The sequence below is a fragment of the Melopsittacus undulatus genome, chromosome Z, assembly GCF_012275295.1.
Source record: "Melopsittacus undulatus isolate bMelUnd1 chromosome Z, bMelUnd1.mat.Z, whole genome shotgun sequence".
Taxonomy (NCBI): Eukaryota; Metazoa; Chordata; class Aves; order Psittaciformes; family Psittaculidae; genus Melopsittacus; species Melopsittacus undulatus.
Window position 1 is genome coordinate 99,744,990 of NC_047557.1, and position 144,179 is coordinate 99,889,168.

The following is a 144,179-nucleotide window of genomic DNA, read 5'->3' on the forward strand; positions in this document are numbered from 1 at the left end:
CTTGAAGGAAATGCATCTCCTTTGTTAGTGATTGCTAGCTAGAAACACCAGAGGCTCAGATGATGTAATAGCCAGACGTCTGCAGACTTTAAGAACAATTGTCATTTATTTCCAGGAATAAGAGGAAATTTCTTTCTGCTGCTCTTCCCACATCATTCATCCTAGCAGGGAAAGATCCTTTCCAAGGCATTTCAGCAGTCAGTAATGCTATAGATCTGTATGGGTCACTCCGCTTGACAGATAGATTGGGATCTAATATCAATCCTAGGAAAAACAGAAAAGAAGTCATAATATGAGAATGGAGCCAGACTGGTGAGAACACGCTGCTGGTAATACCAAATTATTCAGGAGCTGAAAATGAAGGCTGGCTGTGATGAGATGCCAAAAATCCATCTGCAAGTATATGGTTGAGTGATAAAACATCAGGTAAAATTCAGGGTAGATAAATGTCAAGGGATGTACATGTGGGAGGAGGATCCTGGAAATCCTCTAAACTAAACTTTAACTCTGTTATAGTCTAAACTAACTCTAATCCTTCAGGAGTTTTAAAGCTATAACAGGGAAATGCACAGATTTTTTTGTACTGTGAAATAGATTCAAATTGTAGCTCTCATAAAACAAAGTAAATGTTAGAAATTACAACGAAAAAATTAAGTGTATTAAAGAAAAAAAAAAGTTGTGTTATTTGATAAATCTTTGGTGCTTCTCCACCTGAAATACCTGAAATCTTCCAGCTCCTGAAGGAACTAGTCAAACTGGAAGAGTCTTAGAGGATGGCGCCAAGGATAGTTAAAGACTAAGGCTTCAGTGTGAGAACGATTAAATAGACTAGGTTTCTTCAGCCAGAAAAGATGATGTCTGGGAGGATATGATGGAGTTCTCAGGAATTATGAATGACAAGGATAGAATAGCAAGCAGCTGTTCACTGTTTTTTCCTTCTAATACAAAACTCAGAAGCATGAAATGAAGCTGGTAGCTGGCAGTTTAAACCAAAAAGGAGCAATCCTTCTTGACACCATGCTTAGTCATCTTGTGGAACTCCTTGCCACAGGATACAGGGAGTGCTAAAAGTTTACTGGATACATTCATGAAAGAAAAACTCATTGGAGGTTTTTAAAATCCATCTGGGTTTTGTATTAAACAGAAAGGCTCCATGTCTGGTTCAGAAAGTGCCTGAGCCAGAAACCACTGTAGGTTGGACAAGCATTTTAGGGAAGCATCACTGTAGAGCTGACCTACATTTTTACTCTTTCCTGGGCTCTCGCTACTGTTGCAGATAGGAGGTTATTTGGCATCGACTTCCCGTCAGACCTGCTAAAGTTGTTCATATCTTCTTGTGAGCCTCAGCTTCAAAGTGATAAGTAATTCCAGACAAATGCATTCCTTATGTTCTCTCTTAAATCTAACAATAATGTTAACTATTAAGTCAGGTGATGACAAGCTGGTGTGTAGTAGCTTCAAGTCTTGGACTTCTCCTTTTCCAGTTCTTATTTTCCTTTGTACTGGGCTAAGATGACCCCAAGCAACCCACAGGTGCTTTAGGGGCATAGGGCATATCCACATGGGTGGACATCAACTCCTTCTGTGTCTTGACATCAGGTACCTGTAGCAGAGCAACCAAGAGACAAGCTGACTTAGATAATGCACAACAGGAGACAAACAAGGTTAGTGTGGTATCTAGGCTCACTTTGGCTTTACATCTGTGTATCACAGGAGCAATGGTGCATCTGTCCTGTCAAGGAGATATGTCCAAATTTTCTTCAACCACTAAACTTTGATGTGCTAACACAGCAGCTGGAGCTCAGAATGTTTTAGCAGAGAGGAAAGCTAGCTTAAAAGCATTACTTTTGGCTCTAAACTAGCAGAAGACCTCCATAAGAGGTATTGACACTTGTGACCAGCTACTCCAACTTCCAATTGCCTGGCCAGGAATTTTAAAATAGTTATGTTGGGTTCTGGGCAAATAAAACTATATTTTAGTGAAGCATTTGATAGTCTCGTAAAATCTTAATTGAAAGATTGACTCAATCTTGCCTGGATGTAAGTACTTGCCTGTGGTCTCTGCATTGGCTGAAATACTAGAAACTAAGATAAATTTCAACATGTCAGGTTTGAGGACACAAATGATGTTATGGCTGGAGAGGAAAATAGCTTAATTAATTTCTTCATTTATAAACAGGAAGACACAGCAAACAAAATATTTGTTGCATTTGCAGATAGATAAGGAACACTTGTGAATGACACTGGAGCTGGATTAAATCCTCAGTAACTCAGGCTAAGTCATGTCCACCAGAAAGAGCCTACATGCATGTAGGGGTACCTGTATGTGACCACCAAGTGGGCAGCACATTTGATCTCTGCTGGCTGAATGAAATGGCAATGAAAAACTTGTCAGCTATGGGAAGAGACAGATGAAGCTTAATCAGCCTGAGAGATAACATTATTCCAAACTGTGGAAATAGTGATTGTCTAGTTTCTTGAATGCTATTCGATTCAGGAAATGTCAACAAGATACCAACAATACAGAGAGAGCTCAGAGAAGGGGAAATGGAGAAAGAAAACAAAAAAAAATAATAAAAATGATGGAGAGCCAAAGGGGACTGGCTTATGAGAAAAGATTAGAAGGTCTAAATATGTGTAAGTTGGCCAAATTATGACTAAGAGAAGTTATGATAACTGTCTGCATGTATATGAGGGCTGTAAACCACTAGGAAAAGAAAGACATTTTCTGATTGGCATAACAAGAAATTTAAGAGACATCAGATTAAATTAAACAATGGAAAATGTTGAATAAAACCCAGGAATTGTTCCTAATGGTAAACTTGATCAGAATTTGTAAAACTTTCTGTACAAATTGGTCTGAACAAAACATTGAGGAGATGTAAGAAAGCTGCTTGGATCCTGGTTGTTAAAGACATTGGCTTCTAATGCTTCCTGTGGCAAAGTGAAGGAAGAACAATTGACAGCAAAATCAGTGGAAAGGTTTTGGCTTTTTTTGTTTTCTAGTGCAGGAGACCAACAATTTTAGAAGGCTCTGCCAATGGCCATGTTATTAAAAACGCAGAGAGTGTATCCAAAAAGCTCTGAGCCACAAAAGAACGTGGGTTTCTGAGAGCTTAAGGCTGCACCCTCCCTCCTTCAAGGATTTCAGAATGCTTCTCAGGAATCCCTGCCAGAACACAGCACTGATGTGCTGTACTTAGGGAGAGCACAAGTGCAATAAAATACGGAAGAAGCATCATTTGCATTCCCAGAACAAACATTAGGTGATATAGGCCAAGCTGGTCAAGCTCCAGTTCTCTTGAAGTGGTTGCTGACCAGAATTCCCAGCAAGGTGCTCAAATGTAGGCATCAATTCCCATGTTGTCTTTGTGGTACACCCAAACCACAGGTGGAATCTATATGTACTAGGGTATGTCCACATGACCACATGGCCTTACTCTCTTATTGGAAGCTGTTTCAAGCTGGCAGAAGGCAATGTAACACAGACTTTCTACCTGGCATTTGTGCCCATGTTTCTGCCACAAAACCACTTCCATTGCAGGAATCAGAGAGCAAGCACTTCTACACTAGAGCACAGGCCATAGTGTGCTATGTTTCTTGCAGGGCATAAGACCATCTAATTGAGATGTCCTGGGAGTTTCTATTCCAACAGAAGCTGTGCAGCAGGTTGAAGAGGAGGCCATCAGCAGACTGTTGTGCTCTTTGATTTTGGCTGTAAACAACTGATAGAAGGTTCTCAGCACTGAAATGCTGGGTAAAAAAAGCAGATGGGCAAATGAGGCTTTGGAGCTCATCCAGGCACCAGGACTTTTCCTTGCTAATGTCAGCAAGATCAAGATCTTACTTCAAGATCCTTCAGTTTCTAAGTCACTGTTTGCTTCTGAAAATCATCTCCTTGCTTTTAAATAGCCTAATTTTCCAAAGAACCTGAAGACTGAGCATTTCCACTGAAGCTTGAGCATGGAAGGAGGAAACACTCAGCACCCTTTTGAATCACTGCACAGTTTGTGTCATTTCATTATCACCTTACAGTGCTCTTAAGACAGGCCTTTATCACATCCCTAGATTGCTGCAAGCTAATCAAATACATATAGGTAGTTGGCATCAGTTCAATAATATGGGTTGTATCAAGACTCAGGATTTTCATATTTCAAAGAATGTTATGATTTTTAAAATCACAAACAGGAACGTATTTATGCATCGACCCATGCTGTGTGCTGCATTATCCACTTAGACTCATGTTACAAAAATAAGCTGTAAACACTTTTGATGAAAGGATTGGACACTTTGTTTACACCCTGAGAATGGACTTTTGTTTTAGTGCCCAGTTTCACTTTGGTGTTTAACCTTTCCCCTCTGTTTTACATATATTCTGCATTTCATTCCAGCTTGATATTTATTTATCTTTGTGCAGTGAAAGAAAAAGGAAATAATATTTAAAAAAAAAAAAGGATAAGTAAATACATTTGCAAAAAATGTGTTCACTTGGCTTTTAGCTAAATATAAGCAGAAAAGCAGAATGTTTACATTGAGAGTGTTTTGGTTGGGGTCTTAGGTGATTTCCATTGGCGATGAATGAGCATTAGTTAAAAGCAAAATGAAAACCTTTTACCTGTCAAGACAGTAATTAAAGTTTAATTAGCTCCTGTTTGCATAGTGCTTTGAAGATGAGAAAGCGTTTTGGAAATCCTGTGCCTTTTAAGGCCTGCACTGGCTACTTCTGGAGTAGTTTTTGGCATTAGAAATATTCAGTATGGAATCGGGGTTTACTGCATCACATTGAGGGCTTCCTGTCTAATGTCTATCCAGGGTTGTGATGGCAATGCAGAAGAAACACACAAACTGGCACCTCCATAAAAGCAGGTTTTTCATATATGTTTTTAGAGGCTGGAATCCACCCTTGGCTTGGGCTTTCCCACAAATTAAACCTTGCCTCAAAGCCACGCTGTGCCAGAAGAAGTGAGTGCAAGCACCATGTCCCTCACTGAATGGCCCAAGGCAACCCAGTCAGGATTGGGTCTTCATCACAAGGTCCACCTTCTGCAGCAGACCCAATCCTAAAGACACTTAAAAGACAGTGAAAGATTAATTTTTAGTGTACTTAATGCTCTTGCTGTCTGAGCAACCTCACTGAAGGCCTCTCTTCTAAGATAGCCTGCACAGACTAAGAGGCAAGTCAGTATTAGTCAGAAATATTGGCAAAATTATTTCCTCCCTCCAGGAAGCCAAATTTTTCATGGATTTTATTGTTCTTTCTAGGCACTGTGGCAGAAAAAAATATGTTAAAGGAGAGCTTTGAAGCAAGGAAATAAGTTAGCTGGATGGGTATTTATGGTAGGATGTCCTCCCAGCTATGAAGAGCAGGGTGTGGGAAAGAAAATGTAAGAAGTGGGCTGATGGATGGTGCTGTTAAGAGTGAGTGGCTGTAGGGGCATGGTCATGGAAGACCGAAACACAACAGTGCCAGCCTATGAAGTGCATGGAAAGGGAGAATCAGCACCTTGGACTGAACAGGCTAGAGAAGGGGAATCCAATAGAGTCTGATTTCTAGAGAGAGTTTCCATGGATTTCTGATAATCGTCTGAACCCTTCTGACATTTTTCTGAACCACCAAATTCTTCTCTTTTTCTTTTTTTTTTTTTTTTTTTTTTTTATGTTTAGCCATCACTATTTGTAAATGAGCACTTTGGCTTCTTTTTCTCCCAGACCTTCAAACTGCCCAGGCACGATTAAACAGTAAAAAATGTCACAGAATTCGCAGAGAGAGAGAATAATAGTGAAATCTGTTCCTCATTTTTTTTATATTTCATATGGGATGCGAACCGTTTACTCCATAGTAATTGCAGATGTTAGACTGAGACTGTAATAATGTAGCTGGCAATGGCTATTGCTTTACCACAAAAAGCTTCCCAGTAGCATTAAAAAGACAACAGAAACAATAGTTTCAACACATTCATATGTACTAGTATTCTGGAAGCACTCAAGCTACTGATTTATCATGTAAACTTTTGCTAGTGAACATATGAACTCCAAATATTTTCTCATGCTGTGTTTAAGAGATGACAAATCCGTATTCTTTTCAATCATGCAATCTCTTAAATTTGCAGACAAGTTTTGCCTTCCCATGGATTAAAAAACTCTTTAATTTGTATCTAATAGATACCAGGAAAAGAAAATTACATTCTTTGTTTTTTTCATTTTCTGTTAACATTTGTGCTTTCCAGTTTCTTTGCCCATTGCAATTTGGTGCACTGGATCGCAATTTTAAATTAGGTGGTACGTAAAGCAAATACACCCTAAAATCAACCATTCCAAGCTATGTGGATGCCCTTATCACACATTTTCATGTGCAAGACGAGATCAGCCGCATATCATTGTGCCTTCAAAGTACCACATTTTTGTCGCAGATGTTTTGCATAAATAAATGGTGTCATACAGGCTGATTAAATCAATACATCTGTATCAACTCTCAGTTCCTGACAGCATGTTCCAGAGGATATCTTCTGCTCCCACTGTACCCTTTGAAATTTTAGATATAAACAAACAATAAAAATAAAACTACCTTGTTTTTCCCAGGTTAACTTTTCATCTTTATCTAACAACAACAGTAGCTGCTCTGATTATGGTGGAGGAAAATAACAAGCAGATAATGCAGATGAAGCTGTTTCAGTGCGAGGTTATCCAGTCTAGTGGCACTGTAAACCGCAGAAGCAAAGCTCAGCTCCAGTGTCATCAACTCCCCAAGCTGGAATGTTCTTCTACTATAATTTAGGTTTTCCAGCCATTCCTTTCTAATCCAATGGTCATACAGAGAAGCTTCATTTTCTTTCCATCCATTGTTGCATATTTGTGTGTTTGGTACAGTAGTGTGAGATTAGGAAATTTCAGTTTGAAACAGGGCCTTGAGACTGTGGTTTCTGTCTGTGTTTGCACTGTAAGGAGGTCACTTCTCCATTGATACTTGATGAAAGTAGTGAGATTTGTAACAATAATGTCACGTTGTGTATATGCTTTTTGTGTCTGGATATTTCCAAAGCCTTTATCTATCACGTGTGTGTTTACTAATGGTATTAACAGTGTGAGATCAGAACTGGGAACTGGGATTTTAGGGACTTTATGGTTATCAGGGGAAGAAAAAAATGTCCCATGGATAGCATTAAAAGTTTTCTATTTAAATTAATAGCAAGTGAACAGATGAGTAACATATGATAAAAAAGTTGTGTTTTGCCCTGAGGACAGACTCCCTTTAGGATTTAAAGATCACATTCTCCTCTGGCTGCCTGCTTCTGCCTCACTTCCTGGGCTTACATCACTTACAGAGCACTCAGTGTACTGGTGACAGTATGTCAACACGTATCCGTGACATCCTCAGGTCTAGAAGGCAAACTGGTCTGCCCAAGTTCAACAGAAGCCACTAGCAGGCTGAATTTTGTGCCCTTATGCCAATTGTACAGATTAGATTTATCTTTATATGTGATTGTGCTTGGTTTGCTTTTGAGAATAGCTCTAAGCCCTTACACTCTACCTACAATCATGTGGATGATCATTAGAGGTAAGCATGAATGAACCCAGGACATAGCATAGCAGGGCATATGCATTCTTGACAAAAAACACATTTTTGGTGTCAAGGATTGCCAGGACCCCATTTTACAAAATAATAAAAAAAAAATCTTGGAATCAGAGTAGATAGGTTAAAAGCATTAATAGTCAGGATTTCTTTACATTATTCTCCCAATACTCTTTTTAGATGGTTTACAGGTTCACCATCAGAGACAACATCTGAGCACCTTCAATATAAAACTAATAGCAAGATAATTACTATACACAAGCAATCAATTTAGGAAAGAATGAGAGAGAAAACGTGTCTTTCCTCTCACCAAAGATGTGAGGTTTTATGAGTAGTTGGAATATTTCTGTCTTCATTATCTGTGCCTTGGCTTGGCTTATCTTCAACCCCCAAGTTTTACAGAAATGTATCTCTGTATCGCTATGACCTTCCAAAGACATCAGTCTGGCTAGGAAATCCAGAGAATTTCTGGCATTGAGGGTACTGACTCACTCATTGTTCGTGTTCATTGTCAGTTCAGGAATTTCCTCTGGTTTGGTTGGAAGGGAAAAATCCAGCCAATGGCATTTGTTGGTATTTTGCTGTTGTTTGCCAGCAGTCTAACCCCCAAAATATTTTCTCTTCTCAACAGCATCATGTTTCTGATTAATCAGGGTCAACTCTTCTTTTTCTCTCCTGACCTCTAGTAGTGACCCCAATGTTCCTTTTAATTTCCTTGATCTATTTGCTACATTCCCAGCCAGGTCTCTGGAGTGCTGATGATTGAAAGTAATTTCCAAGCACCTTCAGCTGCATTCTGGTTCCAGTTAAAGTGGTCCGAATCAAGACTCACTCTGCAGTAATCAGTGGGCAAAATTGATGTGGTAGCCAAACCACAGTTTATAACATTAGGGATTATGTCTTTCAAGGGGAAAAAGAAAGCTCTCAGATAATCTCTATAGCATTTGCCTTGCCTTACTAATATCTCTTCCTGTCTTTCTCATCAACAGAACATCTTCTTTATGAAGGTGCTTTCCCAGCTCCCTTGGATAGAAGATACCAAGACAGGAGAATAGCTGTGTTTGATGGAGCACAGTCACGGCATGCTGGATCTGCTCTAAGTGACTCTGTCTAGCCTGTTACCCATGAATTGCAGATTGACAATAGGGTTATTTTTGAGACATGCTTCTAGGGAAAAGGATAGAGCTGGTCTTATTCTCACCAAAAAAAAAAAAAGAAAGACAGCAAGGAAATAAATAATATCTTCACTTATTAAATAACATATTTCAGGCTGGATTTCACCCTGTCTCCAAGTAACCATGCCTTCTGCTAAAGAACAGTTCTGATAAATGTCTGCTGTTTCCATAAGTTTGCATCTGGGAGGTATAAACTGTGTCAGAGATGAGCTCAAGCTGTGAAGTTCGAAGAGTCTGGCTGGGTCTGAGCTTTTGGGGCTGTGCTCAGGACCTCAGGAGGCAGATACTGCTCAGCAGAGTGTGGGGAAGCTAGATTTGACACAGAACGTTTCTGCACAAGGAGGCCCAGATGATGGATTTGGACTTGAAAAAGTAACCATAATATATTTACACCATAATGTATATAATGGGGTGTGTGTGTGTTTGTGAAGGAATGCTGGAAGGGCGTGCGTGCAGTAAGGCATGATTTATGTTGTCTGAGTAGAGGATGTAGCCTTCTTTTATCCCATCTGAGGACCCGTCTGGGAATTTCATCATGGTAGAAAAACAGTGAGGTGAAAAGGCATCCTTGCTTTAGGTGATCTAACCCAGGTCCAGCTCAGTAGCATCTGAGAGCAGGTTACCACAAGCACAGTCGTAGTGCCAGGACTTAAACAGTTTCCATTTCCCCACAAAGACCAGCTCACATTATCCAGCGGAGATGAACAAAAATTCCATTTGCCATGGTGGGCTCATTAGTTACAGGTGAAATTTTGCTCTCCTCAATGTCTAAACCCCTTAAGGGTACTTTGGGTCTATTCCTAGTCCCATTAAAGTCAATGGGAGCAGGATTGGGCTCCAGAAGGTATTATTCTTAATTTAAACATTAATGGCTGAAGTCTCTGTTGTTAATAATAATAACCCCTTGGAAAATTCAGACTGAAATCTGTTTCCTTGCTGAATTTCTTTTCTCCCATCAGGCATGCAAACTGGTTTGTTATTGTTGGGTTGCTCTTGAGTGCTTTGGGTTGCACACACTGGTTTGTTATTGTTGGGTTGTCCTTCGGCGCTGGGCCATGCACACTAACTAATTTGTTATTGGAGTGTTGCTCTAAGCTACACACTCCAGTTTATTACTGATGGGTTGTTCACTGTGTAGGGCTGCTGTCCTTGTTTTACGATTATTATTACTGAGGTCTTTTGTGAAACTCTTACCCACAGAAATAGTAGGGCAGAAACTGTGGCAAATTTAATGCAATGTTTTGGGATTAATCTATTTTGCTTAGCTTTTAAAAGGGGACTAATTAAGGCTTTCAGAATTAGGAAACTTGCTTCTTACTTTAATATGGTTTAAAATACCATTTCCTTCCCTACTTCCCCTTCTTCCCACATCCTTCTTTTGAAACATAACTTTTATAGGTATTCTATCTTCCATCTTAATGCTCCTGTTAGCTTCCTACTGCCCTTTCAGGAAAGACTTCTTTATGGAAGATTTCCTTTCAGGTTCAGTCCAAGAACAAATACTCACGACCCTTGAACTTCATACTTATTTTCTCCTGTAATGTCTTCATTTCATTTTAGCTCATACATTGATGATCATCAGGAAAACGGAAAGAAAAACAATTGGAAAGTATTAGTTGGACGAGAATCTGGTATGTTTATATGGTATAAAGCATGATTCTTCATTACTATCATTACTGAACAGTGCAATGCTGAGTAAGTTTTTTATTTTCTCTGTTCCACAAGCAGTACCACTGGTGATCTGGTAAGGCTAATTTGGTGAAACTGAGACACTCTTCCAGGCATGAAGCAGCTGTAAGAAAAGACATAATAGAAACTGATTAAGACACTTGAAATTACCAGTTACTACCTCTTATTTTCCTTCATCAAACTTTTTTTGTACTCTAAAATTTCTATTTGTTTAAAAAAAAAAAAGTCAGTTGACTGGAGTAGGTATATACACTGGCAAAGGTGAAATAAAAGAGCTACCTAGTGAATAGGACTGTTCTCCACAGCAGTAATTATTTCACTGTTATATTCATGTATTTATATAAGGAAGGAGAGAAATATTACCTCATAATCATGCAATATTACCTGCAAGATACATCACACTCTCTCTCTTCCATGTACATAGCTAGGTTTATGTGTGTGTGCTTTCAATCCAACTAAATGAGTGTAAAAACCCAAATGCTGGTAGAGGACGCAAGGCTGAAGAGACCTTCTGACTGCTAAGTCTAACCGCCTGCTATCAAAGCTTCCCACGTCAGTCTTTTTGAGCTCCATCTAGAAACCAGTTAGGGTTTGAGTCCACATTCCCTGCTCCTCTGGGCACATCTGGTCAGCAGTCATGAACCGAACATTCACCACAGACATGAATGTGGAAATGCCCATGCATTTTTTTGCATATTGTCCACCAAACCCCAGAGAACGGATGTTTGCAGTTCAGAAAGAGAAGGGATTATGAGGTTTGTTTTAAGGAGAGGTCAGCTAAGGCAGAGCAATGCACCCCTCGAAGTCATGGGCAGACTGGGAGGAGAGCAACCAGGACTAAGAGGTATGTCCCTGTCTTGGACTGGCTTTTCAGCTCCTGGCAAAAGCCATCCAAAGGCTGAAGAAGGACTTTCACCATCCTGTAAAAGAAAGATTGTGCTATTGGTGTGAAAGCATTCCCTGGTCGGAACAGTTTCATCACATCACGGCTTCATTCTGGGAAGGGAAACACATTTTAAACACAGATTTCCAAACAGCAACATCCCATGCTCCCTGCGGATGCTGCCTGATCCTCAAAAATAGCAGTATCTTTAGATTTTCCTAACCCAAACACCACTTGCTTCAAGTCTTTATTTTCTTTTAAATAGAATTCATTTTCTGAGGGACGCTCAGTCATGGATGGAGCCAGTTGCCTTCAGAAGTGTGCTCCGTGCCTGAATAAATGGAGCGAGGGGGCTCGCTGCCAAACCCTGCCCTCAGATAAACACTCCCGATGCTCCTTGACTTCACAAGCTGCCAGCACATATCTGAGGGCAGCTCTTGGCCTATACATTTGTTGTTTTGGTTATTTTGCAATTCCAGTTCAGAAATGGATTTTTTCCTCTCTGAATAAAAGGAGTTCAGTGCCACATCCCAGCCTGCTGGAAAACGAAGCCCAGTGGGTTTATCAGCAATGACTTTTAACTACTGGGCTGTTTTGGGATTCTCATGTTTTACAGCCAGGTTATAGGATCTCTGATATGAACACCCAAGGATTTATTGGTCCCACAAGGATGCAGAGGTTTGCTGGCAATGCAGTTCAGAGAGTCAGGAGAAGTCAAAGGTTATCTTTTGTAGGGTAGTATGGGATTTACCAGCTGACCCTTCCCCCCCCCCACTCTGGTTCATCTGCTAAAATCATTAACGAGCTTTCCTTTACCCTCAAGATCTGTTAGTGTCTTTTTAGCACTAAGATCAAGTTACTGACCTCTGCATTGCCAATATACCTTGAGGATTTCAAGAGCTTGGGGGTATTTTCAGTGTTAAAAGGAACAGCACGAAGAAAGATGAATAGGTGGGTGCCTTGCCCAAATTAAGCTTAATGTTTTTGTCGCTTGTTAAAGGGAGGCCTCACTTGTTTATATATCACTATCTTGAGAGGTTTTTTGTTTGAGAAAAGGCTTTGCTCTTGCAATGGGATGAAAGTGGGATGTAAAAATGAATGAAAGGTACCCCAAATGCGGAAGTCAGGATGATACACCCCCCCCCCCCACCCCGCCATAGAAGCAGGAAGATGCTGCTTTTCCTGCTCAAGAATGTGATGTGGAAATGATGTGGAAATCATTCAGGGGTTCAACCACACTGCCTGGTCTTTTAACTTTTAACATCTCTCCCAAGCTGGGTCTGCCAACATCCTTCCCTCACCCTGCCATGCCTAGAGGTGGACAGCACCATTTTGGGGAAACATCAAACAACAAGAGCTGCTGCTCCACAATCCTGATGGGCTGTTCATCCCTCCAGCCCTCCCATCAGGTCTCCTTGCACAGGATTCAGCAAGTTTGTTTCCAGTTAAATTCATCTTGGAACAAGCCCACCACTAAATTAACAGTAAAATAATAACAATCCTGCACCATCTAGCGAGGCTTTTCTCACTATATCAAAAAGATGCTAGCAGAGGTCATTTAAGGCCTTCCAGTGATGTCCCATCACCCATTCTCTCATTCACTGCCCCATACATCAGTGATCTAATCACTTGTGAAACCCAAAGCAGGGGGCTCCAATGTTATCCTGTTACAGAATTAAGATTTATCTGAACATGAGAAGCCTAGCAGGGTTTTTATGATATGCATGGCGCCATTCTTTTCTGTTAACCTATTTGTTACTTGGGAACTTTTTATCATTCTTGACACCCCTCCATCTGTTCTTCCCCATGCAGTAGCTGGGAGTCTTGTTTCACGGGACAGCAAGGATGAAATCACTTCATCTCAGTAATGGGTTACAGTAATTAAGTTACTGTTTGAACACTTGGATTTTGATCTGCTTTTGGGATAAAATCCCTGAGCTTCCTTTTCTTCCCATTCTTCACAGAATTTGACACCCATGTAGCTACTACTCCACCAATTATTGACTTTAAAATCTAATATATTTTCTTTTTTTATTCTAATGAAACAAAATCTGAATATCACACTTCCTTCTTGTAAAAGTAAGGCAGCGAACAAATGTTCTCAGGCACTAATTATACCCAGATTATCTGATATCAGGATCCAGAAAGGAGATTTTTAATATGCAGTACAAAGAGTGAAAAGAAGATGCACAGAAAAAAAAAGTCTCTTTGTTTTCACTTCAACATCAAGCCATTTGGAACCTGTTAGCTGAGCAAAACATCTCCAAGATGCTATTGATTAATAGCAATTACAGTGATGCAGCAACCAGCTCAGTGATATGACCGACACCTTCTTGCCAACACTTTTAATGATCTAGTTAAAAATTTAAACTCCCTTTGCAGTACATGGAACCCATCAGGAAATTGGAAAATATTGTACATGCTTAGAGCTCTGCTGATTCCAGAGCCAGATCCTCTGTGCATGCTGCTTCACTGCAAGCCTGTATTGGCAAAATGCAAGGAAGGAGTTCCTTTATGTCATTCCTCAGATGACAATATCCAGATACATAAAGAAAAGCTTGTGGATAGAGTGACACGAGGCCTATGCTTCATTAAATCTGAGTTGCTGCACTAGCCTGCTGCCCAGCAGACCCTGACCTTTTTGTGGGTACCACCATCACAGTGCACATCTCAGCTGCACAACCATTGTCCTACAGATATCACCCACCACTTGTCAAAATCTGGCTGGAGCTGATGCTCTTTGCAGACCAAGTTTTCCTCTCATTGAAGGTCTCAGAGGAATGGCAGAGCCTGGGTGTCTTCACCCCACCAACTAAGCTCCATCCAGAGCTGCTAGAGCACATCATTAACCAACAGAAGTGTTTCTATTAACTAGCATCAGGTATGTTCATGTCAGATATGGAGCCATAAGAAGGATTCTAAGCAGTGTCTATGTAATATGTGAGTGTAAATAGAGCAAAGTATCTCTAATGGTCCTCAGCTTTGCTCACGTAGGGTAAGCCAGGTCCCCAAAATAGGTTGTTCTGTCTTCAAAGGGAATATGAGTAACAAAAAGACAAGCTCCACCTGTGCCAATGTACTGCAAATACTGGTGCTGAGAGAAAACATGAGATGACAAAAAAGAAGGCTAGTATTTTGGTACAATGTAGTTGAAAAAATCATCTCTTTTGCTTGGTCTTAATAACGTGGCTCTTGGCTGGTTTTAAAGTTTGGTTTAAAAAACAATCATCTTCTGCCTTATTTAGACTCGGTGCCTCAGCCTCTCTGAGCAAGAGGGCTGGGAGGCACAACCATTTAGAGAAGTTCAAATAGCTAAACTGGCCGTGACCTGAACTAAAACTAATAGTTTGTGTTTGTGATGGCTACAAGAACGGCATCTGGCTTACATTTAAATAGAAGGCTATTCAATAAAGCCACTGCTTCTCGAAACTGCACAGAAGCAAAGATTAATTATTGCAACTAATGACGTTTCAGCCATTCATGCACCCAAGGGAGAAAGGCAAACCCCTGCCCCAAGAACCAATAACAACAGAATCTTGCAGCAAGCCCAACAAGGCAGAAACACCGAGAAGATATTGTTGCTTCTGATATCCTGCCCAGGCATCCTAAACATGGAATTAAATGTAATCTTTACCAGCAAACTCTTTTTGCTTGTTATCCTCCCAAAGGAGAACACAGCGTTTCAAATGGGCTTTTAATAGCAACACTCTGAGAATCCAGCCTCTATGTCTTCCAGCGTCTTAGGGAGATCATGTTTCACATTTCACTCATTCCTCAGTGTGTTGGCACAGCCTAACACTGGCTTCAGACATTTGGTATTTGAAACAGAAAATCTTGGTGTTTCATTCCTTGCCTCACTTCTCCCTGTGTTTCTCCAACATCATATAATATTGACAGCCCCAGCCTGTAAAGAAAGGCCAGGTTCTCTCGTTTATTCAGCTGCAGGCTTTAAAAATGTAGAATAGGGGTTTTGTTCATAGGGGAGAGCAACTGCCAGTGAACTTTTTCCTTCTTTACATAAAAGTAGGATAGCACAATAAACAATGGTAAGAGAAGTGGGACCCAAGGTATGTATGCACATATGTAATATTTAGCTGGCTAAGGTTTTAGTGCCTTGGTTTTGAGGTACAAATCTGCTCTAATTTGTGTGTGATTTATATGCTTGAATAATCTCGAAACTTGGAGATTAAACCTTCGTACATCAAAATCTATAATGAAAGACCTGTCCATAAGTATGCCTCGTGTATTGGTGAATCATATACTGAAGCACAACAGTAATCACAGTGGTGTCTTCAGGGCTTTCAGGGAAAGAGAATGCTTGCATTTGGGGAAATGAGATGAGAAAGAGAAGATACAGAAAAAAGTTGTCTTCATTAACAAGTGGAAAAATTTCAGTGATGATACCTGCCTGGAGATATCTGGCCATTGTTATCTGTGGGAAGCTATTCACTCGACCAGGAACTACTGAGATTTTACAGGTTTTCGCCCATGTAGACCAATCCTGTAACAAGTATACGTACAGGACTGTCTCCTCCTTCACCCAGACCAAGGCACTTTCCCTGGGGCAACATTTACAAAGGGAAGTAATATTAAGCTAATGTCTGCATATCTATACTTTTTAATCCAGCTTTTTTTGAAGCAGTGCTTCAGCATTAAGAGGATGGCTCTTATTGCATCATGGTGATGGGGAAATAAATAAATAAATCAAGATGTTCCTTTGTGGGTATAAAACTGATATCAGTGAACATGTATTGTTTTCCTTCATACAGGTATCAGTCTCCGCCAACTGTTCTGTTTAATCTCTGCACCCCAGCTGTTGCTCTTACCCCCAGACCCTGGATGAGCCGCAATTGGATGACTGAATCACCCAAAGAGGCCACTTGCTTTAGACAGAAGCTGTTAACCTCTGCTGTTTAATAGGCATGACTTCGATGGGCCTGTAAGCAGGTTCAGCGAGTACATTCCTGTAGCTGCCATTCCCATAGTCAGACATGAAAACACACATCCAAAGGAGGGTCCAAAGGAAGGAAGAGATGTCCAAGGAAAAGGAGAAATGACATAATATTGTTCTGGAACATCATGAGATGCCAGCACTGAGATAGCAAGAATAGCTCATGGTTGCTCTGTCATGAGCATTGCTACTACAAGCACAGAAGAGATTGATTTGTATCCCCATCCTCATCAAATGGTGGGGAGCAGCAAGAAGACAGCATGATGACATCATCTCCCAGTCATTGTTACACATGGTTAATGCTTTCCTTCTACTTTCGATCTTCCTTTAGGGAATTTTCATACTCCTTTTTGGCCATAAGTACCAAAAGGATGTGAAAGGGTAAGCAGATTTTGGATCATTACTGTGCTTGTTGTGGCGAACATATAGTGGAGCTTAGCTCTAATGTGAAGTGTTTTCTTGTTAGAGTGTAATAGCTCTGGAGCTGTCATCGGGTGTAATATTGTGTAAATATATATTCAGACACTTCTTATAAAAGTGGATATGTGACCCAATAAGATTTATTTAGCTCTTTTTGGTGACTGTGAGAACACATTACTTTTGGCATAGGCACGAGTCATCAGAATAAGTTCAGTCTCCTAGAAGTAAAAACCTATGAGGGATAAAGAGATAAGTGCCTCATCTGGAGGCTGGGGTTTTGCCCAAAGGGGGGGTGAAATCCTGAGCTATTGCAGAAATTAGGGACTCTTTCTTCAAAGCAGGTCAGGATTTTAATTCAGTTCTCAATGTAGCAAAATAATGGTATGGTGCATCCGTCACAACTCTCTCTACATTGTGGGTTAGGATGCAGATACTTGAATTCCCTTTACACAGGGTGGTGTTCAGAAAATGAAAGATCTCATGGAGGTCCACGTTGTTACTTAACAGCTCCTTCATATCCACAGCAGGGTCCAGGTGAGACACTGAGATGCTCCTCTGAGGTTCTGGGGAGACCGAAGTGACCAAAGCCCAAGGCACCAGCAGCCAGGAGGGATGCTAGAGCTCATCCGTTATGCCTGCGGGGAGGAACAAGGAAAACTTGCTTTGAAACTACACCTTAATCTGCAAGCGAAAAAATGAATTTTCAAATCACCAGCTAAGCACCTAATTTATAACATATTGTGGGAACGTGGTGGATTTTGTTTCAAGTGGTTTAGTTCAATTAAAAAATTACTTTCACCAAAAATTTCCGTTGTTCACTTTCCACTGCATTTGTGAATTTTTTTGTCATAAAGTCTTATACTAAAAACATGATACTTTGGGGCTGCAAAAAAGAGTCCAGGTTTGAAGATATTAGATAAAAAGTTAAATTTTTAAAAACCAGAATGTTTTGACAGAGACAGAAGATCTGTTTTCAATGAATTAAAAATTACTTTGCTTTGAACAATGTTATTTAGAAAGACAGTTGAAAGATTAACTTGATATTAGAATAATTATATCTGTCAATAAATTTATCCATTTTGTGCATTTTTATTTATTCTAAACTTGTTTAATATTATTTAAAGAACACATCATTTGTTTTAAAAGTCAGGTTTCTATTTTTGCTGTCTTTTACTGAACACATGGGTTAACTTTATAATTCTCTTTTTCTGATTTGAAAAAAAATATTTAACAGGTTCCAACTAATTACCTACTATCAGGAAAAACAATCTGAAAGCTGTTACTGAGCTTTGTCCAAAAAAATGTGACTCCTGTGCACTTCCTTTCTTCAGTTTAATAATTCAAAATTAGAATGAAATAAAAGTGATGATAAGCATATCCAAAAGCACATCCAAAAGAGCTGGTTTTGATAGCCTGTTTTCTGGAGGCTGTCTCAGATACGGATCAGATTTCCTCCTGTTTACATGTAAGAAGGTTGTGAAGATCTGCAATTTCAAGATACATCTGGTTCTCGCATCAAATTAAACAGCAACTAAAGCCTGAGCACTGGGGCAGATTTTAAAATGTAGGAATGAATGTGTTTATATAGTATTTGCATTAATGCTTCCTACGGTTTATTTTGAAAGTGAAGAAAGAACATTGCATGGTAGGCAACTTAACCCAAACAATATCGGTTTAAAGTTAGGGGCATGCTCCTTGGAATATTTTCCTAGTGTTTTGAAGTGTCCACTTGAAGAGGGAGCAGGACGAGAGGGGGAAGAAAAGGATTGTTCTGTCTTCTGCTCTGTGTTTGGCCTGGCTCAGTAGGGCTATTGCTGTTGCTCATCTGGTATGGATTAGTCCTTCTCTCTCACACTCTGTCAACTTGGGTGTTCCGCATGCAGGCTGTTTCTGCAGGGGTCTTGGTTTTGCTTTTTTTAACGGCAGGAAGTGCCCCACTCAGACCACATGTGAAATTGTGTGGGAACAGTGGGGGGGATGAAAGAGCCCCATCAAACATACCAAAAAGTGTGGGTGGAGAGACAGGGAGCGTAAGCGGAGAGATACCAGCTGAGTAATTTAACCTCCTGTGCTGACCAGACTGGGGACACAGTGGAGGTTTACTGCCTTGAAAGTGTCTGTTGCTTGTGACATCCATTCCTGATATTTTATAATACTGGGGGCCGTTGGAAGTGTGAGGGATTACAGCTGCCGCTTAATTTGTTCTAAATTTCCTGCTAGCCTCACCAGACATGTACAGGAAATAGGCAGTAAATGTTTAATAGGTAATACCTAACTGGACAATTAACAGGTGCTGTCACACCGAAAATCCAAGCAGGCATGTGCGGGCATACCTTAGGGATATGGAGCACCACCAGCAGCAATCCCTGGATAGCATCCGCACAGAGCAGCATCGAGTGAGCAGCATCCCAGCGCTGTGGTACCCAGCGTGAGGTCCCTTGTATTCCAAAATTCACCCTTGTTCCCAAATCCATGCTTGGACCCAAGGAGGTTTTTTTTTTCCTTTTAATCACTCACTGATGATTAGGTGTTTGCATGAGTAAATGCCATCACAGAAACAGGTCCAGCCTGCAGTACAGGATGCTGGGAAGCCTCCTTGCACTTATTTACTGTACAAACTCCGCATTTGTTATTCACAGCCTGGAAGAAGCAAATCTAATGCTCATCCATTGGTAGAAAATTATTACTTGTCTTTCTGGGTCAGAATAAATGTGTTTGTCAGGGACCCAGTTCTACCAGGGACCAGCAGATACTTTCAGAAAAAAATGGCAATGGGCAGAATATATTAAATGATCTTTCTCTTCTGGACTTTCTCAACTTCTGGCAGCCAGCAGGTATGGGGTTTCCTGCTCTGGAATCTGTATCTGGACTTTAATAGTCATTGATGCACATTTTTTTCTTAGTTTTAAATTAATTTTTACTTCTGGTGTCCATAAAATCCTGTGGCAATGAATTCTACAAGCTGATAGCATGTTCTACGAAAAGTACTCCAGCTTGCTTTAAATCTCAATGTGAAACATGACCTTAATTCTATTTTGCTTTTTTCTCAGTAAAAATTAATTTTTAAATACTTTTTCCACAGGATTTCCAGCACTACAAAAATCAGATAGTGTCAGGCAGTCAGAGTTCTTGGGATTGGCTCCTCTGCCTTAAGATGCAAATTAAATTAAGTATATATTTTATTATTACATGAATTCTATTTCTGTACTATTATTTCTATTAAATTCTGTCATATTATAAATGCTATTACTTTTTTACTATTTTTTATTATTATAAATACTATTACACTTCTTTCATTGTAATAGCAGCAATCTTTTTGCAATTTTTCATTTCTCAGATAAATTATTAGAAAGTAACACTTTTTCAACCGTCCACATTCTTTAATAGCTATAATCTTGCAATTAAGTTTTGATCAGAATAATTTTATTTCCAGGGAAGATAGAATTAGGTTAATTGAATTGCTATTATTACCTTCAGACCAATGTTGGTTTACTATATTTGGCCAACATAAAACAAACTCTCTTTGGAATTTGCTTTTATTAAGTTCAAGTCCAAGTGAGTTCAAAAGATCCTTCTGTAAAACTTAGCTGTCCCCTAATAGTGCATGACTAATGTCTTACACTTGGCTTTCCTATAAATTGCTCTCTTTACTGAGCAATTTCTGTGTCAATACTCAGACATCCTTATCAGCACTTGATGTTCATGTAAACCAACTCTTGTTAATGACTACATGGATGGGGAGGGGGAAAAGAGTAACACTGCGCAGACCTCAAGGCTCCTGCTCCATCTGAACTTTGAAGTCCAGCTGTTAATAGCAGCGTTGACTACTCACATAAAAATGTGTAGTAAACTGAACTGACATTGTCTGATTCCAAGTGATTGGTTTAAACCATCCCAAATGGATCAAGCTTCCACCCTTTTTTCATCTCTCTGTCTCGGTGCCGTCACTCAGGATGATTAACGTTGTTTTGCAATACGAAAGCTATTGTCCCATCCTGAAAAAAGTAAACATTTTTACAGTTGGGAGCAAGAAAAATTTCAAACAAGTTCCCTTTTGCATGAAAAAGGGATTCCCGGCTGCTGTTTATTATCTCTCTGTTTATATCACACATGTGCATGTGGAGGACAAAGTAGTTCAATAAATTACTCCTCTACTATCGGGTTGGCCATTATGGGCTGCCAGGAACAAAAGCATTTAATGGTTTGTTGAATGCCTCTGAATGTTCCTACAGTCATTTTTAACTCTCACCAAGTAGCTGATCTGATTCCATCTTCTTTACTACTTCATTTAGGACCCAGATTTTTCACATCACATGCAGTAAAATGAAAGTGAGATAAATTATGTCATACATATCAGCACAGGCTCACATATCTTACTGGTCTATCTGACATTAGGTATGTGCATTCTCACGTTGGACTTGCCTACACCTTCCATGAGATTTGCTAAAGTTTAAAAGCTCACTTTTACACTCAGTAGTTTACCTAATATCTCCACTTATGGATTTCATGTATTGGAGGAGTTTTACTCCATTACAAGAAAATTGTAAAAAATCAAAAGTAAAAAAAAAAACAAGATACTGTATTTTTTCCCCATAACAATAACTAACAGCCTGCTTGGCTGTGCAGACACAGCCACATATGCATGACTATCTCACCAGCCTTGAAAGTGGGTTTAGCTCTTCAAGTCCATGACCTCACTTAGAGTATTGTATGCAGTTCTGGTGTCCTCAACATAAAAAGGACATGGAACTGTTAGGACAAGTCCAGAGGAGGCCACGACGATGATCAGGGGACTGGAGCACCTCCCACATGAGGACAGGCTGAGAAAGTTGGGGTTGTTCAGCCTGGAGAAGAGAAGGCTGCATGGAGACCTCATAGCAGCCTTCCAGTATCTGAAGGGGGCCTACAGGGATGCTGGGGAGGGACTATTCATTAGGGACTGTAGTGATAGGACAAGGGATAACAGGTTGAAACTTAAACAGCAGAGGTTTAGATTGGATATAAGGAAGAAATTCTTTACTGTGAGGGTAGTGAGGTACTGGAATGGGTTGCTCAGGGAGGTAGTGAATGCTCCATCCCTGACAGTGTTCAAGGCCAGGTTGGATGAAGCCTTGGGTGATATGGTTTAGTGTGAGGTGTCCCTGCCCATGTCAGGGGGGTTGGAACTAGATGATCTTGAGGTCCTTTCCAATCCTAACTATTCTATGATTCTATGATTCAGATGTGATTTTGGCTGCTTTTCCACATACAACCTGTTGTCATATGTTGGATTTCCCCAGTGGTAAGGACAAGTCTTTTTGCTTGCCCTTCCCAAGCCCTTGCCAAGTCATCCCTCCCTCTGCTCCCATCCCTTGCCTTCCTGCCAAGTCAACTCTTCAAAGATCCCTTTCGAGAACAAACCTATACAGCCATATGCCTTTTCAGCTGCGAGCCACATCCTTGGCTGTCACAACTTGAAACTGGGGCTTTGCACCAGGAGCTTCTGAGCTTCGTATCCCTTTTGATTTTGTACAATGAGGTGGGTAGGACCCCACGATCTGTCTTCCTTTTGTGTCCAAGTAGCCTCTCTGACCCACAGCAGCTTGGTGGAAAATGAGTGTTTTGCATAGGGCTCCTCAGCTCCAGGCAGGATCCTGAGCCCCTGCAGCACTTAGCAATGATACTTCCCCCTTTCTCCATCTCTCTCAGACCTCTTGTGGGAGAGTTCCTCTATCAGTTTATTACCAGACATTAACACATTTCTCAAGTGGTTGCAATCATTCTCGTTTGCACCTGAGGCATGCATTAAAAGCTAGTTAATCATCGCATCATGTCTAATTGCTCATGGATAAGGGAAAACCAGGAAAGAGTGGTTCAACTGAGCACACCGCAAATGGAAGCAATGCCCTCCCCAGCTACTTGCTTCTTGAAGGTTTTGCCCATCAAATATTGGAGTTCTTTTAATAGTCTAAGCTGTCATAGAATCACAGAATCCTGGAATGGTTTGGGTTGGAAAGGACCTTAAAGTTCATCCTGTCCCATCCCCTGCCATGAGCAAGGACACCTTCCACTGGAGCAGGTTGTTCCAAGCCCTGTCCAACCTGGCCTTGAACACTGCAGGGATGGGGCAGCCACAGCTTCTCTGGGTACCCTGTGCCAGCGCCTCAGCACCCTCATAGGGAAGAATTTCTTCTTAATTTCTTCATATTTTTCATAGTAAAACATTTCTTCCTGTCATCAAATAGTTGCTGTAACCAAGCTTGCACTGAAATCTCATCTGAATGTGCAAGCTGGGCTGAGCATACATTCCATGCCAAGTGCAAGGTCCTACACCCGGGTCAGAGCAATCCCAGGCACAGCTACAGGTTGGGCAAAAAGGAAATTCAGGGTAGTCCTGCGGAGAAGGACTTGGGGTTGTTAGTCAATGAGAAAATGAACATTAGCTGGCTTCAGTGTGCACTCGCAGCCCAGAAAGCAACCGTATCCTGGGCTGCATCAAAAGGAGCGTGACCAGCAGGTCGAAAGAGGTGATCCTGCCCCTCTACTCTGCTCTCGTGAGACCTCACTTGGAGCATTGTGTGCAGTTCTGGTGTCCTCAACATAAAAAGGACATGGAACTGTTAGGACAAGTCCAGAGGAGGCCACGACGATGATCAGGGGACTGGAGCACCTCCCACATGAGGACAGGCTGAGAAAGTTGGGGTTGTTCAGCCTGGAGAAGAGAAGGCTGCATGGAGACCTCATAGCAGCCTTCCAGTATCTGAAGGGGGCCTACAGGGATGCTGGGGAGGGACTATTCATTAGGGACTGTAGTGATAGGACAAGGGGTAACAGGTTGAAACTTAAACAGCAGAGGTTTAGATTGGATATAAGGAAGAAATTCTTTACTGTGAGGGTAGTGAGGTACTGGAATGGGTTGCCCAGGGAGGTTGTGAATGCTCCATCCCTGGCAGTGTTCAAGACCAGGTTGGATGAAGCCTTGGGTGATATGGTTTAGTGTGAGGTGTCCCTGCCTATGGCAGGGGGGTTGGAACTAGATGATCTTGAGGTCCTTTCCAATCCTTACTATTCTATGATTCTATGATTCTATGAAAATTCAGACACTTGTTTTTTATTTTATTCTGGGAACTTTGCACTGGACAAAAACTTTAGGCTTTTAAGTTTAACTTCCAAAAAAATCAAAAGGCAAAGTACTGCTAGGAGGTTAGGCAATGCAGCAATATTTGGCTGACGTGTAAGCTTCCTTACTCCTAGCCACTTTTGTAGACCTGTGGGAGTAGCATGTATTAGATTTGCTGGGCATACTGGACCCAGTTCAAGCTCTGGGATCAGGTGTCATAAATCTGCATCCAAACCTTACATCTTGCAACATAGTAAGTCAATCCAGACCATCAGTGTGGTATTAGCATTAACAATCCACCTCTCCTCCACTTGCTGTCATCCCAGTAACAAGCTGGAAAGCTGTCTTAATGGTCTTTCAGAAATAGGGTTCTGTTTCTGAATTCCTAGGTCTAGGATATGTTTGTAAATACACTTTAAAACAACACCAAAAAATGCCTTTTAGGAACTGAATGCTTGCAATAGCATTGCAGAAAATGTCTCAGATTAGCTTGAACCTATACTATTTGCAAACACTCATTTACTGCTGCTGCGTTAAGTGAATATGCATACATGTATGTCCTCACAGGCAGCATCTTCAGAAGACTTTGTGACATAATAGGAGAAAAGACCCAATTTGGAGCCTTCCTCAATGGCATTATTTTAAAGCAATGATGTCACAAATGGATTTCCAGCCCCTGCCATTCTGATACATGCAGAAGATGAAGAGTTGGAGGAAGGAAAACTTAGCAAAGCTACCTATAGGTTTATTTAGGTTTTCAAAAGAGAAGCAACACTTAATCCTTCTGTCATTCTAAAATGCTTGGACACCTTTCTTGGGCATGCTTTAAGACTCAAGTAGATGTCACACCACAGTGAAGAAGGCAGTTATCTTGGTAGCAGCAGGAATGGAAGCAGGAATTTCCCACTGACAGTTTATTCTGGTCCTGTTTTCCAGCCCAGGTTTCTTAACTTAAGAAATACGAGTTTTTATAAGCCTCAGGAACCAGATGAACTCCGGGAGGATCCTCTGAAACCCAACATTTTTTAGACTTGCTGGTGACCACATTGCATTGAAGTTGCATCAAGTTTGAAGTTATACAGTAGTTGTACTCAGGCAAATAAAGACACTGACTTTCTTGATTCGTTCTTGGCTAAGAGCAATCTCTCGTACATTCCTACCTTTCACCCCTTCTTCATTAAGTGGAAAATCCAAAGTTTCCTTTAATCAGGTTTGAGCTTGGACTGATGTGATGTTTACTGACTGAGACAGTGGTTTTCAAACGACGTCAGGAACATCTGGCCTCGTGGCTTGGCAGAGAGCCCAGCAAATTGCCAATCCAAAGGCCCAAGTTCACAAGCAGCTTTGAGGCTTTCATCCTGTAACAAGAAAACCCTCAGGGCAGTGGAGGTGGTACCTCTCCTCCCTGTTAAATCAGGCTGCTTTACTACCTATGTGTTCCAGGGCTGATCTCTATATGCCATCAGAGTCCACAGATTAAGGTCCTGCAGATGCACATCTAAGCTATGTTGTGCTGGCTTTCTCTACATTCCCATTGTGTCCCATCACTCCCACATCTGGTGGCAGCCATGGGGCAGATGTGACAAAGGAAGGCTGTGTTCCCTCTGATCAAGGACAACACATCCCTGTGTATTCCTCAGCATGTCACACCCTACCATAATTTCCGTCTTCCACTCCTGTCTTTACTGACTGCTGATCCCTAAAGCACCCGAGAAATCTGTGCCATGCAAAGGGTTGAACTCAGGTCTCCAGCTTCCCGGTAGAGCAGCATGACCAGAAGACCAAGCTGACATTTTGTCAGCAGAGACCGCCTGGAAAGCCCAGCAGTAGCAGATGTGCTGCATACGGAAAGCATTTGCATCTAGCGCAGTTTATAGCTCCACACATGTTTTAAAGGCTAATTCTGTAATACTTTACTTGTGTGAATCACTTCTACTCCAACAAGTAGATCCATTCACTCCAGTAAATGGATAAGTAAGACTTCAGATGCAAACTAAGGTTGGATCTCACTGTGAGAGACCTTAAGTATTATGACCTGGGCCCATCTGTTTCAGATTGCATCCTCTGTAATGGGCTGTTGGCTGGAGCACTAAAGTTTAACCTGCACTACGCTGCTGAAGTGTGCACTGCTGTTAAACAATGAGCAGGAGGTCCCTGTGTTCTATATATAGGTCACTGCAACACACCTTGTCTAAGGAAAGGATGGTGCTTGTTTACGCAGAAGTGAAACCCTGACGGTAGAAAGTTACGTGATTTCACTGCACTGTAAATAGATACAGAGAGGGTCATGGCCAAATTAAAAGTTTATTTGCTAGAAAACAAAACAAAACACAGCCCTTTAGGGATTAGCACCAGTTGTCTTGAGATGGTTAGTGAGGTGAGAGAGACAAGCAGCCAAGGGAAAGAAACATCTCCAAAAATCAGTGACCAATCGCCAAGAGAACAGCATGTCTCTGTCCTGACCTCCCGTGAGCTCTGATCTCTGCTGGCACTGTCCAGCCTCCTTCCCTGAGAAACACGGAGCCTATGGAGAAAGTAATCTTTGTTTCATGAAATATTTACATTGGAGAAGCGAAGGTCTTTTGTATATTGTCACTGACCTTCGGAGGGAGGCAGGGAGGGGGAATTGTAATCAGATTTCAAGATCACAATTTTCACAGCTGCATATAATAATTCGATTCAGGTATTTGATTCATGCACTGAAGCTGAAAACTTATCTAGAACTAACAATCATTCTGCTTTCCCACACACTGCTCTGCAGAGAGATACCCTCTGTCTGCCTACCAGTGGCTATCAGTCTGGGCATGGACCATGTGTGGAAACATTTTGTGCTGAACATGGAAAAGGAGTAGAGAAGTTAAATGAAAATGCCTGTCGCTGGCATTCTTTTGTGTCTAATGATTCCTTTTTTTCCTTCCAAACGGCTGCAAGTGAAAAGGAAGAGCTAATAGGAGTTTGGCTCCATCTCCTCTTCCTGAGACAGAGTGGGGTCTACAGAATTTCCTGCTCCTGTGCAGCTATCTTAGAAAGGCTTAAAAACACAGCCGGGTCCAAGAAAAATCAAAGGGCCATCTCTGAAAAGGGATACAGAATTTCCAGATCCTAGGGTGGGAGCTGCATTGATGTGGCAAATTACATGGTGGTGGAAAAAGGAAGCAGGTTCAGTATAAGATTTCATGTGTATGGCCTTTAGTGCCTCTCCAGCGTAATGGGGAGATGGGGTGGGGGTGCCTGGATGTGGGAGAGGAAAGATTCAGACTCCTTATTTCCTCTGTAACAAAACACAGTCACTTACTAGTCCTAACACTGCCTTACATGGCAATAACATACAATCACATAAAAGGCCATGCCTGGAAAATTTGTACTTCCACCGCTGAGGCTTTAGACATTAATACATTAACCAGCTCTGCCTATAGAATCTCTCACCAATGCCACACTTCCAAGGTACTCTGTGTCAAAATAAAGCAGAGGAAAACATCTATTCCCAAAAAAGCTACAGGTGACTGCCCTAGCTGGAAAGCTATTTATTCATTTATTTATTTGTGCATGTGTATCTACTTTACTTCACACCTGAATTAGGTATGTTCAACTGTGCAGCTGCAATTGCTCAAGATTGGTTTTCAGAATGAGACCAAACTGGAAGTAGAAATTTATCCCTTCTGCAACCAACTCTCATGCCTCACTAACACTGTATCAGGTGATCTGATTCACATCAATCAGAAAAAAAGGGTTGGGCAGAAGTGAATGAAGTAGAAACAAGATCTATGATCACAGAAACTTCCTGAGGACTTCAATGTACTTGGATACAGGTTGTCACAACAGGACAGAGGCACCAAATCCGCAAGCAGTGCTGAATCCTGCCACACATTTAGCCCTCCTGACATAATAACATAAAGATTTTTTTTTTAATTAGAGATGGGGCTGAAGCAGCATCTCCTTATTTTTAAAGAAACCCTGGGAAACGCTGCAGAATCAGGAGTGGATGGGAGGGAGTTAGACGACCACCAGAGATGAGCAGAAAAGTCCATGACCTCTGAGCACAGAGTTTGCCATTTGTGTCACTGTCTTTCCACATTTTAAGCATCAGGGATAATCTGGAATGCACTCCTCCTGCTTCAGAGACAGATGGCAGCTAGGAAACAGGTTAGAAGAAAGGAATAATAAATATCAGAAAGAGAGTTAATGTCTTGGCTTTAGGCAGCTGTGCCTGTGGTTTTTCTCAGGGTGCACAAATGTCCCTGCATTTACTGTGCTGAGTGGGTCTAGTAACTTTTTATTACATGTTTCCTGTACTGTCTGGCCAAGGGTCAGAGATGTTAAGACCTGAGGGAAATCTGGACTTGAGAGCACTGCATGATCAGGCTGTGATAAGGCAGATTGACGGTCTGATTTGTGGCAGGGAAGGCAAGGTTAGCTTGGCAGAGCAGAAAAGGTTGTAGAAAGTTTCTTTGTTAGCAAGAAGTGATGTTTATTTAAAGTTTTGGAATACTCAGAAGACATCTTACCTCTTTGCCATGTTGCAGTGTGTTGCTGTGTACAGTAACAAGCACCAGCTGGAAATAAAACACAGCCTATTTGTGATTCACCATTGGATAGGGAAGAGATTTTATCTTGTGTAAGTTATCTGGTGGCAGAAGGCTGGTTGGAGGTCCCTTGTTTGGAGGCAGCTATATGCTCTAATGTACTTTTGGGAGGGCTCTGAATGATGATTTTTGCTAACAGTATTGCAGAGCCATCCATCAACTGAAAATAGTTGGAACAGGGCAGCTAACTTCCTGTCCCATCCATCCTCTGTCACAAGGCAGTAGTGGAGAAGTCATGTTTCCACTGTCTGAAGAGCATTATATATGGTGAGAATCTGGGGAGACTTAGTTGTTCTTTGTTTCTTTGTAGGGCAAAGTTTACATCACAAACTGGACAGCCATCATAGGAAGAAGAAGGGTAATTCCACAAAGCAGTGCTGTGCAACTGTTTTGGAGAGAAAAATGGAGAAAAAATGTTGGAGCCAAAGTACACTCCATGTAGTTGACATAGAAGGCTGAAATAAGATAGGCAGCTTGTAATTACTTACATTGGAATTTGGCCAGGACATTGAGGTTAACATCACAACTTCACAAGGACTTCAGAAGCAACTGAGGATCTCTGTGAGCTGAGGAGGCATGCGGTGAACTTCCCTGAAACCTCCTAGCTTGGGCCATCATATACAATGCATGCAAGCTCTCACTCCCAAGGCCAGGGAGGAAAACAATGGGTAGGAGCAAGATCTGATACGTCTTCATTGACATGCCAGAATCAAATAAACAAAGAGCGAGGCCATTGCTTCTCAGCCCAGGGCTGTTGGTCTTCTGCCACAGAGTTGTCATTCTTCTTGACAGTGTGCATCTGCTTGGGATAGTCCATCTTCTGGGATAAGAAAGTGTCAGAGGGCCACAAAAGGCGCAAACAGCTGCAGCTCGCAAGCATCCCACACCACAGCAAACAGGAGGGAGAGTTTAAAGAAACTCTACACAGCCAAACAATAACCAAGATCAGGGGATCATAGAATAGTTAGGGTTGGAAAGGACCTTAAGATCACTTAATTCCAATCCCCCTGCCATGAGCAGGGATACCTCACACTAGACTATGTCACCCAAACTTTGTCTAATCAAGAAAAAGATTCTTCTTCTTTAGGAAAGGCTGATTTTGATAAGCATAAGGGACATCTCTGGTCTTGCCCCACCTGCAAGACATGCTGGAATTATAAACTATTCCAACCAACACTAACGTATTTTATGGCAGCTCTAAATTTCACCCTAACCAGACTCAGAGGCAATAATTTTAAAAGGTTTCTCTACAGAAAGACCACACTTCAAGTTTTTCTTGGAACTCAGCTACATTAAGACCAGTCCTGTTCCTTAGGGACTCGGCTTCTTTTTTTCTGCTAAGAATTCAGGTGTTTGAACCACAAACTGAAATGCCAATGGTTCACTGTCTTGCTTTAATTTAGTCGGGATGCAGTTTTACAAGAGAAACACACAAAGCACTGAAAAAAGCAAAGATGGCACGTGGATCATGACGTGGGAGCAAGGACATTCCTTCTAACCTTTAAACCTCCTGAAGAGAGAAAATAAGGTTTTGGCAAAAGACATTTTTGCACACATTAATAGAGGTATAGATAAGCTTTGTAACGGTTGAAACTAGAAATACCACCCATTAAAGCTGGATGTTGGAATGACTGGAAAGCTTTGTGAAAATGTGCCATAGAGTGTTAAGTAGAATGGAATCATTCCTAAAAGTAGCCTCTGGAGATTTCTGGGAAAATTGTCTTACCCACTAATTTTTGCTCAAGACACTATGTGATTGGTCTTAACCATGGCAAGGATTCCAATCAACTCAATTTGGCTGCAAAGCAATGCCATATTGCAAAGATCTGAGATGCTGTTTAGATAATTTAGCTGTACGTTTATTTTCCCCAGTTGCAAGCTGAGACAGCCCTTTTTGTTCACTTAAATAGCTGCTTCTTCAAAGGGACTGTGAAAAAGCCTTATTTTTTCCCCAAGTGACAGATTTTTAAGCAATCTCAAAGATATCTTGTCCAACAGAATTACCCTCCACAAATCTGACCCTGACAAAGCTGAGGTAAAGTGTGATTTTTAACCTCAAGCACTAAAACATGTCAGGAAAGTTGTAGTTGTGGCAGAAAGACCTTGAGGTGGCTAAAATTTATGGAGAAGAGAAGCTAAACGTTTTAAATTCCAGATGTCTGAAGCTCCAGCCATTTGGTAAATGATCATGGAATTTTGGACTATTTCTCAAGCACTGATTTTAGCCTTAGAAATCTATTCAGGATATGATCCTGCTATTTAATTGTCTGGGTTTTTTCAATTTATGCAAAGAGTTTATTCATATCCTAAAACATTTGCTGTTCCTTAGAATCATGGAAGGAGGCATATCAAATGTAACATTTTCAAACTATCAATCATCCATGTATTTTTGCCAAAAAATCCCCTGTAAAATGTCACTCTACTTTTTTAATTGATGATGACATGTTGCAGAGCTATTAGAAAATGCATGTTGCCATTATTCACTTTGACCTTCTTGCTTGTTTTAGGCTAAGTATGAGGGATAAAGACTGCCACTGAGACTGTATGATTTCTGCTTCAATTCTTCCCTCAAATACACACTTAAATTCAAGCTCCCGTGAGTGTTTGTGGGATGAGGATCTGTTACAGCAAAAGTATGTGTTGGAAAGTCAAATTATTTACCTCCCATTCCAAACTGAGGGAAAAGGGAATCAGGGAATCTAATAAGATGGGTGCAGTGTGTATCTAGATGGGTATATTAATAGACTAAAAAGAGTAAAAGAGAATTAGGTAGAATTATTGTTTTATCTTTTGATGTTGGTAGCACGAATATCATTCTTCTGAGACTTGGGCCCTTTCCCAGACAAGTGACCTGAAGCTGTACATAATGGAAGCAAACTCTGGGGCAGCAAAGGCAGACAGACTTTCTCTTATTGACTATCTCTGGCTATCTCTGTTACAACAAAGTAGTTTGCTTCTAGATGATGTTTTCTTACAGCTGGTTGATCAGGGCAACATGAGCCAACACAGCTAGATCCAGCTTAGTTTGACACACAAGAACGAGTGAGGTGGGATTTCTCAGAGGAAGCAGTGATGGCAGAAATGCTTTGGGGTGAAAATAGACAAGAAAACCCAAAAAGTAAGCAAGTCCCCACTTTCCAGCATTCTCAGCCGGCTTGGGAATGACAAATTAGAGGCATGAAAATGAGCAGGGACATGACAGCAAGGGAGGAGGAGCAGTGTGCAATGGATGACTTAATAGCAGGTTGCACTGATGGACAAATTGCACCACTGGACGGTTTTCCTCCTCGTGTCTGCAGAAGGCTGCTTGGAACCTTGTCAGGGAAAACTGAAAGATGTTTCCCAGTTGGACCATGGAAATAATGAGTTGGCCCCAGCCTCCATCACCAGGCCATGGATCTGGCAAAGCCCTAACCCCCCTGCTCCCAAGGGCCCTGTCAGTGGAAAACCAAAAGGATACAAAGGAAAGGGTCAGGCAAGCTTCAAAGAGGACATGGACTTGGTTTTAAATTTAACCCCTTTGTAGTTTAAATTTCATCCAGATCTTCATCACAGGCCAACTGTCTGTTTGCCTGTGATCAGCCAGTGGTACTATCTGGCAGCAGCAGCAAATACCTGAATATCCTATATAGCAGATCCTGGATTTCTCTTCTGATGGTCCTCAATAATATCTTACATGACCCAAAAGCTGCCCCCAAGGAATGTTGCTCTGTAAACACATGAAACACAGTGACACTGTGTCTGTGGCAGTCTGCCCATCATGCTATGGGTTTTCTGTAAATGCAGGTCTTACTCCAGCAGTTCACCTATATTCATCATATGATAAACTGTCATTATTAAACACCCTGTCACTTTCATAAATAAGGCTTCCTAAAGTAACCCGTAAGATCTGTACAACACAAACTATCATTTCTCTCTGCTGGAAGTGATATCTGGCACTGACCATGATCTATTGCAATTCCTCCTGATGGCTCTTGCAAAATGTTGTTTGGTCCTATTTCTTTAGTGCAACAGGGCTGCTCTGTCCCCACTTTACCCTTCGCCAGCTGTCCCAGAACCTTTTGTCCCCTTTGCCTTCCCAGCCTTCCCAGTGAACAATATTACAGCCTTCCCACCAGGTTTGGAGAGAAATAAATTAATAGAGGGAAATGAAATGCTAAAGGCAGATGGGTGTTCCTGAGGCCACTGGTGTTCCCTTCCTTGGGAGACGTTCACACCGTGAGCCTCCAGAGCGAGAAAGTTGGCTTTTAGCCCTCATGCAACACAAATACCAACCAATGATCATAAATTTAAAGAATGGGCCTGTGAATGACCCCAAATGGCCTGTGGGCTGGGGATGAAATGCACCCTATAAACTTCAGGGGAAATGAAAACATCTCCTTTTCACCGAGGCCTTTTGCTGGAATTAGAGGCACATTCTTTAGCTTACAGCTTGACATCTGGGGCTAGCACAGATGCCATCTTCCAGTGACAGTGTTTTCCGTTGCAGATGCAGACCAAAGAAAAAGAAAAAAAGAAAATTATTTCTTGAAATTTCCCCAGAGGAATTTCCTCCCAGATCAGCTCTTGTTAAAAAACTGTTTTCCAAAATAAAATTATTTAACAAAATATTTTCCATCCTTTTTAAATATAGGAATCCCATTTGGGTGGGGTTTTTTTGGGGAGGTGTTCAGTATCACTTGTTCCCATGCAGCCTATAGGTGAGTGTGCTTTACCAACAACAGTAAAACCTCATGCCCCAAACAAGTTATTATGCAGCTACTCCCCTTGGTTAATTCTTGACTTTGCTACCTACTCCAGTAATACCATGTATTCAAGATGTATAATAGTGGCTTAGTTAAACAAAAAACTGTAAATAAGTCTTCTATTGCCCTAAAAATATAGTCTCATGATCCTTTCTGCCTTCACCATTAATACATGATTTAATTAAAATTATTTTTAATAATATTATCCACTGCTCATTGTATTCATCGTGGTAGAAATTTGAAAGCCATCCCACACACACACCCAAAAAAACTGGATTTAGGATTTAGGGGTGTAATTAACGGCACCAACATAGACACATGAGTGGCTGGAAGGTAGAGGACAGGAGTGACTGGAACATTATCCCTTATGAAGGTGAATGCCATCTAAAAAGCTGTCCTCCTGCAAAAAGAAAACAGATTAAATGTGCTATGGTCATGTCATTAGGCTGAGAAGTCGAGCATTTGAAAATCATGGGGTGGAAAAAAAATGTGGCTGCCCAGCCCATTACTGTAGTGTTAATTAAGACCCTTGGGCTGGGTGCCTTCAAGACACGTGGGAGGGTATTCTTCTAATTTGGGATGACTGGTAATGACAAACGGCAGTAACAAACCTCCAGCGTGCTGGCAGCGGTTTATAGTGTATCTACAGAGACTTGGGGACGGGAAGCCAACCAAAACTTTAATCTCTGATTAAGAAAGAAAATAAAAACAAAGAAGGAAAATAAGTGGGTTTTCTTAAATGTGTTTACACACACGCAATTGCTTCTTTTTAACTGCTAATGAAAACAGGATACATAGGCAGAGCTGGTACTTTTAGCAATAAATCCATGTACAGTAGCCCTATAATCCATGATTTCACGCTCAGGGTGAAGGTAGTCCAGCACAACTATAAGTCACGCACAGTTTAAAATAATAGGAGAGACTACATGAGGAAGAAACTTGATTTAAGAAAATACATGAGAGGTCTGAGAAACAGCAAACCAAAAGATTTATTAAATTCTGATTTTGGTTTTGTGCTTCAAGTTGGCAAATTTTTCACCCTTTATTAATCAGGCACATTTTGTGGCTGTAGAAAACAGGGTTGCCCTGACACTGAGAGAACTATTCAGGCAGGATTTTTCCCTTTCCTCATCCTCATGAACATGATACCAAACTAGTTTGGTGCGGAAGTGGAGGGAAATTATCTTTAAAGAAAATGGCATTTTGGCAAAGCTAGTTTTGAGTTTGTAATCTGATCTGAACCCCCAGTAAATTAAAATCTTTTACTTCCTTTTAATGGAGAATATGACCCCAACTGTAAAATCCAGAGTTCAGCATAAGGCTCCATATTTGAATATTTGCCTAATGCACAGCACAGTGAAACACCCAATTTCTTCCGCTGAGATCAGCCTAAACTGTCAGACCCGTCCACAATTTAAATCCCTTCCAGCCTCACCCATTTTGGATGAGTTTCCTTTGATCAACACAAGTAAGTAATCCCTGGTGTTTCAGTGCTACAATTAACCCACTGTGTCCAATTCACAGATGACGCAAATCTATCACAGTGCTGCTTCAGGAGCTTAAATTCAAGCTATTTCAACTGTCTACTTAAAGCCTTGATGTAATTGTGCAACCAAGGAAAAAAAGCAAAGAAATTTAGTTATTCCCTACTGTAGCATATGCCATGTTTTATACTCACTAAATAAGCAAATGTATCCAGTAGTTTTTATTTACCATTACTTTATTGCTGAGGAGCACTGGCCAAAACCAGTGCAGAACCCAACTAAACACTGGGGAGCAAGATTTATTTGATATCCAAGAGATGATGGATATTTCCTCCCAGGGTGGGTTATTTATTTGTCTGGAGCAGTTGGCATGCATGAGTTTCTGACTCTTACAGGTAATTTTGAAAAACATGGTTTGCAAGAATATGAAAGAAAGCAGCTTGGTGAACATGCACTGCAGCTTTTAAAATGCTCGTTGTGTCTTTGGTGGAGGAGCTTGAATGAAATCATTTATATTAGCCGCGATATCTGGCTGACTCCACTGATCTCCACAATCAAACGCAAGAGATTTGAAGGGGAGAAGGGGAAAGGGGGGGATGGAGGAAAGCGTGTATAATTAAAACCTTGTTCTAATCCTGCTTTGATGCTTTTGCCAGGACAGGTTGGACTAGTCAAAAGCCCCAAACATTCTAGGTAGGATTTTGTTTTGGTTTGATTTTTGTTTGGTTGTGGGTTTTTTTTTCCTTCTGTCAGTGGCTGTAAAGCAGCGAAGTGGTTATTAGCCTTATAAGGTATAAAGGTAAATATTTTAGATCCCCTGTGAATTTCAGTCTCTCCTGACTTGGTTTATTTGTTCTTGTCAGTGGACAGTGAAGTTTTGTTTGTCGAAACCAGTTGGGGCAGAGCATGACAGCACCAAGGCGTTGTGATTTATATTCTGCTAGCCCTCCACTTCCCCCGCACTTCATCCCCAGCCTTCCCCGCAGCCCCCACAGCCTATCTGGGACCAGGGACCCCGCCAGCATCTCGGGTACACAGCTGTGGGGTGACCCTACACAAACCCCGGCGGCGCCAGGGCTTTTCCTTCTCTCTTTCTTTATAGCTGTCATGGGGCCCTGCTGTTGACTGGTGTGAAGGAGTGACACCACTTCCAGGGTGACACAGTCTGTGTTGTGTCAGTGTTTTCTGCTGTTCTTCCTTACAGGACTGTGGATGGTGGATGCTGGTGACCCCTAAGTTGGAGATGCACAGGGTGCGTACCTCCAGTGGCACATCCAATGGTGCAGCTGGGGAAGCAGTGGCCATCACATGCTTCAGGGCTGATGAAAATTCAAAGGGTGCACACAGCACCTACACTTAGTCCCATCTCACAAATCCCAAAAGGGTGTGCGAAACTACATGACTTCATTGCCCAAAAATCCATTGCCAGATGGCATCTCTTCAGCTTGAAGGCAGAAAGGATGGAGAGCAGCTGAGGCAATCCAGCCTCAAAATGTCTTTTTGGGCATTTGGGTTAGTATTTTGGAGAGGATATATTGAGAGTCTTGAATAAGTGTTGAAAGTAGAGCAGGCTGCTTCGCAAAAAACAGCTTTCCTATTAAAAAGTGTTTGTTTAAAATGTAGGAGGGGTCTGATAGGGATATACTTAAGGAAATTGGTCTGTTTAGTTTATTAAAAAGATCAAACAGCGTCTTGATTACAGCACATAAGTATTTTCACCAAGGAAAAATAACATATATTAAAGGCCTCTTTAATCTGGCTGAGAGAGGACAGCTGAATTCCAATGGCTGGAATAAAATGCCAAATAAATTGAAACTGGAAATGAAGCATTTCATTTAATTCTGTTCCCTTTGTGGGGAAGAACAAGGTTGGATAACAATGACAACAAACAGTTGCCACAACCAAGGGTGTGTAATGGAAGTGATCAGGAATGAAAGCCTTTGTGGGTGACATGGTTCTTTAGGGCCAGGGATTGTGGGGAAAGTACAGAGAGTGGATGTGAAGCAATAACTGCAACAGGAAGGCAAAAAAAGTGAGGTAGCACTGATACCAGTTTAGGCTCTTTCTGTGGAAGATACAGCACTTCAGCAGACACCAACAAGCCATAGGATGGGTGTTTGCTCTATTTTGAATTCAGGTAATAATACAGATTGCACTGTAACAGGGAAAGACCTCAGATAGGTGTGTGTGCCTCAGCTGTGCTGAGTGCCGCAGGACAAGTAGAGGCATGCATATTCCTGCAACTGGAAGAAATTGGAATAAAGGCTGGTGCAAGCAAAGTGGTCGAGAAAGGAAAGGAGGTACCAAATATCCATTCACAGGAGGTACTGAAAAAGGATGAAAAGAGTTACTGTGCAGCTCTGAGCATACATGTGAATGTGTGTTATCAATATTTTCCCCCACAACTGCTGAGTAACAGCTCACACTAATTCAGAACTACCTGGTGATTTAAACAACATTTCAAAGTGTTTAGTTCTGTTCAAAGAGAAGGTGTTAACATCTCTTAGGATACAAACCTACTAATTGAATAATACTGCTATTCTGTAGCATTGATAGGAGTTTATTAAACTGACTACCTCTCCCAGACCAGTTCAGCAAGATGTTTAAATCTCATGGACTGAAATAAAAAGATTTGTGCTGGAAGTTGAGGGTATCCTCGAGCACTTTGTTGTGCTGTGGATTTACCTGGGACTTATTTCATGTCCTTAGTGCTGTGGGCAGGACTTGGCCCTTTTTTCTTCATCATTTCCTTCTCCTTCCTTCATATTTGCTGATCTCTAGAGAATGTGCGGCCACTTCATTTTCTCCTCTGATTTGCCTGTTATTCATCTATTTATTTATTTCATTACTTCCTTGACATAAAGAACAAAAACAGGTAATACGGAAAGAAGTTTAAGGTCCAAAATTTTTTCAGCTGAAAAAAACACAAATGAATTATTCTTTACAGCACATTCTAAAGGTCGAAAACTATAATTTAGCCTGACATTTTAAGTGTACATCACTTGAACTTCTGCCAGCTTTCCAGAGTGATTAGGTGACTTGAAAAAGGCAAATATTTTTTCATATGCTTCCACTGAATTGGAGGCTTTGCTGCTGAAAAGACTTCAATAATCCTGGCTGTATTTATTTCTTAAAGCCTCACTCATCATTGTCAAAATGTTATCAGCCATTCCCAGCTTTCTCTCCAGCCCAGAATCTAATTCCAATTATTAAAAAAAATCCCTTTCTGGAAATGAATCTTCTGTAGTACTCTCTATTTTTCACATAAGACTTAATCAATTATTAAATGGAATGTTTTTGCCACATAACTGCTGCACTTAAGTTAAACTACTCTTGTGGGTTGGAGGAAGCCATGGCACAGTGCTTCAGCACGCTTGCGAGGGAGCTGGAAGCACATGGTTCATGGAAAGCAGCAGCAACACTCTGGGCACAGGATGCAATTTCACCATTGAGGATTGCACTGGAAAGAGTATTGGATGGGAAATAGCTCATTCTTGACCTCTTACCTTAATTGCAACTAGAAATGAAGAATTTGGTTCCAAGAACATATCACCTGCCTCTGAAAAGCACGAGAGAGATGGGCCAATCTCACTTGCTTTACGCCATCAGCAGCAGGGGAACTGACTGCCTGCAGAAGTTGCAATAGGTTCATCATCTGTTATGTCCTTTTTTATTCCTGTTATATCAACAGGCTGGGAATCAGGCTTGCCGACAGGGTTTAAACCACGACAGCTCCCTAAAGAAAAACATCTAGAAAGAGTATTTTATGCTTTAGGAGGAGGCAATGGAAGAGGAGACAGCAAGGGAATCTCATCTTCAAGGCTGACAGTTCAAGGGAGTGCTTTAGGCAGAGCCAAAACCCTCTTATTTTGGAAGGAATGTCTACACTGTGATTTATACAAGATAATTGTACAGACATAAATCCAAACTTTTCCCTGTTTTACTGGGGCTTGCTTGGAAGTAAAAGTTCTGTCCTTAAGTCCAACAGGACTGGCACTTCCTCTTAAAATACCCAAAGGAAAAGAAAAAGCTCAAGACATCACTGAATATATTTAATTTGTTTCTAGGTCATATTTTCTGATGGATGCTTTCAGATGTCACATTAACTGTTGTAGAACACATTTAGGTGCAAAGCCCTCATGTCTTAAGGACTGAGTGAGGGTTTGTAACTGCTAGTTTGATTGTCACCTGAAAGCGTGAGGCTGGTGCTTTTGTGTGTCTTGAATCCTGAAGGTCTAACAGAATTCAGATATCTCTGAGACACACTGTGAAATCCCAGGTTTGCTGATAGCTGGGTGGCATCAAGGTCAGGTTTCCATATCTCGATGATGAACTTCCAGTGACTTTCTGGATCATGTGCACCTACAGGGTGAACCTTCCCTTCCTGCAATGGGAAAATGGTAGCTAAGGAGTAAGAGGCACTGAGGCATTGAGTTAGCACATTTATACCTTAGGGGGGTTTAAGGAGTTCCTGCCTGTTTCCATGGGGAGTTTTTCAGCTTACTTTGAACTACCTTAAAACAATAAAGTTCCCTTTTCAGCAGCTTGGTTTAATAGAAAGATTTACTGTATTTTCATTCTCCTGCTGAAAAGTGATAATGAAGCCAAGTTCAGAATTCAGTGTCAAAGGGAAGGTCTATTTAGGAGTATTAAAGGGTCTAATAACATTCATGCCACCTGGATTGCTTTATGGGTGGGAGAGTCCTTCATGGACTACAGTTTGGTATAAGTAGGGCACATTTTTATTAAAACTCTGCCAATGAGAAAACTAACTTGCTGAAATTAAAATTTCATAACATACCAAAGGAGTCTAAATAAACCTTTGTAGGTTTAACACTTCAGCATTGCTATATTAAAGGCTCTTCTGCCTGTGAAGTGCAAGAGTCCTGATGATATTGCTTGCATGCTTGGTCCCAGGGAGGATCATGATGTTTCTCCACTGACACCAGAGACGCAACAGAGCTTCAATTAGTCCCGTTAAACAATGAAAATTAATGAACAGTTATGCATGTGCTTATTTTTAAGCATGTCACCTATTTTCTGGCTTGAGCACAAGGGTTTTAATGCTCAACATAAAGTACATGTGTAAGGGTTTTATGGAGAGGAGATGCAGTGCAAAGAATAACCTCACAATAGTGCACCTGGATTCTCTCATTGAGGAATCCATTAAGTTGCTGTTTGCTTTTTGTAGTTTCCCTCCCAACAGTCTGTTCTAGAAATGACCCATTTTATGAACTGCTGTTTTCAGGTCTGAACCCTTTAATACCGCACATAACGCTGGATAAAGTATTTTAGCTTGCAGAAATATCTGAAACAGCAGCAAAGAGAATGTATCCTTTCAAAATCTCCCTTGACTGCTCGGTGCTGAAGGAAATAAGCAAAATAAGCCTGAAATTGGGTTTGTTAATTTTTTGACAAGTTTTAACCAAGCACAGTGACAAGGAGCTTTGCAAGAGAAATTTTAGAAGCCCAGGAACCAAGGCATAATAAGCTGTCAGAGAAGAGATCAAGTAGCATTCCCTAATTCATCTAACCAACATCAATGTTCCAGCTAACAGTAGACAGTGTTAGCCAGATTCTTGCCCTTTTTATCTATGAAAAGCTACATTTATCAAAATAAGCAAAAAATGTGAGGTATGGAATGCAGTTCATTGGAAGGCAGGGCTTTATTGGTTGATTGGTAAATTGAAACACATGGAAAAGTGCTACATGTAGGAACACACTGCTGACTGTATTACTCATTTTTTATTGGTTAATCTCTAATAAGAACCAGCTGGTAATAAAGGACGGAGTTCATGGGAACCCACCCTTTGTTGAAAGCGAAGTTGGTGTCAATACTAGAAACACATGAGCACAAAGAAAACAGATGTAATTGGCTTCTGGAGGTCAGGTTATGTAAAGACCCCAGTGAACAGAGGTGAGGTTTTGGCTGCAGAGACTGACAGGCTAAAATAGCCACTATTTCTGTGTCTGCAAGTGTGTGTGTCTCAGGACAGGGGTCAGTTGCACAGACCTCCCTGTCCTGAGTAGGAATTGGGTCTTTATGTCCCCAGAAAACAGGGTGCTTCACCTGAAACATGCATGTACCAAATCAGGGGGAAAAAATGCTTTTTGTGGAAGGAAATCTGCAGGATAAAACCTGCTCTTAAGAAAAATAGGATTACTTTCTGGTAGGAAAAATGGTGATTTCACCCACATTTCCCCATATGATGTCTACAGCCCTGGAGAGAACAGAGTGGAGCTTTAGAAAAGGCTTCAAGTTAAACAGATGCTTCAGTAGTTTCTTGCACATTAACAATTACTTCTTCACTTAAAATTGTTCCATTAAAATTTTAAACTAATTTATTAAAAGGACAGAGAGGAGTTTGTTTTCTTTTTTTTCTCTGAGAGCAGCAGTTTACGTTACATAAAAAATGTTAACATAGCATGTTAGAAATTTAAAGAATCAAAAGTCTGGATTTTCTCAACACAGACTTTAATGGGGCGTTTAAACCAAGCTCTAGCTCTCTTGCACAGAAGGGATCCCTTAAGAAGAACCTCAAAGGTAAGGATCTGCTCCTGAATTTGGATTTCACTGCTCTTTCTGTAACAAGATGCCAAGCAAGCAATCCACATGAGTAATGTGGGCAACGAGTGAATTTTCAGGTAAAAGCCTTTGTTCAAAATTATTAGCCAAAAATACATCAGCCTGAGGATAGCCTGGGAGGAGTTTGTCAACGGTGATTTGAAATCCAAACTTTGTAGGTGACATTTGAGCAGTCCTGGTGGTGGCTCTGCCCTGAGGTTGGCTCAGTGTAATCCTCCGAATCAGGATCCTATTGTAAATATTTGTGGTTTGGAGTTCAAACTTCACTCTCTTCAAACATTCTCACATACGCTCTTTTCTGCCTGCAGGCTTCTTTGCTGGAATACAATTTACAATCAAATTCAAGAGAGATCCAAATGCAACTCAGGGGAAACTCAGATTGATCAGCAATATGCTTCTACATTTACACCAGAAAGACTGCAAGAAGACCCTTATTCTGGGTTTAATTCTCATATGCACTGCAGCAATGCCTAAAAAAAGCCAGGTTCCTCAAAAGCAGGTTTTCATGGTGCAAAGAGCCATGTCAGAAGGGAAAAGATCCTCTCAGCCCTCCTGAGATCTTTTCACCCTGCAAAACGAAGAACAGTTGCATTGCTTCATGCATTGCAAGGTGAGGTCTAGTCAAGATGTATTAGATAGGGACAAGGTATGAATGTTCCTGGGCAAAACTTTTTCAAGAAAGCCAGTGCAGAAGCATGTCCAAAATATGAAAGGAATCTTTGGGTGATTTGCTCTGGTTCCATATGCTGGTGTATTATTGAAAAACCTGAAATGAGGGACAGATACACTACAAATTGTATTTGAAAGGTTTTAATTCCTGCAGGAAGGATACAAATGAAGGTTTTTTTTGGAAAAGTGTGTGCTGCTGTTATTTTAAAGTCAGCTTTAATGCCTTAATGCTTTTCAAGAAGCAGCGGTTACCAAAAAAACCCCAAAAACTGAAGGCTGGGAAAGAGTTATTAACACAAAATTCAATAACATCCCCCTGCTTTCTCCGAGGTATTGCCTGAGTGACTGCAGCATTTACAAAAGGGATTCTAATCTGAAATGAATTTGCAGCTAATTCAACCTGTAGGCTAGTGACTCTGGGATTTCCTAGATAATACAATCCAGACAGTAATGTTGATGGATGTTAAAGACTTGCCTGTGTAACTGTTGTAAAGCTCTGTCATAAGAACAAATGAGGCATTATTGCTTTAACAAAAGTAATCCCACTGCACCAGTAAATTCTGCACTCTTTCAATATCACACGATTATTAGTTACAGCGACTTAGTGATGTATCTGCCTTCAAAGAGGTAACAAACACTTCACTCCAGGATTTTCCATGCAAGAAGCTTCACAAAAAACACTTTTTTCCCCTTCCCTTTATTTCTTTTTAACAAAGAACAAATTTAATGGCACAGATTTTCTTACTTAGATGGACAAGCTGGAAGAAATGTGCCCAGTGAAAACCAACTGGTACCAGGGCAACAGGGGCTTCAAAAGGAGATGGCAATTTTCATTATTCTCTGTTTTGCTCCTGATTCAGCCTTGTAAGGGAGGTCAGGAGGCGTGAGAGTATAAAACTAGCCTTAAAAAGCTAAAAGAGTACTTTATGTCTAGAAGACACTGAATAAAAATGGATTAGTGGCTGCATATTTTCCTAAAAGCTTCTATTGAAGCCACAGATATTTGGCTAACCTGGACTAGACTCCTTCTTATGTTCACCCTAGAACTAATGTGTTTTATGGATTTTGATTCCTGGATCAAGCCTCACTTACAGCATCCAGATTTCCATCCTTCTCTCTGCTCTTGAGTAAAGAGAGCCTGTGTTTTTCTTCCCTAGGCATCCACATTCTCCAGCATTACCAGATATGACACTCAATGACCATAATCTATTTTTTCATCCAGTGCTTTAGTCCTCCTCTTACCTATTTTATCAGCTACTCATCTTTCTTAGGGAGATAAATTAAAAATAATTTAAGTAAAGCCAAAATAACCCTTGACTTTGGTGGGAAGGAAATACAGACCTGTGCTGGGGGAAAAAAAATGTTAAATTTACACACATTTTACTTATCAGCTCCTGCTGTGATATTACTGTTAAAACTCTCCTTGTAAACTTTATGGATTTCTTCTGCTGATAACTTCGGTATTAAAAATACCATTTTTCATGTCTGGTGGTCTTTCGGTCCCTAATGATTTCCAGGCTTCCTCTTTCTAGTAAATAGCTGGTGGACTTGAGCTCTCTGATCACCTACTCATTAAATCTCAGGGGCTTTTTGTTCAGTTCTGCTTTTCCTAATGCAACCACTCCAGATATAAACCTATTCAACGAGCGTTGAAAAGGGATAATGTAACACGATTTTTCTGGCAGAGAATTCTCCTGGCATGAGACATTTACCAAGCACTTGCAATTGCTTGCAGGGACTCTCCAGCTGAAATTGCCTGTAGGACTTTCCAGCTCTAAACAAGTACTGAGACAGGTTTGGTTCATGATTTGAACAGCCACCCTGATGCTCTGCTAGTACTCAGCATGGTCCAGCTGGGACCAGAGCTGAACCTTAAGCAGTTTTGCATGTGTTGAGCTACAGCAAGAGCCAGAAGAGTCGGTGGTGTAACCAATTCCTCAGTTCCCCTCCCCGTATCAGAGATAACTTGGCTGAGCAAGGGGGACATGGCCCTCACTGTGTGTAACACTGTGGTTTGGATAATAGTAATCATAATATTGGACTATCTAGGAAAAATCACACTTATTAGAAGTCTGTCTCAAACCTGCCTTTATGCCAAAGGTTAATGAGGAGGGCAGGGAGGGCTACAGGCACCCGATTCCCCATGATTAATTTGACAAATGTCTTTCTGGCTTCCATCCAGTTCCTTGTGGAGATACGGTTCTTGGATGTGTTCAAAATGACCTACTTTTCACTGCTGGCCCAGGATTTAGCTGCTTTGTTGTTATTGTTGGACTTTTCTGCTGCTTTTGATAGTGTTGAGCCTGAGATTTTTTGTCCTGTGGCAGATGACTGGCCTTGTTGTGCTTGAGCACAGGACTCCTGTGAGCACTCACGTGCTGACAGTGATAATAAAGCATTGCATCTTGAGGGATCTGTTCTCTGAAGCTCTTAAAGGGGTTTAAAACCTCTTATTTTCTTTTTCTAATTCTCCCAGTGCTGTGCCCAGTAAGTCCTAAGCAGAGTTCCTAGTGTTCTCCTACACCTATTTGCTCCCAGGGCAGATGGGCAGATGTTTGATGGTCTTCATTATCACCATGAACGTAAGGCAGGAAGTGAAAGATGATTGTAACCCGCAAAAGACACCAAGGAACCCGGTCCAGACACGTGGCTTAATGAATGGCTGACATACTGCCCAGGAATGTGTCCTCTTCCTCCCTCTTGATCCCCAAACCATGGTCAAGGCTACCCTGATTCAGCTCTGATTTCCCATGCCACGGGAAGCTCAGAGGGGGCATCTCAGTGGTCAGACCCTCACAGGTTAGCTTCAGACACCATGCCAACCTATCTCCCATAGTTTTGAAAACACAGTTTTGGAAAGCGTAAGATTCCTGGTTCACTCCTGCTGCTGCTCTCTAGGATGGGCTATCTGAACCCCAGGTATCTCCTGCACCCATAAATATGATACATGCAAAGGATGCTGCTGTTCCTGTGGAAAGCTTCAGCTTAGACGTTGTGTAACAGGGACACAGCACTGATGTGAGGCTTGGACAGCCATTATTTTCTGTCCTGCTTTCAGCAGGCAGGGTTTTGATGTGTGCAGAAAATAGGTTCAGGACTTGACTATACACTTTTCCATCTTTCTAAACATGACCACAAACACTTATATGTAGTGAGATAACTTACAGAGTTAGCAAGCAGCAGAGAGTATAGGTTCATTTAAGATGTTACAGAAAAGTCTACAGATTTGTTAAGCCAGAAGAACCTCATGCAACAGGTACATTAGAGAATCATGGAGAAATTAAAAATTCAAGCCAGAACTGACAGACAAATAGATAGTCAAGTGAAAAATATTTCATGTTAACTTTATTATTGGACATGTCATTTCTGATTTACTAGGGAAATAGATCATCATTTATCACCTGTTAAATGCAAACATAAAGGAAAGGCAAAGGTCTGTAGATGTCTCTTCATTAGCCCAGCACTGTTGATGGCTATTTAGTCATGTTTGAAACTAGAATAATATTTTCTTCAAATGCTGCCTTTGCCAGATGCAAAGTGAGCTGACATCTGCTTGGATAGAGCTGGGGTCGTAAATGAAGCAGTGCCGAAACTGAACAAATATTTCCAATATATATATATATTTTAAAAAAAGGAAAAGAGAAGAAAATCATTAACCTTTTGTCATTAGCATTAGCTGTTCTTTGAGCTGCTCAGCAGTTTGAATTAGTGCACCTGCCAAAATAAGCACCAAGTGTTGTTACCCTCTTAGGGACAGCCCTGTTCCATAAATCACGGCATTTCAATGACAGCTAAATGTGTTTTATATCATGTAGAGAGCCTGTGTTTATGAATGTGAGATAAAAGGGGTTTAACCAGTGCAAACACTAAGACTACTGTATGCAGTCTGGCTCTCTTTCACAATTATTCCCCCTTTTTCTTACATGTGATTTCTATCGTCCATGTGCTTGCCTATCTCATTTTCTGCCAGTTTTGTCTGTAGTTGATTTTCCTTCCAATTCTTTCTGTCCTGAAGTGCAGCACTGACTACACAATCCTTGTTAGTGTCCAGCTGGAAGGAAAGAAGATTTTGAGAAATTAATTCTTTGTACTTACTGAAGACATAGAGATACAGCCTTACTCTTTTGTAAACATGTGTATTTTGTGGAGTTAATTCCTGTACTACTCACAACATGCAAAAATTCAGCAACAGGATAGATCCCCTCCCTGTTTTCAGTGCTTGAGGGCTTAACTCTTCATAGTTTGTCCATAGACAACATTTCTGCAGTACTTCAGGACGAGAAGGGAAATGGCAAAAAATGAGATGCACTTCAGCATGCAGGCAGTTAAATCACTTTTATTACAGAAAACAAATTTCATACAGCCTGTTACCAATTTTCCCAGTTGCACAAAACACCCCATCATCTCCCCAGGCTGATGAAGTGTAGATTACTGATATTCTGAAAGTGTCCAAAGACCCTGGGATGCTTCAGGTGTCTGGTTTTACTCCAACTATTCCAAAACATCTTATAACTAGAACATGCTATAATAAACATATAACATGAGCCCTTTGCTGTTTTCTCCTGTGATAGCAAATTCACTTGTATAGACCAGACATCATCTACCATACAAAGAAGGACCAACTATTGCAAAACAAAATGATTAATAAAAGATTTCAAGCTGCCCCCTTTTTGTAACCAGCACAGTTTCTGTTTATCACTGGGGTCTTCACTCTATAAAATCATGGTTTAACCCATCCCTAGCCCCTGTTAGCTAAAGTAGTGTCAGCAAATCCAAAAAACCTCAAAGGGTATGCAGGTAGCCTAGGCAATTCATGATAAAGCAACCACTGACTCATTGTTTACACAGTCTCCATGTAAATAGATGAGAACATTGTAATTTCCACTTGTATTACAGTGCTATATTCAAAGGTCTGCAATTTATTCTAACTGAATTTATATTGCTTGGAAAATTATCATGAGTGTGCACATAGAAACCACTTGATGTCTATGGAAGGAAACAATCGTCATAGATGTCTCCCTGAATTTTTTCCAGAAAATATATTGAGCTGAAATGATTGACTGATTCATTTTCATCCTAGAAAAGGTGTATGAATAAAGAAGATTAGACAGGAGGCAGAGATTAAGTTAACATTGAAGGCTGGTAGAAGAATGAAACTAAAATGTAGAAGAATGGGACTAAAATGTAGAAGAGATGTTTTTCCCTGTTAGAGGTTTTCTGTGTGAATTTGGTTGAATCGCAATGCAGGAAATCTTATCCTCATGGAGCTTTGCCATTTGAGTCAGTGAAATGCATCTGCATCTCTCATTAGCACGGCCCCTACTTTGGAGATGATTTGGTGGTAAGGATCCACCTTATGGATGGCTCCACACCTAGACTGAAAAGATACCAGTCTTTCAGAAGGGGTCCTCCAGAAGGGGTGAGCATATGAATCTAACAGTGACAGCCAGTAGATTTTAAACAGCCATGCATTAATTTGTTCATTTCATATGGAATAAAGAATTCTGTGAGCTGGTATAAAAATTCATAGGAATGTCATATGGATGGCTGGTTTTGTCTTCCAAGAACGCTGCTGGGAATCACAGGCTCTGCTATATGTCATTCTTCTCTTGAGTAATACTGTTGCGTTGGGAGCATGGCTGCTTCAGGAAAGTGGGTAAAATAGCCAATTCCTACTAGAAATTTGCCACCCAGCTAAGGTCTCTCATAACAGTAATGGTTTTCCTATATCCTATATTTGTCAATAATTTCTGTTCATCAGTTCAATCATTTCTTTGTGGGTAGGGAAAGTTGTTACCCTTCATCAAAAGCAGCTCTCAGCCCTGTCAAATGAGGTCTGCTTTTCATTGGCAAGGCTTGCAGAAAGCAAGGAAGTGCCTGAGCAATACCCAGTCCTCCTAGGCAAATTCTTTGCCACCTCAGATGTTAATTCCTAGAAACTCTATTGTCAAGAGTGATAATCCTGAGAGCTCTGCTGAGCTGCGGATCTTGGAGAGGGTTAGAGACATTTTCTGCTGCAGTCATTTGGAACAGCTCTGTGTTACTGCAATCTCCATTACAACACAATAACAGGAAACGTTTCAGTGGCCTCTACAGTACTTGGCATATTATTTCACTTTAATGCTTGTATTGTTTGAGCATTAATAAAACTGGAAACTGTGATATAATTAAATCCATTCTTCCTACAGAGAAGATGACTGTCTACGATAGTGGCAAGAGCAGCAGACTCACATGTCGCCTGGAGAAGAGAGCGTGTTTCCCTTGCCAAGGCACAGCAAACACGTGCTGGGTTTTATATCCTTCTGCATAAAAGAGAGCTCCAGTTGAGAGCTGGAGACCTCTTATACCTCTGGATCCAGCTCTGCAAGATTTTATTGCTTGAGCTGTAAGATTATCCTGTTAGACCAAAGGATAAACCGTTCTCACTATGTGCAACCTGAGCCTCTCATGGGGTAAGAGACCAAATAACTGATAGTGCCACGGCTCATTTGAACCAGCTGAACTAAATATCTGAAGCGTATATTTATATTGAGAGGCAGGACTGGGGAGACATGCCTCTCTGCATCTCTGTGCACCTTTCAGGAACTGCAACACTGAATGAGGCACTGCTATGGCTCACCCCCACCTGCACCAAGTATGCTCACACAGCAGTTGTGCACACATGCTAACAGCTGACCACAGTGTGATACCCATCCCTGTACCCCTAATCAGGGTCACAGGTCCAATATAGCTGCCAGTTAAACTCATGTATATAGGGGAAGTAACCATGCAAATGATGTAATATTTCTTGTCACAGTCTGTGTCCATGTCACAAAGTCCTTTGTGCATCCACTCCTCTTTGCTGTACTGTCATTAATTTTTCTAGGTTTTGTGTTTCCTGTAATGTAATATAAATTTTCTTATGGTCATTCCTGGCATTCACCCCTTTGGAGTGGTCCAGCTGTAATTAAATCTCTGCTAAACTTTTCATATGCCCACGTCACACTTTGTTGGATCAATACTAAGAAGAAGTTGCACACCTTTTCCAGTGTTGCACTCTACAAATTAGTTCAGAAAATTCCTGATTCAAGGAATACCACGGGGTGTTAATCATTATTAATCATTACCGATATTTTGAAAACATTGATGAAATTAAAACCATAAAGGATATACTCATGGAAAGTTCCTAGAAACACTTTTCCCTGTTCAAGAAGGTATTGGTGAACTGGTAAAATCACAAAGAATCACATCAGGAATTGCAAAATATTGCTATGTAATAACATTAGAATACAAGTTTCAGATTTAATCCCATACTGTAAGTGTATTTGTATGACCTTATGATACAGCTTTAAACACTAAACCAATCTTTCTGCAGCGAGCAACTTATACAAAGCTTTCCAGAGAGTAGTTTTCCTCCTGCTATGCTATCACTTCAAAAAATGGGTCTGTACAGTGCAGTTTCCAATCTAATTGCTCTTAGGGAATATCAAAAAAAGAGAGAGATTATAACAGCTATTAAAATTCTTCTACTAATGAAATTTTAAAAACAATAAAAAAGGTGAAAATTTGATTTGTGTATGTTATACATATTTAGTTCCAGTCTCAGATTTTGTAGTGCGGATCCAAATTTTCCTATTTCCCTGGAAAATTTGAGAGCTTGGGGGAGGAGAGCAGGGAAAAGGGTGATCGGCTGACAAGCTGCTCAAGGTAATTTTAAAGCCAAGTATCTGTTAGATATGTTTTCAGTTCACAGGCCTTGTTTTCCTATTTCTTAGTCAACTCTATACTAGCAGAGACATTAGATGGATAGGAGCAACTCTCAACCTGGGGACAAGTTGCTTATGTCAATCACCTTCCCAGCATCAGCCAACTGGAAGGAGTTTCCTCCTTTTCTGCACCTACCACAGGGAGCTAAGGTGGCTAGGGGAAAAGAGAAACTCTTGATCCAGTATTGGGTTCAAATCAGATTACATCAAGAGGTGCAACACTTATCACAACCTCCTCCATCGATTTTCCGCTGACTTGGGACTTCATGATGAAGTTCTGGTCAAAAAAACTCCCCTCTTAATTCAAGTTTCCTGTCGACTTCTGCTCCCTTCCCTGGCTTTCAGGATTGCAGCCATTTCACAATATCCCATCCCGAACTTTTGCTTAAATGTCAGCAGCTGCCTTTGTTGGCTACTGAGTTAGCCAGAAGTTAAATTATCTTCTGAGCATGGCTTTAGGAATGGCAGATATTTTAGATGGCTGTCATCGTCATGTCTGAGGACTTGGAAGAAGCTTTTTCTTTGGTAGAAGCCAGTAAGAAACTTGTAATGCAGCACGATGTGGATTTTCAAAAAGCACATTTGTCCTGTTCTTGATAGGGAAACCAAGAGGAATCCAGGCGTTTCTCTCGACTTCAATGTGAACTACACGCAGTGAAAGGTTACAAAATTGGAAATGGGGGGAAAGATCAGAGGTTAAGGAGCTCATATTTCTACATAACATGACCTTATCTCAGTGGCAACTCAATTCTCATGATCTGCTGCTGTGTTCTCACAAAGATAAGTCTTCTAAAGACACAGAAGAGTGTTTTAGCAAGGAAAACAGGAGACTGCACTCACAGCAGTTTCTTTGAAAGGTTCCCCTGCCTGTGAGTTACAAGATACTGTACTTAAAATGTCAAATCAAGCAATCTGTTCTGAAAGGAAAATTACCAAAGCAATCACAGACCTTGATTTCCTCTAGACTCATGGAGTACAGACAAAATTATGAAAATCGCTTGGCCACCCAGAGCCTTAATGTTGAAGTCCCAGGTCAAGGAAAGCTCAAGCAATTAGCCCTGTGTGCTAATGACATGCCTGTTTGATATAGTAGCTGAATAGCACGCTGATTGCCTATAATATGATTATGCACGTTTTGGGTTGTTTTAAAAAAAACTGATGCCTTGGAAAAATAGAATCTCATTTCTCTGGCATGTCTGAAAGACCTCTGTTTCCTGAAAAGCCAAGGGCATATTTCAGCTCCTTATGTTTCCACAAATATGTTCTTAGGTTCACTCACTGACCTACCTTTAATGAGTAGAAGATGGCATTTTTGAGAAGAATATTAAAATACAGTAGCATGAACATGCTGTCCCATCACAAAGCTGTCATAATTGAAAAGACCAGTTTTAATTCATGTCCCATGAAGAAAAAAAGAAAATAAAATAAAACAAAGAAAACCACAATGAGGTGAAAGAATATTGCTCCAGGTTGGATATCCCTAACAATCAAGTTACTGAATACACAAGATAAATTCTGGTAATCAAAAAAAAACCCACTCCCTTTCATCCCCCTTTAAAAAGAAGTCATATTTTGAACAATCTGTAATTTCTGAAAAGTTCAAATACATTTTAATTTTGTTTTTTTTCTTTCAATGTCACATAATCCTTCCTTCTGGTTGGCCGTAAAATGGGTGGCAGGAGCAGGATTAGACTAAAATTTCTGGATATTCAGCACCCTAATGAAAATCTCTGCAGGATCTCCCATAGTTGTGCCACTCTGATATGTGAAAGACTGTGATTTACAGCCATGTGAAAAAAAAAGCAAAGAGAAGACATCTATTCTCATTAAGACATACAGTCAAAATATACTAAGTAAGTACAAAGCAAAAGAAAATGTTACTGTGAAGGATTGTCCAAAAGACAACTAAGCACTCATCAATCTATAGTCTTATTTGTTGGTGATACGTTGAATTAATGCTGCAGGTAAAACAGACCAGAAATCTGAGCACAAACAACAGCTTGAGATACTCAGTATTTTTGCAGGACATGGGGACAAAGAAGCCAGTAACACAGTCGAGACTTGAGCAGCACAAATGTGAGATGAAAAAGGGGATGGAAAAAAAAATCCCAGACCTAACTCAATATTTGGTTTGGGAGGTGATCTGGCTTCTTTTAATCTAGAGCTGTTTGCATATTCCGACCAGTGGGACCATCACTCTCTTCAGCTGTGCCATAAAGCAGGGCTTGTAGCTTCTGGGGCAAAACCACAGTGGTTACCTGCACCTACAGAGCGCTGACTCTGGAAACAGGTCAGGGTCCTCCAGTTTGGGACATTTCAGCTTTTTTCCTGGCATTATGTCCCTGACAGTCTAATCTCAGGCAGGACTATTTATTGACATTAAAAAAAAAAAAAAGAAAATCCCCTCTTTAGAAAGAGGAAAGGGAAATCTAGAGGTGATTAATACCGAGGGTCTTGCGTACAATGACTGCCTGTGTCTCACAAACGCACCAACGAGATTTAAAGCTGATACCTTCTGGTTTCCCAAGGAGAGGAGTGGGAGCTTGGGAAGGCTCCTGACCATCTTCATGCATATTCAGGGTTTCTCTTTGTTTTCTGATGAAGGGATAGGCTCTGTCCTTAGACTTTTAAATGGTCCCTTGACACCAGCCCTGGAGACTTCTCTTTTAATTAGGCCAGGCTGAAAAGATTTGAATTTGGATCCAGTAGTGACAGTGGAGCTCCTTGGTTTAAAAGGGGTTTTAACCTAAAAGGAAGTGGAAATCTTATATAAATTCACTTCTGCGATTTGAAAGTTTTTTCATGCAAAATTTCATTTCTTCCTTCATTTCTGCTGCTCCTGGAGATTATCAACAGAGCTTGTCAGAAAGGAGGGGGGGGGGGAGAAAACCACCAGCAAAAAAACACACATGAAAAGTTTTAAAGCATTTTGCATTAAACATTCAGCTGATATTAAGGGATGTTTATGTTAGCATTTATACCCTGTGCTCTACTTTCCACATGTGACACTAGCAACTGATATACTTCTAGCTTCCCTAGGGCACTGTGTCAGCTCCAAAGCAGCGGGGTGAAGGTCTGTGTGTTACATCCACCCTGGGAAAGGTCCCACCACTCCATCAATAAGGGCTCCCAAGAAAAGACTTCCCAAACCACCCGAATTTTGCGGGAGGACCAAAAGAGCAGAGTCAAAAGGAGATTCAGTCAAATGTCAAAATGAACTTTAAGAAGAAGAATGAGCCGGAAAAGCTAACCAAAAACATATGAAATTCCCAGCGTTGCTGATTTTCTGTGTAGCTAGGTGCAGAAATGACCAAAACTTCTTTTCTATATTTTTATCAGTACTAAAACATGGTCACTCTTCATAAAAAGAAAAGACTGCTGCTGCTCCCTAATTTTACATCCAACATATTTCAGATGTAATTTTCTCATTTTTAATGTTGGAAAGGGAGAAGAAAACAAAGCTAAAGATGTGAAGATGTGCTTAATATACACTTGCATCAGTCCGCTATTGGAAAGAACAGTGCACCAGTAAATATTTACTGAACTTTAATGTATTGCATTTATCTAACATGTCAAATGAACTCTATATATGTAACTTGGAGAGATTTTGTACTTTCTGGTTTCTCCCCTTTAATTTGGAGTCCATCATTAATGTGTTACATAACGGTTATTTGAAATTCAGACGAGTAGAAACTGACCTAAAAAGATTCAGCTGTAATTTGTCTAGCGCACCATGTCTCATAACTATTTTGTCCTTCCCTGCTAATGACTTTCTGACTCTCTTTATCCACTTGGTACCCCAGGGATGTACAATATTATCTGTGCACATCAATATTTTTCATGGGACATATGTTTTCACTTTGTAGCAGATTTTCTTCATTGCTTAAAAGTAGCAAATAAAGCTCTAATAAAAATTGATGCTTGTATCCCTTCAAAACCAGGTATAAGTTTTCAAGCCAGCAAGTAAGACTTCATGTTGGAACCCTTACTGCTGGTTCTCCTGGTTCTCCACACAGCCAGGAAAATAAAATCAGGCTGTTGAGGCTTTGGAAGAGAAAACCAAATCAACCAACAAATATTTGGAAAGGAGTAATTTGGGCAATATTAGATAAACTTTCTCTCCTTACTTTAGTGCAGGAAAATTATCTCTACTTCTAGTCATCTTATATCCTTAATGTTTTGCATCTTCTTGGTCTCTGTTTTTTGCTAACTCATCTGTCATTTGAGACTTTTCCTATACTTCTAGCTCATGCATCCTTTATTCTACTTGAATCCATTTTAGAGATCTAAGCTCACCCTGTGGGTTTCATTTAGGTTTTTAAAAAACACTTAAGCTCACATGAAACCTCTTAGTCAATATTTAATTTAGTCTCTCATACTCAAAGTCCTTCAAGTCATTCTGATTTCAGAAGTGAGAGGGAAATGTTGACACAAAGAAGTTTGATGCTGCAAAAAGCCAAATGCCTCTGGTTTGCAAAAAAAGTGCACCCATGTGTAAGTGAGAGGCCAGCACATATCTGGAGCTGCCACCATCAGCTATAGCTTTTGTCATCACTTTGTTATCAGTCCCAGCATCTGCAAAGTCTCTCTGCCAGTGTTCCCCTTACTGCATAGATAAAACTGGAACATCACAGACATCCCTCTGGACTCCTCTACAGGCTGCAGGCTGTGGTTTGTCCTGATACCTTATTGTTTCTGAAGCCATAAATCCCCAAATACTGCCACATTCAGAGCCATTCATATATTAGAACAAAAATTCAAATCAATCCATACTGGGACTGATTTGACAAAATGAATGGAATTAAATAGCAGTAGTTACTTCATTTCTATAAAGTATCCACACGAGATAAAAGAAGCTGAATTAGGAGGTTGAAGTTCTGCATGATGTTCAAGGTGTACCTTCTCTTCCTCATCAAAAGACTCCCATCACTTGCATTACCAGGAGTCTCTGTGATCTCTAAAGGCTTTTATACCACTCACAGCCACAAAGGAAGGAGTCATCACACTGAAATGCTAATAGAAGTGGCAGGCAGCTCTGATGCACACTTGGAGTCTTTCTCCTCCTTTTCTTTGACAGGTTTCTGGGATGCTTTGCAGCTGCTGATAACTGTATTTCTGACCACATGTCCCACAAATTTTGGCTTTCCTGAAACTGTTCAATCTGAGGTTATTTAGGGTCATCTCTCTTCTTCCCCATGCATATGTTGAAGGGAAATGAAATCCTGTTGAATGGGAAGGGTGCAGACCTCCTAAATTCTGATCAGCGCCCAGCAGATACTCCTCAGGGAGCTTTGATCCTATGCCACAGCATGCTCTGTCACTCACCTTTTAGTGCTGTTTGTCTCCATAAAACCATCAACCCAACCTGCTGCTCCAGCCAAGGGCCCTTTCCAGCCTGTGAACAGAACTGAATGTTGTAATGGAGACACAGATCAACACCTTGCATTCACTCTTGATCTACCCTTGATCTACTCCGGCATTTCTGGCAGGGGCACAGGGAGGCCGAAGGTCCACAAGGGACATTACATTGCATCAATACCTGCCTGCCCTCCAGGAATGGCAGTCAGACTCCTCACCCTGCAGTAGTCTGGAGTTTACCCTCAAGGACTGTAGTAAACTCATTACCGCTGTGGCTCTCCTTCATCGCAACTTAACAGCTTTTTATAGATTTTTGTTGGACCTGAGTTAAAGTGCTTGAAAAGCAGTCATGTCCTGCCAGTGATTTAACTAGAGCCTCAGACAAAAATGTTCCCTTTGCTCTCTCCTCAAGCCTGTGTACCAGGGATGTGTTTCTTTTCAACAGAAACCCTTTTTTTCCCCCAAATCCCTAGAGAAAAAAACAGAAAAATATTTTACCTTTAATGCACCATGTTTTGTTAGAAGCTCAGGACAGTGAGCAAGACAGAATCAGGGCAGTATTCTGTTTGAGTAGACCCTGGCACTAAGATGATTTTGCAGCCCTTTAAAATGGAACCAAGAAATTCACACCAAAGGCTGCACTTACTGGAAACCAGTCCCTGAGGGGCAAAATGCTGGTGTTCCTGCTGTATTTTTATAAGCCAGGTGTGCTGGCAAGAAAACTTCAATGGTCTTGGAGGGCAGGTAGCTTGACAGCTTCTCACCAACACATCTTTGCAGGTTTATGGAGTCTCTCCAGACTCAAAGTACTTTGCTCCATGCACCCTGGTCCTCGCTGGTGTCTGTGAGCTTTGAAATTGTACAGGGTATAGGACATGGTATCTTGTCTGTTCTTCATACCCTTCTCCTCTGAATATGGGACAGCCCAAAGAGGATCAGTGCCTTGGGTGGTAGGAAGTCGGGAGGGGGATTTGGGTGGTCAGTCAGTCAGGAGACAGGTTTCCAGAACAAGAGACATGACTTATTGGGAAATATAGATGCCAAAAGTACAAAGAGGCAAAGGCCAAAGCAAAAGCATAACCAGAAAGACATGAAGTCCCCTGTGGGGCTGAGATAAGGAGCTAGAGGCAGCAAGAAGCAGGACTGCCCCACACAGCCCACTGTCCACCAGCACAGCCCCCAGCCCAGCGTGTCTTGCTGTGAGAGGTGTTGAGCCCTCACTGCCCCAGGCGGTACCCAACACACCAGGTCACCAGCAGTTAACACAGCCTTGCACTCAGCACCATAAAACATGTTTTTTTCCTATTGCCTAAGCATAAAAATCCTCTTAAAAAATAAAAAGAAAAATCATTTGGGGTTTATGCTCTTTCCACTCACTCCTAACAAAGAACTGTTTCTTTCCTTTTTTTTTTTTTTTCTGGGAGAAGTCAGGAAACTCTTGGAGTTTGCAGGTCCAAGCAAGGGCGAGCATCTCCGCTTTTCCTGCCGGTGACAAGGGCAGCAGTGATATAATGAAATGTACATGTTCTAAGTGGGGCTTCTTCATTTTTAAACAGTTGCCAAAGCTACATAAATGGGACTCCTTCTTTCCTGACCCTTTGCCCTACTTCAAATGAGCTTTTAAACCCTTTGGAAAACATGCGGTTTTACTTTCAACTGCATTAGCGCTCATAATGTGTTATTTTGGCTCTCCTTGTATATTCAGGTTGAAGGCATAGATTTCATAGATTTTGCCTGGTAATGTTGACAAGCAAGCCTTACGCAGGGACTATCAAGCACCCAAGTCAGCATCTTTTAAAGCTCTGTTAGCTCAGCTGTATTTTTCTTTGTACACCCAAATACTTCTGGACATTACAGGAGTCTCCGCACTCAACATGCTCCAAACAGTTCATATATAATGCAGTGAGTGTCCGCCAAGGGTACGGATGGTGTCAAAACTCACCTGGGGTTTACAACGCACTAAAGAAAATACTGGTGGCATCTTGCCCCACTGGCAGCCCTCCAAAATCCCTGAGCTTGGTTCTCATGCCAGCACACGGAGGGACAAAGACAGTGTGTACCAAAGCACACAGACCTGTCCACCTTCGCTTCAGTATTTATTCAGCTTTGTGCACGGAGGATTTGCATTTTAAAGGAACGATCCTGCAGCTGGATCGAGCACAGGCTGTGAATGTGAGGGGAAAAGGGGAGAGGGCAGGAAATCTCTGCACTTTTCAGTTGAGATGTCTTTCTCCTGCAAATCCCCTGTGAAGGAGACTCTGCAAGTAGCCTGTTTGCAGATATCCTGTGCCATATGGATTTTTTCAGTTGTTGGTGTATAGTGGTTTCCACACTCTGTGCCTTGTTGATGGTTTTTAAAACTATAGACTGGCGGCTAAATTGTTTCACTGTAAACCAGCAGAAAGTCATAACGTAGTAAATAGGTTTTGAGATTATATATCTAAATAATGTCTTAGAGAGGGATTACTCAGACATAAAAAACACATCTCCAGTGGTCAAATTAGAGCCTTGTCTCTCCCAGCTCCTGCTATAAAGAGCAGAGAAGTTTGGCTCCTCCAAAAAGTGGCTCTGAATGGCCCAGCTCTCACCCATGGTTTTTGGATGTTTGGTTTGTTTTGTTGAACCATTATACCAGCTCTAGTGAGGGATCTCTCATTACTCTTTCCCCCCCTTCACTTACACCAAGGGGTGAATCCCATTTCACAGCTCTCATTCCCTCCAGGAATCCCAGTGATAAACAATAAGCATTGATGCCTGTAGGCATCAACAATAACAAGAAATGCAGACAAAGAGCAAGGTGACATCGAGAGTCTTTACATAAGGACCTAAATTTAAGGCTGCAGGTGATGTCCAGGCACATAAGGTAGCCATTTCCTTCAAAAATCACAGTTTTATCCATAAAGAAATGGAAAAGGTGGGGGGGGAAGAAATCCTTTGTGAGAGCACATTTATGGAGAACCATCCCAGCACACAAATGGTTTTGAGTGCGTGACCAACTGTTTAAAAAATTATGGTGGATTTTACTTCAGGAAAGCTTTTCATTAAAGTCATATTTATTTCTTTGGGCTTAAGTAATAACTTAGAGCACTCCTACTTCTTCTAACACACTATTAACAGCATAATTAATTCTCAGCAACAGGAAACAGAAACCTTTCTATTTCACTTCATCATCTCAGAGTCAGACCTTCAGTCTTCTTCCAGCATCCCTATCAAACAGATGGCTTTTATACTCATAAACATGTTGAGCTCAATTTTCCTCCTGCTGAGCGAGAGATTCAAACAAACCAAACTTCCATACTACTGCTAGGAAATTCCAAACATCTAGAAATACTTTTACAGACGTTTCTTGGCAAGTGACTCTTAGAAATGTGTGTGGTTCGAAAAACCCAACCCCAAAGCAATGAATTTTACTTATGAAAATCGTTGATTTTAAAAAAAAAAAAAAAAGGAAAAAGAAATGTGAGTTAAATAGAGGAAGAATAGAAAATAAGAGAAGAGACAGACTTCTATCTGGATAACCAAGTTTAGAGGCCTGGAACAAAGCATTTTTTAGTTCATGCTTATTTGGAAGATGGAACCTTTCAAACTAAACTGGATTGACTTTTTAATGAACAGTGTCCAATTTTGAGACAGCCTTGGCAAATTTATCAGTTCAGGGATGGAAGTTGGTGGTTAAACCACATTTGGAGCCTAAGCAGGCAAATTTTTGATGGTTAAGACTAATTTTAGAGGGTGAAGTTTAAGGGATGCAAATTCATGCAAGATAAAATCCTCACAGATACAAACAGTCACAGTTGGTTTTTAGCAGAGCTCTTTTTGACTTGAGGGTCCATTTGTTTTCAAAAGACTGTTCTCACTCCTGTTTATGAAATGTTTATCCTGCCAACTAATCTTTGGGTACAACTAATACTGATATATAAGTGAATACTTCTACTGAACACTGGGACAAAAAAACAGATATTTCACCTAGTAAACACATGAGACATTTTGATGTCTGCCAAAGGTTGCATTAGCAGACAGAAAACCCATTTTCTTACCAGTGCATGTGGTGAAATTTCCAGGGGAATGTAGCCATCAGCAATGTAGGCAACGGGTGAGAAGTGGGGAAAATTGACCAAAGTCAGGCTGATATGGTAACCACATAGTCCAGCACTGTCTAGAAGCTCAATGAGAAGTCAAGATGCATTTTTAGAGGCAACATTATCTCAAGGTGAAATTGCATCCACTCTGGGGTGTGACTCTGGGGTGATGAAATATCACAGTGCTAACCCATGTCTAAGATTCAGGATATCGGCTTGATGAGTCTGATACATTTAATGAGGTTTGGAAACCTGTGATGCCACCACTTCTCCATTCTTGTTTTCCAAGCATTAACCCTCCCTACATTTTTTTCTTACAATAGTTCTCTGGTGTGGTGAGTTTTTCAATATTCTACATATTCCTCTTTCTGAGTTTGTGTTTGTTACATATGAAACTATCTCCAGACCCCTGGGAAAAGCCTCGTAAAAATTCAGGAATTATATCATCTCCATGCTGTTTTTAAGGAAAAAACAATCTGTTTTTTGGAAAGACTCTACTGAGCATTAGGAATGCTTTCTCATCCATGCTTTATGTGTGTGTCTGGTTACCTTGCCCTGAGCCAAACAGCTTCATTAAATCTCATTTAAGTGCTGGCTGCGGTCAGCTGTTGTGGCTCCAGCCCAAGTTTGAGCAGAAAATCAACCACCTCTAAACACAAAGCACATCTCATTGGGCCAATATTATTTTCATCTTCCTGAACATCATTGTCTGATCTGTACAACCAATTAGACTTGATGTTAGTCTTGGCCCTGTGTCAATAAAGTATGTGTGGATCAGACAAATACGAGACTTCAAATAGGCAGGCATATTTTTTGGCTAATACTGTCAGATAAGGCAGCATTATCTGCACCTTTTCTCTGAGCTGGCTCAAACCCTATTGAAATTGTTCTATTTTACAAGCCATATGTCAACAGTACCTGTTTATGGAAGGTGACACTGTCTCCCCCCTGCTGCTGGTGTTATCGATGAGGAAGCACTAAGTGGGTGTGTGAGTATTTTTGAAATACACTGCAAAAATAAAATAACAAGGGAGTTCTTGATTTATCCATCTGTTAACAAAATAATGAGCTTGCCATCTACCAACATACTGTTCTGTGCAATGTTCCCAGGTCTTCTGTACTCGTTTTTAGACAAAACCCTTCTTTCTTCTCACATAACATAATATTGATTTGATCTTATTTTTTATATTTATCTATTTGTGTTCCTGATGTTTGGTGGTCAACTTTCAGCCACAAGATTTTCATCTTATTTTTCCTTTTTATTCTTCTGCCTGTTATGACAAGTAGTGCTGGTAATACATGTAGGGTGGGAGATTGGAATTGCCATCTTCATCTAATTCTGCTTTCCTGAAGCCTGTCACTCAATGTCTTAATGAAAGTCAGGAACAGTGAGAAACCAAAAACTTCTCAAAATCCTACCTGCAGTGCTTGCAGAAGAACCAAAGACATTTTGGTTATTTTCCATATTAAAAACCTTAATTGAGTACCTTATACTACTATTTGTTTCATGCATAAATATATATGACTATGTATGCACAATAATTAATCCATTCCATTTTTTAAAGAGTTGTGTTATTGGAATAACACAACTATAGGATAATCAACAAAACACAGTGTCTTTCAAAGTGACTTTTAGTGTTGCGTAGACTATTTCTCTCTCTGCCTAAAGCAAACAAACAGACAAAAATTTCAGAGGTGAATGGGTCCATCAGATGCTCACAGGGGCAATGGCACATTCTGCTATCAATGTTACCATGCCTTGTTTTGTGTCACCAAGACTGTTATGGAGAAATAGCTTTCTCTTATATGTATCCATAACTGTGACAAAATCTGTAAACAATTCTCAAAAGGGTGGAGCTGCACTTGGAAAATTCAGTTTCAGTTTTCCTGTTATATGTATATGTGGGTGGTTTTATATGCATATGGGTGTGTGTTTGTGTCTGGGGGTACTGTTAGGGCATTGCATAAGCTGGCAGCAAGCAACATGATAAAACAGTTACAGAAGACGTCAGTTTTACATTTTGGGTGTCAAATTTCAGGAAAAAAGCTGTAGATATTATTTAAGCAATGGAATGATAAATAAGTATCCATATGTATTTGTAAGATGCTGTTGTGTCTTCAGCCCAGCTGGTGACTCAGCACCACACAGCAGCTCACTCACTTCCCTCTTTATCGTCTCTTCAGGTGGGATGAGCAGGGGAATAGAGAGAATATAAACCTCATGGGCTGAGATAAGAACAGTCCAATAACTAAACTATAATATAAAACCAATAATAGTAATAGTAATAATGATAATAATAATAATAAAAAAAATAATATTAATAATAATAATGGAAATAACAAGGGGAGATAATATAAAACTAAAAAGGGAAGGGACAAAAAAAAACCAAGAAACACAAGTTATGCATAATACAATTGCTCACCACCTGCCAACTGATACCCAGTCTGACCCAAGCAGCAATATCGCCCTTCTGGGTGACTCACCCCAGTTTCTATACTGGGCATGACATGCTATGGTATGGAATACCCCTTCAGCTAGTTTGGGTCAGGTGTCCTGTCTCTGCTTCCTCCTGGCTTTTTGTGCCCCTCCTCCCTGGCACAGCATGAGACTGAAAAGTCCTTGATCGGAATAAGCATTACATAGCAACAACTAAAACGTTGGTGTTATCAGTGTTGTTCTCAGGCTAAAGCCAAAACACAGCCAAAACACTGCACCAGCTACTTAGGAGAAAAATAACTGTTACAGCTGAACCCAGGAACCCAGGACAGATGCATATACTTACATCTATGAAAACTTGAAATATATAAGCATATGGTGGTCAAATAGGTTAGAATGCATTAATTATTCACATCAGTGCTTCCGCACCTGCCTACACTTTTTTCTGGACACCTTAGGAAAATGTATGGGGAGACTTTACACTACTAGCCTCTTAGTTTATGCAAGCAAAGAGGAAAACAGCTTTCAGCATATTACTTCATATTCCAGTTTCACTTACTGCAGACATATTTCTCCTACGCACACGTAGGTAATCTTCTAAGCCTCCATATAAGACAGATTAATTACTATTGGGAAAATCAGGATCTTGGAGGTGGGGACAAAACTACTGCTAGAAGCAGCTCTAAGTTTACCCAAATCTAGGATCAACAAAACAGAAGTTTCTTGACATGTAAGGGATGGGTTAATATTCATCCCAAGGAAGAAGAAAATCAATCTGGCTATAGGTTTACCAAAACAAAAAATGAACTGATTTACATTTCTTTGCTTCATGCTAAATGCTCTTTGCCTTTGGCATATTTGACATTTGAACACACCAAATTTCCAATGTTCTTAGATTTCTGTTCAGATCAAGAAAGTAGATAACAATATACACATTCATATTTTGTAATCAAAATCAATTATTTTTATTGCATCTTTAGAACATTTTCACCCTCAAGGTGTGGTGAAGCCCTAAAGAACATTCACAGCATCCCAGCTTTCCTTGTGACAGCTGAGGACAAGGCATATACAGGCAGAAAACCTTTTTACCGGGGAGTTCTGATCATTTTACTAACAGAGTGTCCAAATGTGTTTTTATAGAGAAAACAATGTGTACACAGGGTTTGCTATGGTCAGACAGCAGTAGCCTCCTGTTATGTGTTTAATGAGCTAATAAAGACAAGCAATGAAGAAACCTGGTACCAGACATAGTCCAGCTGTCCCAAGGTTATTCCTCTTCAATTTCCCTTTTACCACAAGGCTGGGTTACAACCAGGCTAATGCACACCCTAACCCAGATGAGGTTTTCCATGGACCGCAATGAGATTTGGGTCAGGCTCACAGTAGCTGAAACCAAGCAATTGCATTAGAGGGAGGAAAGGAAGGAAAAACAATTCAACAGCCTGTGCTGGGCCAAATTCAAGAGATGCACTAGGGAAAAATTGTCCCATCATTGCTTTTCTAAGGAAATGAGCATCCAGTGCAGAGACACTGAATTCATTTCAGAATGATTTAAAAGCAGCTTTCTGAGGGGGTGTGTGCACGTGGAAAAGCCGGTTTGAGACTTAAATATATTCCTTTTGTTGATAGTGGAAGAAGAACTGTTTCCTTTGGTCATAGCAAAGAGCAAACAGTTACTTTGATAGTCTTGGCAAATGAAAACTTATTTTTATCGAACAGCGAAGGAAGCACTGTGTAACCCTTGCCAATACACTATACGCTATGTGACATGCCCCATTTAGCTCCACAACCCTCATACAAAATTCTCAGAGCACATCTGTTTCACCAGGGAGTCTCTCATTGCTCTCCTTCCCCTCTGGGTGACTATGTCCAAGACAGTCTTCTTTGGCTCAAGGCAGGAATAAAGAGCTCTTACGAAAAGGACAGCATCAATGCAAAGGACACTTATTTGAGATCTTTTCTGCAGGTTGCAGTTAACATGATGAAGGTGAGGATGGTTGGTCAACATATCATCCTCCTGCAGGAGCCTGCCCTTCACTGCTGCCCAGAGGAAAGGGATGGCCATTTTTTTGGACCAGAGCAAGGACTCTAGAAAACAAAAAGCATTGAAAGGCAGCATTGGCAATACGGAGATGCTCCTATTTTTCAGCATTTCAGCACTACAGATGGCACTTCCCTTTAGCTGAGGACATGCAAGCACACCCTCCAAAGAGGTATAAGTCACTGTGTGTGCAGAAATTATCTGATATCAGCTAAATAATCCCAGATGGGCTTAAGATAGGGTTGGAAGGGCTGAAGAGAGTTGGCACTCTCGGCTTGCTTCAGTGAGGGTTTGGGATGGAGCAATCTCCATCTCACATATGTTGGTGTGTTTTTCCTGCTCCCTCTATTGTGTGGAGGGCACTGGTGCAACCAGCAATGGTCTCTGGAGCTCTCTCAGTCACAAACATGAGCATGGACTCGCTGCTGCACAGTTACCAATCTCCACTGCTCTCTGGTTTTCCAGGACAATTCTTCTAATTCAATATTGATACAAGGATCAGTGCTTTAGAACACCCGAATTCACGGTTTTGTAATGAAACCTAAGGAAAACTGAAGAGATAGCAGCAGCAGCTTGCCTTTGTGGGATTTCTGAAGGCCTGGTCCCTATTTCTTTCTTTCTTTCTTTCTTTCTTTCTTTCTTTCTTTCTTTCTTTCTTTCTTTCTTTCTTTCTTTCTTTATTTCTTTCTTTCTTTCTTTCTTTCTTCCTTCCTTCCTTCCTTCCTTCCTTCCTTCCTTCCTTCCTTCCTTCCTTCCTTCCTTCCTTCCTTCCTTCCTTCCTTCCTTCCTTCCTTCCTTCCTTTCTTTCTTTCTTTCTTTCTTTCTTTCTTTCTTTCTTTCTTTCTTTCTCTTTCTCTCTTTCTCTCTTTCTTTCACCCCACAACAGCTGGCTCTTACCAAGAAGAGTGGTGCTTAAACCAGTCTGATATGATGTGAGAAAGCAAAATAATCACCTGCCAAGGATTTCATCTTCATAAAAGGCAAGGTGTAAGATCAAGTTTCAAAACGTGTAGGAGTTCAGCACACACTGTGACACCGGCATGAACTCTGAGGAACCAACTTCTGTTAACTTTAAAAACACAACATTCATCTCTTTTCCCCGTCAGACCCTGATTTTGGCAACACCGAGCTCTTCTGCGTGGATAATTCAATAAAGAATGGAAAAAAGAAGTCAGAAAGGGGGGAAAGGGAGGATGAAGACTTCAGAAACTGGTACAACCCCCAAGCAGCTCCTCTCCCATAACAATATATTGAGAGTACTTCTTGTGTGCAACTCAGTCCAAAGTGCTAGCTTCACACTTGGTTACCCAGGGAGAATTTGACCATGTACATGGATGATGGAGAATGGAAAATAAGGACTTTCTTCTCAGTAGGTGCATGAAGGGAGTGGATTCCTCCTGTGAGGAAAATTGTTTGGATGCAGTTTAAGCCTTAATAAAAAGTTGGCAGGGTAGCTGTCATGATAAAACTCCTCTCTTAAGCAAGATGCACTTGTGTTACCATTCCAGCTTTGGAGAGTTTAAGAGGCTGGTTTATTTTTTATCTTTAATTAGGTTTTCCCCTCATTCAGCTTGGAAAAATAAAAATATTTAAGGATTTCGTATGCTAAGACAGTTATTTTTTCTGGCTAAATAAATATTTACATTGTTACATAGTATTCTTATAGTTTTACTGATGGATGGATGGATGAATGAAAATTACATTTATGGTTTTAGTGAAAAACTGTGAGTGTCTTCCTTCATTGATTCTCATCTTATTTCCACTTCTACAAAGAAAAAGCTGAAACAGGTAACAAAGGATGTCACTCACATTTAGTGGCCAGCAAGTTGGGGTTTTTCACCACTGTATCCCAAAACTTTTCCCAAAAGAGAAATACATACACACATCCCTTTGCAGTTGGGGAAACAGATGCCTGCTGCTGTAAAAGGACTTGGGAGGGATCACCCCAGAGATTCACATAGAGCCGCTCTCCATGCTCTCCACTGCCAGTACTTGTGGGGTCTGTCCAGGTTGCAGCTTGGTTTGAGCCATGTGCACCACCAGCCCATGCAGATAAATTTTCCATCACTCAACTGCACATTTCCTGAGGATCTTCAGCATCTGCACACTTGGCAAGATGAAAGACAGTGCTTTCTCCATCAGCTACAGATGATGTATTGTCAGCAGGAGCAGCACTGAAAGCCAGTTGCATTCACGGTTGCAAGGAAGAAGTCTTGGCTCATCAGTTTCATTAGCTCTGGTCATGCTCTGTGCTGGGTGCTGCAAGAGGCAGCAACGATGTTAGCAAACTGAGTCCCCCCTTCCTCCAATACTGCATGCAGATGGCCTGCCTAAAGTAAATTAAATCCCTGCTCTGTAAATTAAATAAAGTATGGTGTACTTCATCAAGTACGTCAGTCCAGGATTTTCCCTGCTCTGCTCCAACTTGTCTCGATCATAACTTCCGAAAGGTTTCTCAGCTACATTTGTTCATGTATTTCTGAAGAACTCTTTTTAATAAACGTTTTGGATGACATGGTTTAGTGGGAGATGTCCCTGCTCATGGCAGGGGGGTGGAACTGGACGATCTTAGGGTCTTTTCCAACCCTAATTATTCTATGATTCTAACATGCAGTCCTGACAGCTCACTGAGGTGTTATTTCAGTAGAGCTCATACAAATATGGTCCTGATGGCATTATGTTGTAGCTGTGATGGTCTTGCTTATGAGACAAGAAATTTGCCACTTCTGTTTCAGATTTGTGTGCCTGGGAGCTTGTCTGATTTTCCAGCTTAAACTAATAACAGCTATCAAGAAATTACCTCCTGCTATAAACTTTACTTGGCCCTTTACACAACAGATGATACATATATATTGCAGTGCTGCCCAGGTTCAAAAGTGATCATACTAATTAGTGGACAATTACATGTGTATGTGTATAAAGTGAATAGAAAAATCTAATTGAGGGAAAACTTTAACATGAACTTTGTCAGGTGTTAGAGTGGTAAGAGATCCACGGGGAGGCAGTGATCAGCTAATTTGACTTCTCCCCCCTCCCCTTGATTTTTCTTCTTGTCTTCTGTTATGTGTTTCCAAATGGGTAGATAGTAATTACTTCATTAGGAAACTATTAGAAGGGAACAAGAGAAGATGAGTCACTCGCTTTGTGTCCATGCTTTTATCTGATTGTGAGAACTGAAGGAATTTAAAACATCTTTTCTAGGTCACCGATCCTTCGTTCGTGCCCATCTTCCCTCCTCCCTTCCCCTGACTCCAAGCGATTCTGCAGACCTTGGTGTGGACGCAGGAATCTACCCACAAGGAGTAATTTCCAGGGCCTGCTTTTCAACAAGAAAAGCATTTATTTCCTTTTCATATTTTTCTCTCTCTAGATAAGGAAAAACAGCTCATCAATACCCTTTTTTTTCACTCTTGTAATAATAATTTCTTATGAATTACATTTTATGGTTCCCAGGATTTGGCTTAGTTCAGAGGTTCTCTGAGATTGAAAGTGCTGGATGGAAATATTTGAAGACAGGGAGAAACTTGTCAAATCAAATAAAAACCTTCTAAAACCTGTGTGCAGCAAAACACTACTCAACCCACACCTATTTCCTAACTGACAATATATTTTAAAAATTACTTAATGTATTTTGGTTACTTTGTTTTTTCTTTAAAATCTAGGTGTCTTCATTCTTTCATTTTAACCTCCATATCAAGAATATGACTAAGAGGAGCCCCTAGATCCATATTTAAGCTGTAAAATAAGTGATCAGGCTTTCAGAAAAGCTGAGTGTTCTGCATTCATGGCCAGGGAGGAAATTTCCAAACCTGTTTAAAATGGAAGCCTTAATAATTTTGCATCAGAAATATATTTATGATCTTCTGGAAAGGAGGTCTGGCACATTCTGGAGAAAGTTCCCTCAAAGAATGGGAACTGAGTCCCTTCCTGGTTATTTAATTACAGTATCATTTTGCATTGGTGTTTTCCAAGTCACTTTACCATGGACTTGCCAAAACATGTGAGGTCTGCTTGCCCTAACTGCTGCTTGGATTAAAAGTGATTGACAAGGGATACAATTAAGGTCTAATTCAGAATTCAACAGGCTTAAATTCCTTTGGTAAGAAAATACTTTGATACCAGAAAAAAAAAAGAAGCTATAAATACTCCTTGGGATAATCATCATAAGTTAATATTTGAATATTTAAGTGGTATTGCAGCAAAAGTTAAGAAGAAAATGAAAAGTAATGTTCAGCAGTGGCTGGTTGCAGTTTCTTGAAACAACAACAAAAACATGAGGCATTTAGATCAAAATCTCTTTGTGTGATTTACATATTGATATATACCAGATGTTTCAGAAACAAATGCTGTTACATCCGCTGATGGATTGGCTTCAGCTGCTTGCAAATGGCCACTGGAAAGAGTTCAGTGGGGGTATAATGTCACATTAGTCATTCTCATTTACTTTATAAGTCCTGTGTTGACCCAACAGTACCTGAATAATTTTTTTCACCATAGTAAATTACAGATGGAAGCCTACAGGGGCAGATGTGGGAAAGGGAATATTTCTCCCAGGTGACAGGGGAGGTTGGCTGAGGCTGGAGGGATGAATTCTTCTGTTTATTTTTTACATTGCATTGCTCAACTTTCTTCCCTGTGTTCAGTAAAAGGCAGAAAATCAAAAGAAGCCATCAAAATATTTCCCTCTCATTCTGTAGCTGTCTTATTTTCGTGTCAGGTTATCCTGATGTCACCACTAGCAGCGTTGCTGGAGGAAATATGTGAACATGTCCTTAGGATCTTTGTTGGATCTTTGACGTATGCTAAATAGCAAGGCAGATCCTTACAAGCATGTCTTGTTCCAGAGTAAAAACTGAGTAGTTAAGTACTAGAGATGATGGCTTAAATGGCAAATTTCTCATGGTCTTCATGGGGACACAATTTGAGAAGCAAAGGCCAAGGGCATAGATACAGACTGGCTGAACTTTCTTCTAAATAGCAACGACAAACAAACTGAAGTCTCCCAGACAAAGAAGTGAGGGCAAGTGGATGTGTTTGCTTTTGCAGCTTCTCTAATCTATTGCAGCATAATTAAAAGAAAAAATACTGTTGTCTGTGCACAAAAAAAAAAAAAGGGCTGCAAATTCAAAGGCATAAAACCTTCCAGCTCCTTAGAATTTGCTCAGAGGTGAAGCAAAATAAATGTTCTGTACAAACAATATGCAGAATCCAGCATTAGAGAAAACCAAATAATGGGTGCCTAAGGAAATAGCCAGGATTTAGAGAGCTTAAACCCAGGCCCTGCTGTGATACAATAGCCTTATTAAGCATGATATTTTATATATGATTCTGAGAGTTTGAAGGTTTTGCGCAGTGTTTGGGTAAGGATCAGTGGGATTTCGGAAGCTGTGACCTCATCCTGCATTTGATGGTATCAGAGTTCAGCTGCCGCTATATGGCAAAGAACTGAGAGGTTTGGCCAACTCAAAGACAGAGCTGAGAGCAGTACTGCAAGCCTCAGTGTTTACCAGCCTGGAGTCTATAATTGTTTCTTTTCATGGGGAAAGTTCAAGCCCACCCAAAGAGCTTTTCATAGTGCTCACCAAACCAATAAATGTTATAGTTATGAAAGGCCACATACCGTAGCTGCTGGCCAAGGCTAAACTGCGTGGCTCTCCCTTTGACTTTAAAGAAAATTGTGCGGCTAAAACCTTATGCACCTCTTGGAAAGCTTTGGGCTCGACCTACCCATTGAAGCCAAAGCATCTGGAAGAGAGGAAAAGATCTCCTGCAACCAGGCACAGCAAAATTCCCCAAAAGGATGAGGTCTTTGCAAGCTGAGGATAGTTTTTGCACTACCACAAATCTTTGGGCAACTGTTGTTTTCCTCTACAGAAAGGGATGGTTGGAGCTGCAAGAAGCATGAAGGACATTGGGTGGCCCTATTGCAATTCTGACTTGTGCATTTGTCTCTAAATGCTACTATTTTGCATCCAAACTACAAGTGTCTGCACATGGTAGGAAGTGGGAAAGCAATATGGAAGCACTTACAATAGTGAATCACTAAAGGGGATTTTTATAAAAGCTCTAATTTTGTGCTAAAGCAAAAGGAAAAAGACCCAAAGCCTGGGGAGTACCACAAAATGGGTAGCCTTCAAATGTCTGTCTTTGGGTCCAATTAAATCAGATGGAAAAGGATGTTTTCCATGTAAGTTTGGGATTTACAACTGATGAGAGATTATGCATGGAAAATTGTATCTGGATTTATTCTGCCTCTTAAGTTCTGCATTTGGATATGAAACTATTTGGTTTTAGGCTTGCTTACAAAGTTATCTTTCACCATCCATGTAAACATGTTCTCTAGATTAAATCAGACCTGCCTAGAGGCTTAATCCAAAGTTCCTGACATTGGGACAGGACTCTGGAGTCATGAAAAGATTCCTTGATGATTTCTTTCTTTTTTTTGTTTTCTCTTTTTCTTTTTTTAAGAGCTTCATAGCACAGTAAATTCTTCAGAATGCTTGTGGAGCACCAGTCACACAGGATAGGACAGCTGGCCCTGTGACTGAGACCATGGGATGGGAACACAATACTATGGGTTCATTTCTTAGTACTGACACCATTTTCTTCTGTGGGCATCAGCCCATGAACTAACTACACTGAACACAAGCTTATCTTGACATAACAGAGATTTTCTTGAAATGCTACTACTTATCAAAGGCCAATGTTTACTGTGTACAAAATCAACTTTATTTTTGTGTAGTTAATGGTTATCACCTTTCATTGTGGATATTCCTGTTACAAGATTGATTAACTTAGACTTTTTAACATAGGAAAAAAAAATGGGTTTTTCAAAATGTGGTATACATCTATTCCCTGGGCAGAACATTGGGTGCATTATGTTTGAAACCTGTCTTAATCTAGACATAGTCAAGAAACTGTGTTTCACAGGTGTGAAACCAGAATGCCTATTTGAATTAAGATTTTACCAAAAGATTTACCTACTTGGAAGATCAAACTGCTAAAATAACGGTCCTAAAACTGCATTAAAGAATTTAAATACTTTCCCTGAGGCTTGCTGAGGACAATCAATGACTGTCACTTCACTGTCTTTGATGTCCATTGGGTCAGGCTGCAGCAACACAGATAAGTCAGAGGCTGTTAATAAAATGTTCTTTCTGCCTGAAAATTAGATTAGCGAAGTCTGATACATTTTATATCCCTTGATGACCCAGCATGGCCAGAGCAAAGCAGGAATACAAAAGCCATCTGACGCATTTTGTCTTCTGACGTTTTGGGAAGCTTCTCAGCTGACATGGGAAGCAAATGTTCTACAGTTTCATGGGGTGTTTCTTGCGCCTGACTGGTTTATAGCAGGCAAACAACATCCTCAGCTGGTTTCAGTAGCTATTTGTTACCAACTTAAAGATCAGGTTTTTCAAGGTAAACTGAAAATGACAATTGGAAAATAAACATGAGCCACTTGGTGTGTGTCCTCTATTGGACTGAAATGTGACCCATGTGCTGAGAGGTTAAGGGGTTAAATTGTGCTTCGGTCATTACAGCCCATGAAAAAATCCTGGGTAAAGTCAGAGCTCATTGCTATAATAATGGGGTGAGGTAGCCCTGAAACCTATCATGCTGCTTTATGTGTCTCTCCAATGATATCTGATACCCAGTTTCTTTAGTGTCATGGTTATCAACAGCTTAGGCTTATAAGAACTGACGTCAAAAAGCATTGAACCGCCGCTCTCTCTTGCTCTGGTTGTCACTCTGAGCTCATAAGAAAAGCATCAGGAGTGTTTACACATGGTGAAGTTATTAAGGGCCCTCACAGAAGGGTTTTAAAGGATGGAGTCTCACCTGGAAGATGGCTGGCTTGATCTTAGCCCTTTTCTTCTGGCTGGAATACCTACCTCGTAAAAACCGAAATGGGCCCCAGAGAACATTTATATTCCCCAGCCTCATCCCTCCCTCTGATTTAAACCAGCTCCTAGTAAGAGATTTAAGACCACCCTGAATATAACTGCTTGTCATGCTGCTCATTTAGGGTCAGAAAGCAGCAAAGCATTTCAGCATGTGCCCACAGTTTGGGCACCTGCTCAGTCCTGTTGACTATTGACTAAGATGCTCCTGTCTTACAAACATAAAGCATTTCCTTAAGACTGGCATTTAAACACGTATTATTGCTAAAAAAAAAAAAAGTACAAATATGGATTCACAACAAAAGTTGAACTTCAAGTGTTCATTTATAAGGTTCTTAGCCACAGGCTTTTGGAAGAAAAAGTCTCATCTCACTGCACGTGCAATTTTAGTTCTTCAGCAGGAAAACGCTTGAAAATTAGTTAAGAGGAATAATTTATTGAAGAATAATGTACACTGGTGCTCATGGGACACAAGTCATCCCAGTTAACAGATTTACAGAAACAAAGTATTGATTACTGTTCCCAAAAGGGGCACTTTGAACAAGTTTTTGAAATGTATGCGTAATATCTGCTTTTTGTGACATACTTTCTTCTGAAATACTGGATGTCTCTTTCTTCCAGCTGTGTTTCAGAGACCCAACCTTTTCTGACAACTTCCCCAAAATGTAAGAATTTAAAAGGTTAAAATTGCCAATTCTGGTGTTTGCAAAATGTTCTGTTTGACTAGAAACTATATTTCCAGTTGTTTTGATCTCTCTCACTGCACTTTTTAGGGACCAATTTATGTGGCAACAAAATATTGCCTCATTCTGGTCATTAATGGTGGTTAAATTCTGGGATGTATATATAGTTAATGTTTTACACATGAGCCTACTTGACTACTTTTCAAGAAGAAGCCACTGGATCTTGGAAAACATCATCAAGCTGTCAGCATTAAGTGTAGGACAAGGCAATAAAGGCTTGAATAAATCACATCGAGCTTCTTGATTCTTCATGATGATTGCTGAAATATATATTTTCAGAGGTAATGAAATAAGCATTCACAGTGCAATTCCACTATTTTAATGTAGCATTGACTCTTTGTCAAATTGTCAGACCCTTTGCCTACTCATTTTTCATTTAAGTTGTGTGGTGGTTGTGTCTGTAGCTGTTCAGAGCAGATGTGGATTAGGTCCAGGGTGGATAGCGAGCAGTCACAGCTAGTCTTGGTATTTATGTTTGTGCAGTCTGTTATTCCTTTGCTTCCTTATCTCAGCAAGGTGAAGGAACACATGAGAGCCTGTCAGAAGATCAACACACTGGTGACCACCTTTCTGTATTTTCCCTGTCTGTTCTGTGTGCTAGTGCATTTAGACTGTGTGCAACAACAAAAAGTTGGCCATCATGAAATAGAATCATAGAATAGTTAGGGTTGGAAAGGACCTTAAGATCATCTAGTTCCAACCCCCCTGCCATGGGCAGGGACATCTCACACTAAACCATGTCACCCAAGGCTTCATCCAACCTGGTCTTGAACACTGCCAGGGATGGAGCATTCACTACGTCCCTGGGCAACCCATTTCAGTGCCTCAGCACCCTAACAGTAAAGAATTTCTTCCTTATATCCAATCTAAACCTCTGCTGTTTAAGTTTCAACCTGTTACCCCTTGTCCTATCACTACAGACCCTAATGAATAGTCCCTCACCAGCATCCCTGTAGGCCCCCTTCAGATACTGAAAGGCTGCTCTTGATTTCTCCATGCAGCCTTCTCTTCTCCAGGCTGAACAGCCCCAACTTTCTCAGCCTGTCTTCATATGGGAGGTGCTCCAGTTCCCTGATCATCCTCGTGGCCCTCCTCTGGACTTGTTCTAACAGTTCCATGTCCTTTTTATGTTGAGGACACCAGAACTGCACACAATGCTCCAAGTGAGGTCTCACGAGAGCAGAGCAGAGGGGCAGGATCACCTCTTTCGACCTGCTGGTCACGCTCCTTTTGATGCAGCCCAGGATACAGTTGCTTTCTGGGCTGTGAGTGCACACTGAACCTGGCTAATGTTCATTTTCTCATTGACTAACAACCCCAAGTCCTTCTCTGCAGGGTTGCTCTGAATCTCTTCTCTGCCCAACCTGTAGCTGTGCCTGGGACCCAGGTGTAGGACCTTTCACTTGGCATGGTTAAACTTCATGAGGTTGGCATCAGCCCACCTCACAAGTGTGTCAAGGTCCCTCTGGATGGCATTCCTTGCCTCCAGCCTATCAACCGAACCACACAGCTTGGTGTCATTGGCAAACTTGCTGAGGGTGCACTCAATCCCATTGTCCATGTCACTGACAAAGATGTTAAACAAGACCAGTCCCAACACCGATCCCTGAGGGACTCCACTTGTAGCACAGTTTCAGAGGTAAGAACCTCAGTTTATCCTTATCTTTCTCAGCACATAAAAGAGCAGTGGAATTAGCCCATTCAGAATCAGGTTATTTAGCTTCAAGCTGTGACTTTGTCACTAATTTACAGAGTAACTGCTGAGTTTATTTTTCCCTCATTTTGTTTGTCTGTAAAATGGGGTTTATTTTCTTGGTTATTGGTCTATTAAAGGAACACACACTGAAAGACCTCTTCCTCAAAGGGAATTTTGTTATTTTAAGTGCAAGCGTTGTTTCCAAAACTGTTCCAAACAGTAAGACCAGCCAATTGCTTGTCACAGCCTAAGCCGCTTTATCAGCAGCATGATCAATAGTCTCACTTGCATTACAAGCTAAAGGCAAGAGGCAAGAAGGCTTCTCCTACAAGACAACAGTGTTTTACTCTGCTATTGCTCTGTGCAGATAAGCTATTAAAGGGAAGGTAACAGTCCTACATCCTACATCAGCACATTGCCACAGCAAATTACTCACATTTAACAAAAACTCTTCGGAGTTCTGATCCCAGTATTTCTAGAAAGCAAAAGGAGAGGTTAAAGAATGGCAGCACATCCTGGAAATCATTCAACGTGCTCTTTATTTCAAACTTCTTTACATAAAGAGCTATATAAATAAGAAAGGCCAATGTTTAAGTGGAGGAGTAGATTTCTCTCTAACAATATAAAAATGAAGTGTGATAGCACGACCTTTTCAAAATGGATCTAAACTTCCTCTAGCCCCTGTGGACTATCCCATATCTGTGCAGTTTACATTACCGAGAGCTCTGCTCCCAGAAACATTTAGCTTTCAAACAGGCAGGTGTTGCTAACTTTCCTCTCTTCAGGGTTACTGCTTTTAGACATCCAATCAAGTTCCTTTTCAGTTCTTCCACTGTCCTTCCTTGCACAATTGTTTAAAATATACTGTTTTCCTTTTTTAGGTCGAAGGGGATTGTATATTTAAATTTCTCACGCTTGTTAAAGCTTTAGGAGGTATCATTTACAAAGTCAATACCCAGGAATGGAAAACATCTTATAAAGTTTCAAACAAATTCTGGCCATATTTAGGAGGCAGTGTGTGACTTTGTTCCCCATCTATAAACTACACACTAATAGAAGGAGTTCACTGCATCTCGATCCTGCCTTGGCTGTGATCATAGATAAGTCTTGGCTGAGCAAGGAGCCGGTGATTGGCTTATGTTGCACGTTATACCCTCTAACCTCTGACATGGCAAACATACGATAACAAGCATGAGTGAGCTCCCAGAGGGACGATGCTAAGGGCCACAGTGGATTAAATGTTCTCAAGCATGACTTCTTCCAAAGGAAAAAGCAGGGGAAGAGCTCAAAGCAAGAGGCAGACACTGATGCTTAAGGGCCTTGAAGGATTTTCCAATCCCATCTTGTCGAGCTACTTGCTGCATAACCACCCAAAATCTGCTTTGACAGAAGATCAAGTTTGCTATTTAAAGATCAAAACAGTGGAGAAAGGCTGAAAGACGTTTGTTTCACTTTGTCCTTTCTCTCAAGCTGGATTTTTTTGCTAATGTTTTAGGAATGTTTCCTTATCAGAATTATAAAAAATAAATACAGCTAGCACTTTGGCAGTCAAAAAGAACAATATAGATTAGAAAATGATTTAGTGCCCTTATTTTGTTAACTAACCTAGATTGCATGATCTTATGAGCAATTATCCAAGTAAGTAATTCTCCTGTGTGAAGATCTTTGTTGAAATAAATGGGAAAGTTCACATAAGCAGTTACTCATACATCTTCAGATTCAGAAGGACTTAATTTAAATGTAAGAACAGATTGTTTCCTTTAAAACTTATTTTTTAGTGATAAATATCCCCTTTAGAGGATAAAGTTAAATGGAAATATTGCATTTTGATGAAAATTCTCTGTATCCCTTAACTACATATTGATAGAGTTTGTCACATCTACCTCCCCTACCAGACTTAACTGGGATTATAAGCAATTTTCAGTGAACTTATGATTAGTTTATGTGATTCTTCTTCACAATTTTTATAAACTTTGAGATCCACTGAAACCAAAGGATCATCACCAATTCCCACCAGATATTTATAGGGTGATACCACCAAAGGCTGAGAGTAGAAAAACAATAAAAACTTGTAAAACTGTTGGAATACATACAGAGCTATAAATGAACAGATGAAAGCTGCATAATTAATAAATCAATGAAACAAATTACCCAAATCACAATATTTACCAGTGAGATACAGGAGACTTCTGCTAAATCTATTGGAGACATTGCTATCGCTATTAATATAATGTAGATTATGCTTAGATATTAAAGTGATAGGTGGGTATGCAACCCCTGGTTTATAGGTTCAAACACTGCAAAGGTGTGAATTCTGTTGATTTGGGTTTCTCACCACTTCATTTGTGAATAATGTTAAGGTAGCTACTCTTAAATATGCCCTATGACATTGTAAAGATGAATAATATGCTTTATATTGTGAACCAGAGTGTCATGTCATGAGCTTCCTGTTTCATAAAGGGTTCCAGAAACTTGGAAGTTTCTGCTCTATGACAACTTATTAACACTTCTATGTATGAATGCTTAAAGCAGAACAGAAATGGGAAACATGACCCTGCTCACTAACAATATCCACACTTGGATACCAAGCTGATGATTTCAGTGCAGCCCTTCTATTCAGGATTCTGTGATACCTCAGCTTAAAGAAAGAAAAACAAATTGAAAAGTCATTTAACAATAAAAGGAGGTTAGACAGGATTATTATAAGGTCCCACCTGACTTGGAAATGTATAAATGTATGTATATGTTTGTATAATATTAGAATTTTTTGTAAAGTCTAAAGGCACATTCTAAGATAAATGCTATGAGCACTTGGCAAGCCTCTTGGCATGCTGTAGGATTTCTGGACATAACATGGACTTGTAAACCACAGAACTATATTCTATCTCTTGTTTTGTCTCAACATTAACGTAAAATGTTTAGCTACATTTGAAATGTTTAGACGACATTTCAGTCACTTTTTGGAGGATAGATCTGGGAGTAGCACATGCACCTCGCTGGAGGACAACATTTTACTTTGCTTCGGATTTTCTCTGGTTGGAAGCAATAAGAATCACCTCAGAAGTGACAAGAGATCCTATTTAAACAGCAGAGCTGTATTTCAAAACCTTCTCTGTCCCAGCGTGGCAGAGTAATACAGATTCCTTTGGGGCTCTCCGGCGTTTTCACAGAGAGACTATTAACTTGGATCCAAAACTGTGTCTGGCCAGACATTTCGAGTCCACAGAGAAAAAGATCTGAAAAGCTTTATCTGAGCCTGATAACCATCACAGCTGAAGTATGGCTTTACTCCTGATTTACACCATTGCAGAGGAAAGGAGAACCAGTCCCAATATGCTGATAAGGTTCTAGCAGAGTAAAACTAAATAAATCCTTAAGATGCCATCAGCTTGTTTGTTTGCCTGTTGTCCAGTGACATCCGTCAAATGCCCAGTTTATCTTTATTTTCACTTGAATTGGATCGTTGTCAGTGTTTGCCAGTGTTGTGCCAAAGGCATGTAGCAAAACCACATAAAATTCACCCAATACGCTGCTTTCTTTGTAAATGCTCTAAAATGGGCTTGACTCTGTCCCAGAGGATCATTAAAGTTCCTGAACTTTCTGGGGCAAGCGTGACCAAGTTCAAAGCAAATCTGGGGTTGATTTATGGTTCTGATTGGAGACCAAGGAAAAGTCGAATTTACAGTCTGGGTTTTATGCTGAGTTTCTTGTGCACTTTCAGTCTGAAACTCGAAGCAAACATCAGGGGGTTGGAAGTCCATGAACACTGAAGCCATTGCTGGTACGATGTTCAGCTGGTGAAAGCTGGCACAGCCCAGCGAGCTCCCTGGCGGCTTACGCATGCTGAAGACTTTGCTCCAATGCCAAAGGAAGCAGTAGGGTTTGTTGCTTTCTGTTAGGACTGTATAAAAGATGAATAAAGTGACACTGGAACAGGGCTAAATAGTTCCTTTAGAGATAAGCTGGGGGGCTTTATAGGAGTTGGGCTGGTAGAACATAAGCTCCCAATCATTCCAGGCATTTTGAGACATCGCAGACTGGAGCAAAGAGCATTAATTACTACCAGAGTCATAGTCATGAGAAAATTGTTGCTGGTAAAAGGGTCACAATAATTCTCAAATATTCATGAATGTTTTGGGAATGCCATTTCACCATTTGGAGATGCAGATGCCAAAAGCATAGGATACAGCGAGTGGCTCGGGAAGTAGGTGGTTTGCTGTTGTCACTTTTTATGGATGGCCATCATTGAGAACAATGGCTCTAGCAGGAGCCATTGGGAGGGGAGCCAAGTGGAAATATCACATCACAGCCAGCGTTTGCTGTTAGTCTGAAGCCCCAGTGCCTCACCATGACTTCATGGACAGAAAGTGCATAAAACAAAAGAACAATGCATTTTAGGCTTGGAAGAGTAATCCTTGTTTGAATGCATAATAGTGCTTATTGGACAATGAACTCCTTGTAAGATCATGGAAAAACCATTGTTGAAGGTCTGGAATACCTTTCTGCTGCCAAACCTGGCCCAGATTATTGTAGATTTTATTTCAAAGAGTTTCTAGAAATTTGAATGTTTTGTTTGTTTCAGCAGGGATCACCCCCATGTCAGTGATTTTCTGTTAATTCTGATCTTTGCTTTGCTCCAACCTTCATATCCTGAGATGAGTTAATTCCAAGCCGATGAGCTTGAATCAGTGTTTTTCTTGGAAAAATATGTTCCAAATAGCCAGCATTTCCCTTGCCACGAGTGCAGTCGTGTAGCACAATGAGGAAGTCTGTTTGAAGGAACTGTCTGCTCAATTGTCCCAGGGGAAAGACAGCCATGGCTCAAACCCAGGAGTGAACTCACTCTCAAGAGTGCAGGGTTGCTCAGCATTGAAGCCACACATCAATGGGCTGCCATAACCTACAAAGAGTCATTGTGTAAAGCCATCCAATTCATCCCGAGATCCTACAAACAGGACACACAAAGAACCTTGCAGAGCACTGGCTTAAGGCTCAGTCCTCACCTTGAGCTGAAGACATCTGAGATCTCTTCACTCCTGTTTGTGCAAAACAGTGAAATACAAAAAACAGGGTTCCCAACTCAGGGCTTAATGGATACCCCAGTCAGTAGCTACAGTTGGTTTTAATTCTTTTTTTTTTCTTTCCCTTCTAAAAATTCCTTCCAAGACTGACACAACAAGGTTGGTCCTTAACCTCTAATGTCCCTAACCAGTCCTGTCCACTAGCAGGGAGGAACAGCTAGGAACAACCACCTTCCCAGGAGACTCAGATTTCAGACGTAGATGGACCCCCAACAACATGTATCAGCATCTCCTGGTGGTGTTACTGCTTGTATTGTGGCATGGGAGTATGCAACAGACTAACAGGAAACAAGTCCCTTTGGTTTCACTTTGCTTTAGGAAACCCATGCATTGTTGTAGTTTTTAAGAGTTCCTATAGGTATGCACATTCTTCTGCATTTCCATCAACTCCCAACATTTAAATTAAGGCTGCCAAAATTCCTGTAATTCTCCCAGACCTCTGCCATCCACTTAAAAAATAGTGTGGGGAAGAAGGAACAGAAGCAAAGGGAGGCACACTATAAAGTCTTGCATATGCCAAAGGTGGATCAGTGCTCAGTCGTTGTTATCAAGCAGATATTATGCCTGGTAACAGGGAACCTGCAAAGGTTGGGCTTTTCAACACCACTTGTTAACATGAGATGTGATATGGTTTGCATGCTGGGGTGGGAGTGGAGGGTGATTGCAGCATCCAGAGTGCTTTTGTTCGAAGTCAGAACCTCTACTATGAGACACGATGCAAGCGAATAGCATCCTGCCATTCCCTCCCTGTGGAGGGAAGGAAAAGGAAATATTGCACCTTAAAAGAAATGTGTCATTTGAGTTCTGTTAACGGGACTGGTCTGCGTTAGAGTAGGTCTAAACAAAAAGTCTGCATTTTTTTAGGGGAGTTTTTTCTGACCTTTTCTCAAACACTTTGGTGTTTTTAACTACCTTTCCATCCTTCTGAGGGAGCAATATAGATCTTTTGAGTCAGAGGGGATTACCAATTGCAGAGTTGCTCTACTACACTGGCTTGGGCATAGCATGATCCTAACACAGCCATGTGGCTTCCAGGCACAGAAGAAATGTACCCAGCCCAGATGACAGGGTGGACAGGTTTGTCTGCAGCCATCTGTGTAAACAAAGGGACCTTTTGTCCTAGATCCAGATGTGTCTTTTCCAGATGTGACTGTGACCTTCTGCTCTTAGATATCTACTATGTGGAGGCTGCTGCCCGTTTCCTAACCCAATGTCCAGCAAATTCACCAAGATTGTTCCAAGCCATCCATTTTTACAGCTAGACCTGGATTTCGGAGAACCCCCATGGCTATCTCTACCAGGAGAAAGATATAGAAGAGTAGGAAAACTGAGAAAAGACCAGTGTTTGTGGAAATAAGAGTGGGTCAAGAGATGCAGGTGGCTATTCTCACAAGTTCCACCTGGAACCTCACACAAAACTGCAACAAAATCAGCAGGATTTGTGTTTTAATTAATTAAACATTTATGTAAACATGAAACATTCTTTTTGCTTTGAGTTGAATGGTTGGTTAATTCTCAGTCTCCAAATATAATATAAATGATTTGAGCCATTTGGCATGAGTCATGGCTTGATTAACATTTTTGGCATTTTTAGTAGAACTCTTAAATAATAGAAGTGGCATGTGAATGGAAATTGGAATAGGCTAGCAAGAGGAAAAGTGCTTTTAAGGTTTTGGAGAATTAGCAAAAGCCTCCAAAATGTCAGAAGATGTTAAAATTTGAAACCAATTGAGGTCTTATTTATAAAATGATGTCAGATTTGATTTCTCCTTCTTTTGTGGGTGTTTTGTCTCCAGTGCTGCCATTGTTATGTTACACAGACAATAATGTTTCAGGTCAATATACAATAGACAGCTGCCTGCCTCCTTTTCCAACGAAGTGTGAGTAGCTAAGGCATGTTTCTCCAAGGACTGTTTATGATGCTTAACTTTGTTACATCATCATTAAAAATCTCCCTCTTTATTGATGTGAAAAACACATTTTGGAGCTTTCTAGGCCATTTACTTTGTCTGATGTGTGGATATACGGTGGACTGTCATCCCTCCCAGGCAACGATAGTGTAACTGGATCCAAAGAAAATTCTTCAAACTTTATTGGCCACGGAAAACTAAAGTCAATTGGTTAAGAAGAAAAGTGTTTATTATGTTTACTCTGGCATTCTAACCGTGGAGAATTATTAATCATTAAGATCCAGATACACGAAGCTTGCCTTTTATTTTTTTTTCTAAGCAGGGCTTTGCCAATTCATTAAACATAAGTTGAAATAAGCCTCAACAAGAATGTTTTTTCCTCATCTTTTAAAATAATTTTCTGTTATCACACTGCACTTGCTGCACTCCATCAAAATAGTCACCACTGTATTCCTGAGGGCCTGGGAAGAGTAGAAGCGCTTCTTCCTCTTGTCCTGTATAATTTCTAGGGTGTGTTAAAGATCGACACAACAGGTCCATCCATTTCTATTAATCCCATCTTGAGCTGAATCAGACTGAAACCATGGGAAACTGTGGATTCGTCTCCGTTGTCCACCTTTTCCAAAGAGAATTAGGACGAGTGAGGCTCCTCCATACGCAGAACGTATTAAAGGAAATTCACAGATACAACACTAATGAATCATGATTGTTCTACTGAATCTCCATTCTCTGCTAAAATGTTTTCTCCTGAGAGCAATAGCAGAGGTGTTGTAGGGAAATAGCCTCTCTCAACCTCACCAGCAATCAGAGACTTGCTGCACTTACAGTTCTGGCATATGCTCCCTCTTTGACAGCCCCTGGTTCTCCTTCAAGCTGCATGGCTTAGTGCATTACTATTTTGGTAGCAGAAGATTGGCACTATTCTTTGAACTCTGTTTTAAGAGCATCAATATGACTGCTGAAATAATATTTTTATTCCACTGACATATGTAAAAATGCACTGGCCAGGGCTGCCAGGATCTCTCGTTCCACCTCTTTTCCAGCTGATACCACTAAGAAAAAGCTGAAATTGCGAACGAGCGCATCACCTGGCTTGCAGGCTCCTGTCTCCTCAGATTTTGCCTTTATCATTGAGATTGTCTTTCTTTTGAATGTGCAAGCCAGGAACAGAGAAATTACAGATCCCCATATGAACTAAACTAATAATGACCCTCTGGTATGTGCTCACATTGCTGTGAAATATGGAGGTAACCCTGTGAACCTTAAGAAACTTGACTCAGGCAACTGGAACAGTTTGGTCAACAGAGTATAGGATTATTTATCCTGACAAAAGGTAGCCCAGTTTTGGCTTTAGATGTCCTTGCAAGTGCTGATCCTCCTACCAGATACAGAAAGAACAGGGTCTCCTTTCCTTTCCATCACTTCACAAATGCATCATATCACTTCTTGTTTCCAAAGTCTGGGCTAAACTGTGCTCTTTCATCCTGGTATAGTATAAGTGCAGAATGAGACTGGGAGTCACAACTCTACAAGTCAGACATGGGATGTTTTGTCAGACATTTAACTTAGACCTGGCTAGATCCAATTTGCACACACTGGATGAGCCAAAAGGCATCAGCAAATACAAAAGCAACAAATTCATCTCCTTGAAGGTGTATCCTCAAGGCTGGTGGCCAGAAATAGTAACTCCAAGATGACATAAGCAGTCTTGACAGCCCCTAGAAAGGACATAATTCAGTGGTATATTAGATAACTTACAAAAAAGTTAAACCATGACCTTTCCTTCCTCCCTCCCCTCTTTTTTCCCCAAGGGAGAGGCTGTTGAGCTGTATCTGGGAATTAGAAAGCAACATGGGTGGTGACCCCCTGGTGCCAAGACTGTCATGAAGAATAAACCATATGTTGTGTCTTTGCATGTTGGGAGGTCACAGCTCTGAACACCTAACAACTGTTTTTCAGCCTGCACAACTTAACATGCCCAGGAGAACCATTTAGGAAGCAAAAAAAGACTGGGGAATACAACCAAAAGGGGCTGACCTATTTGTTTGTTTTCAAATGAAAAGCCAACAAGGCCAACGTGATGTGCCACTAACCCCAGGTTTGCAGCCTTCTGAAAAATCATTACAAACATTGATGGCAGCTGTGCTGTGACAAAATGCATACTTCTTCCAGCTGGGAGCCTGCTAGCAAATGCTACCATGCTCTATCAGCATCTGATGATAGTCCTTTCTCAGATAATTGGTGGTCCAAGAGAAAACCAAAGTCCATGAGCTAAGGCTGGAACAATATTCTTGACAGGAACACAGATGTGGGGCCATTCACTGATGGTTTAGGGCATGGGCTGGGGCAGGAGCTGTGCTCCTCAAGCAAGAGCAGCCCAGCCAGCTGTTTGAGATCTTGCAGAGGAGACATGAGTAGGTATCTCCCCCCACTTTCCACCATCCATCACAGAGCTTTACTGGATACTTGCATTTTTGTTCTCTAATTAAAGCTTCTGTCAGGTGTTTTTAAATTATAGCCCCGATTACAGACTTCAGATCAAAATTCAGCAGGCTTTGGAACCTGCCATTTTATTTAATTACTTGCCGTAAATTATTTTGACACCTTCAATTAACAATGTCCATCACTTCAGTCCAGTGACGATGAGTGTGAGGAATTTGCCATTTGATCTGTTTTGTCTGGTGGAAGGATGCATAAAGAAAAAATATCACTTCTGGATAAATGTAGTAAGAGTTTGAGTAGATTCAACCACATAAATTAGAAAATATTAATAATTGCTTTTAGTTTATTAAAATTTTGTTGCTAAAATCTTGGGTGCATTTTGATTGGATTCATCAAAATGAAATTAAAACCATTACTGAATAGCCAGCAATGGAACTGGTCATTAGTGGAAAGACAGGACAGTTCCTCATACATGGGTGTGATGATATGACCCATCAGAAAAAAGACTGCTCCCTATGAAGCTCATTTAGGTACTAAAATGTATCCATATATAACAGTGCTTAATCAAATCCCCAGTGCATTAACCCATGCCCGCCCAGCCAAGGGCAACCTCTGTGTCTCCCCACACTGTTTGAACACCCTGATGCACTTCATGTGTGGACCATTCTGTGAACAAAACACTTCCCTGCTTCACTGGCCAGCGCAATATTAACTTCCATCATTCTCAGTCACTTTAACAGCCTTGTGGGTGTTGATGATGGAGCTAATTAGCCATGTTCTTTAATTTATTAAAATCATAAATATTTCACTCCAAGAGTGGTTTGGAGGGGGAGAAGAAGGGGGCGGGGAGGTTAAAGGGAGACAACTGCATGAAATTCTTTGGCTGATTAAACTTTCCATAAGATACAGCAGTATTTTACCTCTCTTAAGTGTTTCAGTGGCACATCAGACTTGGTATCTCATTCTTTGCCCTGTTTATTTTTAATTATGACTATTATTTTATTTGCTGAGGATAATGCTAGGACACGGTATGGTTGGCTGGAAAAGCCAAAGAGCACAAAATCATTTCAGTGTCAGAAGCTTAAATAAAAAGCAAAGGAGCAGCAAAGCGGTAAAACAGATGGAGTTAGAAAGATGTAATATATTGCTCTACTGTGGAAGCTCTAGAATATTTTTAGTACTGTATGTACACAGATCTATGCTTCTTTTGAGAAGTAATCTGATATCCAAACTTTACTTCTAACAACCAAATCTGTGCATCAGTATTTGCTGTCTTAAACAGCTCTTCACACTTTAAAAACTTTCAAGTCTTGCTGTGTCATTGTCAGCTCAGAAAAGCTTTGCACTTCTCCTGTAAAATCCATCTTATGGCCATCACAGATTTCACCAGAGCTAGATTTGCAAGCAAAGACACAAGCTGAGGGAAACGAAGGAGCCCAAATCCTGCTATGGAATGAAAACTGTTATCCATCTCTTGCCACAGTTATTACTGCCTAAAGTGTAAGAGACTAATACAGACTATCAGTGGGCTGTATTTTACTGCTTGTTTTAATGTGGATGTTTTCTGTGCCCATGGATACATGAAGAACGTAGGTGCATGATACAGCTCATCTGCCTATGAGGATGGCTGGGTTGTGGCGGTGCATGCCTTGAAGCTATTGTGCATAGCTAAGCATGCCTCAGTTTCCCTGCTGCACAGAGGAGGTGGATTCTTATCTTATGGGTTGAGGTGGGAGAAAAGGGAGCATTTGAGAAAGACAAAGACTGTGGGGTGTTCAGGTGTCATAGAGCCTTTTATCAGCAGCAAAAGCCTGCGGCTATTGTAAATCATAAAAGAGGAGGATGAGAGAAGGAACTGATCTTGGAATGTGAGAGGTGAGATAAAATAAACGGAAAACACCAGGGCTAAAATCTGAGCTCATTCCAACCCAGACCTGGCTGAACCCCGGGAAGTGATTTCCCTCAGCAGTAGATAAAGGGGCAGACAAAATGATGTTAAAATACCCGGGATTACCTGTCCTCCTCTCCTGCTTCAAAATATCCCCTCCCTCCATCCCTAGCATAGGAGATGCCAGAGATATATGGCCCATTGTTCAGGGATGCTTTGGGAGATGCAATCTGTTCCTCATTGTCCGGTAATAGCTTGATTATCTAGGGGGTGAAAATGCAGAGTGGTTGTGCCCAACGAACCATGAAATTGCCACTGCTCCGAGGAACCATTTATCATGAGCCCTTTAGAATGAACAGGGCCGGTGGCTCGGTGGGAGACATGGGGCAGGTATTCATCCAGAGCCTGGATCCTGGAATGTGCCCGGGATGGTCCCATGCTGAACTTTTCAAGGAGCAAGTGAACCTTGGAAGATGATGGGAGACCTTCCTGGGGAATTGAGAGCACTGCAATGGCGTGAGATAAATGGTTGCAAAGTCTGAAGAACACATTAGGAACGCTGCCGGAGGAACATGGCTGAGGTGGTTTTTTTGCTTCCTTTTCAGCAGAGAGGAAACTTGTGTAAACCCATTAAGCCTGAATTCCACTGGGCTCAGGCCATGTATTTTGTGTCAAACCCATGGTTAAAATGTAAGTGAGCAACTTCTAGAAGTGTACAAGGAATCTGGACACAGACGGGCCTCCCCAGAGCAGATTCTTCTTTTAATGACCCTGGCCCCTAGCTTAGGAACTAATTTATAAGCTAAATCTAATTCCTTCTTGGAAGCTGCTGCCCAAAGCTGTTCCTGCCAGGAGTTCCCACAGAGCCTAACCGAGGACAGGATACTTCCCCACTCACTAAGCTCCAATAAGTGAGCTACCCCACTGGATCAAATATTCAAAGTCCTGAAGCTTATCTAACAGTTCCTGCCATCATCATTGGAATGGAAGAAGAAGTTTGGTTTTGTTGCACAGAAATAGATCCAACATGGGCATGAACACGATCCTAGTAAAAAAAATCAATGTATTTGCACCTCAAAAGAAAAGAAATGCTGATTTCAACTAAACTTTAAAATACAAATCCATCCCAAATCAACTTGTGTTTCCCACCACTGGTGGCAAGGACTGATAGATATTCTGTCTGATGCTTGTCAGCTGAACCAGCCCTGCAGGAGCTTGGTGAGCTAGATAAATTGGGAGAGCTGAAATCTGTGGGGGCAAAAGGCACTGCAAATAAATAAGAAGAGTGGGTTTTGTGACCTCCTCCCTTCCAGCTCAAATCCAGGAGTTGCGAAACTTGATACAGGGAATCCTACGGGGCCTTAGAGGAAAGGAATTTACTCCCACCCATCCTGGGTTCAGCCTAACTCCTCATTTTTTGTGTTATTTGAGCCCTATGGCCTGGAAAAGTGTCTGCACATTTTCTGCCCAGAGACCCATCCCACCCTAACCCCGTGCTCCTCTGTCCCTCTCACAGAAAGGCCACCTGCAGAGCAGAAGCTCCCATGGCTTGGACCCAGGAGCATCCCTGCACAGCCCCACGCGTGGGGGCTGGAATTTGCTCCTGGGTGTATAAATACCAGAGACACAGGGATCCTGCGCAAAGGGCCATTCTGCTCGGAAATCTCCTAAAAACTTCCAGGAATTCAGTTCAATAATTTTTCTGCACACCATATTATTTACTGAAATAGAGTCCCAAGAGCTGGAGATGGCTTTTTTGTTAATGAAGAATTGTAAATAACCGGGACGCTACTTTGAATCCTGCTGTTTATCGAAAGCACTGGTGTGTGTTGCCCTGTTAAATAAATGGTCATTGCCAGATCTCTGGCTGGTTTATAACAGTCCCTTCTGTTGAGTGTTTTATTAACTGAAGAAATGATGAGATTTTATGGTAATTCCAAGTCTCGTGATGGTTTGTTGAGTAAATCAGATTTTACAAGACTTGGCACCTATTTATCCAGTTTCTATCATCCAAATTGTGACAGAGTAAATCTTACCCAGGGAGATGTGTAAGATAAATGCCTTAATTTCTCTTTAGCCTTTCGGTGCATGGTGCTACATTTGTGCTGTAGCCTGCTGCTGTGTGATGAAGATGTATTGTAGTCTCTGAATATAAGAATACTGTCCTCTGTTGATCAGAAAAGAAACAACTGCAGTTCATACACCAGAAGGCACCAGCAAAAGAAATTCCCACTAAAATCTCACTGTGAAAATCAACCTGGTTTTCATAATTCCCCTTTCATGGCTATTCACAGCCTGGTATAGCTTTGAAAATCTATGTACACTGGGATTTGGGGTCTCCCAGATCACTCATGTAAATCACATATCATAGTTACTTGTGTGTTTTGGCAAAAACAGTGATATGTGTGATTGATCTAGGGCTCTCCTGTTATTGATAATTCAGGCTTTAGCAGGCAGAAAAATATATGCCCCACTCCTTGAAAACAATCTCTGACTGATGCTACAAAGTGTACTAAAAAGAAAAGGGAGGTGAAATCAGTCTAAATCAGGGGGAAAACTGCATTTTGAAAAAAATCAGGGGTTAGATGCTGCAGGAGCTGTGCTGGGTAATGCCAACAGCACTTTATCTGGCCACAGTTTTCATTAAACACAGCATCTCCCAGTTCTTCCTTGTCTGAATTCCCCTGGTTCCAACAGCTCCCTTTCCTCTTGACAAGAAAGAAACCCATATGCAGATAAATTTGCTGGGAAAAGAGGTGCAAGCAGCTGAGTCAATAGCCACGTATTATCATCACAACCTGTCACACAGTGACATGTCAGTGGCCACACCATCAGGAGGCAGTGGCAGGGCTGGCTGCTTACCCCAGCAGGGATGCTCAGATGACGGGGAGGCTCCTGCAGTGCTGTCCACCTCCAAAAAGCAGCAGCTTGATCCCTGCCAGCATAAGGACAGTGCTGTGAGATGCTCTCTAATTAGTGGAGGTCAATTAGTGGTGTAACCATACATGACATAGACCCTTGGGCACAGTACTAGTGAGAAAACACTGCTCCAAAGCTGAACAATATTTAATGCCTCAGTACCCTGGGCTGTGTTGATGCAGGAGAGGGTTCACTGGTAGGTGGTTGCCCTGAGGCTGTTTCAGCTGGTTTCATGTCCCTTTTTTCCAGGTCAAGGAGACGCACGGACATGCAGTCCTTTCTGCCTTCTCCAAATTTCAGCTTCAGGCATTCAGGGGATACACCTATTTATATTAGCCACAGGGTTGGCCTCTTAGGTTTCTTACCACTTGCTTGTAATGATCTTGTGGGCAGAACTGTAATGTAACTGAAATATTGCCTAAATGCTAGAAAAGAGGAGGCAAGCTGAGGTTTTAAAGGAAACCCCAACTTTTGGGTTGTTTTCCTTCATTATCTGATGTCACAGCATCACGTTTTGTTCTGCAAATGAAAAAGACATGCATTGACTTGAAAAATAAAAGAGAAAAAAAGCTGGGGTTCTTATCACATTCAAGACCTGCAGGGGGGGTGAACTAGGTGATCTTAAGGTCCTTTACAACTCCTTCTGTGATTCTATGATTCTGTGATTTAAGGTAGGTATGGTATGCTGCAAGACTCACTCGTTAGACCATGTCAATTAAACACGCGGTACATCTGAGGTTCAGCAGCTCCAGTGCTCAGAGACATTATCATCTCAGGATTTTGGACTGGCCCAGTCTAAGCCTTTGCAAGACTCTGATCCAAAGCTGAGTTCAGCTTTCAGGCAATACTTGGCATGAAACTGTCGACTGTATGCTTTTCATTCCAGCCTGCCCTGAATATAACTGAACATCACTCAAAACTTTACCTCACTGTCTCTTTTCTTTTCAGTATGCTGTGGAACCCAGCAGATCTGCTTTCCCATTAGGCTCAGGCCGAGCTCTTCCCCTTGGGTTATGGTGTTGTTTTACCTGGATGTGACATGGAAAGCAATGATGCCATCACTTAGCGCTTGCTAGACGAGTCTTGCTCTAAATTAGTCACTTGAAAGCAACAGCCGAGCAGTCAGCTGGCAAGAAACTCTGGGACAAAAATTTTCCATGTGCTATTTTTAATACAAAATGGGTCTGAAAGCAAAGACTGGGATGGGTTTTTGTAGCAAAGAAGGACGTACAGATGCCAACTGTCCCTATTTAGGAAAGATAGTTTCTAATTTTTTTTAAGGCAAAATATCTCTTCTTTTTTCCATTCTGTCCTTCTTTGAAAGCTCTCACGGTCCAAAATATGTCAATGGACTTTAAAGGTGTGTCTCTATTTCTCTCTCCTAAATGTGCCTGTTTATAGCTTCAAAATGCCACTAGCAAGCCCGGAAGAGGGCACAAATAAGGGCTTTGCTTTCTAACATAGGAATTACAGAATAAAACAGCAACCTTGTGAAGAGTGGGTTGTAGTTGGGTCTTGCCATGCTGCTGCACAAAACACCCAGAAAACCCAGGCTCAAACTTCTTGAAACAACAGTCTAATAAATATTAAAACCAAGTGACTCAGACAGGAACAAAAGTCACAACAGATACAAGAAACCCAAAGCAATATCAAGGCCAGAGAGCCTACCACACCCCACACAAGATCAGACAGCCTATCTATGCAGATGTTGGTGCAGATTTACCATGAAGGTTCATGCATAAAGAGAAAACACTTAAATTTATCTCATTGGTGCTGTTTCCCTGCATCAGCTCTGGGCCTTCTGTCTCTTCGACCCCCAAAAACATGGAAGAATCTTTCCCTCAGCACTTGCAGCAAGCTGGAAAAGTTGCTTTTAGCTGGTAAAAGAGTCATTTCCTTGCTTGATGAGAGCAGCTTTGGGTGTCCACCCACTGAAATGCAAAATCTGAGCTGTTTTGACTGGACACTGACATTCCCCAGGGCTGCCCCGTGCTCTGATGAAGTGCAATCATTGAGGGAAAAAAACAGTCCTGATGCAAACACTCTCGATTGTGCATGCAGAATTCTTCCTCCATGGAAATCCCATGGCTGCTGGAAACGTGCAGCTCCCACAGACTCTGTTGCCAATAAGCTCCTTTTAAGGAACGACAGCCGAAAACAAAAGCAAGGCTGTAAGCTTATTTATCTCAAACGTCAAACTAACAGTCATGTATCACTTTGGTTTGATTCGCCCAGTGCTGCTTAACAGTTGATCTGAGCCAAATTTGGGAGTAGTGGGAGGCACAAAAATTTAGCTCCATTAGTTTGTTATATGTAAAAATATGTTAGAGACTGTAGCTCCAGTGATCCATGAGAAAAGAAAAAAAAGGAAAGAGGAAAGGAAAGAGGAAGGGAAGGGAAGGGAAAGGAAGGGAAGGGAAGGGAAGGGAAGGGAAGGGAAGGGAAGGGAAGGGAAGGGAAGGGAAGGGAAAGGAAGAAGGAAAGGAAGGGAAGGAAAGGGGAAAGAAAGAGGAAAGGAAAGAAAGGAAGGGAAGGAAAGGGGAAAGAAAGAGGAAAGGGGAAAGAAAGAGGAAAGGAAAGAAAGGAAAGGAAGGGAAGGAAAGGGGAAAGAAAGAGGAAAGGAAAGAAAGGAAAGGAAAGGAAAGGAAAGGAAAGGAAAGGAAAGGAAAGGAAAGGAAAGGAAAGGAAAGGAAAGGAAAGGAAAGGAAAGGAAAGGAAAGGAAAGGAAAGGAAAGGAAAGGAAAGGAAAGGAAAGGAAAGGAAAGGAAAGGAAAGGAAAGGAAAGGAAAGGAAAGGAAAGGAAAGGAAAGGAAAGGAAAGGAAAGGAAAGGAAAGGAAAGGAAAGGAAAGGAAAGGGGAAAGAGGAAGGAAAGGGGAAAAAAGGGGGAAAGGAGAAAGAAAGTGGAAAGCAAAAAGAAAGGGGAAAGTGGAAACAAAGGGGAAAGGGGAAAGAGGAGAGAAAGGGAAAGAAAGTGGAAAGGGGAAAGGGGAAAAGGGAAAAGGGAAAAAGAATGAGGACAGAGAAAAGAAAATGGGAAAAGGAAAACAGTAATGAAAAACAAAATTGAAACAAGAAGCATTTTTGCAATCATTTGTAGAAATTTCTGGCAGCAGCAAGGTTCAGGTCTAAGGTTCCTGCTCTTTGCCATCAGCTGCTCTGTAGGCTCAAAGGATGAAGGACTGCTTTGGAGGAGTGTCTAAGGATCCAGGCTCATACTATCAAACCCTGGAAATGACGGGTAAGGCAATGCAAGCTACAGTCAAGCAGCATCCGCATTCCTGTGCGCTGATAAGGCATGGCACCCCTGATTGCTCAGCATTGGCAGATCTCTTCAAATGATCAGTTCCCATCAGCTGCCTGCATGCAGATTGGTAGAAATCCATTCCTCTTTCTGAACAGTAGCACAAAGAAAATAAAAATAAGAAATTTGTGCCTATTACTAGGAGGCGAGCCAGATAAATCTCCTTTGGCACCATATAAGCCCATGGGATAGCAATGTCTGTGAATCATATGCAGTAATTTTAAGTAACTATGTCATGGGATAGACCAAAATACAAGGCAGCTCTATAGATTTTAACAGATATTTCTAACCCAAATTACAGAGACAGTAATAGTCCACTGGGAGCGTATCCCAATATTGCTTTTAATGGCACTCCATCGTGCTGGGAACCATGCATGTGCAGTGGGGGATTTCTCACTGCAACTCAGAGTTTTGAGAAGGTCCTGCACAGTAGTGCTGTGCTAAACCTCATAAATCGTTAGCTGATTTATTTGTTGTCTTTTCTTTCTTTTCATGACAACAGGTCACAACATGGTCCTGGTTTGAAGTTGCAAGATTCACATAAATCACACAAACCGTTCTTCTGCTTCTTCTGTTTCTTTCTTCCTGTCCTTTTTTCCTGCATTCCTCTACAATAAACACAGCCAAACATATATATATATTTTTTTTTTTTCTTAATCTGCAGGGAAAAATTACCAGGCTGAGATCTCTCCAGCCTTCAGCTGGAATGGATTCCACCACTTCTTCTAACATCCAAACAAGAACTCTTTCCTTTTCTCAGTGACATTCTAAGAATAATAATAAAAACTTAGACTCTAAACAGGCCTTTTTTTCAATTTTAATTGAATTTATAAAATAAAAATTAAAAATCAATATTTGCTAAAATAAAAGGTTATTTTCAGTGACAAAAAGCAGACAGATTACAGAGCCAGTAGGATGCAAGACACTGTCAAAAAGCCATCTGAAAGCTTCATAGATCTAAAAATACAGTATTTCTTTCTGCTGCTGTCCTAGGGCACTCCTCACCAAAACCTGCAATTTGAGTAAAATATTTCTATACATTATAGCAGTTCTCCTGTGACCTTCATGTTTGTGACCAGTTAAATGTTCGTTTAGACCAGTGAGTTAACAGTTCACTTGCTATTTCTGAATGTACAGGCAATGAACCGCTGCCAAACTTGCTGCAGACTAGTGAGTCCAAGGAGCTCAGGGGTTATCATTCTGCTGAAGGTGGGAGTCAGTAAAAAACACTTTTTGTCTTCCTCCAGCCTTAAGGCTGGATAAGGGGAGAGCTGCTGGCCTGGAGAAAAAGAGAAAAGCCTTAAGTCTACTGTATTCTTCATAGGTCTCTTATTGCAACTTGTCACCCTGCTGATGGCAACCATGTTTTCAGGCTGCTAGAACAGCTTTTACACTCCTGAGGATCCCAGCATGACCTGCTTCTAGCAGTTGCATATTCAGGACTTGTTAGGATCTATTTTATCCCTTTGGAGATGTGTAACATTTATAGCAGCAGGCACAGAGAAAGAGAACAGGACGGCCATAAACAGCAACGTTTGCTGTGCAAGGTACAATAAAGCAATGAGCAAACTGCATTTTATAGGGCTGTTTGCTGGGAAAACTCAACAAACATAAATTCTCCTGACATTCGTAAGATCCATTTTATGATTCAGCAAGATGACATGAAAAAAGCTCTAACAACTCAGCCAGAGCAACAGCAAGTCAGTGGCAGAAATGGAAACAAAATCCCGAGAACCTGATTCCAGCCCTCTCCTCTAACTATTAGCCTGCAAATGTTTTTTCATTACAGAAAATGTTTGGTTAACTGTTCTGAATCGCCTGCAAGTTAAAGCGTAGGAAATCTATGGTTTTCATATTTGATGGAGTGAAATGCTCTGAGGGATAATCAAAGCTTTATGTACCAGCCTTAGAGAAAAGCATTTCACAACAATGCTAGAAAACCTTATTACTTTCATAAGCAGGAAAACGACTAATGGTACACATATGCTGACTCCCTTCCTTCAGCTAAAACTGTGGACAAAAATGCATGTAGTTTGATTCAGAGGTGCAGATATAGCCAGAGGGGACTTGCAGTGCTATTTGTTGCAGTGATACATATCTAAGCTTAGGCAAGCAAGTGTAGCCACACACTTTCAAAGCAATCCCTTTTCTTTTTAAGAAACTGATGCCAAGCTACTTGTTGACAGTGTAAGCAACTGGCAGAAAAGCTCCCTTTTGCAGATGGATAGTCCTTGAGCTATGGTTGATATCAGATCAATGAAAATCCAAACTTGGGTGAGAATAAAGACTACTATTTGCTATGGGAAAGAGGAGATTGCTGTGGGTGGAAAGTACCGCTTCATTCTGCCTAAAGCACCATGGCCCTAATGCACCCCATTCCTCCCAGGAGTAAGCAGGGATACCTGTAAGTAGCCTGTTCTTACAACAAAAGGAATATTAATCTGAGAAAAAGCAAGCTTAAGCTTTTCAAATTGTCTTTCAATGGCCAGGGTATGGTTTTTATTTATTAGTATTAATCCAGCGGGAAAATATCCTTAGAAATAGATAATCGGGTAAAAAGCTTTATGATCCAGGGCATGAAACAAAGTACAAGTTTTCCATCATTTGAGGCTTGCACTCAATGTTAACATTGCCTAAATAACTTTCAGAAAGAGAGATTCTTCCACATAGGCAGCAACCTGGAGGGAAAGAGCTTTGCAGAGCTCACATGGATGAATCCTCATTGCATGTCCTTGTTTTAACAATTCCATCACAATAAGAACTGTATCTTGTATGCACATAAATGGTATTGTTCTACCACAGCCTGCGTTGGGGTAGGTATCATTCCCAATGACTTAGATACAAGTGCCCATTATGAACTTGCTCCAGTTCAGATGAAAGGAACCATAATTTCTTTCTACACTTGATGTTCTCCCAGGTACCCGTATGGTTTCACAATCTGGTCAAGAAAATCAATTATATGGGCTTGACCTCAAAGAACCTCTGTCTTTTTCTCACACTTTTAAGCTGCAACAATGAAAAAGAAACAAAAAAAAAAAACCTACAAAAGATGGAAATAAAATCGTAAATTTCCACCTTTCCTTGTGCTGGCACCATTAAAACACAGTTCTTCAAGTGTGTTTTGTTGGTTTGGGTTTTTTTTCCCCTTGCTAAATGTTCCTATTTATCCAAACAACGTTTTTATTGACCACACATTAATTTCAGCACCATATGACAGAGTTTTGGGCAGTGGTTTGCTGACCAGAGGCTGTTGCAAACCACTTCTTAGGGCTATTGGGCATTTTCTTTCACTGCCCATGAGGTTTCAGAGATAAGACACTCCAGTCATTACTGTGCAACAAGTAAAGAGATGGCTATTTTATTTCCTCATCATAGATAACGGTGAGCCTGTAATGGCTTGAAAATTTCCTCCACTTAGTTTTCCCTTTATTAGGTTAACGATTGTTTGGATTCGCCTCAAAAAGCCCTTTCACTATGGTTACTTCTGCTCAAAAGCCTCTGCCAACTCTTAATGCAGAAAGGGGGGAATTTTAATAAAGTTCATTAAATCTCAGGAAATGAAGCTTTCCCTCCTTAAGTTCCTTTTAAGAATGAATGTTCCACTGTGGCCAGCTGAAAGTGTGTTGAGATTTTGTTTGAGACTCCTCTGGATACATGAATCTATTGATAACACGTTCCTTCTCATAACAATTCCCATTGCAAGCCTTAAAGTGCTGACCTTGCACTCAGCTCATCTTTTGCTCCCATGCTGGTATTTTGGGGTGCACCCAGGACTTTGTAAAGTTCACACCAATCACATAACAGAAGAATGACTTTGTCAGCCCTGCTCCTCACCACCGCGGTCACCAGTAACGTTAACCAGCTGGGCAGACATGACAGCTCAGATAGACTCCTGGGTCTGGGTCGCCAGTGGTCACCTATGCCCTGAAGTCCCAAATTCCTCCCTCTGAACTTAACCCCAGCTCTGGAAAGTGAGGAGGGAAAGATAAGAAGGAAAGCAAATCCCATATAACTGTCTTTAAAGAAAGTATAGGCTGAAAAGGTTTCATTTTAACTTTTGCCTCTTTCTGGTTTGTTTTTTCTTTAAACTATTGCCATTTGTTCCCTTGTAAAAACAGGGGGTTGAACCTTTCAAGCCTCTCAGCCCTCCAGTGGGAATTTCACCATTTGACTAAAAAGTTCAAGGATTGCTCCCACAGTATTTAGGAAAAGAGAAAATGGGGGGGGGGGGAATGGTTACTTCTGTAAGCACCTAGGAAATAACACTTGTTCAGCAGCTTTTTCAGTTCTTCTTGCTTTCAGAGTACAGCAGAGATGAGCATTCTGAGGATTCTCCCATATAGGATTTCCTCAGACTGCAGCAAAGATATTAACTCACTGGTGCATTTATGCTCTGTGTAAAAACCATAGGGGTTTTCCCTATTAAAGGCCTTTATGAATTAGTAGGAAAAATGTATCATTTCTGTGTCACCCTTTTGTGGAGCTGTGGCAGTGATGAGATTACTGGAAGTGTAAAGTCATGATTAGAGGTCTGAGACCTGGCTATGCAATGAATGCTATCTTTTCAGTCTTCCTTATTCACAAGGAAAAAGCCTCAGAGCTTATTTCTGACGTAAAGAACCAAACACCTGATGGCAGCACATAGAAAGAATCTTAAGTGGATCAGTAATATCCCACACTTTAAGTTATTGCAATAATGATAAGGAGTGGGGGTTTTGGCGGTTTTTTTTTTTGTTTTGGTTTGGAGGTTTTTTTAATGCTTGGAATTTGACATTTTGAATAACCAAATAGTTACTTGGATCTTACTTTGCTGAAATGCTGGTTTATAATTCTTGCACTTCTGGTCTTTTTACAATAAAACCCTAACCCTAACCCTAACCCATTCCATTTCAGGATTAAAATTAGGATTTTGGCAGATTCATATTCACCAAAGGGCGGCAGGTTCACCTAGCAGACACGTTAAGCAACTACTGTCCTGGGGTGGACCATCTGAAACTCAGACCTCCCTTGAAGGTCAAATTCTCCAACCTGCCTCACTTCTGTTGTCATAGCCCATTTTGGTACCAGATTTCCATAGCTTTCACAAAGTGCAATGCCCACAATATATCACAAGCAGTAGGTGGAGAAGAAATATTACTTTATATGTAACATATCTGATTATTTATCTAGTGTGAGCTTTACATTTTTAACTCTGCTACAGTATAATCATTACATTTTGGACTCTGCCAACTAAGGCATTCCTGTGACTGACTTCAGTGCTGACTGCTTCAGTGCTGCTCAGTGTTCTCTGATTATATCCATCTAATCCAGCTCCCCATGGGATTCCAATGGGAGCAGAATGGAATCTTTATGCAGCAGACACACTTGAAAAGCTCATTCCCATTTTAGAGATTTCTAATCCTAGAGAGTCCCTAGATGGAAGGTTTTCTACGGGCTGTACTGGACCTTGAATCAATCTGAAAATGGGGTATTTTGCCAGGAGCAGAGGGACAAATGCCAGTTCCAGGGGGATTACAGGTCTCAATAATATTTGTATTTCGGAGACAAGCAAGGGAAAAGCCCCATGAGTTCTCATGCACAGACAAATTCAGATGTTGCAGATCACCAAGACTGAGTTTGCTGTTGAAGAGGCAGAAAATTTGTGGCTCTTGTCAGAGCTGTGTAAGGCAGATCCAGCTTGCTGCCATGTGAATGGACCACTGGATCCAGGTCAAGCCAGGCCACAGGGAGATGAAGGCAAAGAAGGGCAAAACTCTCATGAAGGATGGGGAAAAGTCCTAGAAATCCATGTGGCATTGGATCAAGTTGTCCCCGAGCATTCTAAGTGCTGTGGGATACATCTGGACACCAGCTGTTGCTCCAAAAAAGCATCAGTTGCCAATAATTTCTATGCTTCATCTACCATGCAGGTGCCCATAATGGTACCTAATGGTACAGATATGCCATTAAGTATGAATATACGGGCAAGCCAGTACCGTGTTGTCAGGTTGGGTTGGGATGTCCCAGAAAAATATCTGCGCAGAAGCAAGGTGCATCTGATAACTAAAACAAGAAGATCTAGTCTCTAAAATGAGCAGAGGTTTTTGAGTGAGGCTCAGAAAGCAGCAGCAGTGTTTCTGTGGCAGCTTCTATCAGTATGAGTCAGTACATTTCAAAGTACCATTGTGCATCACCAGACACTTAAATGACTCTGATGTGGTAGGCATCCATCGCCATCCCATCCCTTCTGTGTTACCAGAGGGAGGAATCATAGAATCATAGAATGTCAGGTTGGAAAGCACCTCACGGATCATCTGGTCTAACATTTCTAGGCAAAGCATGACCTAGACTAGGTATGACAGCACCTTATCCAGCTGAAAACCCTCTGGTGCTCTGGATCCTGCAAGATCTTAGGAGAGACAGGTGAATCCAGCCATGAGTGAAGGCAAATCAATGTACCGAATGGGGGTTCAGGGTAAAGGAATTAACACTGTCACTGTGAAAATTAATGGCCATAGTGGAGCCACAGCGACACTTGTGATGTTTTTGCCCCCTGTGCTAAAGAGCAGTCACACTTCAGCAAAAAACTTCTTGATGTGAGCATAAATATTTTATATATCACAAAAGCTGATTCTTTCTTGACCTCAAAAAAGAAGATCTAGGTTTGGTTCTATTCTGTTTCCTATTGTCTTCCCCAGAAAACCTTTAGGGTGTTTTATTTCCTACATGCACAGGAAGGGGGCAAAAGCAAACACTTTTTCATATGGAAGTCCAAGGCAAATGCGTTTTCTCACCCCTTAAGACTAAGGCTCTGAGCGATCTGGCACATCTGGATGGTGCCAACCACCTCTCTGCTAAGGGGCTTTCTCTCTAAGCATACAACACCTTCACAATCCCTGCAGCTCTCATGAAATCACAGTTCTGCATATATTAACGTTAGGAAAGTAACGATTTGCATATTCCTGCTGTTTAGTGATGGGCCTTTTCGGGTCCCTGGTTTCCCTTGCAGAATTTCAAAAAGAAACATAGTCTGTGCAGTCACTTGCTGACATAATTTCTAGAAAATATATAAGAAGAATAAAAGTTCAGGAGAAAAAAAGATGAAACAAAAAAACAGCTGATGTGTTCAGAGGTCTTGGGACTTCAAGCTAGACATATTTTCTTTATCTATAGTCTACACAGGAACAGTAGCTACTGATTAATCCAAGGTCGTCCTGCCAAAACATAAGTGCTTTTCATCTTTTAAATTTAAATTGATCAGAATACTCATTCTATGACCTTAGTGAGTATCCCAATGAGCATAAATTTAAATGTGGCCATGGTGAAAATGAGAAAAAGTAAACACAATATAACTACTCATAAATAATCATCCGTCCTAACCATGTAAGTGTTCTGAGGTTTGTATGTTTGTTCAGACTTGATAGTTAATGGTCTCGATATTCATGATGATAGAAAAATAGCCAGATGATGTCAATTATCCTCATCAGATCTTGAGGATAGATCCTTAAGGAGGATCTTGTCTGAACTGAGTGGAATTTCTTTGGATTTTACATCAGAGATCTCCCTGTGAATTTAAAGCCAGCCTATTTGCTAACATGCTTACAGGGTGTTTTTATTTTTCCCATGCTTTTGCCAGGCTGTTGTAGACCTCAGAAAGATTTATTCAAATGCAAATCAAAATGCTGGGTGGGCAGATCTCCTGTTTGTCTCAAGCCTAGTTAGATGAGCACCAGCACAAGTCAACTTCTTCTACAGCCTTTGCTAGAAGTGTGTGTGGATGGACACATATCCAGAAGCTGGTTATGTGCAAGATGAGTTACCCATGTTGTGTCCATGCATGTGCGAGTGTTGGTAAAGTTCACACCTTGCAAACATGGTCTCAGTGGATCAGACATTGACTGGTGCAACATTTGCAGGCAGTGATGGGTTATATCCCCTCTCACAGCAGAATGATTTGCTCTCCATGAGCTCCAAACTTCCTATATATCATTAGGATGGTGTTGCTCAAACTTACCAATGCAATTGGCTTGCAACAGGTTTGGTCAGAGCAATGCAACCTGGTTATGGGCAGTTGACTAATAGGATAAGAAACTAAACAAAACTTTCTTTCAGTATGAAAGGGAAAAAGAACTGTGATTATCTTTCTCTTTTTCTCTTTCTTTGTCAACAATTATTTCTTGTTTCCATATTCCCGTCTATTTCCTGGTTCCAGCACAGACATGCCATGGGAAAGCCAGTTCTCACAGCATTTGCACAAACAGGAAGCATGTGAATTTTCAAAAGAGACCCTATTTTTATGAGCGCCCCTGCTGAGTTTTCTGACTCAAGAGACCTTGGCCCGAATTTAAATAAGCAACTTTGGAGTAACTGAACCAAACCTTTGCATTTCCAGACTGCTTATCTGCCATTCATTTTCCAAAACAAAGCAAACATCCTAACTTGAAATGAAACCTTCTGCCCACTGCACTGACTTACTAAGAGACCGGTACAATGCTTTCCTGGTAGGAGAGAAAGAGTCTAGGACCAGGAGCAGATACAAAGAATCCCATTTTACTGCTGGCAAATTGCTAGGGAATCCCTATTTCTTTCCACCCATGGGAAAGGGATCTGGCGAGCCATCACGTGGAGCTGTCAGAAAGCATCACCTCCCTCCATCCTGATGCTGCACAGACCCTGGGATGTCAAAAGCCGTCAGTCCTGAAGGGGATGTTTACTTCTGTTGATGGCAAGGTAGAGATTTGTTATCCGCTTGGCATCCTCTCTGAGCAGCACAAGGGCATGCCATTCCCTCCAGTTGCTTTTTAGCTCAGCTGGGTTTCTTCAGCCTGTCCAAGGGCTGGATTTTGATGCTTTCCCCTCTGGCAGGTGCCATCAGATACAGGGAAATGAGCCCAATCACGCCAAAACCTGCCCAAACCCCACTCTGGGGTCTGAGAGCTGTGATTTTTATTCCCAGATGGAAATTGAGCCTTTCAGGCGGGTTGGAAAGGGCGGGTGCTCTGGAAAACAACTAGCTTTTTGAAGAATAAGGTGAAAGGACCTTTCTGTGGCTTAAATTCTTTACGCTAATTTTAACAACTATTCCAACCCCTTGAAAATTGCCACTCTGAAAAAATAAACAGGGCCCATATTCAGCCACTGAACTGGCACACAGGCTTTTCTCGGCCACGACGGAATGCCTAACAGTAGTCAGCCTTATTCCTGCGTGCAAAAGTGAAGGGAGAGAGAAGAAGAAGCAGAAAAAGAAAGAAAGAAAGAAAGGGCTACTCCAGGCTAATTGGCCTGCAGTTGGATTGGGCTGCTGACATTGGGCTGGTTTTAAGTTACATGTAAGCAAGTGAAACGGTATATAAATAATAGCAGGGGGAGAGTTACAGTGGAAAAGCCAGCCAGTGTCTGTCTGACTTGAAGTTCTGTTATTCATCAAGTCCTAGTGTGGTTTGTGTCATTTGAGGCACGCTCGCCAGGAGCCAGTGAGCACCCACCAGCCTTCCAGCACCAGTGCTGGGGATGGATCTGCCACCACAAGTGAGTCAGGAGAACCCCCAAACAAGGGGATCCCTTGATTAACAAGGGGTGACCTCCAGCTGCCACCCTGGGAGAGCCCATCATCATCATCTTCATTGGTCCTCAGGACTAGGCTGAGATGGCCAATGAATGCAGTTCAGGATTTATGTTGGGCAAGAGTGGCTTTGTTTCAGGAATGACTTTCAGAAAGGCTGCAGCATAAGTGAGCATCTCTAGAGACCTCAGGATGCCTTTTCCCAAAGACCCACAAAAGTAGAACAATCTTTTAAGTCTGAATAACAAGCCCTGATCAGTAGCTACAGGTACTCATGTAGCTCAGCAGCTGACAAGGTCTCATCCTCTGGGGCTGGCTGAAGGATTTATTTAGTCCCTCATACTACCTTCCTTTAATAAACAGTTCTTTGCTATAATTTTAGTCTGTATCTTTTTTTTGTCACCAATGATTCAATTTTTATTTTCTTTCTTTTTTCTTTCTTTTTTTTTCCTAATTTAAATTTTCCATACACATGCAACCTGCAATATATATTAGGAAATTAAAACCTCTATCACCCCTCCTACATATACAAATATACACCCTGGAGGGGTGAGTACTATGCAGCCTACATTTCGTATATAGCTACTGTTGTGTCTCCTATTTCCTCCTTGGATTTGTTTTGGGTTTTTAACCTGTTATCTCCTTAGTTTGGCTTGTTTTTTTTTCTCTCTGCTACACTTCCTCTTCATTCCTCCATCATTTCCTGGCTGTATTCTCTCTGTTATCCTTCTCACTATCTCTGCTGATGGGAGATTTCCTGTCATCTCCAACAAGTCACACTTTCAAACTTGTTAGATAAATGGAATTGGGTTGGTTTGTTTGTCATTACACAAAAGACATGCTGAAATGTTTTTATTTATTTATTAGTTTTTATTTTATATTTATATTGGCATCCATGAAAGAATCTGTTTTTCTGGTTTTCTCCACCACTATGTCAACTTCTCGTCTTCTGTTATTGACTTTATGAGACTGCAAGGGACTCAGGAGAGTGACGCTGTTATTTTCTTTTACACTAAAGCAAGATCTGGAGTGGGAAACATCCCAAAAACAAGGCAAACCTGGCAGCATGGTGAAGGACGAGTCATGAGGAATGGTCCCCGTGAATCCAAACCATGTGTCTATACAGCCTTGCAGTGCTTCAATGTCTGTGAGCTGGTAATGAAAGGGACATTCTTTCATGGCACAAAGAAACAAAAAGTAAAGGAATACGGAGCTATTTATGCTCTAAAAACCTTTCCCCATCATGGCCTGCCCAGCTGCATGGGGCAGCTATAGGGCAATGCCTGTGCACCAAGGAGAGGCTGCAAGCATGGGTTTTCCTCATATATTTATTGTCTGCATGCAACACATGGTAAATTGTGTTTGTTTTCTGAGTGCTGGAAGAACTTTAAGCACCATTCTGAGCAAAATCCTGAAAGGCAAATTGAAACAAAAAAGCCTTACCACAGAGGAAAGGAGGAAGGCTTTTATAAGGTTTTATAAGAAAAGATTTTTATGAGGTTTATAAGGAAAAGTTATTTTATATTAGAAGCAATCCGATCACTACCCAATGGCTACGGCACAAGGAGGAGACAAGAAGGAATCCTATGGGATTGTTGAGACAATAGTTATTTGTCATGAATAAACTCTGAGCCTGGCTGGTCCTGAGCCAAACATTGCGAGTTTGTCCTGGCAGACATGGTGTTACATCACAAACACAATTATGTCATGTTGTAACGCCAAGCTGCCAGATAGGAAGTCTGAGACAGCATCTTGGATGCATGGGATGGAGGGGATGACCAGCCCCTTCACCACCTATGACCAAGAACAACCCAAGTGCTGAGAGGTGCTACCAACACACAGGTGATGGGTGGAAAATAGGGGGAAACAAGTAGCATGTAGAATCCCAGAGGGGAACAGCTCCAATGCTGAGCAAGAACCAGTCTGGGGGTTTGAGCTTCCAGTGTCCATCACACAAAGAAAGCACAGATTGGAGACACTCAGGCAGAGAACCTACAGATGATCAGTGGGGAAGAGGGAAGCAAATGCTGTCATATGATGGGTAAATCATCAATTTTTGGTCTTTTTTTTCCATTTCATTCACTGCTGCTGCGTGTTAGCTTATAGAGAGCTTCAGCATTCTCGGTGCTGGATGATGCTGAGTGTCTTGACCTTGAATTCAGCAAAGCAGCTGAGAATAACCTCAACCTGACTTTAAATTTATTATATTAGCAGCCTTCCAGTATCTGAAGGGGGCCTACAGGGATGCTGGAGAGGGACTATTCATTAGGGACTGTAGTGATAGGACAAGGGGTAACGGGTTGAAACTTAAACAGCAGAGGTTTAGACTGGATATAAGGAAGAAATTCTTTACTGTGAGGGTGGTGAGGCACTGGAATGGGTTGCCCAGGGAGGTAGTGAATGCTCCATCCCTGGCAGTGTTCAAGGCCAGGTTGGATGAAGCCTTGGGTGGTATGGTTTAGTGTCAGGTGTCCCTGCCCATGGCAGGGGGGTTGGAACTGGATGATCTTAAGGTCCTTTCCAACCCTAACGATTCTATGATTCTATGATTCTATATTTTAATATGAGTTCTTATGGGAATCAAATGATTCAGAAAGCCCAGAAAGGGAGACATATCAGTACTGGAAAGTGCCTACAGAACCAGCTGGATTTCAGTGAAAAAGCACAAATAACCCCATAGCTCCATGTTTACCCATGCGGCCACATTGTGTGTGAGTAGGCATGTGCTGAGAGTGCACACCAGTGCACCTAAAACTCACATCTTAGAAGTCCTACAAAAACAGTAAAAAGGTTACAAAAAGGAAAAAAGAAAAGTAGCAGAGAGTGGAAAAAATACAAAGAAATATTTGGGCAACTGGAAGGAATTATTCTTTCTTCCATACCATGGGCTCTATTCATAAATCATCCATAATTTTTTAGATGTTTAGAACAATGTTACCATTTGATGAAATAAAATACGGAATCTATGTGACATCATCTTTTATCTCAAGAGTTCTGCACACTTGGTCATGTTCCTGAGCCACATTTGTTCTGCAGATATTTAGAACAAACCTGACATTTTATAGACTTCCTTCTGCTTGTGCATGTGTTGGAGACAGTTGTTTGGATTAGCACGATCAAAAAATTTAACACAGCCTTTCAAGATCCCATTTTCATCTGGATTTGCACAATACATAAGAGAGCATTATGCCAAAAATATGGTTTTTGAAAATACATAGACTTTGTTGTGATCGTTTGTAACTGGTAAAATCCTAGGATGCCCTGATTACCATGACCTGTGTGCTTTCATACAAACCTAAGATATGAAAGTACTGTATACAAATGAAAACCGTTAGCTTTCATACCACATGTGTTGTACTTATGCCAGTGGGAAATGACAGAGAATGTACAAGGTCATGGTTTACTAAAAATATAAAAGTTTAACATGTGGTGTTAATAGAACACACAACAGGGGTCACTGGTACAATGGAAAATAATTCATTTCCAATGTCAGCCCAAGTAATTCACTAGGAAAGAACATTTGAAAATGTGTTACTTATATCTTTCTCTTTCAATTCTTTATGATGAGTTTTAGCAAAAAAAAAAGAGCAAAATTACTACTAATAGAAATGCATAAATAATAGGTGTGATTCAGATTTCAACTTTGTCAATATAAACCAGGAACCTGAGCCCCACTAGAGCAGGCAAAATTATACTAATGTATGCAACATCAGCAAGGTACCCTCTCTTTCCTCCCAAACCTTTAACTAGTAGTAAGTAAATCCCCACCAGGATGTTTAAACCTTGATCACTGTCTCTTCGGCTATTGGGGTGCCTCAACCCAAACCTAAGTGCCACAAAATCCCTGACCAACCGCTGCCTAATCCAAGGAGCGCATCAGCCTAGAGGCATCTGTGCTTCCAGCGGTACATACCAAGAGTGCAAGCACTTGTCTGCATGGACCTGGCACTGAGATCCCACCAGAAATCACAAAGTCAGTGCTACCCTCCACCTCTTAGCTCATCTGATGGTGTTCCCCAGAACAATGTGCCAGGCTGAGCCTCACACAAGCTGTACCTACAAGGCAAGGTTGCAGTATCCCATGACATGCAGACAGAAAGTACTCAAAACCCCTTCTCATCATGGGATGCCACCCACCTTCTCCACATCTCCTGGGACCACTACAGCTGCCAGCACATGCATGTTCCACACTGGGTCCCACTTGCCCCATCACCTGGGTAGCACACGACTTGGTAACTTAGCATGAATCCTGGAGACCCCACACTTCTCAGGCATCCCTTATTATTTGAGGGGAAATTAATCAGAAACAGATGATGCAGAATTGCTTCTTACAACCTATAGATAAGTCTGTGAAACAAAGGTGTTCTGAGCACTACCAATGATGCTGCTGAGAAGGTGCTGGCCCTAAGGAGCACACACCATGCATGTCTGGAGCCAAACAGCTATTGCATTAAAGCCAGAAGAGCTGATGTAACACCGTGGCTGGCTGGGAACGTCCCAGATAAACCTGCCACACAGCATCTGCTCCAGTACTGCCTTTACCTGCCTCTTTCAATGTGCCGCATGCTGCTGTCAGCAACTTTTGCCTAAAGAGAGCAGCAGGTGAAACTGTTTTTCTTTCCTTCACTCCCTTACTGAAAGTGTTTTCATTTCTGGGTTGGCTCAGTCCCTTTATGTAACATGCATGTCCCCATCTGAACAGCCAAGCTGATTGAAAACATGTTTGAACTGGCTGTCCTTCCCCTCCTGTCTCCTAGTGTTTCTGCTGCAGTCTCCGGTGCACGGTCCACAGAGCTGCCTGGCACCAGTGCCTGGCAGACGTGTTTTGTGCTTTTCAAGCAAGAACGACCATGGTCAAGCTAGAAAAGCTTTTGGAAACCATCTATCAGCTGGACCATGGATACTGAGCTGTGATGCTTCCTCGATGTCAGCTTTTGTGAGACTCGGCTCAAGCCACCGCCAAGTTTTTGTAGGTCAAGTCTTGAAACTGTTTGTGTTCCCCAGGGAGCCCCGGGAAGAATTGCAGGCTGATTTGTGCCCATCTACATCACCCACAGTGTCACTAAAGTTTATGGGATTCTTCCAGTCTGACTCAGTCAAAGGATCATTAAAATAATACAGTGAGAAACATAGTATAAAACCCACAGCGGAGAAATTAAACTGAGCAGACAGACGGAAAGATGGATCAGAAGGAAATGTGTGCTGGGCATTAAAAAATACAACATAGGGGCCTTTGCATCTCTTTTCCTGAAAACAACTGGGTTTATGTCACCTCCCAATTGGAAAAGGCTTCATTATAAATGTTTGCTATCTTATCTCCTGCAGCCCTTTGTATGCACTAAAGCCAGCTTTGCTGACGGTATTGGATAATGATACTCTTTTTCCCTCCCTTTCGAGTGGCAAACATCAGTGTGAAATTAATCTTTCTCATACAAACGTGCATTCAACACATTCTAGTTGCTACGATTAACAACCTGACATAAAAAATATTACAGGACATAGTACACTCATAATAAATTCCTAAGAGATGATATTAGCTGGCTGTTGGAAAGCCAGACATGTTATGACACATTAAGCTCACCATAAAGGATGCTATTTAGTAAGATTTCTTTTAAATACTATGGTTGATATGATATACCAGGCATGTTTTAAAAACTAATTCTCCAGTTTTCTGACATTGTCAGCAAGAATTTCAAGTTACTTTTAAAGGGCACACTGTGTGTGATACATAGCAGCATTTTCTGTGGGGTCAGGGTTCACTGAGCAGTCCTGAACTGTCCCAAGTTACATTAAAATGCCTTCTTGGCAATATGCGCAGCCATGCTTACAGTGCCTACTACAGCTCAGCTGATGGCTGGTAACCTGCTAACCCCTTCCATAACCGTTTGCAGTTGGAAATCACCCAGATGTCATATCAAACAAATTCAGAAGGGAGAAGATACCTTCCTTTACGCCTCTATATACATTTCCAGTGGTTTATCATCCCCTAAGGAAAAGAAAATCTTTCTCATATTTCCTTAGGAGCAAAACCAGTATTTGTCACCAATGCATCAGATTACAAAGAAATTAACCAGTTTATTTTAAAATGAAGCACTAAAGCAGCTCTTTGAGATCTGCTCATGTGTACACTTAGTGAGACAGATACCCTGGCAACTATCATGGGGACATTTTTAGAAACTGTCTTAATTATCTGGCCCAGTGTTTTGTTATGACATGTAGCTAAGAGCAGGGAGAGATGCGGTTTCTCTGCCCCCTGCCAAACCTTCTGATTTTCACTGTTTGCTTTGTTAATTTAAAAATGTAGTAACAATTTCAGAAGTTACCCATGTGATCAAATACAACTGATAGTTGCATCCTCTGCTGGCACGGGCTCCTGATAGGGAACCAGATGTGTGTGGGGCTGCAGGGATGAAAAGGAGGAAGGGAGCAGAGGAGAGGATGTATGAGACACTGAAATGAAAGAGTTTCTTCTCGTAGTTCTCCCTTTCTGCTGTTCTATTACTTTTATGTCACTAATCACAGTTAAATAAATTATTTCATATAAAGATCAGCTTAATAATTTGGGCTATGTACCTCCTACATCATAGAATCATAGAACAGTTAGGGTTGGAAAGGACCTTAAGATCATCCAGTTCCAACCCCCCTGCCATGGGCAGGGACACCTCACACTAAACCCTATCACCCAACGCTTCATCCAACCTGACCTTGAACACTGCCAGGGATGGAGCATTCACCACCTCCCTGGGCAACCCATTCCAGTGCCTCACCACCCTAACAGTAATGAATTTCTACCTTATATCCAATCTAAACCTCTGCTGTTTAAGTTTCAACCCATTATCCCTTGTCCTATCACTACAGTCCCTAATGAATGTCCCTATGAGTGGGTGAACATGATGACTGCCAAAAATGCCAAAAAAAAATCCAAAAGCTAACCAATGAGGTAAGTATTAGTACTTTCAGAAAGTTTTCTAACGTTAAATTAATTTCTACACAAGCTTCAGGCAGACATATTTCAGCATAAATCACTTTCTACGTGCATCCTAAGGGAAAGCCAAAACAAGAGAAAGGAACGTATAAAATCAACAGGTATAAAGCCTTTATAGAATAAAGCACACATAAGAGTATTATATCATTAGAAAAAGCTGCTTTTTCCTCAGATCATCCCCAGACAGCAGTTAAAGTGGCAGAGCCTCAGGGAGGGAAACACCAGCATGAGAGCAGTGCTGCCCACATCCGTGCTCCTACATCACTTTGCAGAGACACCCTCTCCCAAACACACATGGCTCAGCCGTCACTCCTTTCCCTCCCTCCTCATGCTCTTTAGAGAAATGGAATTAAAACAGTCCCACAACGGCTCACGACACTGAAAGGGAATGTGATTAACAAGCTCCTGACCTCTGCCTTCAGCTAGCAACTCCTTTTCCTGCTCCTTACAGGCAAATCTCTGCCAGGCAAAGCTCTGTTTGCAGAGCTGGCACCAATCCTGCCTGCACCAGCACAAGCAAATGTGGCATTTTTTCAGAGCAAGACAATTGGGTTCCTCATGGGGACAAGGATTTGCAGGGCTGGGACACAAGGTCTATGGGAAACTTTTAACTGATGCTAATCAGACCCATAAAAGGCCTAGGAAGAGATTCCAGGATGGTCTACAGGCTGTGCCTACTTGAGCCGGCAATGCAGCCCAGAACAGGCATGTTTAGGGGGGAAAGTCAGGCAGCACTGAGGACACAGCACCCAGTGATGATAGGATGTCTCTTTTCCCCTGGAAAGCCCTTAAAATGCAGCAGGTCAAACTGAGTAATTTAGTGTGTCAGTGTTTAACTGGGTTCAAGATGATAATCAAGGCTGGAAAGAGTTTGTTTGCTTCTTCCTGGGCTGTTACAGGAATTATTTGCACCTAATATCTCCTAAAAAGGCTCTCTTTAGGTAGGATAAATCCATAGAATAAGTGTGTCATGAACTCAGCTGTACCCCTCAGAAATAAATCACACCCGAACCTGAATAATCATGCAAGTAAACAACAGCAAATTAACAAACTGCATCTGATCAGGAAGAAACAGTCTGTAAAATACAGCTTATTGCAGCTGGGGAAGGCAATGGTACAGGTTCAACACCAGGTTACTTTCCCACACATCATGTTCTCTGTTTGCGCAGACGGATCCATCTGTCTGCATCTATATATAACTAGTACAGAAACAAAGCGTGATAACCAGGTTAAGGTTAGTGTTCGGGGTACATGTGTGCCTGTGTCAAGTAGGGTATCCTGATTACATAATTAAATGCTTTCCTGTTGGAGTAATTAGGAGAGACATGTTGAGATTTATAGACGCCTAATCGTTGCAGACATTCTCAGCTCCCTATCTGAGGGACTGAGCCTGTGCTTTTTGCCAGATTCTCATTTCCACCACATTTTTACAGTTGCAAAATTAGATTAAAAAATGAGACGAATGCGAAGGCTTCTCGGCTGCTGGCATTTTTATTTCCAGCTTACTTATATGGACTTTGCTTATGTTTTTCTCCCGTTCAAACAAACTCTCTCTTTGTCTGTTCCCCAACAAGAGCTGTCTAGATGGAAATAGAGATTCAGCCAGCCCTGCTCTCACTGGGTGCAGTTGTACCTCTCTGGGAAAGGATGAAGCAGCACAAACCACTTTTATCCCATTAATGTATGTGAAAAAGATGAAAACTGGCCTTGACACTAAGTTGGGCAAACCAGAAAACTGACTGGCCATAGCCAACGTGGCAACAATGCAAAAAGCCTTGGAAGATGTGAAGATTTAGGGCTCTGACTCACAGACGGAGCAGATTAAACTCAGGCTTCCCACAGCTTCCTGCCCTGCCTCATTTTAAAGTCTCCCTTCTCCACAACATGGACTCTTCAGCCACCACAGCACAAATCCCTGCTGGGCACCATGAGCAAGCCCCAGATGTTTAGCAAAGGCACTGGCATGGCACCTGCCCCTCAATGGTTTCAATATCTTGCCTCAGTTTTGCAGGTGAAGAAACTGAGTTATAGAGGTGCTTGGTCCAAAACTTTTAGGAATGGCTGGTCAAAGCTGTATTTCTAAGTCAGCATCTAGACATCTACTAAAGAGCTGCAAAGAAATTTGGACAAATCATGGAAATATCCAGATATGGAGTTAGAAATCAGGTTTCAGGAATCAATTTTTTCAGTGCTTTCCTCCCATGATTTGCCTCTCTACACTACCCTACAAAAGAGGGTGATGTCAGATGACATGGGAGTGCCAGTGTGGATAAATCATTACTAGCAGGATAGGAAGACTCCTCCCCATTTTCTTAATCCAGCTGGACACAAACTGATGAGAAGCCTAGATCCAGTCTTGTTCCCATTACCAGCAATCAGGTATAAGTCCAAGCTTCAGGACAATGATTAGGAATCACATCTAGATTTAATTAGCAAGGCTAAAGATCTCAGGGACTGCTAATCACAGCCCCAGTTCACAGCCAAAAGCATCAATGTGAGTTAAAATGGATGGTGGTAAGCATTAAGACAGGATCGCGCTTCCAAAGGGAGCCATGGGGTGGCAGGGATAGATGTAAACTCAACCCATGTGTGAATACATGCAGTCATTAGGACTTTCCGTTTGCAGGTTGCTTTCAGAGATCCCTGGTGAGTGGTGTTTCTTTCTGGGGATTTTCCTCCTTATCAGCAGTTAGCATCTGCCAAGCTGCTGAAATGCGATTTAATTTCTCATCTATGTGATCTGGACATTAGTATTCTGCTTCATTGCTGAAAAGTTCAGAATAAGCCAAGAGGTTCCTGGAACACAACAGTTAATGAGGAAAAGTTGTCTTGGCAAGAGAAATGGTTTCATAGGCTGGTTCGAATATATTAAAGGTGAAATGTTTTGCAATGGGGAGGATGCTCTTTCCAGCCAAAGTTTTCAAGGTTGAGTTTCCTTATTTGCATTCTTTTGAAAGCATAGATAAAAGCTTGGAGTCATTTCTGCTTCCTTTGCTATTTTGAAAAGTCCAGGGGCTAGATGTAGATGCTGAGGGATGTACTTGGCACACACAAAATACTGGGGGAGGGAAGAAGGAGACAGGAAGAAATTAAGAGTTTGGGCATTTGATAACAAGAGATATTGTTCCTCTGATTTGAAGGCTGAGCCTCACCAAAGTGAACAAGCTCTCCTGTCCGGCACCTCTAAAATGGTACCAGCTGCAACATTTCATCAGGGAAACATGAAATAACTTATTCTGTTCAGACCAATTGATATCAGTGGAAGAAGACAATCCTGTGAGCTCCTTCCCATCTTAAATATCTCTTGGCTACCTCCCTGTTGCATTTCATCTTTTCACATGGGGTCAGTGCAGAGGAGAGCAGCTTGGCCATGCCTTCACAAACAGGGCATCTAATTGTCATCATGAGGCTGCTCTAGCTTATAAAGATTTGCTACCAAGGCAGCCACCACTGGAGGAGAAACACCTCTTTAAACCATTACCATTTACCTTGCAGTGTGAGAGTCCCTTCTGCCCATTTTCACACATTCATGGTGGAATACGATAAGTCATAATCATGCTTTCAAGCCTGCCTGTTTGGCTCCCTTCTCTCAGAGCAGCAGCTTCTCGGCTGCCTGCCTTTGAAGTGTATCTAAGCTCCTAGTAGCTATAAGATGACACTTAAGTTACACCTCTGCTGCATTCTTATCTCTGTCAGCGGTCTTTGAATCGCTGACACATTGGCAGCCCGATGGCCCTTCTGGTGAGTGGGTTGTCCCCTGCGTGACCTTTGGGTTTCTGAAGAAGACACCTGAAACCCCAAATGGAAGGGATCAGAGGAAGGGGGAATCCCACCTCTTCTTCATCAGCTGCCAAAGAGCAGTCTCCCCTTCCACAGGAAGCAGCATCTGTCTTATCTCTCTATTTGTCTCCCCTTTCTTAAACTTCTCTTTTAGACACAGGCCCTTTTGAAATCACTTTTTGTTTTCCCTTCTTTGCCAATGCATCTTTGAGCCCACTCTCTCCTCCAAGTAAACATCACTGTCACAGGGAGGGTTCCTAAAGGGAAGGTTGCGTTGCTGTTAGTCATGCAGAATAAAGATGAGGGTTTGGTCAGCTGCAAGAATATGGGGTAGAAACCAAGCAACATTACTAGAGCAGAAGGCTTATTTCTCCTCTTGTTTTGTAGTTTCTTTCGTATCAGTGTTAAAACCACTAAAAAGGTACAGTATGCTAATATTTTACTATAATGACTAAAATAAAATAAAAAAGAAAAAATATCTCTACTCTGGATAATGCTGTTGAACATCAAAGAGCATCTGCCTCTCCCAGTCTGAGTCTTCACCTGCACTCATTTCTCATTCTTATCCCTATAATGTTGCACTGATAATAAATCTGGACTTCATGAGCACATAAGTTAGTTATTTTACAGTGTAGTCCAGTATGGATGGAGAAATACCAGAAACAGCACCAAGCCTGGTACCTCCTGCCAGAAAAGTGCACTGCAGTTGCTCTTAGTGGACAGAAATGGGAATGTTGGTAGGGTTTTACTCCTCACATCCCAGACGTGGATTTCCTGAGTCTGGATGGCAGAAGGTCCCCTGAGCAGTGAGGGGCACCATGGGGCTCCTGTATATGTCAGATGGTCTTGGGCAGCACTATGCAAACCCAGTGCTCAGGACTTTCTTTAGCTTTCTTACCCATGAAGAAAACCACAGAAGCCCTCATTTCTCCTCAGATGATCAACTTGCTGCTGCAAATCTGCTGCCGGCATCATTCCCTCTTCTCAGCTCCCTGTTTCTCCCTCCTGTTCTACAGATCCATTTGCATTTGTACTTTTCAGCCACGTAACGAAGACCAGAAGGGCTGCTGTGATGGACAGAACTAGCTCAGCTCTTGCTGGATTTTGATGAAAGGCAATTTGATTTCCACAGCCAAGTTATTTAATGAGCCTCTAAAATTACAGCCACAAATTATGCACATACAAAACTATGCATTTGTGCACTGAAGAGGCAAGATTTCCAAAACAGGAAGCCATTGGTCTGCATTAAAAGAAAAAACCCTGCCTGCATAGCTAGTTCCCCCTATCAATGCATATAATTATTCGGTCTGCCCAGCTAACACAGTGGATTGAATGCACAATGGCTCTGTAGGTACTTACCTAGCCATTTTCACATTATAGATGTCTCCTGCTGTGTTTATACACCCATTTGCTGCACACAGATTTATGTCTGGATCAAGGAGGGACACAGCTCCGATCACACAAGAACCGTGTGCAGCATTCTCTGATGCTGAGTATGGGGGTAGCATTACTTTAACCCAACTCTCTCCTTCTCCCACCTTCAGGGTTTCAATGCCTATTTAACCAACTCGTTGCAAGATGTCTGAGATGTCCAGAATCCTGCAAACAGCACCAGCTGCCTTTGTGCCCCATGAGGGTGTATGGGAAGAAAATGCATGCAGAACTTATGCAGGGATTCATTCATTCATCTGCTGCATGTAGTCGCTGCAGCACTGGTCACAATGCCTTGCCTGCTTCACCAGCAAGCATCCTCCACATCCCAATTTGAGACTGGTCATGATTTGTTGAGATGAGATGACAGAGAGATGAAAAGCCCTGTTGCAATAGACAAGTCAAGGTTTGAAAAACACAGGAGAGGTACATGTCCCACCAAATTAAATTACTTTCAGTGGATAAACCCCACCATTCACTCTTCCTCAGCCACTGATGGAAGCCTGACATCAAGGAAGGGGTTAATTGCTTCTTGTTTTATCTCTTCATCTACTCATTCTCTTTTTATTGAGCTCCAGAGGACTGACTGGCCTTTAATTATAACATATCCTTTTTCTCTTCTCAGTTTAAGGTTTTTTTGAGTCTTTTTTTTTTTGCTTTTTTTATTTCCTTATGAGTTTATCACAGAAGCTCACTGAATACTGACCTGTTATTTTAAACCTGTTGGCAACCTCACATCAGATCATTTTCCATCATATCTGTGATCCTCCCTCACTTCATCCTTCACATTTCCTAACAGAGCCCATGAGAGCAGCAAGATTTTTGCCAAATCAAAGACTCTTGTATGGGTTCTTACTCAAATCTCAGCTATCCTCCCCTGCCCAGTTAAACCTACTGCCAGGCTGGACATAGCTTGGAGCAACCTGCTTTAGTGGAAGATGTCCCTGCTGACGGCAGAAGGATAGGAACTGGATGAACTTTAAGGTCCCTTCCAACCCAAACCATTCTGTGATTCACTGGTTCAGTTGGAATAGCTGTCAAAAGGGTCTTTTTCTAATTCCTCAAAGCTCAAGAGACTCTCTAGGAACAGTGGGGAAACTAGTTAATTTTCTGTTCTTAAAGTGATTTTTACAGCAAAGAAAGGAGGTGCTCAATGACAGACCAACAGATGACAGCTGTCTTCTCCAGAGACCATGGGAAGCATGACGAATGCTACAGAGCAGCATATATTATCCTTATACAGCACTGTCTCCAGCAAACTTGGTCCAGTTCAGTTTCCAGAAACTCCAGAGCTCTGAGTTTCCTTCTTAACTCTTGCAAAACTCTCTGCAGCTCTGTGAACATCAACAGAGCTGAATCATGACAGACCTACCTTTTCTGTTTTGTTTTCTATTTTTTCTTAAAGCAAGATAATTTTTGCCAATTCCTCTCAAAATGAACAGTCTCAGCCTTTGCTTCTAAGGACTTGCACAGCCACCATCAATATGCAAAAGCCAACAGCATTAAAGCGACCTCAATACACAGTCAGCCATGGCATGAATTTATTTTTATTTTCCTTTGAGACAAAATACACCTCTTTGTTTTCCATCTTGTATTCCCTAATCCAACCTAAGCTGCTACTTAAGCACAGGGTTTTTATCTTGAATAAGTTCTTTGTACAACCTGACAAATCGCATAGCTGTTATAGAATCAAAATTCCCCATAATATAGCAACAACTCCCAATACTGGAGCTCCACGGAGAGCAAAAGGGTTTCATAAATAAGAAGAGCTTCCTGTGCAGGAGGAAATGCCAACACACACCTCCCTGGGCAGAGCATTATTGGCCAACCAATCCAAGAAGGAGGTAACAGCAAGGCTAGAAAGACTGGTCATGGCATTTCCTAAATTTAGCAACACAGGAAAATCAGAAATGGACAGCCTCAGTATAAAGCCTAGACCTTTCAACGCACCTATAATCTCAGCAGTTAATACATGGACTGGGAAAGCTGGCAAGTCACTGAAAGCTTAGGCAGAAAATGAGATGCTTTCCAAAACAAAAAGACTGCAAGGAGGTCAGGGCAGAGTGTGGAAACATTTCATCACCAGCAAAGAGATTTGAGAATTTGTCCTCTTCCAGCTTTTCTTTGGATATCTAAATATCTGGGGGGTACACATGCTGCACCATACAAGATTTTCATAGCAAGCGCTGAAAACCTACTGGTAAAGCTGGAGCAAGCTGACAGGTAAATAGCAAACACTGTCAAGCTGCAGGAAGTAAAAGCAGGACTCTACACAAGGAGGAGGACTTGAGCCATATGCCAGCGGAGAGGGACAAACGTCTGCCAAAGGATACATGGTCCAGCAACGGAGCCAGGAGGGAGAGCATCCTCTTAGAGGCAAGTTTTAACAGCCAGTTCAGGAACCAGATGTGATTGCAGCATTCAGCTTCTGCAAAGCTGGACACAACAAGCCACAGCTGAGGCTTGGAAATGTGCAGCAGAACATCTCCAAGAGAAATCTTGTTAAAAGCCCCAGCAAAGGAAGAAATAGAGTTGGTTTCAACAGTGTCGAGCTAATGGAAACCGCTGCAAAGGATGGAGAGAAGTGGAAGGGACAAGTTTCCATTCTGTGTGCCAGCATTGGCCCAGAGAACATGTAACATAATGTAAAAATAATATGCTATTAAACATAATGGACTAGTTGACCCAAATGAGTCAAAGGAAGAAAATCAAAACTAAATGTTTCTATGGCATTAAATCAAAATGACTTGCCATTATTAAAAAGAAGTGGGAAAGCCAAAATTCTACATCTCACCTTTTTGGAAGCTGTAAATTTATGCCAGATTACTTCATTTCATATTTAATTTAGACAACATTCCAGTGCAGGTAGAAAAATGGCTGCATCAAAAACTGTTGGCCAGCTGCATCCAAAAATTGTCAATGTGAGAATGACTGCCATTGATTTAAAATTGAATCTGGGTCAGCATCTTACAGAACAAAACTGTTGCACAAACATGCACACATCCTACTTGGTTATACTGAATTCAGCAATAACATCCTCTAAACATTTCTTACTTTCCAGTATCAGTCCACATTCAAAGCAGATTTCAAAGCTGTGCTTGAATCCTCCAGACTTTTGATGTCTTAGTGCTCACCTGTAGGAGTGGGAAAGGATGCTTTGTGTGCGTGTTTTGGAAGAACAAGGTTCAGTGAAACGGATATGCCATGTGGGATGGTTAGGACCACAATGGGTAAAAAAAAAGGTAGTTAAGATACTAGTTAGTAAGCACCAAATTTTTACCACTATGTAATAATAATGGGAGTGGATTTTATTTTCAAGAATGTCTGAAGCCATACTGACTGTTTCTCTAAATATAAGGAACTCAGCAGTTCAAGTGCTTCAGGATGTATAAAATTTGGGCTTTCCTCTTGTATATTTGCTGTTCATAATGAGTGTTTATGGTCATACCATACAGTATGTACTTAGTATGAGAAAGGAAGAAGGTTTCACTTATTTCCAGAAAACTTGCCAGTTCCCAGTAAGCTTCTGTTTCTTTTAACACTGAGCTGGAAAACAATAGCCTCCAATTAAGAACATAATGCAACTGAATTTTGATATAAGCTAATCTTAAGGAATGATGAAAGATCAGACTTCTCTACGCTTAGTTTGCAGCTATGCAAGCATGCTCTAAACCCCCATTTTCAGCTGCTTCACAGAGACAATATTGTCATCTCTGTTGCAAATTTCATCTCCAGAGTGCTTGGCATACACGACCTGGGTTAACCCTGAAAACAGCCAAATGTGGTTTGTGATGGAAATATTGTGGTCTTTGTTGAAACAAAACAAGGTCATCACCTGCAGGTCACAAAAAGGTCCCTTTTGCTATTCCTGGAAGCTCAAGTGAGAAGGTGCATAGAAAGGAGATAATGCCTACTCATATCCTAGCAGGGAAAAAAACTGCTGCTCTTCCTTTCTCCTCCCACAAGGATGTTTTCCATCTACATTGGATTGCTGCAGCGATAGCTGCTCTTGTTTCCTTCTCCTTTGATTCCTAATCCTGCTTTTGCTGAACTTGGGTCACCATCTTCCTCCTCTCATGTGTCCTAAAGGAAAAATTGTGGATGTATCTCAGAGCACCACCTTGCCAATACAGCCAACTTTCATCATGAGTACTTTTATATTACTCAGGGTGCAGCAATACCAGTTACTGCAGACCTCGTCATGAAGGAGAATAAAGTTCTGTCACATTTCATTTGTGTTGTTTTTTGGTTTTAATTCCCAGCCATGCAGGCAAAGCGGGGAAAAAATGTTGTGGGATTCTGGTGCATACAAAACATCTGAACCAACATTTTCGGAATGTCTTGATCACAAATAAAGAAAGAGGTGATTTGAGATATTCATATTTACTTGTGCCTTTGAGGATGTTTTCAGTCTTTCATCCCATTTTGAAGGCGTGTCACCTAATTATGACTCTTTCATCCCTCTATTCCCCAGTTAGAACATGCCAATCCCTTTTACGGCAATTGATTATGACTTGGAGGTTTCCACATTCCAGCCAGTTCAGAGAGCTGGGATATTTGTGAATACCTGAATAAACTCCTTTAATCCAAAAACAAACTCCACCTGAAAGCGGCAGTATGAAAAGGCCATTCATATGGTGTTTTCAGACTCACTGGTTCATGGTTTCTTTGGATTTGACCTGACTTCCTGTACTAATGGTCTCTGAATGCATTCCCAATTGTGGCTTACTGGTCTATAAGGTACCCAGCATTTATGGGTGAGAGGAAGAGTTGTTACACAGCAACTGCTTACAGTTTTTTGCCTGAAAGAGTAAAAAATGGACCTGAAATTAAAAGGAAACATAAAGTGTACAAATAGCCAGCCCCTTCTGCTAAATTATTTTTAAACAAATATTCCCATGATGTTGCTACTTTAGAAAGATCTTGGCTTCTTGCAGATGAAAAATACCTTTAAAATTACCACTACAATTGTCATTCCCAAGTGTGAGCATTGACACTTTGCTGATTAAGGTAGGGCCATGTTTAAGTAATCTGGTAACCTAAGTGCAAATGTGTCGATGATCTCACAGAGCAAGGAGAGACCGCAGAGGGAGATCTCCGCTCCTGATAGTTATGGGACAGAGCAAGATCGCCAAAATCACGGGGAGCAAAGTGGCTACTGCCAAGATCAGACTGACAGAGGAGATTAAAGTTCACAAACACACATAATCACCTAATACAAGTAATATTTTTGGAGGCTGTGAAAGGATTTAGAGGTAGCATTACACATTCACGCTGTTCTTGTGCATTTTCTTACATATCCTCTCCAGACAACTGCCAGAAGCAGGACTCTGGTTCAGATGTGTTGTTCAGACCTGGCATGAGCATTTAATTTGTGATCAAATACTTCATCAGCTGGTGAAGGTGAGTTCGCCTAAACAAGACTTCTGAGCCTACAAAAAAACATTTAAATCTACCCAAGGGTGTTAATTTTTTGGAGATAAGGCAAATCCCAGTTTGAAAGCTGCATATGGGTTTTAATGGCTAAATATCATGTGCTACCTTTAAAATTTGGGCCCTGAATCACAAAAAACATGTCAGTGAAAGTGCTCCAGACCCGATGGCTTAGATGGGAGATGCCATGCTTTTGCAGGAGTCTTGCTGTCCCCATACAAAACTCTTCCTGGTATTAAGACTGTATCACTGAGACTCAACAAACCACACTCATGAGGACTGACTTGCACCAAAGAGCCCTTTTAAAAAGTTAGTTGGTGCTTTTTTTAGAACTTTTTCTTAATTATTGCACTTACCACCTCATAAGGATTTAATGGAGAACACGAAAATGGGAGACCCAGAGATAGGTGCTTGTGTTTGAATTTCCATTATCTGGTGGTCTGGAGGGATTTATCCACCTGTGAACACACAGGACCTTGATTTCAGTATCCTGTGAAGGGCAGGATCTAATGAGGCAGAGGAAAGAAGTGACAGATTTTGGCTTCCTGCTGGCCATCCTCAGAGATGGAAACTCCCTGTGTTGACTGACCGGCTTGGCTGAGTGATAAGCCAAAATGGGTTTGGGCATCAGGCCAAGGCGGGGAAGGTTCCTCCTTCAGGATAAGATTAATGAGTTTCAGGAGGGGGCAGAGATTCAGGACTCATCTTACATCTGATTTCCCCCCATGCAGTGGTGACATTTGTCTCCCTGACGCAGGGTCATTGTATCGCTCGCTTGGTTGCCATCTGACTCTGGATTGCTCAAGATGCGCCAAAAAAGCCCATTCCCTGGAAAACAGACATTCCAGCCTGCAGTATTTGGCAGTTCTCCTTCACATACAATATCCTTGGTAAAGGAGATTTTTTGGAAGCTATAGCTAGCACTGCTTGCTGGTAGTGGCTGTTTGCCTACAAAATAAACAGGACCAGAATATGCCTCATTACAGTCACACAGTGGGTTTTATTTTTCTCTGACATTTCAGGAGGTGGTGCAGAAAATGAGACTCTCTCCAGGGTGATTCACACGGTAGCCAAAGAGGTCTCTGTGGCTGACAGTAAACCGTGTGACCTACCCATTTCCCAGTAAGGATCCAGTGCCCGGCGCCAGCACGGGACAACAGGGAAAGAGGGAATGGGGAGGGAAAGCTCTTGGAGAGAGATCGGGTTTGGAAACATCCTGGAGTAAATTTTGAATGAAAAAAAAAAAAAGGAAAAAGGAAAGGAAATTAAGGCGAAATTTAAAAAACACCAAAACAACTAAACCTCCTCAAACTGAAGCCAGTCTTTGATTCCTTCTCTGAAATGACATCATCACATACCCAGTGCAGCCACAAAGCATGACAGCCATCATGGGTCTCCTTGGGAAGGATATATCACTTCCCTTTGAGAAATATGGAAGATATTGTCTGTAATCTCAGCCTGCCCCAGGCCAGGCAGGGGGGCTGGTTTTTGCAATGAGATCCTTCTGCAGCATTTTTTTGTTCTTCTCTTGGTCTTTCACACAAATTAGGTGGCTCCCGGGGGCTGGAACACTCTCAGTGGCTGTGCGCATCCACAGGCATTAAGCAAGGAGGTCAGAAAGGGATGGAGTTGGACAAAGAAGCCTGATTCATGCGGATGTGGCTGCTTGCAGCCCTGATGCAATGGCTGCAATGTCCCCCAGTGCCATCTGTTGCTGGTGGCCTTCACTGCTGAATACTTTCACGCTTAACCCCGTGTCTGCCAAGCTGGAACTACCTTCTGCTGCTTCCCTTCTTCAGTGATAAACCAGAAGAACGAAGGGTCTTGTTCTGCAGAATTTGTGCATATAGGACAAGCCCATAATGAAGCAGTGCTTCATTAGATGGAAGTAGGTACAGAAGAATTGTATTTCCAGAACTCGTCTTGATGTCAAAGCACGTCACTGCAGAGAATGGAAAAACTAAAGCCCCAGCAGCAAGAGATCACTTTGGTCTGGTTTTTGATGCCATCATTGGCAGCAGAAGTTCTACTTTCCATGACTGAAAGGAGAGAAAATGAGATAGAGGTTCCCCAGAGACTTACTTTTGGATGGTCAAATGGTTTACAAGAGCCATGCATGCATCTGCCTTTCAATAGTCAAAGAGGGGGCAGGAGGAGTTCATTCCCAAGGGAGACAGACCAGGGCCCTTTCTTTGCTCCACAAGCAGCAGTCTGGCACAAAGATGGACAAATGCCATAGGAATCTGAAAAATATATTATTAGGATATGTGTAGCTCATATTACACTCTTCCAAATGTCTAGTTACATTAATGAAATCCATGTTTCATTGTTTCAGAGAATTTTAAGGCCAAAGGGACCATTAGATCATCTGGTTTGACCTGGATAACATGGGCCAGAAAATTTCATCCACAGAGACAATGTGTGTTTGATTAACTTCAGTTAACACAGTGTTTCACCAAAACAATTGAAATGGATGCACTCTCATAATCCATATTTTTATGAAAGACCTTAAAATTTACATTCTCCCTTTGGGAACAGGAGCTCAGCCTTTATTGTTCTTTTAAAAGGCAATGCTGCCCACACTGGACACAATCCACAGAGGGGGAGGATGGGGAACGGAAGCCACAGGCACATCACAGGGGACTGTGTACCATCATGTGCCATGCCAGTGGGGCTGGAGGCCTCCAAGCCTCCACCGCTGTGTCAATTCCATAGGGCTGGTGGTGTCTGCCAGCAGGGTACCTTAACCTGCAGAGTGAATCTGATGTGGGGAGATGCTCTCTCCCTCTCCCAAAAACAGCTAAATAAGCAGTGCTTAGACTGAACACAAGCTGCTACAGTTTGCCTTTTTTTATTATTATTAGCAGAAATGCAGTGGAAGATACTCAGACATTCTGGCCATGAGCAGAGAAAGAGGCTTTGAAATAAAATATGATTATTATGGCTGCATATTTCAGCTGGCACCAGATGAAGACTGTTGCAATGAGCACTGCACAAGGAATTGCTGGAAGACACCATGAACAAATGGCAGGAGAACACTGACTAGTGGTGAGAAAACCAAAATATCTTTAGAAGCTCTGGAAATTATTAGATTTTTGACAGCATTCTTCATGGCATCACTCTCTTTTTTCATCAGCTGTGGAAGTGATCAGCATTTTATCTCATTCAAATTTTGGCAACAAGATGTCTTTTGCATACCACAAAAGAATATCCTGTGTTCTTATTTCTTTTTCCCAAATTACTATATGATAAACAGAAGCACAAGGAGAATTTTGCAAGGTCATAGCAGGGAAGCCTAAAGAAGGGGCCAGGATATAAAAACCTGGTTATCTGGGTCTGAGTCCATCATTACCATCAATAGAATAATTATGATAACCCCTTTTATTTGCTATAGGATATATAATACACATTCCTTACCCTAAATAATGTTTATTTCAGGCAAGGGATAATTATGACGTTAGGAGGAGCTGCAGCTAGCTACGAAAGTTTCCCAACTACTACGAAAGCTTTTTGAGTACTTTGAACCATTTAAAGAGGGGGAAGTTTTATCACAGGCTGCAATCACTGTCACTTCACATTTCTCTGATAAAACCCATGCAAGTGATTATGATCCTGAAAGGGAGGTGTCCCTGCACATCAGTTTTCACCAGGCTTTCTATTTCCAAATTGGTACGGCTTATTTGAGCAGAGCCTTTCGGTAACAAGGTGTTCATAGCACATAGGAAAACACTGACTCTACTGTCTTTCCTCCTTTCTTTTTTAAGACTCCCTTTTTTATTATCTTGTGGTCCACATTACTCATGGACTGCAAACGATTCCCAAGAAAGCCACAATCAGTGGATTCTCCCTCTGTCTGTAAAAATAAGACTGGATCCGACCTGCCATGAGGTCATTGTTAGCAGCCGGTTTTGGCTGGAGCCAAGCCATGAAGTCGATTCACACGAACATGGCCACCCCTGGTGAGGTTTGTGTTGCAGAGGACTAGCAATGCTCCCACGGTCACTGCCCACAGCACAGTGGTCAGTAAGGGAGGACTTCTCCAGCCACCCTGTTATCTGCCATACTGGTGGGGCTAGAAGGGGGTTATGCTTATAAAAGAACATGGGGTATAAAAGAAGAAGACCACAGCAGAAGACTAATTAGTGGCAGGCAGTGGGGTGCCACAGAAGCATCATGGGGGCTCAGCACCTCTCGTGGTGCTGAGATGCTCAGATGCGGCAGAGACAGGGCGACGGAAAAGGCTCCTCAGACAACCGTGGGCAAAGTGCCATTGCAGCCCAGGATTATCTGGTTTCCAGTCTGAAACGTTGTGACCTCAGCTCCATTCCCTGCAGACTTAACCCAGCAATACTAATTTAGCACCAGCATCCTGGTTGGCAAAGTCAGCAGGGAGGCCATGAACTAAAGCTCTCCTCCACCCTGTCAGTCCTCCTCAATCGAGATCTGAGTCACACAGAGGGCTGGGAGACTGGTGGAGGAGACAGGGAAAGGTGTCATTGGAAACAATCATCCTTTGTACTACCTGCCCTGGATACAGTGGGACTTTGTTCTTCCACCAGCTTGCATCAACATGGGAGTCCCTCCTCCACGAAGTACATGTATCCCCTTTGCCAAACAGTAGACTGAAGAAATTAGCCTTTACCACCAGAAGCGCCTTGAAAGGTGGCAGGTTTTAGCTGTTCATAATCACATTAGAAAGGGGAATTAATTTTGAGTTATCACAAAAGGTGACAGAGTTGTCTTGCTTATGAACTGCGGCTGATTCTGTGTGTACTGATCTGTCGAGAAGAAAAGAGCCAGAAGCCTTTATTGGCTTCGCTGCGAGTAGCGAAAGTGTCTGCCCTCTTCCAGAAGATAAGTTCAGCCTTGTTTATTTTCATTTTAGCTATTCAGAAAGCTCCGTTATGTGCCGTACCAGACAATATCCCTGTGCCTTTAAAAAGGAAAGGAAGTGTCGTCCTGGCAAACATAACTAGAGCAATAAAATATAAATCTTTGTAATTGTTGTGGAGACAGAAAGCAAAACAAACTGTACTTAAGTACATTGTAAGAAAATGTCAGAGATTTGAGGGAATGGTCATTAGCATACGAAATCATTTATCTCCCATGAGTAAGTAAGTTGGCCAGAGACCAACCCATTTAATTTTCAGTATTTTTCCTTTTGGGATTTCTTGGAATGTCAAAACTACTATTTTTTCCACCAGGAAAGAAGACTGACTTCAAGGCTGATGTTCAGAGACCACAGGAACAAGCTGAACACAGTGCCAGCTCTCCCCTGCACACATGCATAGCTGAGTGCCTGGCTATGGGTGCAGATGTCCATGTGCCCTAAGGTTTTGCAATCCCCATCTGCAGGGTTAGACCCCATCCAACATTCGTGGGTGCTGCCTCACATTGAGAGGATGCAGAAACTGCCTCCTGTATCATCATTCCCACCTATGAGGTTGTCCCCAAACATGTTAAATTTGCTTAAATCAAAATTGCAGTTTTCTGTAGGTCTGCAATCCCCATGGCCACTATATAAAAACCATCCCAGGAACAGCAGGATCCTTTTAGCATCACTTCAAACCACCCACTGTCCAACTGGTCCAGCTGGTCCCTTTCCTGCCGGGAAACTTGCCTGAAAACCACTTTCACAGACAGCCACTTCTTTGCCATGGCTAGCTGTGCATCATCACATCTCCTTCATTTATTTTAAAGCTAAATCAAAGTGGGAGAAAGCTATTGGGAAAAATGTAGCATGAAGTATCTTCACCCAGCCAGCCTCAAGTGGTGGGTGAGGTGTCCCAGTACCCCCACAGATTGTCCCTTTCCCAGGAGAACCAACATACAAGGGTGGGTTGAACCTGATTAGGAGCCCCATGCTGCCACACTTGGTTATACAGCTGCTAAGTGAAACGCATGAAGTTATTTGAGACACTTATGGAAACATTTGGGTACCCTGAACTTCTGCCTGCTGGATTCTCATCCCAGATGGGAAGAAAATGAAGTTCAGATCTTCTGGGATTAATATAATCAGAGAATCTGAGAGGAAAACTTGTGAGTCTTTTTCCTCCTTTCTTTGATGAGGGGGTATCTGCAAGGTTAATGAACTGCATCCCTCACAGTAGGCAAAATGATATCACACATGTTTCAGAGCAGAGCAAGCTTGGAGGTACCATGGAAAAGGTTTATTCTTTTAATTATAGAACAAGAAAATCATGTTTCAGCTCCCTAGTAAGACTGTTTCTAGCAAGAAAGTACTGAACAGTACCAAATGCAAATACCTTGCCTTCTTTTCTTTTTCTTTTTAATAAGGTGGTCAAAAGGTCTAAGGGGAAGCAGGGATTTTGGAAGTATGCACAAAATCAACAGTGCAGTTAGCAATGGGATAGTAAGATTTCACAGCTCCGCTTTGATCAGTATTTCAGAAAAGTGAAGCCATAGTACAGAACGTCCTCTGAACTGAAACCAAGGCAGGCTTTGTCTTTTATCTCAAATATCAGCTAAGAAAATGAGAATGATATGAAAATGCTGAACTCATTACATTTTATTCGCGGTTTTACAAAACTGCTCCAGTAAGGCATATGTTTTCTTGATGAAGGTAAAAATTTCTGGGACATTCTAAGTGCTTTGTTGGGTCTATGTGTGAGCCAAAGGAGTAATCATCTCCCCAAAACACTTTACAAATTTGAAGTGCAGTCACTTATTAACTGTCCTTGATTTTCGGACCATGGTGGTGGTTCCACTTTCTCTTCAGAAGTCACTGGGAGAGTTCCAGCCACTAAAAAGTCATTTAGGAATGGAATGATTGATTTTGCTTTTCAGCCTCAAGAGTTGTTTTCTTGTTCCTTTCACTATTTTAGTCCTTCATTATTTTTCTTCAGTGCAAAGTCCCTTAGGGTGTTTGTTTGAGCTAATGTGGAAGGAAAAGAAAAATGCCCATCCACAATTTGAATCAGATGCAGTTTCCCTGTGCAAAGCTTGGATTGTACCTGGAGGTTGTGTTACAGACCGTTCTTCAGAAAATAATTACAGGTGGATTTGGTGACATCTGTGACTTTGGTGACTTCAGGGAATTTGGATCGGGCCTATAGTTATACATGGATATACATCCATTTTCTTCCTGATTACCTAAATGATGTCTACCACCTGCATTTTCACAGCTAAGTGGAGAAAGCCCTAGTGAAAGAGAACCTAAGCAGGCAAACCCAGAGCTTTTGCCAACACTTTTCCACCTACTATCTCTCTTTCCAAAGCATTTTTTCCTCTAACAAGAGTCATTATTAACAATGAATTAATTAGAGCTCAGAAACATTCCATTAGATCTCTTTGCTCTTCGCTTTTTGCTTTTGCTTTCCCTTATTACTTGCTCTTTGCTCTTTGCTTTCCCTTATTCTTGTCAATGTGTGATTTCAGACAACAAAACTCGTGCCAAGCATCTTCTTATCCAAATACCTGCAGAACTACAAGTGGCACATAATCAAGTGACAAACCCCATCCTCATCTTGAACGAGAGGACCTCAGTTTGTGCCACAGCTCTGTTCCAGATCCAGACTTTGTGGATGTAACAGAAGATAGGACAGAGCTGGAGGTCAGGGCCTATTTGTGTAATTATACTGTCTGTTGTTCGTAGCAAGACCACAAGACCTCATTAACACAGCCTCACCCAGGGTGCTTCTAGCCTAGAGGGGTAACACAGCAGAGTCAAGAGTTGCATGAAAATGTGTTTTCTTTAAAGCAAGCAGAGTCTTCAAAATCTTTTCCAAAATTCAGGCTCAGCATCATGGGTTGTCTTCTGCCCAAAGTGATGTGCAAATAACGAGTGACAAAACCAAAACCATTCTGCAGGTAGAAGTTCATCCTGTCGATGGGGAGAGGAAGATCAGAGCCACCGCCAGCAATGGTGCATACAAAGTCCAAGAAAGCACTTGCTCCTTGGCACAATTTCATTTCTAATCATTGTACCAATGCCTCTGCACATCAGTACCAGACTAAACAATAAGCAAATGCACTGTGGAAAGTTAGGAAAGAGGTAGAGGCAAGAAAACCTTTGCTGCCCCAAGGATGAAGAGCTCCTCTTCACATTGAAAAAACAAGGCAAACAGTGCTAGGAACAGGGTGGATGAAAATGTCAGAGACCTGGGGCAGGTCTGGAGCAGCAGGTAAGCTTCATGCATCCCAAACCCTCCCTTGACAGCAGTGCCACCATCACCTTTGCTTTCCAAAGGCTGTTCTGCTGTCACAAGCAACCACTTTGCTTTGGATTTCAGCAGAGCAAATGTCCATGGAACAATGATTTCTACACTGCGTCAGCACATTTTCAGGGAAATAAAATCCTGTGCTCTTAAGCACAACTGTTCACACCAGAAATGCCCTACATTCATCCAGTTGAGAAACATAAACAGGTTCACTGCACTTATCCGTCTGCAATCAGGGTGCTCAGCATTTTGCAAATTAGTTTGCTCAAATGCACTTTGGGAGCACGGTAATCGGTCTGGCAATATTCCTGCACAGAAAAAGAGGTCAAAATTGTGCTCTAAAGAGCTGTTGGCAGTTGTTCGCTGGTCTCTTGCTAAGATGCATTCCCAAGGAGAGGAGCAGAAGGAGGATGGGTGGTACAGGACAGGGCAGCAGCAATGTAAGAGCTTGTTTGCTCTGTGCTTGTAAACACTGTTCTCAGATGCAACCTCACCTCTTTTCTCCCATAGAACCTTCCCTAGCTGTCCTGATTGAAGGGAGCTGTAGTTGCTCTCACAATTTGCCTGTGTCTTTCCCAGTATGGACTTTTCCAACAGCTTCTAATGACTCAAGGTCTTACTTCTAATTCCAACCCAAATCCTGGGGGGCTCCAGGGAAGTTGTTGCAGCCTATCCCTGCACATAGAGTACGACAAAGAACAAAAAACACATACATGTTTATTTTGGGATGCTCTGGTCGCTGGTGACTAACCTCGCTAAGCCTTTGGCCCCGGGATGCGGCTTGGCTTGGGTTTGCTTTTCTGCAAGCTGGCAGGTGATGCTGCGCCACTGCAAACCCCTTTCCCACTCCAGCAGCTTTTTGTGCTGAGACTCACTACACCCCCATGGTCTTGATGCTTGGTCAGCTGGGAAAGGCAGTGGTTCCCAGCCCTCAGCAGAGCTGTGGCTGCTCCACGTCCTGCCAGAATCCTGCCAGAGTGCCAGCTCCACATTATGCGTTCCCAAATGCACCTCCAGACACAAGGCTTCTTGTTTTTCTTTAACCAATTCAGTGGATACAGACCTATTTCTTCTTTTCCCACAGCATCCTCCAGTTTCTGGTTGAAGGATGCCATGGGAACACCAGCCCACCCGCTGTTCTCTCTCCATGAACCCACAAGAGTTTTGACCCCTGAAGACAAGGAGATCCAGTAGTTCCCAAGCTGAAGTTTGCAACTGCCCTTATCATAGAGGTGTTAAGGACCAAAGAAACCTGAAGCTTTTACAAACATTTGTATGAGGGAAGAAACAAAGAATTTTGTTGGTTAAAAAGTTTATTATTTGTGGGTGGTGTTGGTGAGAACCAAAGCAAGGCTGCTGGAAGTGTCACCCATAAAGGTGTTTTCATTTTTAAACAACTGGAACCTTCCTCTGCATTGGAGGATTTTTATAATGATTGATTCTCTAACACGGTTGAACAATTTTTGCTTTGTTCTTTTTAATCATGTGGGATTTATAAGAACTTCTCCATATTCAGAGCATCCACATAAAAACTTGTTGCCCATACATTTTTCCATTGCAGATGTTCTGGGATGACAGAGCTCTTTCATCAAGGGCTTCTCCACAATGGAAAATTTATTAATACTAATTAACTGCACACCAAATTGTAATCCAGTGTTTGGATCCAGCTCAACCTACCCTTCATTTTCCCACTCCATTGTACAGAAGTACTCAGTGCCTCTCAAGTGACACAGAAGTGCTGACTTAGCAAAACCTGTAAGCAGATGCAAAAGTTTAACAGTAAGCTGAAATCTTTATAATTTTAATGAAACCACTCCCAGGCTTACAGTTAAGCATATGTTTAGAGTCTTTACTGCACCATTGCCTACATATTGAAAATAAAGCCAGTAATAGGTTTTATTCCTTTGCCTTCTGTGCTCTTTGTGTCATTGCAACATGGTGATAGTCAATATTTTCCTCAGTAGCATCACTGTGATATGTATTTGCTAAAGGGAGTTTTGTATCAGGAGGGATATGCGTTACTGCAGAAGTTGAAATGGAGCTTCATCAGATTACACCAAGTGGAGCCCTTCTGTTATCCGTCCCCTTGGAGGCACGGAGAAGCTGTTGGCCAAAGGAAAAACAAGTTCATGAAAGTCTTCAGCACGAGAAATACCCTTCACAGTGATGTGGGAAATCAAATAGCACTGTGACTGCACAGATCTCACTTCATTTTCTCCCATTAGAGATATCTTTATTTTTAAAAATGGAAGAAAAAGCATCCTTCCACCCATTGCTAGATATTAATGTACATTGATATGGATGTGGTTTCACCTGAGCACAGGAGAATGCTGCTTTGCCAGAAAGCTACTGTGCTTTTTAACTGGTCGATTCCCCTGGCCTATGTTGGTAAGCTATCAGTGAGATTAGCAATCACTAAGGAACCATGTCATTTATCTAAATGTTAGTAAGATTCTGCATTACTGTGCTCCTCCCTGGTGTAAATCCGTGTGTTAATTCCCCAGTCACAGAAGTCTAGTTTTTTTCTTTAGTCCAAACTAGTTTTTGAAACTTCACCGTAATCAGGGTTTGGTTTTTTTTTTTTTGTTTTTTTTTTTTTTGGTGGGGTAAAGGGAGGAAGGAAAGAAAAAAAAAGAGGGAAAAATTCTCACACACACACAAAAAAAATCCATGACAGCAGAATCCAGATAAACAAATAATTAAAAATGCCTCCTTTAGTTTTAGTTGGGTGCCATGGCTTTTCTGGCTTGGCTAAATTAACTGAGAACGAGAGTCTCCATGCAGTCCCATTCCCATTCTGGCCCATACAAACAGAGGAAGTGGTTTCCTGGGAACAAAACCCACATGAAAGTTTTGCTGATGGTGATTTACTTCCCATCATTTCCTCCTCTCTTCACATTTCACACATAAACCCACTAGCAGGACAGAGCACCTGGTGGCTGGACCAGATTTATTATCTCATCTGAAAGAAAAGGGGCACAACTTATCATCCATGCTGAGCAAACCAAGTCCCACTATGGATCAGTTCAATGCCTCCTAAAATGGCAGTGTCATCACAGATTTACTTTAGATATGCTCCATCCACCACTGGTGTGTTCAAGAAGAGCTAAAGGGGCTTTCTTCCCTCCATTAGCTCTGATATGCGTCTTTGCCATGATTCTATAGCCATGCAGTCCTTGAGTTATATAGATGTTGTGTCTGCTCCTATTTAAAGTGATGCCATTGCTGTAGTTACTTTCGTCTAAGAATCAAAAGGTGACTATGTCAAGTTCAAAGTGATTGAATTTAAAAACACCTTTGGAGCAAACAACTATCTACAGTGCTCAGGTCAATTCTGTGGTGCCCCTAGCTGCAAGCAGGGATCATACAGGCCCAAGGAGTGTTGTCATATTATCAGTCTCCTGACATAGCCAATTCCTGCTATGTATTAAAGTATATTTAGGTCTGCAGGAGGATTAAAGCATAGTTGCTTCTGGGAGCAGATTTCCCAAGTTGTGGCAAGGATTAAAAACATCTAATGGATTAAAGCATCCTTCTCTGGGGTTAAGACTGTAACCAGAATATTGACTGGAGCTTTCCTTGGATATGGTGTGGACTACACAGAGCAGAGCTGTGCCTATTTTTTGAGGAATAGTTCTTAAGTACATGCCATTTAAGGAGCCACAGTACATTTAATGGAGCAGTGAAAACCATGTGGTAAGACCAGACAAAATAATTGGAGAGCTCATAGTCAAAAGGGTTGAATTTGTAAATCAAAGTTATTACGCGTTTCATGATAAAAGTGAGACATTTTGTTGTTTTGAAAATTAGTTTCCTTTAAAATATTGCAAGTCTATATTTTGCAGACCACGAAGAACAGAACAAGGAAAGGTGCTCTGCTGAACACCTCAAATGTTAATAAGCTGCAGGTCTTACAGTGGTTTATGTCTTGAAAATTAAGCCTTTACCATCTGTTTGAAGATTCAAACTTCAGCTGTTTTGGTTAATTAGAAAGCTTAAAAAATGCAGCTTAATGAATTCAGTGCTTGTTTATGTTAAACTGTCAAGGAGTTAAGCAATGTAAAAGTGTGATTTGGAGAACATCTGATTGCAACCCATGTGGAATTCCATATGTCAGAGGAGCTGGAAAGCATTTTATTGAACTATTGTCTAAAATGTGAATTAATTTCCTACTACTTCATAAAAGACTTCTTAGTAGGGTTGACAAAGGATTTATCATAATTATTGCTCTGGCCTGGATCATGATTATAAATGATACTTGTGTGTATTTTGTTTATAAAATTCCCAGTTTGCAATTAAAACAACCTGTAATTTGCTCTTTCCCTGCTTTCTTGTCAGCGGCTGATCTGAAAATCGACCATTTGTTTTCAAAATTAATACCTGTCAAACATTTCTCTTGCTTTGCAGTGCCAGGAAAAGTGAAAAAGAAGAAATGTTTGAAAGATTTTAACAGAAGAGGATTGGTACCAAACTGGTAGAAAATAATGATGCTTCATATTTGTTACGACAAAAGCTGCAATCACTTTTCTGTGTGTAGCTGTTTCATTGCTCGAGAGCCAAATCAAACACCCTTAATTATGTCAAGCACTAGCAGTTTGTTTGATTTTAATGAAATCACTTCTGAGGTTCCTGGACTTGGTTTTTCTCTAAATTATCACTGAAAGTGTTTGCATGAATTTTTTTGCAGGTGTGGATGTCACATGCACGAAAGGGATGTGTTAAATTAACAGGATTTCATGCACTTCTCCAGGCAGACTTTGGACGTGTTTCCAGTCAAGGGACAGAAGCAGCATCACAGGATGTACCTGGCCAGTATGTCTTGCTTGATGGATATCAAGTAGTCATGCAACATCAAAGGAAAATAAAATGGCCGTATTAGGGCAGGGTTAGGTGACTGTAATCTGCCATCCTGGCATGGGGTCCTATAGGAACTACTGGACCAGCAAACAAAAGGAAACCTTCAATAAGACAGGTAAGATGGGTCTCAAACACGCCTTGGCTCTTACTTGGGTCATCTACCTTTCCTAGAAGAAACTTGTCATTTATACAGCTGGGCCTGGAAATTAAAGGCATAATGTACGCCCTCTGTAAGTCTCATTTCAGATGTGTAGACACTTCAAGCAGTAATACAATGAGCCCAAATAATAAACATATACTAAGGTAATTCAATCTGGGCATCTTGAGTCCTCCATATTTCCTCTTCTTTTTCTCTATTACCTGGGAGATTTCTTTTACATCCCAAATGCTTGAGCCAGTCCTTTAAGATGCACAAGAGTCCAGGTGAGGAGCAGATTGGTTTCAGATGGATCAGATCAATGGTTTTGCTGATATTATTAAATGAGCTCATCTAATAATTGTGAAAAACACTGGTCGAAGAGGATATTCTAAGTCTATTGAAATACTTATTGATGGTAAAAGAATGGACCTCAGTGGGGTTTAAAAGAAACTTTTGATTAAATTTATCCCAAAATAACATTTTCAACGCCAAAAAAATCTCTCTAAGGTCATCTTGTAATTTCCTTAACTGTGTAGGTTAGCTTTAAGTATTTCAAGTCTACTTTTTCCATTTTGATATTATTTCTAAGTTTGCAGCTAAAACCACAGACATCCTGGACTCCTTGTTTGCTGCAAGAATAAATAATTTTTCAGACATCATCAAGCCTACAATTCGCTTGTGTCATCTGTGGTTTGTATAAACCCATGGTCCACTCTCCTGGAAACTTTGTCTTAAACGTTGTTGCAAACACCAGTGGCACTGGATATACCCAAAGTCAACAGATGGTCCATTAAATATAACAACTGCTTATGCAAAAGCTTTTTCTCCTCCCGGTAAATCAAGCTCCCATTTTCCATTCACAGAATTTGTGTGTCCGTGTGTTGTTTTTGAAGTTGACTGTTTTGGATTGCGTTCAAACATCAATACATTTTTATCACAAGTTTTTGGGTTTTTCTTTTTCATATGAAAGTTAAAAGCCTAACAAGATCGCTGCACAGAGACTGAATAGTTCCAGGGGAGGAAGTAATATATGATAAAAAGACGGGTGTTTGATTTCAAAGACTTCTAAGAGAAAGTTTCAGAAAACTATGAATAGAAAACACACTAATACTGCCAGCCTACATTATGTATATCAAATAAAATTTAAAAAAAATTGTTTCTTATTTTAGCTCTTGGGGGAAATTAAAATAACATACTTGTGCAATAGAATATGCAATCTAAGTGAACGCTTTGTTTATATTTAATACAACATAGGGAAAGTAATTCCGAATTCACCAAAGTAAATCAAGCTTGATACATTTCAGTGCCCTAGACTGACCATTGCAGTGGGCCTTGTGCTGGCCCGTATCCTGAGCCTGGCTTTGGTGCCACCATACTGATTTCAGTGATTGGCATCACCAAGGCTTGAGATGAAACTCAGACTTTAACTAAAAACCTTTTCATAATCCTAAATGTGTTTCATTTCTTCTCACTCCTTCCTTTTCTTGTTTGATGTGAAGTTTTCCAGAGTGTTTTTCCTTGGTTGGGTTCCTAATTTTTTCCCTGGAGACAGGATTACATCCATCTTCCTGCGAACATTTCTTGTCAGCTCTCTGTCCCAGTTCCATAAATACGTGTGAGTTCATAAACTTACTTACAAAAAGTCAAGTTTTCTCCAAAAAAAAGATTTTTTTTACACATGATGAAAGTGATAAATAAAAGCAATTTGTATACGTCATGCAAGGTTTATGGAATCTTTAGCCAGCTACTGGAACCCATGGAAATGTAAAATGGAGCTCTTGGTGTTGTTTTTGCTTGATGACCCAAGTAGAAACAGTTAGAATCATAGAATCATAGAATAGTTAGGATTGGAAAGGACCTCAAGATCATCTAGTTTCAACCCCCCTGCCATGTGCAGGGACACCTCACACTAAACCCTATCACCCAAGGCTTCATCCAACCTGATCTTGAACACTGCCAGGGATGGAGCATTCACTACTTCCCTGGGCAACCCATTCCAGTACCTCACCACCCTAACAGTAAAGAATTTCTTCCTTATATCAAGTCTAAACCTCTGCTGTTTAAGGACTTGGACCATCTGAACATGAAACAAACCTTTACCCTCAGTGGAAGTGTCCCACAAGGGAAAACCACTTTGCATTCAGCCTTGCCGAAGTTTAGCAAACATTGGCTCAAATTGTGATGCCGACTTGCAGAGAAACTTTAAACCTCATCTATTTCACTTCTTTGCATTTCTTTCCCTTTTTCATTTCTGAAATAAAGGCTGACATAGCCAGCACTGTGTTGGCACCCAGGCAAAACCCCACCAAGGTGGGGTGCAGCATCAGCCATTGTAGGCATCACAAGATTAAAAGAAGGAAGGAAAAGATGTGATTGTGTTCCAGAAAGCAGGATTTGTCTCTCATTGCATGGAATGTGGCTAGACACTCATTTCAGTGCATCCCATGTACACATCCTAGCAAAGTATATTCACAAACATGCTTGCTAACTCTAACTATAGCTGAATTCAAGTACATGCAATGGCTTTTCTTCACCATTTCCTTGTAACAATGTTTGGCCAGTATTTATTTGTTTGACTGTTTGAAGAGAAACTTTTATTCATGTGAATATAGGTATTCTTCATGTAAATGAATGTATTTATTCTGTAAAGGCTCGCCCTCTCTCTGCTGCACTCATGCAGTTACTTGATAGGAATGTGACAACAGGAAATTGAATATAAAGTCTACTGGACAGCCAATAAATCAGGCTTATATCTTTCTCTCTACCTCAGACAGGAAGGAACCCAGCTATTTTTAAATCTGTGGTCCATATAACTAGCCAGAGTTCTTTCTTCTGCTAAAAAGGTGGTGGGGAAGGGGGGTGGTAAAAACAAAATAAAAACTAACAAGATTTTAAATGTCCTGCAGTTCCATAGACTTGCTTCCCTCGCCATATGCGTGTCCCCACTGAGGGCACTGCCTCCCCTTCCCCAAGATACACAACACTCATGACAAGGCTAAAATCTGTCCAACGACCCAATGTCAAACCCAGCATTGGGCGTATTCATCAGTTCTAACCAAGAGCTGGGTGAAAATGATGGCAAAAAAAGTAGGTTTTGACCACTGCCAACATGGTGAGCCCTGGTCACAAGTCTGGAGACATTCAGATATAATACACTGTGGCACAAGTCTTTTACAGTCAGATTTCTCCAGCTCAAAGCATTTTTGTGTTGGTGGAGCCAGTTACACACACATGACCCCGCCAGGGCTGCCGGGTAGGAACGATTCATTCCAAGTAATCCCCCAGTGTGAATCTTTGCTGATTAACATTTTCATTTGTCTTCCCTTAACAAGCAAGTTACTGCTGATGAGGAGATGAGGGATTCTTAAGTTTCCTAGAACTAAATTAACTATTCCTACTCGATTCACTCTGGCTGATCCTATGTTATATTGCCCTCAAGGCTGCTAATTTGAAAAATGCTATTGGATATATATATTTCTATTTTTTTTTCGGTGTTTCTGATATTGGTCCAAGTGCTAATAAGGAGTTAAGTTACATTTCTTGGTGAGATTTCTTAATTGCCAATGCTGGCTGAAACTTGAGCAGTTCAGAGATTCTGTTGATTATGTCGGCATGAATATTACTACATCAGAATCCCTTCAGGATAACTGCAGCTTTTGTTGTATCCATTGCATCATTTTCCTAATGTTGTTCAATCACAGTACTATAATAATTTTGCAGATTGAAAGGAAATTAACTGTGTCTGTAATGCTGAGCCACTTAAGTAGGCACTACATTATAACTGTCTTACAGAGGGTTTTTTGGTCATGTTTGCTCCACTCGGGTGAAGCTTCCCAATGTTTTGGAGGAAATAGTCACCAATTTGTAACTCTTCAATCACGCAGATCAAATATTTTAGAACAATATAGGAGAAGTGTCTATGAGCTCAGAAACAAGGGCTCCAGAAGAGTGAAATCCACATTTGCTCCAGGGACACCCAATTTGGGAAGGCTGCTCTGGTCAATAGAGGTACTCATGCCAAGACTGGGTACTTTAGGAGGAAAACAAACATCTGGAATGAGTCCACCCAGAAACAGACACTGTAATACCTCTTCACAGTCTCAAGGCAGAAGACCTGGGCCCTTTGGAGGCCAGTTGGCAATTTCAAATAGCAGGTCACTAAGCTGAAGGACTCATGGTGTTATCCATTTCCCAAACCCGTCCAGGGTCCCTATCCCCATACAGCTTTTGAAACAAGCATCTGCAGTGGGACATGTCCCCAGACATAGAATGATGATTATTCCAAGGCCAGGCATGGAATTCAGCAGGAACAGTGGGTCAATATGTCTGCAGGAGGTCTGTGGTGCCTCAGCAACCTACCTGCTGCTCCCATTACAGCTCGTTTAAAAACATGCCATCTCTATGCATACACCTAAAAAAAAATGCCTTCAGACACACCATCCATTATCCCAAGTCACCAGCAGCTTCAGAGGCCATTTGTTCAGTTTGAAAAATCGTATCTCTGAAGGTACAATATTAGCTTTAAGCTGCAGCTATCACTGTCTCGTATATCAGCTCATTAAGAACACAGCTCGTCTCAATGGGGCTGATGTAGATGATAAGAGACATCAAGTAGCAGCCCATGACAGGAGGAGCATGAGAGCCCTGGCCAGGCTGATTGGACTCAGCTGTCCTTTCCTCCCCATCCCAAGTTCTGAAAGGAATTCACATCTATGTCTTATTTTCATGGTTGCTTTTGGATTACTCTCACTTCGGTTACATTAAGTCTTCTTGTTTGTTTTCATTCTCTTTTCAGGAAAGGCATAATTTTCTTCCTTGATGCTTGTTAAAATTGGTGTGTTCGCAATGTGTCCTCTGAAAGTTAAAATCCTTGCTCCACTGAGGAAATGTGTTTCTCGTTTTCCTGGTGTCAGTTTCTCAGAAGTAATTTCTGTATAAACTTTCCACCCTTCTTCTCCTGCTGTTTTCTGTCTTGTGTTCAAAAGGCCTTAAAACATGTCAATTTTCTGTTTCCTTCTATGGTACAACAATCTTTTTAGCAAATATGATAAGCATCTCCGTTGAAGATGCAAAAATAATCCACTGCTGTTGGCTGCATATTTCCCTCATGTTGGGTAGGCACCAGGAATATGTAAAAGATTAATTACAAACTAAAAGATTAATTACAAACCAAAAAGCCTGATTAGATCTCTGAATTAAATATAGATACCAGAAAAAATACAATGGGTGTCATTAGAAACTCTCATTCTGTATTTTACATGTACTTGGTTATGTGCTGTATTCACTAAACTTAGGAAGAATGACACAAATACTACTCTAAACAGAAACCTTACAGGTGACAAACATGGGCAGGATTAATAAGATATTTAAGGGTCTCTGGAGTTTTGCTTCTGTAGTATTTGCTGCTCTTTCTCATAACTCCTTCCAAGAGGAAAAGTACTTGTTTGCTTTAAAAGCAGAAGAGCAAGAGATGTTTTTTTCCCCCTCAAATTAATGAAATCAGGTTTTTAGCCTTGCCTTCTGAACTATGCTATTCACTTCCCATATGACCTTGTTTGGGTCTTTCTGTCTCCTCATCCTCTATTTTCCCCTACAAAAATAAACTTAGAACTATGTCATTGATACAACAAGACGCAGCTTGAGACCATAGCTAGGAACAGATACAAAATTGCAAAATGAGGAAATGCCAAATTTGGGGTTGTTCTGTTCAATTTTGGTTAAAAACATGAAAAAGAAATAAATTCCATTTAGGGAAAATGAGATAGCCTCATCATCCAGTGCATCCACTGTTTCCTCCTCCTGCACAGGGGCCTTGTGATGCTTAGCCCCTGCAGCACAGTGCTCCCTGCATCCAGGTGATGCTGTCATGTGAATTCACATCTGTGCAATGCAGTTCTCTCTTGGAGTGTGAACAGGTTCTTGCAAGGTGAAAAGTTCAGATAAAAAACATTTTCATCCCAAGCCTAACCTTCCTGCCATCAAACCCGATTGCCAGCTCCCTATTGATATAAGTGAAAGCAGAATCAGTGCTTGCATAATGGTGAGCTTTGTTTTTTCGTGGTTTATTATTACTGTCGGTGACTCCTGTGTTACTGAGGGTTTATTCATGCTGTCTCTTGGATATCTCTCCCTCTCTCTTTTCATATTAATTTTTCACTTCTTTGCACTGTTCCAGGTTGGGTAGATGAGATCATGGACCTGGCAGTGTTGTTTTTGGATAGAGTCTTACCTTATCAGATGGGATCAGAGTATCCCGTCTGTTTGACAAAGCTAGTGAGTTCTGCATTTCACAGGAGCTCATTTACCACAAACGGGGTATTTATCTGTTGACCTGAGCATCTGCTTGGTGAGAAAACTAAACCCCATCTCCCTACGGCTGGTCTGGGCAGCAATGGGCTCACCTGCCCCATATACCCTGGGAAGGAGCTCTGACACACTATGTTGGGAGCCCAGGAAGTGAGGGAGAATAGCAGTCAACCCTGAGAGCAGATGCTGTGTAGTAGCAACTATGGGGTGATGTTTTTCTGTCATCTGCTTTGTCATTCCCAAATGCTGTGAAATAAAGCCAGGGAAACAATGGGAAATGGCAATAGAAAGAGCAATTTAATTTTTTTTTCCCCTGTTTAGTCATAATTTGCAATGTTAAGAAATCTTTTGTTGAGCCTCAAAGTAATGCTTGATCTGCTGCTTTTTCCATGTAAATAAGAGAAATCAGGAAAATAGGATATAACCCTGTGACTTCTTACGAGAAAAATATTCTAAAGAATGAGAACCAAATTATTTCCCCTCTCTTTGTGTTAAAAAAGATCACAACCCTCTGATTTGAACTACATTTCAGCTTGCAGCGCAGCTCTGTAAAGGTGAAAGAGTCTATAGCAAGTGATAATCTAATTTACTAGCACTAGGACTGAGAAAACAGGGTTAAGTATACAGAAAGAGAGCAAGGGAAATTCAGAAGAAAATGGGAGAAGATAGAAACCACAAAAAATACATTCTTGTTACTAAACTTCCCAAATCTTGCACCATTGAGCACACTGTTCAGCACACTCCTGGTAGGCTCCAACTCAATGGCTAGGCTTCCCCTCGGTTTGCAAGCCCACTTTAAAATGCCACAAGACTGCTTGGGATCCTGACCTCTAGTTTGGGATCCATAGCTGGGAGGGATGCTCCAGCAGGCAGACAGCCTTTAAAGTACCGACAGACCCAAAATTTCCACATCTTAATGAGTAGAAGTGTCAAGAGCTGACGTCAGTGACTCGATCCTGTGAATTTTATTCCAGTTATCAAGAGAAACTTTCATCCGATGAGAAAGCTTTGTAGCATTTCTAATGACAGACAAGCTTTGGGTTCACCCAGCAGTCACCAGAAGCAAAGCTGATTTACTAGGAACAATACCTCTAGAGGTGAGCAAGACAGCTTGCTTAATCGCATGCCTTCACCTAGCACCTCCACCTGGCATCACACCAAAAGGGTTCAACATTCAAAACATTCCTTTGTTTGTCTTTGTTTGGTTGGGGTGTTTGCCTTTTAATTCCTGAACTTCTAAGTCCCAACCAAGCCAAGAAGAGCCCAGAGCACCATCAGAAAAGACAGTTCATTCTTCAGCAGGAACTGGGGAGAACAAAGTCAGAACATACTTTCAAACCAGGTAAACCAGTTCCCAATATTTATCTTCCGTGGTGCACCAGTTTCACTTCTGTGAATAGCTCATTCGCTCTTCAAAATCCACTTGCCAAAAAGAAGATTGATTAAATAAAGAAAAAGAGAACATCCCCAGAGCTTGTATCTAGTGAGCAGGTGAACTGCTATTAATGGAAGGAAGGTAGAGGTGGATTTCTAACAGTCAGAGCTTTTCTACAGTGATGAACAGGGGGAAAACACAGTGAAAGTTTAAGATAGGTTTGAGGTTTGACTTGCTTAGAAAAAAGATCACATGAAGTGGTTGATTGTGCTTAAGAGGGAATTTGGCTCAACAGTCCAAATTTGTCCTCTTTATGAACTGTGTGGAATCCTCCACTGCCATTTTCAGCATGATCTGCACCTTTTGAAGAAAGTCTAAAACTCTCTCCAAAGGCAGATGACTTGTTTTCGATGTTAGAGCTTGCAAAAACATGAACCTGGGTGCAGAATTAGGGATCCCATGATGTGAGCTGTGTTATGCATGAAAATCAAAGTGTATACAAATTGAGAGTTTAGGAAAGTACCAGCATGCTCTTCCACTAAGCCAGTCTCTCTCTGCAGAAGTGAGTGAGGTTGCAGCTACACCAGGAAGCAAATCAACTAAGGCAAACACTGCTGGTATGCCATGAGATAGTAGTCAGGGGAATTCATTGCCCATCTCAGATTTCTTTCTAGTGTGCTGGTTTTTCACATGGAAACAAAGCATTTATAACCTTCAACATCCTCTTTCATTAAGAATGGGAGGTCAAAACTGATTCTTTAGCTGTTGGTAGGACCTCCAGAGAGAGTTCTTTGTCCCAGGTTTGCTAAGGGTAGCGTGATAAACAGACTAAAGGAATCTACTCTCTTAACTAATTTAGTGTGAGTGAGAAGAGAAGCATCACTTCCAAACATGAGGCCAAGGAGGCAGGAAGCTGCCCTGAGTCCACCACAGCATCCCTCTGTGAGGTGGTTGAAGGGGAAGAGGGATGTAGGAGATCTTACTCTTACCCACTGAGCCAGCCAGATAGAGGAGCTCCAGCACACAAATGCAGAGCAACAGGGAGAGTTGGTGCTGCAAGTTTGAAAGACCAAACGGGCTGAATCCAAAGCTGATTTATTTCCCTTTGTTCCTGTGGGCACTAGATGAGCCAGGATCCAGCCAGCCTGGTCTGACAATGGCGGCATGCAGGCTCTGTTTTACCCCCTGTGACCAAGAGAGGGATCCTTTCGCCAGTCCCTGGAGGCTCTCCTGACATTTCTTCTAAAATTAAGAAAACAAAGCTGTGCGAGTCGAGCGAAAGTGCAATTACACAACGCTTTGAAGTGCCTTGCTAATCCCCTTGCTCCCTCAGGACATGAAGCACAGGTTTGCAGAGTGACAGCCACATCGTTTCACCCAAATGTTGACGCTGGCTTGCAGCAAAGGCAGTGGAGGAACTGCTGCCCCAGGAGAACACTGTGTACATGCACAGAAAGAGGCAGAAAGATCCTGTCCATACAGACATACCACATGCAGAGAAAGAAGAGAAAATCCAGCAAAGACAATAACCCCAATGGATGCAAATGAAGCCAGTATTGGTGATAATTAAAAAGCCAACTGAACTTCCTGGGGGTAAAACCAAAGAAGACTATGGTAGAAAGGTGGTCTCTATACCATTTCAGGATACCTCAGTACAGTTCCAGGATGTTCTGCAGGAGGAGTAAGGCCTGATTAGGCTGCTATGGACCCTACCCTCCCTGTCCTCTTCTTAACACTGACACAGCTTTGAAAGAAGCTGTGTTTTTGCATTTTGACCTCTCATCACCTCCCTCTTAGGCCCAAAGGACGTTACAGCTGCAAAGAGAACAGCAAGCCACAGGGCAAGCAGAGGGACCTGGGAGAGGCTCTCCCACCCGCCTCCAGCACGTTGGCAGAGTCATTCGCCCCGTATTTAATGCTCTTAATGTCAGTGTGGAGATGTGTTAATAACCCAATTAAACTGTTCATCCAGCTATGTCAAATCTAATCGCTTGAGGAAGACTTACGTGTTTTGCTTTGTAATTCTCGTACTGCGTTACAGCATGTGAAAATGATGTCCTCGTAGCTGACACCTAACCCCATCTCATCAGCAGCAGGATCTCATACAATATTAGGCAGTGAAGTGCCAGCATCTAAAGCTGTCTTGTATGAACACCACCTGCGCTGGCTGACTGCTTCCTCCCCATCATGAGGACAGAGGCAAAAGCACACAGACGCAAGAGATCATACGTGAAACTTGGCAGAAGGTGTGCAGGAGCAGGTCATGGCATTCTGTGGTTGGAGATGCCAGTATAAGACCTTGGCAAATAGGCTGCAAAGAGGAGGGATTAAATGCCTATGGCAAGGACATTGGAGGCAGGCCAACCCAGCAGCTGCCCAGTGGTAGGGCATGATACAGGGTGTACGTGGCACTCACCACACCATGCAGTCAGCAGGATGATGGTTCAGGTCTGCCTGAACATGCCTATGCATGGCTGACATGACTGTGTGTCTGCTTTCCCATCCAGCAAAGGAAAGGAGGAATGCTTCCCTGCCCCACTCAGTTGCTAGGGAGGCTCCAGTCACTCTCGTCTGAGAAGGGATCACACATCCAAAGCATTGTTTTGCAGAGGTGTTTACCAGAAAATACCAGCTATTAATGTCCCTCTCTCATTGCCTTTGACTGTTCTACTATGATTGTGATAAGCCTGTGAAACACCACACATGTCCAGATATGTATGTAACCAGGGTGACATGGTTTACTGGGAGGTGTCCTTGATCATGGCAGGGAGCTGGACCTAGATGATCTTAAGGTCCTTTCCAGCCCTAACTATTCTATGATTCTATGTATGTGTCCATATATAAATATGTATACAATATAACTATATATATATATCAGCGTATCAGACACCCAGTATCTGAATTATGTTGTTTGTATTTTCTTTAGATTGATCCTCTACTATCAAGCTCTACAAGCTCTGAGTGTCCTCAACCCTGCCCCCTCAACTACCAGTTTCATACAAACTCTTCCCGAAGCAAAGGCATTGAAAACATGGTCCAGCTAGAAGAAAGCATCTCCCCTTCAGACAGTTCTTAAGCATGTACTAACCATTGGCATGTTTAACACCAGCTGGTATCCACAGAGCTGAAAAGCACATCAGTCAAGCTGCAGTTAGCTTCAGCAATTCACTTAAAGGCTGTTCTGAACAGGGACTGACTTAAGCATGTGCTTAAATATTTTCTTGAATCTAAGCCTGTATTAGTGGAAAAGTCATTGTTCCACACTAGATTTTTATATGTCTGTGAGATTAGGATAGCTTTAGTATTCTCAATAGATTGCTTCTTTGGATGGATTCCTCCCCTCATCATTAATATTTGGCATCAACTGTCTTTCTTTCTCATCCATTCCCAGAGACATTGAAAAATTTTCCCTTCTTTCCACGGATGTATTTATGTTCCCTATGGAAATTCTTCTTTATGGTATATGAACTATTTTCAGAAAAGTTTAGCAAAGCCTAAATCACAATGGGGAAGAAAACCCCTGAGTCTGAGTTCATAAGAAGAAAAGTTGGGATTGCAGTGACCTGTAATGTGAAATTATTTTCTTGAGTTTAATTATTATTTCCATTCAAATCCCTTATATCCTTGGTCATAAATAAGACTCCTGAATAATCCTTAATTTTTGTCCCCACATTAAATTAGGAGCGAATAGTTAGAATCTGTCAAAATGACAAAGTATCCTTTATGGTGGCCGAATGAAAGAAAGAGTATAACTTTGGGAGAAAGCAACATGCTTTTCCTCAGCGTAGGATTTCCTCCACAGAGACATCGTCACAGACTGTCAGAAGCTGGGCAACCCTCCAAAGGTTAGAGGCAGGGCCAAAACTTATAATTTCTGCTTTACAGAGGGCCATTTCTGTCTCTGAGATTTTAAATACCGTCTCACCGCAGCTGTGAAACCCAGAGCTTGCAGATTGCAGCTAGCACAAAATGTTAGCTCGCCAGCCTGGGATATTTCACATCCAAGGCTGTACAAGCTATTTCTAGTAAACTAGCTGGAAATGAGCTTTAAAGCGTGAATGCCAGGACAGACACAGCCCGATCTTGGGAGATGACTTGCAATCACTGCAACCACCATGGGAAAGCTCAATTCTGCTGCCCTCCACATCCTCCACTGTGAGACATATGGACCTCTCCATGGAATGCCCACACCAAACCACCCTTAGACCCACTTCCCCAAATAACCTCCCCTTGCCCTCCGCTGAGGGACGCATACCTCCATGCTGGGGGAGCTGAGTCACCTAATTGCTGCTGGGGTGTTGTATGCAGCCCAGGACACAGGACCCTTTGTGTGAGAGCTGTGCAGGGACACAGGAAGATGTGCGGTCTTGGATGTTTCACATGTGAAGCTTCCACGGTCCATAAGGTCACCCTCTGGATCAGACATCCACTTGGGGGTCAACTCCTACGCCTGCTGCCATGCCTAAGTCAGAGAGGACTGATGGAGAGCAGCCAGGCTCTTCTCAGGCCACCCAGGAGAGATGCACCACTTACAGGACCCAAACAGTCCTCTCATTAGCTGAGGATGGGGCTAGGATGCAGTTGCCCCACAGAAGGTAAGGTGGCTTCACCTTCAGTGCCAGGATAAGCCACTCTTTTAAGAGCACAAGGCTTCACCTGAAGATGCGATCTTCATTGTATAAAACACCACATCCACATCTCTGTGTCACAGATGCAGGACTCCAGAGCTTTGCTTGGGACTCTCTGTAGCCCT